The sequence below is a fragment of the Populus nigra genome, chromosome 4, assembly GCF_951802175.1.
Source record: "Populus nigra chromosome 4, ddPopNigr1.1, whole genome shotgun sequence".
NCBI classification, from domain to species: domain Eukaryota; kingdom Viridiplantae; phylum Streptophyta; class Magnoliopsida; order Malpighiales; family Salicaceae; genus Populus; species Populus nigra.
Window position 1 is genome coordinate 22,902,440 of NC_084855.1, and position 123,985 is coordinate 23,026,424.

The 123,985-nt window shown below is 33.1% G+C and overlaps 13 protein-coding genes and 1 pseudogene across 22 annotated transcripts; 6 read left to right on the forward strand and 8 right to left on the reverse strand.

Annotated features, from left to right (window-relative positions):
• Positions 1-4,865: 4,865 nt before the first annotated feature.
• Positions 4,866-6,901, forward strand: LOC133692912 (xyloglucan endotransglucosylase/hydrolase 2). The gene is made up of 3 exons (XM_062114086.1): positions 4,866-5,330; positions 5,988-6,181; positions 6,265-6,901. The coding sequence occupies exons 1-3, from the start codon at positions 5,064-5,066 to the stop codon at positions 6,668-6,670; spliced, it is 867 nt and encodes a 288-aa protein (XP_061970070.1). The 5' UTR covers positions 4,866-5,063; the 3' UTR covers positions 6,671-6,901.
• A 610-nt stretch (positions 6,902-7,511) lies between these two features.
• Positions 7,512-12,769, reverse strand: LOC133691298 (uncharacterized). Its single transcript, XM_062111744.1, has 7 exons — positions 12,041-12,769; positions 11,809-11,911; positions 10,806-11,692; positions 10,523-10,625; positions 9,627-10,405; positions 8,028-8,126; positions 7,512-7,920 (listed from the first exon to the last, which is right to left on the reverse strand). The coding sequence occupies exons 1-7, from the start codon at positions 12,632-12,634 to the stop codon at positions 7,849-7,851; spliced, it is 2,637 nt and encodes an 878-aa protein (XP_061967728.1). The 5' UTR covers positions 12,635-12,769; the 3' UTR covers positions 7,512-7,848.
• A 3,894-nt stretch (positions 12,770-16,663) lies between these two features.
• Positions 16,664-18,400, forward strand: LOC133692905 (phloretin 4'-O-glucosyltransferase-like). The gene has a single exon (XM_062114074.1). It carries the CDS (start codon positions 16,800-16,802, stop codon positions 18,207-18,209), a length of 1,410 nt encoding a protein of 469 aa, XP_061970058.1. The 5' UTR covers positions 16,664-16,799; the 3' UTR covers positions 18,210-18,400.
• Positions 18,401-22,380: 3,980 nt separating this feature from the next.
• LOC133691365 (phloretin 4'-O-glucosyltransferase-like) lies at positions 22,381-24,132 on the forward strand. The gene has a single exon (XM_062111838.1). The coding sequence runs from the start codon at positions 22,470-22,472 to the stop codon at positions 23,922-23,924; it is 1,455 nt and encodes a 484-aa protein (XP_061967822.1). The 5' UTR covers positions 22,381-22,469; the 3' UTR covers positions 23,925-24,132.
• A 951-nt stretch (positions 24,133-25,083) lies between these two features.
• On the reverse strand, positions 25,084-28,794 carry LOC133692616 (uncharacterized). The gene is made up of 2 exons (XM_062113690.1): positions 28,091-28,794; positions 25,084-26,100 (listed from the first exon to the last, which is right to left on the reverse strand). The coding sequence occupies exons 1-2, from the start codon at positions 28,652-28,654 to the stop codon at positions 25,414-25,416; spliced, it is 1,251 nt and encodes a 416-aa protein (XP_061969674.1). The 5' UTR covers positions 28,655-28,794; the 3' UTR covers positions 25,084-25,413.
• A 5,183-nt stretch (positions 28,795-33,977) lies between these two features.
• On the forward strand, positions 33,978-36,900 carry LOC133690871 (zerumbone synthase-like). Its single transcript, XM_062111137.1, has 3 exons — positions 33,978-34,274; positions 34,403-34,477; positions 35,973-36,900. Exons 1-3 carry the CDS (start codon positions 34,252-34,254, stop codon positions 36,775-36,777), a joined length of 903 nt encoding a protein of 300 aa, XP_061967121.1. The 5' UTR covers positions 33,978-34,251; the 3' UTR covers positions 36,778-36,900.
• A 2,325-nt stretch (positions 36,901-39,225) lies between these two features.
• Positions 39,226-45,456, forward strand: LOC133690869 (aspartokinase 2, chloroplastic-like). Of its 3 annotated transcripts, none has more exons than XM_062111134.1 (14): positions 39,226-39,485; positions 39,612-40,062; positions 40,149-40,231; positions 40,319-40,359; positions 40,623-40,777; positions 41,838-41,987; positions 42,106-42,201; positions 43,267-43,383; positions 43,556-43,675; positions 43,753-43,845; positions 43,940-44,062; positions 44,179-44,295; positions 44,860-44,922; positions 45,148-45,456. In XM_062111134.1, the coding sequence occupies exons 2-14, from the start codon at positions 39,682-39,684 to the stop codon at positions 45,280-45,282; spliced, it is 1,674 nt and encodes a 557-aa protein (XP_061967118.1). In that variant the 5' UTR covers positions 39,226-39,485; positions 39,612-39,681; the 3' UTR covers positions 45,283-45,456. The 3 variants fall into 3 exon arrangements, with proteins under 3 accessions (XP_061967118.1, XP_061967119.1, XP_061967120.1); XM_062111135.1 differs by having other exon boundaries at positions 39,616-40,062; XM_062111136.1 differs by having other exon boundaries at positions 39,228-39,485; positions 43,940-44,056.
• A 5,534-nt stretch (positions 45,457-50,990) lies between these two features.
• LOC133690868 (putative pentatricopeptide repeat-containing protein At2g01510) lies at positions 50,991-54,176 on the reverse strand. Its single transcript, XM_062111133.1, has one exon. It carries the CDS (start codon positions 53,999-54,001, stop codon positions 51,557-51,559), a length of 2,445 nt encoding a protein of 814 aa, XP_061967117.1. The 5' UTR covers positions 54,002-54,176; the 3' UTR covers positions 50,991-51,556.
• A 1,006-nt stretch (positions 54,177-55,182) lies between these two features.
• Positions 55,183-57,548, forward strand: LOC133692558 (uncharacterized). Of its 4 annotated transcripts, none has more exons than XM_062113602.1 (2): positions 55,183-56,272; positions 56,960-57,548. In XM_062113602.1, the coding sequence occupies exon 1, from the start codon at positions 55,346-55,348 to the stop codon at positions 56,264-56,266; it is 921 nt and encodes a 306-aa protein (XP_061969586.1). In that variant the 5' UTR covers positions 55,183-55,345; the 3' UTR covers positions 56,267-56,272; positions 56,960-57,548. The 4 variants fall into 4 exon arrangements, with proteins under 4 accessions (XP_061969586.1, XP_061969583.1, XP_061969587.1 ...); XM_062113599.1 differs by having other exon boundaries at positions 56,976-57,548; XM_062113603.1 differs by having other exon boundaries at positions 57,048-57,548.
• A 3,140-nt stretch (positions 57,549-60,688) lies between these two features.
• LOC133691361 (ATP-dependent DNA helicase At3g02060, chloroplastic-like) lies at positions 60,689-69,972 on the reverse strand (annotated as a pseudogene).
• A 1,526-nt stretch (positions 69,973-71,498) lies between these two features.
• LOC133691789 (potassium transporter 4-like) lies at positions 71,499-77,141 on the reverse strand. Its single transcript, XM_062112378.1, has 9 exons — positions 76,818-77,141; positions 75,421-75,661; positions 75,091-75,336; positions 74,504-74,554; positions 74,108-74,368; positions 73,876-73,928; positions 73,665-73,779; positions 73,320-73,574; positions 71,499-72,854 (listed from the first exon to the last, which is right to left on the reverse strand). Exons 1-9 carry the CDS (start codon positions 76,860-76,862, stop codon positions 71,764-71,766), a joined length of 2,358 nt encoding a protein of 785 aa, XP_061968362.1. The 5' UTR covers positions 76,863-77,141; the 3' UTR covers positions 71,499-71,763.
• Positions 77,142-79,261: 2,120 nt separating this feature from the next.
• Positions 79,262-83,571, reverse strand: LOC133692914 (receptor-like protein kinase HERK 1). Of its 3 annotated transcripts, none has more exons than XM_062114089.1 (8): positions 82,736-83,571; positions 82,095-82,309; positions 81,799-82,004; positions 81,126-81,273; positions 80,790-80,861; positions 80,355-80,541; positions 80,139-80,268; positions 79,262-79,773 (listed from the first exon to the last, which is right to left on the reverse strand). In XM_062114089.1, the coding sequence occupies exons 2-8, from the start codon at positions 82,240-82,242 to the stop codon at positions 79,510-79,512; spliced, it is 1,155 nt and encodes a 384-aa protein (XP_061970073.1). In that variant the 5' UTR covers positions 82,243-82,309; positions 82,736-83,571; the 3' UTR covers positions 79,262-79,509. The 3 variants fall into 3 exon arrangements, with proteins under 3 accessions (XP_061970073.1, XP_061970072.1, XP_061970074.1); XM_062114088.1 differs by having other exon boundaries at positions 81,799-82,007; positions 82,736-83,567; XM_062114090.1 differs by having other exon boundaries at positions 81,126-81,252; positions 81,799-82,007; positions 82,736-83,563.
• A 3,402-nt stretch (positions 83,572-86,973) lies between these two features.
• Positions 86,974-95,123, reverse strand: LOC133692679 (uncharacterized). 3 transcript variants are annotated; one of them, XM_062113782.1, is made up of 15 exons: positions 94,734-95,121; positions 94,359-94,453; positions 94,146-94,259; positions 93,768-93,872; positions 93,551-93,622; positions 91,997-92,109; positions 91,498-91,632; positions 90,922-90,990; positions 90,247-90,334; positions 90,064-90,135; positions 89,873-89,973; positions 88,854-88,971; positions 88,233-88,292; positions 88,004-88,114; positions 86,974-87,496 (listed from the first exon to the last, which is right to left on the reverse strand). In XM_062113782.1, exons 1-15 carry the CDS (start codon positions 94,828-94,830, stop codon positions 87,386-87,388), a joined length of 1,461 nt encoding a protein of 486 aa, XP_061969766.1. In that variant the 5' UTR covers positions 94,831-95,121; the 3' UTR covers positions 86,974-87,385. The 3 variants fall into 3 exon arrangements, with proteins under 3 accessions (XP_061969766.1, XP_061969767.1, XP_061969768.1); XM_062113783.1 differs by lacking the exons at positions 86,974-87,496; positions 88,004-88,114; positions 88,233-88,292 and adding an exon at positions 88,516-88,673 and having other exon boundaries at positions 94,734-95,123; XM_062113784.1 differs by lacking the exons at positions 86,974-87,496; positions 88,004-88,114; positions 88,233-88,292 and adding an exon at positions 88,516-88,748 and having other exon boundaries at positions 94,734-95,123.
• Positions 95,124-97,949: 2,826 nt separating this feature from the next.
• LOC133692168 (uncharacterized) lies at positions 97,950-106,291 on the reverse strand. The gene is made up of 11 exons (XM_062112905.1): positions 105,867-106,291; positions 105,136-105,516; positions 104,892-105,028; positions 104,058-104,171; positions 103,854-103,937; positions 102,904-103,083; positions 101,853-101,994; positions 100,313-100,473; positions 100,106-100,232; positions 99,877-99,957; positions 97,950-99,700 (listed from the first exon to the last, which is right to left on the reverse strand). The coding sequence occupies exons 2-11, from the start codon at positions 105,445-105,447 to the stop codon at positions 98,369-98,371; spliced, it is 2,670 nt and encodes an 889-aa protein (XP_061968889.1). The 5' UTR covers positions 105,448-105,516; positions 105,867-106,291; the 3' UTR covers positions 97,950-98,368.
• Positions 106,292-123,985: the final 17,694 nt, after the last annotated feature.

Genomic DNA, 123,985 nt, shown 5'->3' on the forward strand with positions numbered 1-123,985 from the left:
AAAAGTGTGAATAATCGGGTCCTGGGGACACCTCGGCCCTTGCTTCCAATTTTTCTATTAATTAATTCCTTTTTTCTATTTTTTATATGCTTGAATTGCAATCCATATTTTATGGATAGAATATTCACATTCGACAAATGACTATCTCATGAGAATTTTATTATTATTATTTTACCTTACTTTGCATGTTAAAGTTAAAACGACAATTTTTTCCTTCAACTTTTTTAAAGAGCTGGAGTACTGTCCATTATAGTTATTATAATCATTGTTTTAAAACCTATCCGGTTAAGCTGCCTCGATGGCAGAACTGGGTCTAGTGTCAAAAAAAAAAAAACAAAAACTCAGGTTAAGCCTTCAAGATCCAGTTAAAAACTCTGTCATAACTCATTAACTATTTTTATAACAAAAACAATATCATTTTGATTTATTAAAAAAAAACAAGGGTTAACCCCGGATAATCTAGTGACCCGAGCTTTAAGCCGAGCCAACCACCAAGCCAAGTTTATAACTGACATGCAGCTTGATCCAAAAAAGAACATAAACGGGTGATTATTGGGTTAACAATTTTTTTAAATTAAAATAGTAATATCTTATTCATTTTTATAAGACATTGACTTAGTCAAGTTTCATCGAGTTATTAAAAACTTAGATAAACCAATCTGGTTTAATTAAATTAAGTTTTATTCGATTCAATTAAAAATTTAAATTAGACCGAGCTTCAAATGCTGGATTTTTTTAATACACCCATTAGGTCCGTTTAAGTTTTTTTTAAATAACAATGTTATCCATGAAAGTTATTTGATAAAATTATTTGTACATGTTTGAAATCAAATTGTTATTAATCATCAATCATTCAAATAAAATAAAAGGATAAAGATTTATTTATTTATTTATTTGAAACACATAAAGAATGTGTTGAGAATATGTTGGTGGGGGCCAAGCTAACTTCCATGGTGAGTATGATGTCCCGTGATGATGATGTTGCGATTTGTTTTAGCTTTGAGATCATAGGGCCAGTAGGAGTCGTCACGCGTCTGCTGTGACAGACGGTCCAATTATAAACGGATATCTTTCAAATTAAAAGGGGCCCACTAATCATGAATAATGTGGATGTTGGCCCTACCCAATCCTAGCTAATCAGTAGCACCGCTCATGGTTTTTAAAAAATTAGGATGGGTTAAAAAATATTTTTTAAGAAATTATATTAAAATAATATTTTTTTATTTTTTAAAATTAGTTTTAATTAAATAGCATAGCAAAACAACTCAAAAAAAATTAATTTAAAGTTAAAAGAATTAAAAAAAATTAAAGTATAATTGCACCTCAATATTAAACATCATAAATAAAAATTATGATATAAAATCTAACTTTGATTGAATTTGAAATTGAATAAAAAAATAACATTGATCCGATAAAAAAATGATTAATCTTATTGGATTAATATGTGACCTGGTTGATTTTATAATAATCAATTTAAATATAGTCGAGTTACCTATAAATAATTTTTTTAAAAAAATAAAATAATATTGTTAATCCAGATTGACTTATAGATTAAGCTCTCGTTTGAAAATGCAAACCAATCAAAGGTTGGCCAAAACCTAAATTTTTTTATTTAAAATGATATTTTCTATATTTTTAAATTATTTTAATATACTAGTATAAAAAATATAACTATGGAACTGCCCCTGCTTAAATGGTATGGGAACTGTCTTTAGCTGTTAATCATGGGTTGCAATTAATGAGCTAATAGCAGCCAATTGTTGAGTTGCATTACAAACTCCACTTAATTACTTAGTATATTTGGACATGTAATTAGAGTTAACGATCTTGTAATTAGAGTTAACGATCTTGTAATGACAATATAAGATTATAAATAAAAAAATCAAATTAAGTTTTAATCGAATCGTAATTTAACCTATTAAATAAACTCTATATTATTTTATTTATGTTATATTTAGTTTAGGTTATAGAGTCTGAATCGAATCGCCGAACTAATCAACGAATCTCACAGTATCTTTGCTTCAAAACGAGCATATATGCTCCTTTTATTATTTATTTGAATTTTTTATTAAACTGTTTTGTTGCTTGTATGCCTAACTTTTTTTTTTTGATTTACGTGGGGTGTCCGGGCCAGCTTGCGCGCACCACGACTATTCCCCACAGCCCACTGGACATCCTGTAAGCCCAGGGGCAGGTTAGGCACCGCGAGGGTAACAGGCATGCACATAGAGGATCGAACCCGGGACGGGAACGGAACAAGTCACACGGTTGACCACAACAGCTAGACCCTCAAGTGCAACCATTGAGCTACAAATGTTAATGTTAGATGCCTAACTTTTATAATTGAGGTTGGCGCATCAACTTTACTTTAAATTTATATTCCACGATACCGTCTAATTTACTTTACATGGGGAATTAATTGTGACCAAAGAAGAATAAGTGGAATGTTTTCTTAAATTAAATCGCTACCTCGTTAGCATAATTAAAGATCCTTAGCTGCCTCCAGCATTAAGCCAATAACACAATCTCCCTCCCATTGGAGGTGGCACATTCCCATGGAGCTTTAAGAACATTATCATGAATGTCAAATGATTGATTGTAAACAGTTGGAGTTGATTTGATGTGTATATATTCTTTCCTTTTCTTTTTCTTTTTAATTCATGTGGGGGTGTTCATGTCAGTTTGGGTGTATCTCGATTAATCCCCACGAATCCTGTAGTTAATAATCAGGTAAGTTTCTAGTGGCCATTAATATTAGCAAGTACAGGCCTCAAACTTGAGACCATAAAAAAAAAAAAATTTATCTCAAACTCTTCCCATTAGACCAGATGATTATTCTTTTTTTAATTATTAAAGACCCAAAATGTTAGTCATGTTTTTGAGTAAGTCTCAAATAAATAAATTGATTTGAAAAAATAATATTTTTAAAAATATTTGGCCGAAGAATATTTTCTTTTAACAAACTTTCCTAATTTTAAACAACCATTAAAAAGTTTAAAAAGTTACATAAAACAAACAAGTTCTTAGAATTTAATTTTAATTTAAAATTTAAAATTCATTTTAAAATCTTCCCGATGTAATGATATGTGACAAGCATTGAGTGGACGGAAAGCTTCTAAGACCTATGTATGCCAAGATTTAGAGAAGATTTTGGTTGCTCAATTTCTCCATGTTGGACCATCTTCTTGGATAATATCTCCATGATTAGAGTCCCTCTAGGGCAGGCTAGGTTTTGTAATCTACCTTTTACTTTTTCTATATAACGGTAAATTGAATTTGACATTGCATGGCAAGGTCACGAGACCTATAGTAAGCTAGCTAGTGTTAATACAAGATATATAGGGTCATAATTAGTAGAAACTTCTTGGGAAAAACTCATTTTCCACGCCAATATAAATAATATAGCTACTACCCTAGATTATAAGACTGGGTTTGAAAATGTGATACAAACTTAATTTTTTAAAATTTTTAAATTGTTTTTGTTTAAAATAAATTTTTTATATATTTTTAAATTATTTTGATGTATTGATGTCAAAATAATTTTTTAAAAATTAAAAAATTTTATTTAATGTATTTCTAAACGAAAAATACTTTAAATTGACACTACTACCACAATTCCAGACACACTTTAAATTTATAATATAAATAAATGAAACAAGAAAGACACACCTAAACATTTTGTTCTAAATACATAGTTATTTGACTTGATTTGAAATATTTTTTTATTTAATTATCATGTGAATTTATAAATCATTATATCAAATTGATTAATTATTTTTATTAAAACGAGAATGCTTTGTTTTTATTTTATTTTTTATTTCATTTTAACTTTGTTGAGTTTAATCAAATCACTATTTTATCTAATTCAATTAAAAATTCAATCTTAATTAAATTTTAATCTTTTTAAATTAACTCGTTTGCAGACCAGATTTAACCATTAAAATTGTGATGAAAAATACCCGACCTCGTCGTAGACATTGGAAACGAGAGGCGATATTTACTTATGTATTCAAACGGTGCCGTTTTAGATCCAGCTTCAGAGCTGCTTGTCATGGCCGGAGTGAAATAGATCAGAGGGTGGGTGGCTAAGATTTTACCAGGTGCTACGTGGCAAGATCAGGACGGGCAAGTGCAGCACCAGACAATGGTGGTCCCAGATGAGAACAACTGCTCTTTATTCTCCCATACCACACCTGGCTGGCATCCACCGCCGGTCTTTTCTAATCACAACCAAAGGGCCCTGCCCCTTGTTCAATGGAACAAAATCATTGAACATGTTTTCTTTTTCTTTTTCTTTTACTTAATGAGTAGTGAAAATAAATAATTCTTCATTTCACGAATCTTTAAATTAAAAAAGAAATTATAATTTAATAAATCCTGAATATCAGTTATTCTAATATCAGTAATTTTTAAGATTGTGTAAATAGTAAGCTAAACTAACTTAACCAGGAAAAATCAAAACTAAACAAATAACTCTAATATAACTTGGAAATCAATTTTAAAATAAAATTGAGATTGCGAACCATAAACTTTGGAATAAATTATTTTAGAAAATGTTTTTCGTTTATAAATATATTAAAATAATATTTTTTATTTTAAAAATTATTTTTAACATTAATACATCAAAACAATAAAAATCATAAATATAAATTAATCTAAAACAAAAATAAAATTCAAAATTCTTTTAAAACGTTTTTTAAATACAAAAATAAACACAGTGAAAATCGATGTACAGAGTTTCTATGCTAAAAGCCAGAAAAGTTGCCAAAATGCTACACTGTTGGCATGCTCAAAAACAAAAGCTTCCAGCTTGGGATTGTGTGCTAAGCTGTCACCAGCTTTGGGGCTGTAGCTCCCCCAGTAAGTGCTAACGCGTCCCCTCACCTCCCCGTCTCTTCTTCTCTCTCACAAGCAAAACTTCTCTCTCTCTCCCTCTATGTATATATATATATATATATATACATGTAGCTCTCCACATAAACCCTATCACCAACACTCGCATCAAACACTTCTCTCCTCTCCCCTTTGTCTCTCCCTCTCTCGAGTCTTGATATAACTAAGAAATGGGGTTGTTCTGCAATGGATTCTCTCTGTTTCTGATAGTTTGCTCCATGGTGGCGGTTGCTTCTGGTAGTTTCTATCAGGATTTTGACTTGACATGGGGCGACCACCGTGCAAAGATATTCAACGGAGGACAGCTCCTCTCCCTGTCTCTAGACAAGGTTTCTGGGTCTGGATTCCAGTCCAAGAAGGAATACTTGTTTGGGAGGATTGATATGCAGCTCAAACTTGTTGCCGGCAACTCTGCTGGCACTGTAACAGCCTACTACGTACGTATATGATTACAAGCAAAAGAAAAAAGAATAGCTTAACCCTTAATTTCTTAATATATTATATATAAGAAAACTATACCATATACAGTCACTTCCAAACTAGAATGAATTTGAAAGCAACTTGCTACGAAGTAGTGTTCATATATTGCCTTCAGCTAACACATAGAATAGGTCACGAGAATGATACACGCAGGAATGTTTGTTTTTATGTTTTAAATTTTTTTAAAAAATTTATATTTTATATTTATTCTAAATTAATATTATTTTTAATATTTTTAGATATTTTGATATATTAATATCAAAAATATTATTTTAATATATTTTCACGTAAAAGATATTTAAAAATAACTATCGCTTGAAGATTCCCATTAACGTCGAAAGAAAAAGATCACAGTACACATCCATTTTTATTTTTATTTTTTTGAAAGAAAAGGTCATCCACACCAAATACTTGTAAAAATAGGGCATAGTTTTTAAAACTAGAAGAGAATTGTTTTTTAAATTGTTTGGATGTGATAAAAATGGTTGAATTGGATTTTACGAGCAAAAGGGATAAATTGAATAGATTGATATTCATGATTTATAATTTTTATTTATATTAAACGTCTAACTGGTAGTATTTTATTTGTGTTTTTTTGTTTTTGTTTCATGCAGTTGTCTTCTCAAGGACCAACACATGACGAGATCGACTTCGAGTTCTTGGGGAACCTCAGCGGCGACCCTTACATTTTGCACACTAATGTGTTCACTCAGGGGAAGGGAAACAGAGAGCAGCAATTCTATCTCTGGTTTGACCCCACAAGAAACTTCCACACTTACTCCATCATCTGGAGCCAACAACACATCATGTAAGTAATCATCAATCGCCTCTTCGATCTGGCTATATCTACTGTTCTTGAGTTCTTGATCGGCTGTCATCGTCTCTTTTCAGTTTCTTGGTGGATAATTTTCCCATAAGGGTGTTCAAGAATGCCGAATCAATTGGAGTTCCTTTCCCCAAGAGCCAGCCCATGAGGATATACTCCAGCCTCTGGAACGCCGATGACTGGGCTACAAGAGGTGGGTTGGTGAAGACGGACTGGACGAAGGCACCCTTTACAGCTTACTACAGAAACTTCAAAGCCGATGCCTGTACTTGGTCCTATGGCACTTCTTCCTGTGGTTCCAGGTCTTCCAGTTCTTTCTCTGATCGTGCATGGCAAACCAACGCGCTCGATGCTCCAAGCAGAAGAAGACTGAGATGGGTCCAGAAATATTTCATGATTTATAACTACTGCGCTGACCTAAAACGCTTCCCTCAAGGTCTCCCTCCCGAGTGCAGACGCTCAAGATTCTGAGAGGTTCATGGATCATGAAACCTTTCTTGAAATTTATGATATCCGAGCCCATGGTTGAAGATACATTGCATATACCCTGCACTCCACGCTACAGTTGGCCTGATTCAAGGCCAAAATAAAATCCAATTCTTTTGTTTTTTGCCTTTGTTTTTGTTTTTATTACCTACCTTTTTCATGTTGTTGATGGCTGTAAATTCTACCCCAGATAATAAAGCTTCTTGTTTGAGTTTAGTTTTTCTAAATATCAGTTGTTCTATGTGTTATTTTCTTTCCAATAAAAATAGTTCACAATGCTGAAGGAATTAAATGTTTCCTCAAGAAAAAAAATTTGGACTGTCAGATTGGTGCATGAACGTAACCACTGTATGTTACATGTCAATTACAGAACAGGAGGTTGGCAGGTTGCTCTGAACAAGAAGAGAATGGCAGAAGAAAGTTATTTCCCGTTACAGAAAAAAATAAGAAAAAAATTCGTTCGAAACATGTCTGTCCAGCATTATCTTGTTTCGTTGATAATAGCATCTCTAACATAATTCAGTGCACCGCTCACTCGCCTGTATCTCTGTTGAGCAGCCTTTCTGCAGAGCATCTAATAGGAATGGCCAAACTGACATTCACATCCGATTAATCTAGTTATAAAGGTGGAGGTGAATCGAATTTATACATATACATATATACATATATATATAAATAATTTATGATATTTTTAACTCTTAATACATATCTAGAAATAATTTGGACAAAATCAACTTCCAGACTTAGATCAGGCTCTAGGTTAACAACTATGCATAAATCGAACAGTTCTGTTCCACGAAAATTCCTGTGCTGTTTTATCCGGAAAGAAACAAACGCCAAGGTGAACTTCACATTGACTGTAGCTGGAAAATCACAAAATCTACTACTTACACAACAAAAGAATAGAAATCCCCTGAACAAATTATATTTTCTTATTTTCATTCTCTTGGGATCAAACTTGAAAAACTGAAGCTGCTGTGTACAACTCACTGAGTAACATCTTTAAGCAACTGTTAAACGCATCTCTGCAAAAAATTTGTAGCAAGCAACAAATTTGATCTGTCTGTGATGTACTCAGGAGGCGAGGCATAGGGGCAAAAATACACCAAACCAAACAATCATAATCATACAAAGTGCATCATTTGTCTTGATTAGGCTTTGCTTCAAACGTCTGCATGTGGAATGACTCTTTCGTCCACTCCATTTGCGAAACTAACCCGTGGTCGCTCTCCACACTGCGTGGAAATAACAAGAATCACAGTTATTATACAGTAATATCTTTCCTAGGAAGAGCATCAGAGAAGAACAAGTTTAAATGCTTGTAATGCTATCCAGTACTTACTGTGATTCTGCAGTGGATTCTGAGATCATAATTCATTCCTTTAAGCCGTGTTTTTGCTAGTTCTTCTGCTTCAGATGCTTTCCTGCAGGCTTCTTTCACCTGAATCAATAAATGATAAAATTTAGAATACATGTTCCTTGTATTCGAGTAAAATGCAATGGAAGGAAAAATAACAGGGAAATTCAACATCAGAACTTCTGTATTCTTAACTGTAAGCAACATATAGGAAGTGGCAACACGATCTAAACCTAAGGTGAACACCCTTGTAAAACATGCAGCCACACAAGTGAGGCTGCTGCAACTACCTCAGCTTATTTAGATAAAATAGTCGAGAGGAAACTAGATGCAGCACAAGTAAAGACTGGATTACAGCTCAAGTAGTGAAGAGTAAAGCAAGTCCAATGATGCTTGATCAGCCATAAAACAACGTTTAATAATTTTAACACTTCCATAACTTTTTTCCCAGTTTCCTTTTTTCCAGCATGTTCAGTAGCTCGACAGATACCGACTCTACTGATGCTGCACCGGTGGCTACCAATTTTAAAACCAGGATGCATCTAGCAGTATTGGAGCGCCCACTAACATCACTTAAATAAAGAACAAACCACTCGTGGAATAAATATCGTTATTATGGGGACAGGGTAGCTAGGACCATCCCCAGTGCTAAAGAGAGTTGAGATTTTTCCTCAAGGATTAAGAAACTATAATGAGAAGAAAGTGACTGTCCACAGCATTGTTCTGAATGTAAAAGGGCAAACCAGCTGATCTATTCGCTTAAATATAATCACAAATGGACCAATCAAGCAGGCCTACTGGTTTGTCATCCCTTTGATGAGTTCACCTTACCAGTATAATCTTAACCCATAGGGTTTGTATTTTGAACAATTAAGTTGTAGAAGCTCAATCATCTTTCTATTGCTGTATTGCTTAATTCCATAAACAAAAGCAAGAAAGCCACTTAATTAGGAAGACGCTCAATAGATCATCCTAGTTACATGGACAGAATATTAAGAAAGAACTTCAAATTCGACAGACTTGAAACAAATGTGGCTCAGCAAGTGACTACCATATATTAAATCATAGATCCTTCACGTTTACTGTGAAGCAGGCCTCTTATAAAATACATGTGCACCACTGCCATATATAAATGATATTGTTCTAAGACATGATAATTAGATACGAGTGCAACAAATCTTAAAACTCCTGAGAAGGACACTTCTAGCCATCGAGTAAAGTTTCTGCCTTTTTTCTTTCCTTCTTTTTAGAAAAAAGCAACACGGTAAGGTCACAGGCAATGTTAAAGTGGAAAACCCTGTAATTCTCAATGACATAGATTTCCATTCGAGATGATTTCTCAATTTTGTTGTATGTTGATGTGGTCTGGTAAAGATGGAATATGTTTATAGTTTGAGCATAACAAAGTGATATCATAGGATCTAGCAAACGCCTAAATGTACTCATCACAAGGTTTAGGAGATAGACTCTGTTAAAGCACTTAGAGCAAAGAGATCAAAATATTTTACAGTATATTACTTGCTATTGTAGATAGAAAGAGTGGGAAGAATGACTCAAAGCATGTTGAGCTCATTCAGTATTAACCTGATCAGTACAGACAGCAAGGTGATCATCGGAACCAGATGTTGATTTCTCCAGTAAAGTCCTCAGGTGAGAGATTCCATTGATCAAATCATAGGCCACTTCTTCAGCATCTTGCATCTGATTTTTTGAGAACTCAAATGCCCTTTCTGCATGGAGGCGAAAGGAAGCACAGTTTAAGCATTCGCAACTTCCTCTGCATCCTCTTGGATTTCTCTTAAGAATACTCCTCTTGGGTCCAAGAGGAGGAATTCCCGAGGGATCGGAGACTTCAACTTGGGATGAGTCTGCTTCCTCTGGCTTTGCACAATTAGTTAGTTTCAATACTGATGCCATACAGTCCCCTTCATTAACGACAGGTAATTCAGGTGCCCCTGAGTTCAGGCTACATTCAGAGACAAAACATAATGACATAGGTGGTGAGCAGCTTCCATGAACTGAAGGCACAATATCAAGGACAGCCTCTAACTGCTTATCTTTATCTGATATAACATCTGCTGTAATCTCCTTTTCTGGTGAACCAAGTGATACTGGAGTTTCGGAGTTGTGTTCAGCAGATGTTGAATCTGGTTGAGCATCATTATATGCATCATTGGTATCTGTCACAGCGATTTGCCCAGTACGTGAAGGGCCAGAATCACATTTCACAAGATAACATTCTCCATCAGACTTCTCGATGGGATTCTCATCACGGTAAGAAGTTGATAGTTGTGAGAGTAGAGAGACTGGATATTCATCTGAGCGCTTCTCAAGTTTTGGATAATGAACATTTCCCGAAGCACCTGAGCAAATTATTTTCAAGAATGGTTAGCTTAGTGATATTTAAGCCCTAAATGAACTCCCGCGATCTTCTGATGCAATTAAACCATATAACCGTTGGCATAAAGGAGAGAGATTACCAGAACTGTCTTTGGTGATATCCATCAGATAAGGAAGCAATCTTCTATAGCTGAATGAGCTTGGAGTCTTAAATAGCTTCAGCTGTGAGCATGGATTTATACCCTATTCCAATGTGAAATGCAGCTTACATTAGTGAAGAAAAAATGAGGAATGACAGCATCATTAATCTACTTGTATAATTAGAGAATTTATGACAGTCTCGTACAATCAAATATCAAACAACATATCCACTTATTATGCCTGCAAATAAGCTATCCTCAAGGGCTCCTAATGATAAATTACCAATTTTCTTTTAGAAATCTTGGAGTCCATTATGTTATCACCAGCAAATCTATTGCTTCTGGGGGTTGTTTCATCCAATGGCCTCCCAATAACTCGATCAACTCTCTTTGAGACACATTTAACTCTGCTATCCACATTGGTGTAGGCCTCTGGTTTATAAAAAATATCACTATCCCGTGGAGTGACTGGGGTCAGCTGGATAGACTCTTCATTTGAGTCATCACTTTTTTCCAAAACACCACCTTTAAGATCAACTTCCTTCTTCGTGTGACAAGTCCTGCTGATTCTTTCAGTATCGAACAAATCAGGGCCTATATGATTTAGACCAACAGCTTCAGAAGGATGCATCGTGTCAATTTCTTCTACACCTACAGTGTCATATGCTGTAGTATGATCAAAATGTCGACCATCTTCATCACTTTCATTTAATTGGTGCTTCTCCTTGATCAACGAGAAGCTCTGCCTTGCATCCATAACATCTTGATCATCACTAGAAATCCCAACATCAGTTCTTTCCATCTCTTCGCTATTAACAGGCTTTGTATCAGTAGAATAACCATCAAAACAAGAAGCGTGCACAGTTAAAGATGCCCCTATCTCAATTTTTCCGTTCTCTTCATTCACAAGAGGCTTTGGACAACAATCATCGTTCACTGAGTTGTGGCTATTAAAACTCACGCAACAATCCCTCTCTGAACTAAGTTGTTCAAGAGATGTTGCATTTAAGTCACTGGCACCAGATGAGCCATTGACAAGAAATTGTACACAATGTGGCTGAGTATCAGAATCACCAGCATTCCCGTCCAAGGAACTGTCTCTCTGACAGTGATGCATCGATATTCCTGGACCACCCTCTGTGTTTGGGCAGTTAGTTTTCTTGGGAGCACCTATGGAAACCAATCATAATGAAAATTAACGTTATAGTTTGGTTAGCAGTATACTTATCAGTTATCTCCAATGATACTACAAACAAGTGGAAAATAGAGAAGAGTAGAGAAGTTACAAGAGTCATTTTTGACCATATCCATCAGATATGGAAGCAATCTTCTATAGCTTATTGAACCTGGGGTCTTGAATACCTTAAGCCGAGACCACGGCCTATGGACCTATTCCAGAAATCCAACACTAGCTTAAATTAGCAAGACGTCGTGATAGACTAATCACCACAAAATCATAGGAAACAAGAAAAAACAAAATCATGTTCAAGTAAATGAAGATTTCAAAGGGCCACTTACAAATTTGGTTGCAGAATTATTGTAAATGTCCTTCTTCTCAGACCCCCTTTTCAGCACGCTTCCGATAGATAGCTCCTGAGAAGCTTGTCCCGTTTCCTTCGAATTTCTGCCTCCATTTTCAGCGAATCCATAACTCAACATCTCTGCAGCAGGAGGTGTTCCTTTCATACATTCTTCATTCAAAATCTCACCATTGGAAATATTGATGTCATCCTCCATGATCTGCTCTTTGCAGGAATACCCCACGTCTTCTTTCACATCCAAAGAATCAGCAAGTTTTGTACTTGGGAAATTCTGGGAATCACAAAGAATCCCATGATTTTCCTCCTTATCAGATCCCTTTATGCCTTGTTTGTCAACAGCGCTTGGGACTGGAGAGAAAACCCTTCTGGTGCGAAGATCTTTGATTAAAATGGAAGACCAGTCATCTGTATCGGCAGAATCACCATTTCTTGTCCTTCGGGACCTCTTGTTAAGCGATTGCGACAATACCCCGTGGTGTTTACTGTCAGTGCAGATCCCTATCCCCATGTAGGGAGGGGATGGTTCACTTCGTTTGTTGGGGATGAGCTTTGGAGCTTCTTCTTCTGTCATGGCTGAGGGATTCCGGGATAGGGTAGGAGAGGAAGCTATTGAGAGATTCTGTAGAGAGCGGGAGATGGAATTGGGCGGGATTAGATGGGTTATATATATTGACGGCGGGAAAGTAACGAGTTGTGGCGGGAAATGAGATCGGGTCGGATCTTTATTGAGAACATGCTTTAAAGTCTTCTGGACCGGTGGGCTGTCCTAGAAATATGAGATCTACATTCGGGTAGGGTTTTTAATTAAATATATTGATTTGAATGAAATTTTAGTGATTTAATTGATTAATACTAACAAAATTAAATTTAATAAAATAAAAATATTTAATTTTTATTTGTTTAGTTTTAGATTTTTTTATGATTGTAAATTTTACTTTGTGATTTTTTCATTGTTAGCTTTTTACATAGTAATCCTAGTTATTAACTTTATAAGTTTTTTTTTTTAATTTTATCATTTGATTTTTAATTGTTCGGCATTTTGCTTCGTTACTAAGTTGATGGTAATCCAAGTTCTTTCCTCTTTAAATCAAATCTAGCAACTATGCTCAAGTCAAGTTGCTAGGCAAATTTTTTACAGGTTTCATTTTGTTGACGACCATTGGCCTTTATTATTATATTAATCATTTTAATTTTTGGATTAAATTAAATTTTTATTTTATTTGATGCAATATGATATGTATTAATTCCCTAGCATAGTACTAGTTTATTGCATGCACTTTCACAGTGGGTTGGACAAAAAAAAATATTTAAACCATAAGAATTTTTTTAGCATTGTTATTAATATAGTACAATGGTTCCAATGTAAAAATTACTGACGTGACTATTTGTTAAGCTCGGGTTTTAAATTAAATTTTGTGGAAGTTGTCATGATATGACCTTATCAGTTGGAAAAGTTTAAATGAGAAATATCAAAGGAAAGAAAAGAAACAGGTTTGGCTAGCCCTAGTCAGTCCGTCAAATCTATGACTCGCGTTACAAATTTCATTAGGTTGAGTTATTATTATTTATTTTATTATACTATAAAAGAACAAAAATTAATTTACCATCAACCCAATACTTAAGAATAAGATTAAATAAAAATTATATAATAAATAATGGAATTGAAAAAAAAATAAGAAAAGGGGCAAAAAAACCTAATAAAAAAACAATAAAAATCCTATATTAAAGGATTAAGTTGGAAAAAAAACTCAAAAAAATAATAAAAAAAATAAACCCAAACAACCAATAAAAAAAACCCTAATGCGTTAACATAACAAAACAAGTCTCATGGATCTAAAAGAAACCCACAAGTTTGGGATACTTTAAAAAATATAAAAAAACTAAATGACAAGTTATCTATTTATCCTAAAAAAAACAGTATAACTTTTGAAAACAAACATTGTGACCAGCCTTGAACCTGCGACCTCACATTCACTTAGCTATTATCAACCAATTAAGTAAGCATCGAAACGTGGTTATACTCGTGTTTTTAAAAAGTTAAAAATTTTTTTATTTAAAATTAATTTTTTATATGTTTTGGATCGTTTTGATGTGTTGATATCAAAAATAATTTTTTAAAAATAAAAAAACATCATTTTGATACATTTCAGCACGAAAAGCACTTTAAAAAACAACCACATTTCTAAACAACCCTGGCACAATTTGTTATAAACCGACTAAATACCATATTAGGTTAATTAACTATTCACAATACGAACACAATTAAATTGAACCCATGTATTTTTTAGTTGTATTGATGATGCAAATAGGAAAATAATTGTACGATAATAATTTTAGATAATAGTTTTAAATGCATTTCAACAACAACTCATTCTTATTATTACTAATGATTTTGCATACACCCATCAATTTGTTTGTTTTTTTTATATATCCTTAAATTCAAATACGATTTTTTTTTTCAGAATGATTTTCTAAAGGTGTCTTGGTAAATTTTCTTAAGTATTGATTTTAAAATTTAAACTTAAAAAATCAAACTTGCACATTTTAAAAAATCAAACTTGCACACTAAATCATTTACTCGCGTTGTATTACGAGTCAAGTCAAATTTTCTTAAACGTAAGAATAATATCCAAATGTTGCTATTGTTTTTCTATTAGAAAATAATTTAATCATATGAGGCTTGACTCGATATAAACCAGTTGACTTTGTGGGTTCAAAAGCAAACCGGACGACCTATAAAAATATAGTTTAACTAAAAAAAATGATATTTTTTTTTTAATATTAGGATAACAATATACTGGATTGACTTTGATCAACATATCAAATCTGCGACTCAGGTTATGAAACTAAGATAACTCTATGAAAAACAAATCAAGACAAATTATAAAGTTTAATTCTCAATCAACATAGTGTGGAAAGATGAAATTGAAAAAAAAATCAATTAAAGAAATGACCTAAAAAGGGAGCTCGAGCTAACCCATTAAACATTTGACCTGAGTTATAAAATTAAAATAACTCTATAAAAAATAAATCAAAACAAATTACAAAGTTTAATTCCTAATTAGTTTAGTGTTGAGGAATGAAAATTTTTTAAAAAAGAAATCAAATAAGAAAAGAGTATAAAAAACAACCAAAGTTAATCCACCAAACTCATAACTCAAGTTATGAGACTAAGATAACCTCATATAAAAAAAATAAAAGCAACAACCTGATCTAACTAAGGTTAGTGTGCTGAATCCACGAGTATAGTTATGAAACTGAAATAACTTTATAGAAAACAAATCAAAATAAATTTTGAAACTCAATTTCCAATTGACCCTGTCAAACTTAATGTTAAACAATGAAATTTATAAAAAATATTCAATTAAAACAGACAAAAAAAAACATGATGAGTTAACATGGGTTAACCTGTTAAGCATTATTCTTTGGTTACAACAAAAAACAAATTCAATATTGAAGGATCTATGACCTGGGTCATGAGATCAAAATAACATATTAGAAAGAAAATTAAAAAAAAACAACATGATTTAACCGAGGTTAAAATACCAAAACCTGCAATCCTAGTCGCGAGACCAATACATCATCATAAAAAGAAAATCAAAATAAATTATGAAGCTCAATTCTCAGTCAATCGAATGTTAAATGATGAAATTGAAAAAAATTAATTGAAAAAAAAGACACAAAAAATAACTAAAGTCAACCAAAGTAACCCGTTAAACATTATTCTCGGGTCATGATGCTGGAATAACCTAATAAAAAACAAAAAAAAATCATAAAACCTAATTATCAATCAACCTAATATTAAATGATGAGGTTGAGAAAAAAATAATTTAAAAAAATAAGTCAATCGAGTTAACCTTCAAAACCCGTGATCCATATCATGAAAATAAAATAACTAAATAAAGAATAAATTTAATATTAAATGATATAATTAACCAAATAAACACTGATTAAAAAAATCAAAGAAACAAGAAGAAACAAACAAGCATAGCACTAATCTAATTCATGATTCACTATATTCATCTTTTAATTTTTTTTAATGTTAATATTAATATCCGTGTGTGTTGTATGTGCGCTGGTTATTTGGTTTCTAATTCAATACAAGCCAGTAAGCCACAAAGTACACATCAACAAGTCTATTATTATAACAATTAACAAATCTACGAGCCTCTTATCATAACCATTATTTTATGCAAACTCATCCCCAATATTCGAAAGTGTTAATAAAAATACAAAAGAATAAGAATAATAAATAAATAATTATCAATCGAGACAGAACGCATCTGAGCTTGCCGTATCATCCTTTTTAAATTTAGCTCCACATACATAGCGACATAAGCATTAAAGCATGTTTGTTATTTATATTTTTTAAAATATTTTTTATTTAGATATGTATTAAAATAATATTTTTTATTAAATTTTAAATTTTATTTTTGATATTAATAAATCAAAATAATTTTTTAAAAATAATTTGAAAATAAAAAAATCAAAAATCTTTTAAAAAATCTTTTGAAACACGAAAATAAAGAATCTCCTAATCGTCACTACAAACGTCACCTTTCACTTCTACTTTATTATATAAGGATGCGTTCCCATGTACGCAAGTTCTTGTAGTTAGTCTTGCTAGTAGCTTTTTTCCTCGTAATTTCTGGCTAGAGCAAACAAAACCATTTGCTGATCACTCCATCTAGTCAAACTCACCACTCCAGTCCTCCGCCGCCACAGAAGCAATCACCATGGCGGTGCAACCTCACTTCCTTCTGTTAACCTATCCCGCACAAGGCCACATAAATCCTGCCCTCCAATTCGCCAAGGGTCTCACACGTATCGGTGTTCTCGTCACCCTTGTTACCTCTCTCTCTGCCGGCCGCCGCATGTCCAAAACTTTGTTTCCTGACGGTTTGTCATTCGTTACCTTTTCAGATGGATATGACGACGGGTTTAAACCTGAAGATGACAGAGATCATTTCACGTCTGAGCTCAAACGTCGAGGCTCACAGACTCTCAATGAGCTTATCGTAGATAGTGCAAAAGAAGGAAAGCCCGTCACTTGTTTGGTTTACACGATGCTTCTACATTTTGCAGCTGAGGTGGCACGCGCACAGCATCTCCCAGCAGCACTTCTTTGGATCCAGCCTGCAACTGTCTTTGACATCTATTACTATTACTTCAATGGTTATGGTGATATCTTCAATAATTGCAAGGACACTTCGTATGCTATTGAATTACCAGGGCTCCCACCACTTGCTAGCCGTGACCTTCCCTCGTTTGTACTTCCTTCAAATACTTATACTTTTGCACTCCAGATGTTTCAAGAGCAGCTGGAGCAGCTCAGCCAAGAAACCAACCCAAAAGTGCTTGTCAACTCTTTCGATGCATTGGAATTGGGAGCTATGAATGCCACTGAAAAGTTCAACTTGATTGGAATCGGGCCATTGATTCCATCTGCTTTCTTGGATGGAAAAGATCCGTTGGATAAATCCTTTGGAGGGGATATTTTCCAGGGCTCCGAGGATTACACTGAATGGTTGAACTCAAAGACTAAATCATCAGTGGTTTATGTATCTTTTGGGAGCATTTTGGTGCTATCGAAGAAACAAATTGAGGAGATTGCTCGTGGATTGGTAGATAGTGGTCTTCCATTCCTGTGGGTCATAAGGGATGAACAGAATAAGAACGAGGAGAAAGAAGAAGAAGAAGAGGATCATCTGAGCGCCTGCAGAGAGGCGATATTGGAAAGGCAAGGGATGATAGTGCCATGGTGTTGTCAAGTGGAGGTTTTGTCCCATCCTTCGATAGGATGTTTTGTGACACACTGTGGGTGGAACTCAACTCTGGAGAGCTTGGTTTGCGAGGTTCCAGTTGTGGCATTTCCTCACTGGACAGATCAAGGAACAAATGCCAAGTTGATTGCAGACGTGTGGAAGACAGGAGTGAGAGTGGTGGCTAACGAAGAAGGGATAGTCGAAGGCGATGAGATTAAGAGATGCTTGGATCTGGTTATGGCACATGGAAAGACGGGAGAAGACATCAGAAAGAACGCCAAGAAATGGAAAGATCTAGCAAGAGATGCTGTCAGGGAAGGAGGTTCCTCGGATAAGAATCTAAAGGCTTTTGTGCAGGAGGTTGGCGAGGGCTGTTTCTAGCTTGCCAGTGCCCTTCAGGCCAACCATAAGCACCATCTTGGATGGGTCCTTTCTACTTCTGCTACAGTCAATTCGATGATTACGTGACTTTGAGATGATGTGATTGTTTTGAGACAGACAAAAAACAGTTGTAAGAAAGAGATACGTCTCTTATACATGTCTTAAACAATAAAAATTCACTTGTTTTAATATTTTTTTTTTGTTTTTATATTTTTTTTATTCTTCAACTACTTTTTTTTTTCTTTATTTATCCATTCTATTTTAAAATATTAATCAAACACAGCCCATTAATTAAAGAACAAAGTACGAGGCATAGAGCAAACGAAGTGTCTCTTTTGAATAAAACAATCAGAGGTGTTGAAAACTGTCGTCTATCTATGATATTTGTATTACATGATATATTTATGCTATCTAACATAACTTAGGATAATATATATATTGTAAGTCGTTGCGAGTCAAGATTTTTAAAACACGATTAAGACAGCCTTTCTTATACAATTTATATTTTTTTTTATCTTTATATTTAATAATTCATAAATTAAGGATTTATTTTTATTTTATTTAAAAATATCTCAAGTTCAAAGTTTTATTAGAAGGCTTCCTATTAAATTTCTTTTCCATAATAAAAAATTTTGTTTATTTTCTCTCACAGAAAGGAAGATAAGTACTATGATATAAAATATAAAAATCATGAGTCTTCATTCTAGTAGTTGTTAAACATGGTCAGGTATAATGGACCCATCTTGAAAAATCAAGGTTTGAAACCTGAACAAAGTGGTGGTTCTAGTTAAATCAGCTCAAACATTAACTTAATGAAATAAGGTTGACGTGTCCAGTTTTTAATGATTTATTTGACCAATCAAGTCAATATTAGTATTTAAAAAACTTATTTGTTATTTTCTTAATAAAAATAATTAACCTGAGTTAATTTTTTAACTCTTGAGTTAATCTAATGACATGGTAAACCAAGTTTTTTCCAGGCAAGTCTTTGAATCAAATTTGACAACTATGCTCGAGTGAAGTTGCTAGGCAAATTTTTTACAGGTTTCATTCTATTGACGACCACTGGCCTTTATTATTACATTAATCATTTTAATTTTTGGATTAAAATGATTTTATTTTATTTTATGCAATATAATATGTATTAATTCTCTAGCATAATACTATTTTATTACACACTTTCACTGTGGGTTGGATAAAAAATAATATTTAGACTATAAAACTTTTTTAGCGTGGTTATTAAATTCAGTACAATAATTCCAACGTAAAAATCATTAACCCAAATATTTGCTAGACTATTTTTTTTTAAAAAAAAAAGATAAATGACAAGTTATCTATTTTTTTTAAAAAAAAAGATCATATAACTTTTGAGAACAAACATTGTGACCAATCTCAAATCTGTAATCTCATTTTCACTCGGCTAGTGTGAACCAACTAAACTACAACTCAATTCATTATAAAAGGACTAAATATCATATTGGGTTAATTAACTATTCATAACATGAACACAATTAAATTGAACCCATGTATTTTTTAGTTGTATTGATAATGCAAATAGGAAAATAATGTAAAATAATAGTTTTAAATTCATGAATTGCATTTCAACAACAACTCATTCTTACTATTACTAATGATTTTGCATGCACCCATCAATTTGTTTTTTCGATATCCTCAAATTCAAATATGATAAAGTTTTTTTCTCGATGATTTTTTAAAGGTGTCTTAATAAATTTTCTTAAATATTGATTTTAAGATTTAAACTTAAAATATCAAACTTGTACACTAAATCATTCAAGTCAATTTTTTCTTGAACGTAAGAATAATATTTAAATGTTGCTATTTTTTTGTTGGAAAAAAATTTAATAGTACGAGGGTTGACTCGATATAACCAGGTTAACTTGTAGGTCCAAAATTAACTTGGGCGACCTATAAAAATATAATTTGACTACAAAAATTCAAGATGACATCTTTTTTTAATATTAAAATAATAACATATTAGATTGTCTTGTATCAACATGTCAAATTCACGATTCGGGCTATAAGACTATAATAACTTTATGAAAAAACAAATCAAAACAAATTATAAATCATAATTCTCAATCAACCCAATGTGAGAGGATGAAATTGAGAAAAAAAATCAATTAAAAAAATAACCTAAAAAAGTGACTCGAGTTAACCCAGCAAACATTTGACATAAGTCATAAAATTGAGATAACCATATAGAAAGTAAATCGAAATAAATTACGAATTTCAATTCTCAATAAGCTTAGTGTTGAGGAATGGGATTTGAAAAAAGAAATCAAATAAGAAAAGAGCATAAAAACAACCTAAATCAATCCACCAAACTCATGACTTAAGTTATGAGACAAAAATAACTTCGTATAAAGAAAATAAAAACAACAACCTGATTTAACTAGGTTAGCTTGTCGAATCCACGAGTCTAGTCGTGAAACTGAAATAACTCTATAGAAAACAAATCAAAACAAATTATGAAGCTCAATTTTCAATTAACACTGTCAGATTCAATGTTGAACGATGTAATTTATAAAAAAAATTAATTAAAAAAGACAAAAAAAAACATGTTGAGTCAACATGGGTTAACTCGTTAAGCATTATTGTTTGGTTACGAGACTGAGATAACCTAATAAAAAGCAAATTAAAATAGATCATGAAGTCTAGTTCTTAATCAAACATAATATTAAAAGATGAAATTAGGGTGAGAGGAAGTAATTTTTTTTAAAAAAACCGTGTCCATTGGGTTAACCTGCCAAACTTGCAACTTGGGTCAAGAGAACAACCCAATAAAAAACAAATTCAATGTTGAAGGATCTATGACCCGGGTCATGAGATTGAAATAACATTTTAGAAAGAAAATTAAAAAAATAATTTGATTTAACAAGAGTTAAAATGCCAAAACCTGCGACCCTAGTCGCGAGACCAATATATTCTCATAAAAAATAAATCAAAACAAATTACAAAGCTCAATTCCCAACAAATCCAATGTTGAATGATGAAATTGAAAAAAAAGACACAAAAAATAACTCAAGTCAACCCAGGTTAACCCGTTAAGTCTTATTCTCGTGTCATGAAAGCAGAATAATCTAATAAAAAACAAAAAAAAATCATGAAACCTAATTCTCAATCAATCCAATATTAAATGACGAGATTGATAAAGAAAAGTTAATTAAAAAATACTTGAATCAACTGAGTTAACTTTCTAAACCCGTGATCCATGTCATAAAAATAAAATAACTTAATAAAGAATAACTTTAATATTAAATGATGTAATTAATCAAATAAACATTGATTAAAACAATCAAAGAAACAAACAAGCATAGCACTAATCTAATTGATGGTTCACTATATTCATCTTTTAATTTTTTTTAATGTTAATGTTAATATCCGAGTGTGCTGTGTGTACGCTGGTTATTTGGTTTCTACTTCAATACAAGCCATAAAGTAGCAAGTAGCAACCACTTCACATCCACGAGCCTCTTACCATAACCATTATTTTATGCAAAATCATCCCCAATATTCAAAACTGTTAATAAAAATATAAGAATAAGAATAATAAATAAATAAATATCAATTGAGACAGACAACGTCTGAGCTTGCCGTATCATCCTTTTAAAATTCAGCTCCACGTACATTGCCTCGTAAACATGTCACGTCAAAATTAAAGTTTTTTTTATTATTTTAAAAAAAATTAAAAAAATTAATTTTTTTTATTTTTTAAATTAATATTTTTTTTTATGTTTTTAAGTAATTTTAATGTATTAATAACAAAAATAATTTTTTAAAATAAAAAATATTATTTTATTAGTAAAAAACACTTTAAAAAATAACTTCAATAATATTGTCAAATACGTTCTAAAACATGTTTTTTTTTCGTGATTTAATAATAATTATTTTTTAAAGTTTTTTTATTTAAAAATATATTAAAATAATATTTTTTTATTAAATTTAAAATTTATTTTTATATTAATACAACAAAACAATCTAAAATTATTAAAAAATAATAATTTAAAATTAAAAAGTGTTTTTAAACACAAAAATAAAGAATCTCTAAGGATTACAATTCGCAGCAACTGCTCCCAATCGTCACTACAAACGTCACCTTTCGCTTCTACTCATATTATTTAAGGAAGCCTACGCAAGTGCTTGTAGTTAGTCTTGCTAGTAGCTTTTTTCCTCGTAATTTCTGGCTAGAGCAAACAAAACCATTTGCTGATCAATCCATCTAGTCAAACTCACCACCCCATGCAGTCTTCCGCCGCCACAGAAGCAATCACCATGGCGGTGCAACCTCACTTCCTTTTGTTAACCTATCCCGCACAAGGCCACATAAATCCTGCCCTCCAATTCGCCAAGGGTCTCACACGTATCGGTGTTCTCGTCACCCTTGTTACCTCTCTCTCTGCCGGCCGCCGCATGTCCAAAACTTTGTTTCCTGACGGTTTGTCATTCGTTACCTTTTCAGATGGATATGACGACGGGCTTAAACCTGAAGATGACAGAGAACATTTCAAGTCTGAGCTCAAACGTCGAGGCTCACAGACTCTCAATGAGCTTATCGTAGATAGTGCAAAAGAAGGAAAGCCCGTCACTTGTTTGGTTTACACGATGTTTCTACATTTTGCAGCTGAGGTGGCACGCGCACAGCATCTCCCAGCAGCACTTCTTTGGATTCAGCTTGCAACTGTCTTTGACATCTATTACTATTACTTCAATGGTTATGGTGATATCTTCAATAATTGCAAGGACACTTTGTATGCTATTGAATTACCAGGGCTCCCACCACTTGCTAGCCGTGACCTTCCCTCGTTAGTACTTCCTTCAAATACTTATACTTGGGCAATCCAGATGTTTCAAGAGCAGCTGGAGCAGCTCAGCCAAGAAACCAACCCAAAAGTGCTTGTCAACTCTTTCGATGCACTGGAATTGGGAGCTATGAATGCCACTGAAAAGTTCAACTTGACTGGAATCGGGCCATTGATCCCATCTGCTTTCTTGGATGGAAAAGATCCGTTGGATAAATCCTTTGGAGGGGATATTTTCCAGGGCTCCGAGGATTACACTGAATGGTTGAACTCAAAGACTAAATCATCAGTGGTTTATGTATCTTTTGGGAGCATTTTGGTGTTATCGAAGCGACAAATTGAGGAGATTGCTCGTGGATTGGTAGATAGTGGTCTTCCATTCCTGTGGGTCATAAGGGATGAACAGAATAAGAACGAAGTGAAAGAAGAAGAAGAAGAAGAAGAAGAGGATCATATGAGGGCCTGTAGAGAGGCGATATTGGAAAGGCAAGGGATGATAGTGCCATGGTGTTGTCAAGTGGAGGTTTTGTCCCATCCTTCGATAGGATGTTTTGTGACACACTGTGGGTGGAACTCAACTCTGGAGAGCTTGGTTTGTGAGGTTCCAGTTGTGGCATTTCCTCACTGGACAGATCAAGGAACAAATGCCAAGTTGATTGCAGACGTGTGGAAGACAGGAGTGAGGGTGGTGGCTAACGAAGAAGGGATAGTCGAAGGCGATGAGATTAAGAGGTGCTTGGATCTGGTTATGGCACATGGAAAGACGGGAGAAGACATCAGAAAGAACGCCAAGAAATGGAAAGATCTAGCAAGAGATGCTGTCAGGGAAGGAGGTTCCTCGGATAAGAATCTAAAGGCTTTTGTGCAGGAGGTTGGCGCCGAGGGCTGTTTCTAGCTTGCCAGTGCCCTTCAGGCCACCATAAGCACCATCTTGGATGGGTCCTTTCTAATTCTGCTGCAATCAATTCGATGATTACGTGACTTTGAGATGATGTGATTGTTTTGAGACAGACAAAAAACAGTTGTAAGAAAGAGAGATACGTCTCTTATGTCTTAAACAATAAAAATTCACTTGTTTTAATAATATTTTTTTTTTGTTTTTATATCTTTGTTTTTTTATTCTTCAACTAACATTTATTTTTATTATTTCTGTACTTATCCATTCTATTTTAAAATATTAATCATACACAACCCATTGTCTATCTTGAATTAAACAATTAGAGGTGTTGAAAACAATCATCTATCTATAATATTTGTATTACATGATATATTTATGCTATCTAACATAGCTTAGGATAATATATATATTATAAGTTGTTTCGACTCAAGATTTTTGAAACAGGATAAGCACAATTTTACTTGTATACTTGATATTTTTTTTTATCTTTATATTTATAAATTTATAAATTAAGTATTTACTTTTATTTTATTTAGAAATATCTTACCTATATACTTTATATTTTTATATTTAATAATTTATAAATTAAGTATTTACTTTCATTTTATTTATAAATATTTTGGTTTTAATTTTTTTTTTTTATTAACGTGGGTGTCCGGGGTAGCTTGCATGTACCTCGACTAATCTCACATGCCCTGAAGTTAACGACCATATAAACCTCCTGTTGTCATTATATTAACAATCATAGAGCTTGAACCTGAGATCACAAGAAGAGCAAACTTTTTGGTCTCAAACTCTTACCACTGAATCTCAATTTTAAAATTCTTGATAGTAAGTAGGCTTTCCATTAAAAAAATTTACATAATAAAAAAGATTTTTTTAAAAAAAAGAAAAGTAATTATTGAAATTTAATGGTGATATAAGATATAAAAATTAAACTTAACATTAACTGCTTCTAAAAACAAATCCATGAAATTTAGCAATATAAATCAACCAATGAATAAATTTAGCCGGCTAGAGTTCAAAATAAAATTGAATAAATAAAGTTTATAACTTGTAAAAATATCAAAAATTAATTTAAATACAATTATAAACTAAAACTCAACCCAACTATATTCATTAACACAGTTAAAAAAAAAAAAGAAGACTAAGCTCCTTCTCTGCAGTCTAAAACAACTTGTTTTCTTTCTTCCCACTACAGGGAAAAGAAAAGGAAAAAAAACCCTTCCACTCTACAACAACATTTGTAGATGCTGTAGATCAAAAGAATCATCCAATACAAAATCCAACTTCCGAGCCAATCTATTTTTGTTTGATGTAAGTTGGCAAATCTGGAAGCGAATAAACCAGAGTTACAACAGGACGCAGAAGCAACATAACGTGTGAGATCGTGAGCCCTAATACAATCCATGAATGAAAAAATAACAGCTTCTAATAATTAACAGCTCATTATCCCATCAATAACTCGGAGCCAATAATTCTCAACCTAGAGAAGTCTCAGATGTGCAGTATCATTCAGGCGTTTAATCTGCCAACCTGTTTTCCAAGAGTGCTGCAACACAGTCACTGAAGAATCTTCTATGCAGATCTTATGCATCATTACTGGGCTGCACCCCAGGAGGCCTGTGAGGAGACACTTAATAGGAATTGAATGCGTGAAAACGCCCACGCATGAAGAGACTGCGGAGGATGAGTTCCTATTATTCAAATCAGGGAGCAAATGTTGTTGGCTGGCTTCCCTAAGAGAGACCTCACCCTCACCCTCGTGATTGCCAGTAGAAGTCACATGTTGTAGCCTACTCTTACCAGACTTTTTCCTTGTGAGGCCCTGTCGGTGCCTATGAAGCATATCCCAATGAGAAGGCAGTGGTAGAAGAGGCCCATCTCTGTCATGAGAGAACCCTTGGCTCTCAGTTTGATGGTGCATCAATAAATCGGATCTCAACTTTTCAGGCAGTCCCAGGACTGTTCCATTTAGGAACTGAACCATCCTAAATTCAACTTGCCTAAGTGATTCTCCAGATGGTGCACAGAAGTCGGGCTGAAAATTTTCGAGCAGGCTCTGAACTTCAGGTGTATATATTTCTGAACGGGAGCAGCCCTCCCAAAGCCCCATACTCATCTCCATTAGTGCCTCTGCTGGTCGTATTTGCTCCTCGGCAAAATTCATTTCCTGAAAGATTTTTATATGTGGACAATTCACTCAACTGCATAACACAAGCTGTAGAGGAAAATATTCCTAGTGATATCAAAGCTGCTTTGAGATTAGATGTAGAAGGCCCGTCTTAAACAGAGTTCCTCTTGAATGAAACAACTCAATATAATATCATTCTCCATTTGAAATCAACTTGTTTTCTTTCTTCCCACTACAGATAAGAAAAAAAAATCTTCCTAGCCAATCTATTGGTCACAATTCACAAACCGATGATGAGGGGATACTTGACAAGCAAACAAATACATTCTATAACTACAATCTATCCCTTATATATTTCAAAATCAGATATAAAAGGATTGGCAGTTTGAGAAACATGAGTGAAGATGCAAAGGAAAAAAATTCTAGTATTTTCACAGCTGATGTACCTAGAAACAAAAATGAGATAAATTATGAAAATCATAAGTGAACAAACACAATCAAAATTTCTAACCTTTTTTCTTTCTCTATTTTTCTGGGTTTTTTTTTTTTTTTTGGTGAACAAAATCTCATCATTTCTGTCCAAATTTGATGCAGGAGCATTCCTAATAATAGAAAAAAAAATATTATGAAAAACGAATGAGGGATAAATGGTGCTGAATAAGATTCAGGACAGCTGAAAATTCTCATAACAGGCTCTGATTTTAGGATTAACTTCAAAGGCAGAACATTATTAATTCTGCAGAAAACACTAGGCAATCCGCATATGAATTGAAGGCTACACGAATCTGGTTTCCAATGCTTCAAACAGTGTGAATCAGAACTTCCTAGAGGGAGTGATCACATTTAACTCCCTGGTGTGCAGGCAGTTGGGAAATCCGAAATCTCTCCCTAACATTAACTTTAACTTGCATAATTCTATCTTTTATCTCAACAACCAGCACATAAAACTTTGACAATTAAGCAGAATATCACATCAATTCTTGCCTAGTCTGAGTGGTCAGAGTTTGCTTCAATAAAATCAACATCTAGGACTAGAAACACATGATGACAGCCTTGGTAGAAAATCTGCCACCTTGAAGATTATATCACCTTCTAGTCACTAGCTAGTTTAAATTTCATGTCTAGATGAGATGTGTATGTTCTGTTATTTTCATAGCTTAGAGGTTTTGCTCCAAGTATAAATATCATGCTTGTTTACATCATTGTAGAGAGAGTTGAAGTTGAATAAAATCAAATTGAGCTTGTTCAGCTTGGATGTTAGTTTTCCATCTCTTTGCTGGATTCCATTAAGTTGTGAGCTATCTTGAACTCTAAATTCTAAGGTGTGGGATTTCTCTGTCCTCTGACTTTGCGAGTATGACCCTATTTATTCTCTAGAGTGGTGATTTTCTTTATCACTAACAGAGTGGAATATCCATCCTACAAACTAACCAGAATCTTCTTGAAACCCTCCCCCACCCCCACCAAAAACAGCATAGGTGCTTAATTCATTCTAAGTGGTGTTTGAATTCCATCCTCAGCACCTCCATTCCATCCATCTCCATCATCTAAACTAACCAGAATGTCATTAGAACATAGCCTCCGTATTTTTCCGGTACCAAAATCATTACTAGTTTAATCACTGATCAAAGCCGTAAATCTCAACCATTAAGTGCCTCTCTTTCTCTCTTCAGAAAACCTTACTCAATCAGTGACGGATTCCTCTAGGAATCAGCTCCAGTCTGGATCCCTCACTCGAAATAAATGAAAAACTAACCCTTTATTTCTCCTAAAATTACACATTTCACTATAATATTCCTAAGAAATATTCCGCTAAATTTTAAAAGGAATTTGATTGGCAAATGATCACATGCAAGAACAAGCAATCAATCATGCTTTCAACGACTATTAATTACATTTGATGCAATCCCTTTTTACCATTAGAATCTTAATACAATGTTACCAATACCATTTACCCTTTGTTTGTCAGTAAGTATAATGTACAAACGTTGACACCCATTACCATACTTCTAGCTCTGACAATATTTACCTGGCAGACGGAGACAGCCATTGATCTAGCACGATTCAAGGGCGATGAATAAACGGAATGGAAGCTGACCCTTTGAGAGTTGAAGAAGACAGCAAGAGCCCTGGCTTGTCGCTGCCCTTTGGGAGTCAATTCAGCCACGTGGCACCTTCCACCGACTAAATCAGGCCTCAGATCGAGCTCGCACTCTCCATGACTGATCAAAAACACCTCCAAAACACCAACCTCGTCATCGGAGGAGAAAGGAGGCGGGGGCGGGGGAGGGAGCGGCGCGAGGACGTTGTAAGGGTCCCACACCTTGATAGAAGGACCGAGCTTTGGGGTGCCTAGAGATGAGAGTTGAGGGGAGAGAGGCGATGCTGATGCGTAACAGGGCAGCATCTCTGGCTCTTGTTGTAGAACCTTGTTGTATAAATTATTGTTGTTTTCGATGATTCCTCTATCGTTAGGCTGTTTCAGCTCTTCTTCTTCGTCCTCCTCGTCTTTCTCTTCTTCTTCTTCTTCTTCGCTTGCTTCTTCTTCCTCGTCATCATCTTGAGTTGCTTGTGTGGACTGGGTGGAACCCATGATTATATGCGATTCAATTCAATGGATTCAAGGGTGATTTCGATTTGGATTTCGGAAATGCATTATTACAAAAACAGGTGAGTGAGTGAGAGACAGAGATCGATGATATGATGATATGGTGATGTTTAAGTGCTATTTTATGTAAGAAGCAATGAAAGTGATGCAAGAAGATTTTCAAGTAAAATTATTTATTTTTATTCTATTTAGTTTTATTTTTTTATTTAATTTGATAAATTAAATATTATATTTGATAATTTTATTTTTTATTTAATTTAAAACTCCTATAGTAACTCTATAATTATTTATTAGTATTTTTTTTTACCTGCAGGACATAGCTAAGACTAGTATTAATATGATTGTTTAACATATATTTTAGTATATGACTTGGAGAGAAAATATTCAATGAAAAAAATTAAAATTAAAGTTTTGATATGGTGTTCATATTCAACAGTTTTATGTATTACTTATTCTCACTGTCTTTTCAAGTTGTTTTCATTTGCATTAATTGATATTAAAGTTAAATGATTAATGCTTTGTATTTAAATAACCATGATTAAAAAAAAAAAAAGTGGTATAAAAAGATGTGCTTTGTATAAAAGAATGAGGATATTTATTTTTAGAAAAGAAATATTAAAGAACTAGTAATATAAAACATGCAAAAACACTTAGTAAAATTAATTTAGTGAAAATTCTAAAAGATTACATGAAAAGTGATCATGAATTCATAACTAACTTTGAAAATTCATTTCATATATAAGAGTAAAGGGGATAACTTCTTGACAAAGACAGGTATCACAAAGATTTTAACAATCTTATTCATGATGAGATAAATATGGGCTGGTATTATCTGTTAATTTATGATATTTTTATTTCGATGATAATTATGTTAATAATAATAGCATAACATCAATAGTGTTCTTGTTGATAAATTAGAGATATATTGATTTGAGTTATATTGATACTTTTGATTACGAGTTTATTACTATCACAAAGATAAATTTACTTAAGAGTTATAAGGATACAACACGTATTAATGAAACAGGTTTGAAGTTTGCAGCTCATTATCTTGGAAATCAATGGAATAATAATCTATCAATTATTGTTTTTTATACAAATTTTAACATGAATGGATTAAAGTTAGTATCTAAAATTTTTATATATTTAAAATCTAAAATTTTTATATATTTAAAGTAGGGTAAGAAAAGAGGTTGGAGAGTTTTAATTTCCATGAGATCGAAGCAGGAATAATTTGATATTGGAAATGAGTATTTTTAGCCTGAGAAACTGATGCAGGAGGATTTTTATAAAAAAATTATTTGTTTTCTTATTTATTTTTATCCTTACCTGGTCTAGGGAAAATATTCTCATATATGATGTTTTTAATTTTTTTCCTATTTAGTTTGGGAGATTAGATATTTTACTTAGTAATTTTATTTTTTATATCTACTTTAGGAATCTCTAGAATAACACTATAACTATTTATTAGGATTTTTTCTCTTTAAAATAGACTCATGACTAATTTAAACAGGATTGTTTAACTTCAGCAAACTACTTTTGAAGAGAAAATTTTCAATAATAAAATATTGAGTTCAAATTTTCGTGTCCTGGGAATATTCATTAGAATTATATGTTACTTGTACTTGTAGTTTTTTTTATATTGTTTCTATCTACGTCATAAAAAAAAATTATTATACTCGATTCATGAACTAACTCGAAAAATGACACATGTCATTGGATTATTAGATAAATTCATGGGTTACAACTCAATCCAAGTCAGATATTTTTATTAATCTGTGTCGTTTAATTTTTTTAAAAAATCATTGGAATTGATGCAGTCGAGTTTGGATGAGTATAATCGGGTTAACTAAATTTCACCAATCAATGTTTTTTTTTTTTGTTGTATCAACTTAAAATTTGATTCAAATCAAATTATGAATAACAAATTTCTTAGATCAATCTAACAAGCTAGTTCAGGTTTAAAACTACCACAGTAGATCTCTTGAATATATATAATCTGATTTGTTTTTTTCTTCTCTTTTTTTTTTAATTGGATTTCCAGGAAACATAACACAATCCTCATTCCTCTCTATCTCATGGCTGACATGAGCCTCTAAATGATTTCTTCTCACGATCCATTCATCCAAATGAAACTTCACACCTTAGGCCTTCGTTGGTTTGGGCTGTACGGTGTTATGGTTCGGAACCGAACGGCACCGCATTTAAGGACAGTGGTTAGTTATAACTCAGTCCTTGTAGTTTCTTAGAACTAATTAACCAGTCCCCATAGCAGTGTTAGAAATCATTGAAGAGTTCCTTGACTTATGTTGACCATCCTTAAGTTTGTAGTTTTTTTTTCTTCAAAAATACCTCTTTTTTTGGTAGTAGAAATTTTCAGTTTTACCTAATTCTCTGTTTTTTTCAAGAAAGAAAAAAGAAAACAAGTTAAAAATACAAATACAAATAATAAAATGGATAAATTAAATAAATTTAAAATTACACGTATTAAACACACAATTATAAAAACTATAAAGATTAATTAATTGTTTTTGTTAAACTAAAAGGTCGAAATTATAATTCATTATTTAAAATATTATAAATAAATAATGTGAATTTTAATTAAAAAAATTAAATTAAACTTTGAATATTAAATTTTTCGAGTCAACTCAGACGAAACTGAGTTGACACCACTCTAATATTATTCAAATCAATCAAACCACAAACGAAAAGTCATATAAAATTTGGGATCTTTTAATCCTTCAGCACCGTTATTTGTAAAGCTGCCTCTGTGTTCATAAAAAGTAGTATTAAATAAACATGGATTAATGATTAAAGCAATTAATAATCAACAATATACTTATAATTACCATCAGCGTGAAGCTACCTTAATGATCTAAGAATATTAATAATTAATACATCTACATGGGATTTTATATGCTTAGGATCATCGAGTTGTCTCCACAATCTTAATAAGATGACAACCTAGTTATTTCTCTAATGACCCAATTATTTGTAATTATGACTTAGTTTAATAATAATAATATCCTTTTCCCCCTCTTTCCATGGCCTTGTCTTGAATTTTTTAGGTTAGGTGAGCTTCCATTGATAATAACAGTTGATGCACGTCAAGACCCACCACCACCACGAAAATTTGTGATCCTGTTTTCTTCTCAATTTTCCGATTGCTACTGTTTTGTGGTTACGGATTTTGTTTTAATTTGTGATTGGTGGATTAATTGTTTTTTTTTACACCAACCCAGGTTAGAAAACGAGTCAGTTAAATCCAAAACTAACCCGTTAAATTAGATTGGGTTTACTAGAAGTACTCAAGCTTATTAAGAGGTGTTTAAGAGTATAGTTGTAATTACTTTTCAAAATACCCGTTAAATTAGATCCTAAAATTTATAAGACTCAAACTAATAATTTTTAGAAAATAAATCTAAATTTAATTTTTTTTTAAAGCTTGTATGTTTGCTTTGGGCCATCTTTGAATTACATATATTCTCGGTACTCTAACCCAACAAATTCCATTAATATTAGAGACGAAATATTTCTTTATATATATAAATAAAATAAAATAGAGACGGAATTGACAGAAATGTTTATTTAACTACTTGTACTTTTCGTTCAAATTTGAATCATAAAAGAGGTAGTAAGAATATAATTTCCATGGATATATTAATCTAATTCAAATGTAGATGACTTTATTTAGGATCCGATCACTAAAGAATTTAGTTTTGTATTCAAAATATGATTTAATTCAAAATATATTAATTTAATTGAAAATATAATGTTGAAAAGCACCCTTATATAGTTGAATGAATAAAATAAATTTAGAAAAGAGCTCCTAGGGCAGAGGCTATGGGGCAGTCTTTTTAAAAGTCCACTTTCACATAAAATCTGATCCAAGGGATAATAAATAAATATGATCGAAATGCATGGTCGGTCCAGCAATCAAGATTTCGTGAGAATCCGAATCATGTTGATGGCACTACTCCCTTTTATATTTATTATTATTATTATTATTAGTGTTTACTCAGATTCATTCCCAGAGGGCTACAGCTGGCTTAGAATTTCTTTTTATAACTTTTTTTTTGAAATTAATATAATTAAGTTTCAGCTTGGTTTAGCAGATTAATTAAATTTGATTAGGTTAATTTCTAAATCAATTTAAAATAAAATTAACTCAATTTAAGTTAAGTTTCATATGAATGGCTATCAAGTTTATCTCTGGAACAAGTTTAATAAAAACACATTTAAAATTTTTTAGGATAAACCAAACTCAATCTCAATCTATATAGTAAATCACAAACTGATCCTCAACTTTCAACATTACGTAGAATCTGGCTCAAAATTCATTATGAGAACTCATTAATCCATCCCTTAGTTTAGCACTAAGATTCAATTATTTAATTATGGTAACTGAAATTTTAGATTCAGCACATTTCATTCTCTTACAAAATTTAAATTCCCAACAATACAATAAATTAAATAAGATATAAAAGATAACAATCTCAATATTCCTTCACCACTATAATATCTCAATTATAAAACTCGAATTAGTTTGATGGACCGATTTAGAACTTGATTGACTTGAAATCTCAACCAATTCATGCTTAACAAAAGATGAAGGAAGGAATTTATTTGAGTGATTCGGTCAAAAACCTATTAATATTTTTTAAAAGGATGTAGTTTTAATTTTTTTTTTAATTTTTTTAAAAATAACTTGGATCATTACAAATCTGAATAAAAAGGTTTCTACACAATGAGCCTTAGCATCTTAAATAAAAAGGTTTCTTCTAGAATCTGAATCTGAATGGTTCTTTTGAAATTGATGGTTTTGTTTTTAAGTGCAAGTTAATTTACAATATAATGTCCATTAAAAAACATGGTTAATATGGTAATTTTCAAAGAATGATGTCTTGTTATTGAAGTCCTTCTCAATCATTTTTTAGAGATTTTTATTACATGGAATATAAAATGTCGGTTTTAATTAATGAAGTTTTCGATGGTTGTCCGACTTAGATAAAAAAACCTTTTCAATATTGTAAGATGTATTTTATCGTCTAAATTATAATTATTAGATTTGATTCGAGGTCTAATCTTATTTAAGATATAAATAATAAATTTAATGCCTCAATTTGATTAGAGATCTAATCTGATTTAAGATATAAATAATGAATTTAATGTCTTAATCTATGCTATAATTAATAATAATACTGTTTTGAATATTTTTTTTTTAAATTGATCCAGCCACTTTGATCCAAACCCTAAAGCTAGCAGTTTTTTTTTTTTTGGAATAATCCGCGATGAATTTGTATTTATCCCTTGTTTTCTCTTGGGGTAATGATGCAACTAACACGAAATTAACACAAAGAAGCCATAGCTTCCTTCCATTGGAGAATCATTAAATAAGACAGGTCCTAGTGCCATAAGCCATGTTCATACTCTCTCTCCCTCCCTCTCTCTCTCTGCATGGAAATGTGTCTGATATAACCACAACAACGGTTAATTTGCCTCCTCTCCCACTTAAACACCAAGCCTTTCGATAGATCCATCAAAGCCTCCTTCTCTACACGTCCAAGGTCTTTGCTGCAGACATGCCCAGATCCTATTTAGCCAGGTATTTAATTAGCTGTTTTATCCAAAACTTCTGCTTCTTCATGAGCGCTAGCATGCCCATATATAAACATTACTAGCCATGCCATTTTATCCCCTCGTTCTCTAATTATCTTCTGCTGAAAACTATAGAGGGCTCAAGTTTATTGCTGATGATGTGTTGAGGAAGCAAGGAAGAAATTATTATTCAACTGGTGGTTGCAGAAGGTAAGTTCATCATCTTCCCAGCTTATTTATAGGTAACTCATGACTCTAAATTGGAGTTGCAAGTGATGTTTTCTTGATTCATACCATTTGTGTATATATACATGGTTGATGTTAAAACAAATTTATAAAGCTTAATTTTCTGGATGAGTTTCTAAGAATTCTTGGTTGAATCATCCCAGGATTCATGCCTGCAGATCATCACCTTGATTAGTTAACTAGCTAGGCTCACGAGTAATTATGCTATTTTTTTAAAAAATTCCTTTCGAATTTCTCGTGGGAAGATTTCCGTCATTAAATATATTCTGTTGAATGTGATTTGATTAAAAAAAAAAAACGTATTTATTGGATGTGTATGAATCTTATAATAAAAAAGAATTTCTTGAAATGATTTCGAAAAACTCTTGTAGTAAAATTGATTAATTCCTTGCTATGATTCCTCAGATGATATGTGTGGATGAATCGACACCGTTTGGAAATACAGGTGTAAATCACGTTTTTAAAAGATTTTAATTTTTATTTGTTAAAATTTAATATGTTTTATATGTTTTGAATGATTTTAATATACTGATATTAAAAATAATTTTAAAAAAATAAAAAAAATCATTAGCATGTATTTTAATATAAAAAATTATTTGAAAAGCCACTATAACCACAATATAAAAAAATTAATAAACCCTCAACCTCCGTTTACTCAACCTAGTTCATATAAAAAGTTAATTGTTGCAATTTTCAGTCTTATCTTATTAATTGATTTTTCTTTTTTTTGTTAACGCTACCAGATTAGGTATCCCGGTGAGGACGTGAGAAATATTTTAAAAATTATGAATAATTTATGCACGAGTCACCTTCAAGTTATAAAAACAAAACAGAGTTGACTAGCAGCCTCCACCACGCGGGCAAGCTTTTGCAACGTGATCTTTGCACAGAAAATTGCCATAAATGTTGCATCATTCAATGCTCTCATTCCGCTGCTGATCTAGCTAGGCCAAAATGTCTGCCTATTCTTGCTCACAAATCCTTTCAAGAGTACTGGTGGGCAAATTAGATGCAACCTTGTTTGATGGACATTTTTCTGCGCAAATATTTGTGTATATATATAAAACATCTATTCATTAGTCAAACCCGAGAATTTGTTGATCCAAAACTTCACATGGGTTGGACTTGTCATTGAATTAGATTGACAATTAACTTAGGTAAACTCAAATGATCCGATGAGGTTTAGATTAATACAATCAAACTGGATTTAAATCTAGTTCAAACCCAGTTAATTACTTATTTTATTTTTTAATTTTTTCTTGTCTAAAATAATATAGTTTTAGTTAAATTTTTTAAGACCATATCATATCATTTTAAGATGTAATTAGATTGATTCACCTACTTTCTAAATTGAAAAGACGTACGTCAATATCGAAGCAATATTCACTACAAAACACAAATTTGTATTAGCATATTGTTTATTGAGGTTTGCGCGCGCACATATTTTATCTCCGAGCAGGCTAGAAGGCAAGGTGGCCTTAATAACAGGAGGTGCGAGTGGCATTGGCAAGACCGCAGCCCACGAATTCATCAAGCATGGAGCACAAGTCATAATCGCTGACATGGATTCACAAATTGGTCCACAAGCTGCCGAAGAGCTGGGTCCTGCAGCCCACTTTGTCCAGTGCGACGTCACAGTTGAGGCTCAGCTGGAAAAGGCAGTGATGATTGCCATGACAGACTATGGGAAACTTGACATCATGTACAACAACGCAGGGGTAGCAGGGCCATCTTTTCCACCGAGCATCGCAGACCTTGATCTAAATGAATTTGACAAGGTCATGCAAGTCAATGTCAGAGGCACGGTGGCGGGGATAAAGCACGCCGCACGAGCGATGATACCCGCAGGCTCAGGGTGTATTCTCTGTACATCTAGTATCAGTGGACTCATCGGCGGGGCTGGCTCGCATTCCTACTCAGCGTCAAAATCTACAATCCCTGGGGTTGTCAAGTCTGTGGCCAGCGAGCTATGCAGGAATGGGATTAGGATCAACTGCATTTCACCGGGTCCGATTCCGACCCCACTTTCCTTGGCTCAGATAGGCCTGATTTATCCACGCGCCACCCAAGAACAGTTGGTTGAGATCGTGAATGGGCTAGGGCAGCTGAAGGGGGCTAAGTGTGAAGAAGCAGACGTGGCCGAAGCTGCTCTGTATTTGGCATCAGATGAAGCAAAGTACGTAACTGGGCATAACCTTGTTGTGGATGGAGGGTTCACCTGCTTTAAAGATCTTCCATTCCCTTCTCCTCATGAGATTCTGTAACTGATATTTTCCATTTTCACACCTTTTGGCTTGATCATCAATCACTTTGATGTGTTTTTTTTTTTAAAATAAAAATTGTGAGTGTTTGAATTAATTTATACATATTTTAATTAATTTTACATACTTTAAAATTAACAAATATATAAACCATATTACTGTAACTTTTTTCTTGTCAACCTTTAAAAACAACTGCATGAAAATCCGTAAAGGCCATAATATAATATAAATTTATAGGGAGTGCGGTGAGATTTGCTATTTAAAATGTTTTAAATTTAAAAATAAATTAAAATAATATTTATTTTTATTTTTTAAAAATTATTTATAACATTGCTTAATTAAAATAATTAAAAATTTAAAAAAATTATTTTAAACAAAAAAATTAGATTTTTATCCTAAACACTGCTATTGGTAGCATCCCAAAAATCATTCATACTAAAAGTTCAAACCATTAATTATAATGAGATTCCAGGACATCGTTATATATTATCATGAGATTCCAGTACCAGTGGCCGAGTTAGAAATGAGACGATAAATTATTAATAAATATTATATTATATAAATATATGTTAAAAATCAATTCAAAATATATATAGTTATTCATATAAGTAAAATTAATTTAAAAATATTTTTAAATAAAAAAACTTACATTATAATTGTTTTCTTTGAGTTTTCATATTTTAAAAACCGTTTCATAAAATTTACATATTTATATACATATAATAAATATTAATTAAATTATATTTAATCATTTCTAGATATTTAATCAATAAACAATGTCTAGTGTCTATGTAAAAAGAATAATGCTTAAAAAACATGTTTCTACTTGATATTTTCCTTACAAACAAATTATATAAAAATATTAAATTTTAATAAACTACTTTACCAAGTAAGAGATGTCTATATAAAAATATTAAATTTTAATAAACTACTTTACCAAGTAAGAGATGTCAAGAATATTGATTTTGGATGAATATTAATTTATTTTATTATAATAAAAAAATATTTAATTGATTAAATTAGCAGATTTAAATATTTCTTTTGGACATATTCATATTAAAACTCTTAAATTATCATAAATCTTAATATTTTTAATAACTAATTATAAAAGAATAAAATTAAAATTAGACAATAAAATAAATAAAAAAATAAAAAATTTTACTTAAAGTATAAAGCAAAAGATAAAAAAAATTAATTACTTAACTGTACTTTACAAAATTTGTATATTTGTATATTAAAAAATTAATTAACTGGATATATACACGCGAGAGAGAGAGAGAATTTGTATATCTAGGGTAAGAAAAAGAAAAAAAGAAATATCAACTATTCATTAAATTGCTCACTTTTGTATCCATGTGGCCGCGCCACTGTCCAAACTCATATTTTATTAGTTAAAAAAATTCATTTTTATTTGAAGTTTTCCACGATTTCATTATATATATATATATATATAATTTATTAAATAATATAATAAATCACGATATATATTATATACAACCAAACATTATATTATAAATTTAATAAAGTCCAAAGTATAACCCATTGGCTATTCGAAGAGCTTTTCCTTGTTTGCAAGAGAGGAATTGTCGGCCTTGGTAGCCGACATCGAGGTCCACGTGGGAAATATTTTATTCAACCCCTTGTACTTTGAAAAGCAACCACGACTAAACAAGCTCTATTGATACAGTTGATTTTCATGACAGGATCTTTCTCTACCGTTTGATTTATCCTACAGGATCTAACGTGAGGAATTTATTAACACGGTCTACAATCCCCGCCATCGGATTCAGCTGAAACCACGGGAGGGTTCTAAATTAATGGAGTAAATTACCCTTTCAGTCCTTCGGTTTTTGACTCGGTTACAACTCAGTTTTCTTACTTGAAAACATGTAACCCAATCCCCTAGACTGTGGTAATTGATATAATTTAAAGTATTTTTTATTTAAAAATATATTAAAATAATATTTTTTTATTTTTTAAAAATTATTTTTTAATCAGCACATCAAAATAATTTAAAAAAATAAAAAAATAATTTTTAATTTTTAAATTTAGAGAAAGTGGTTTGCATTATAATCTTATATTATTTTTTTTAAATTTTCCGTGTTATTAAAAAAATAATTATTAAAAAATAAATTTATCAAAGTTTTAACTATTTATTGTAATTATTTGTTGTGTTTTTTCAGCTACTTGTTATTCTTTTATCTTTTCTTTTTTTAATATATATTTACTTTTTTAAATGATTAAATGAGATTGACATAAATCATAATAATATAATTCATTTATTTAAATAGTTAAATTATTTAGTATCCGTTTGTTTATGCTGGCAATCATTGTTGGCCGCAAAAACAGACAAGCACTTTAGTCCAAGGTTTAGAGAAAATTGAAAATGAGTAAAAAGGACTAATTTATAACTTTTCAAATATGAAGCATTGAATTTAATACTATATTAATTAAAAATGAAAAAAAGGTAAAGACCAGACCGAGATTGAGGGAAAGAAGAAGGAAAGAAGAAGGAAAGGCGCCGCCGTGCTGGTTTTCGTTTAAATTTTTCGAATCGCATTTTGCTTCTTCTGGCGCCGCCTTCGTGCTGGTTTTCGTTTTCGATTTGTCTTTTTCTTCCTCTGGCGTTCCTGCGCAGCTCGAAAGTTTTCTACCTTTCGCTTTCATTTCTTCTCTAGATCTAGCATTGCTACTACGTTTCTATCTCGAAGGTACTTGTTTCTCTGCTCGTATTGTTATCGATCTCGTCGTCCTTTTGATTATCAATCTGTCCTGCTAGATTTTTCCCCGAAATAATCGAATGACTCGGTAAATAATTCGTTCTTTTTGCTTGCTAGATAGATACCGTTGCTCCACGGGAAAATTCTCTTATTTGTCGACTCGAAACTGCAACGATAACACACTATTATGGCAAACGCATTGCAATTTTCGGCGACTGTACAAGCTGCCTCCCCTGTTTTCTCCAAGAGGATGCATTGCCAATCTTTACGGCACAGGCCGTCGCCGCCACTTCATTATAATTTAGCGGCTACAAGTTTGGTGCTGTCAAAAAGAAGTCGTAGAGCCTTGAAAGTGAGCTGTGAGGCAGCCAGTGTTGATCTACTTGAAACGAACAAAATCGATAATGAAGCCGAGAAGAAAATAACATGCGTAATGAAGTTCGGTGGTTCTTCGGTGGCGTCTGCCGAGAGAATGAGAGAAGTGGCTGAACTTATACTTAGCTTTCCAAATGAGAGGCCTGTCATTGTTCTTTCTGCCATGGGAAAGACCACTAACAAACTTTTGCTGGTATGCCTGCCTGTACTTTGATTTTCTGTTGTTTTTATTTTTTTTTCGCGGGGAAAAAAGTTTTAATATGATCAACTTAATTATAGGCTGGAGAGCAGGCTGTTAGTTGCGGTGTTACTAATGTAGATAGTATAGAAGAGCTGAGTTTCATAAAGGAATTGCATAACCGGTGAGGATTTTGATTTTTGCTTCTTTTTTACTTTTATTATTGTTCCATGAACCATAAAATTCAATTGATATTATTCTATCATATCAGGACCGTGAAGGAACTGGAAATAGACGAGTCGGTTATTGCAAGTGAGTATCTGTTGGCACTCATTTGTTTTTAATGCTTGAAACTTGGTCTGCAGCCGAAAAGTATTATGAAGTTCTTCTACTTTTTAGATAGATAGTATTGTAGCTGTAATTTATAAACTATTATAGAGGCAGGGAGGGGGAATCGTAGAATCAAGCTGTTCTTGTTGTTACAAAGCCAACGATGCTAGGACTCATGCTATTTCCTTTATCAATTCTTTAGCCTCATGGACAAGTGGAAACCTCTCATGCTGCTCCTTTTGCAGAACACTTGGAGGAATTAGAGCAGCTGTTGAAGGGAATTGCTATGATGAAAGAGTTGACTCCACGCACTAGAGATTACCTTGTTTCTTTTGGGGAGTGCATGTCCACAAGGATTTTTGCTGCATATATGAATAAAATTGGTGCAAAAGCTCGCCAAGTACGCAGTTCTCTTTCTTCTCTCCCCTTTTCCTTTTTCAAACCATCTTAATCTGAATGATTGTTGTCATTGCTTGTAAAGATTTCTTGCTGAGCTGCTTATTGAATCCACATGCCTGCAACGACAACTTGATATTTTAAATCAAACATCTGTTGATCTCCATTTTTCTGTAATTGCTTATACAGTAATCATTCAACCACGCTGAAAAACAGCAGCAGAACAATTTGTTTGGAGTCTACTCATACTTGGTTCCACTTTCTTTCAATTATAAATGTAGTGTAAGGTTTCGGATAGAGAACTTGGAGAGAGAAGAGGGAGACAGACAGACAGCTTGTTAGGAATTTTATATGTTTTATGGATCAAATGGATGGTATTATCTATCATAAACTAAGGGGGTGCATGGGCAGCTAATTTTAAATATAAGATTTTCTCAGATTGTGTCATTTGACTATATGATTGGAAAGGCTTTAAGTGTTTAATGTGAATTCTTAATCCAGTATAATAAATTACCAATCATGGTAGCCTCATATTTCAACACAAATAAAAATATGTAAATCAATTGTGTGAGCAATTAAAAGTTTCAAGGGTTTGCCATGTAATATGTTTATACTCCAGTGATTAAATTTTAATAGAATGAAATAAACCTTATATCTTTTGTTTCTTATTGGAACAATTGTACGTAGCAGTAATCAAGATAAAGAATCACCTGGACTATGGTAACTAGTTTTGGAAGAGGAATGCAGCTATTGCTCAAAGCTGCTTAAAAACTTTTCTGATCTACTCAGATTTGTGGTATTATTATGCCATAAAAAATATCAAAATTGTTAATATATGATACTAAAGATGGATCAAAGATGACAGTAGATCTATAGTTTCCTCTCATGGAGATTTGTGTATATTAGATGGAGAAAAGTGAAGATAAAGGTGCATTTCAGTATTGCAGTCATTTTATAAATAACAAGACGCCGATGGTGCTACTATTTTGGGATTTTACTGTGACATGAACACTATCCTGATGACAGCACTATAATATGTTGTATTTTCCCCTTCTGTTTTGCAGTATGATGCTTTCAAAATTGGTTTTATCACCACAGATGACTTCACAAATGCAGACATTCTTGAAGCAACTTATCCGGCTGTTGCAAAGAGTTTGCATGGAGACTGGATCAGTGATCCTGCAATTCCTATTGTTACCGGCTTCCTTGGAAAGGTCTTTCCCCTAGCTAATTGCTCAGCAGGACACCTTGTTTGTGAAATTAATGAACTCAGTTTTAGTGAGAGTTTCGGGATAGCTCATTATAGTGTTTTTTTTATATTTCTAATTGCAGGGATGGAGATCTTGTGCTATTACTACATTAGGTCGTGGTGGTAGTGATTTGACAGCCACAACCATTGGAAAAGCATTAGGTTTGAGTGAGATTCAGGTAATTGCAGACACTGGAAGTTTGCAATACATAGTGCAGCTCCAAGGAATTTTTCCATAACTTCCCCTCCCGAATACAACAAATCGCATCAATATTAAGTCCTCCATTTGTTTATTTAGTCAGAGTTTATTAATTAATATAAAAAGCTAAAGAGAAAGCTGACCATTAAAAACACAAGATCCAGTAACCTGAACAACATTACAACACTGGTCATCTAGGAGACAAGTGATTGCTGAACTCACTAAAGTAGCATACAACTATACATCCAAACCACCAACACTACCATCACCTTTGGCACCAACATCAGCACCACCTCAATACTGCAGCCTAATCTACCAGCCAACACAAACACCAATACACCCACACCACTTTGCAGGTAGTCAATACCAACACCTAAGTCCTCATAGCCTAGCCCTCCAAAACCATAAAACCACCAATCTAAACAACGCCACCACTCCCAAACCACCAGCACCACCACTCACTCAATCCTCAATGACTGCTGCCCATCATATTCAGCAACACAAGAAATCACACCACCTTCTCCACAACCTGAGACCATTGACTCCACCAGCCTTACCGCCACCTCACTACCAGTCAAAATACCAAGGCACTAACACCTCCAGTGAAACCCAAATGTAAAGCATAAAATACCATAGATGGTTTTAATTTCAAGCAAGAGAGGGAAGAAAAGGAGGATAGGAAACTCAGATCTGAAGACTATCAAAATTATGAAAAAAGTGAGAGAGAAGAGAATAGAGACAGAAGGAGAGGAACCAACTAGAACTAATATTCACTGTTTTTCCATAATCCATACAGATATTGGGAAAAGATGGCCGTGTCTCCACTGCATGCACATGCTTGACATTATTCTTGTTTCTTCTATTTTCTGTGACTGTCTTTCTTCATTCATGAGTGCATTTACAAATGAAATGTAAGCATGCAAGAGAAAGCTTTTTCTGGAAAATATAGAACTGTGCTGAATTTGATGGAAGCCTCTTGAATCTATTTCTGTAGAAATTACATTTTTTTTAATTGAAATCAGATTAATACTTTTATCTATTATAGGTGTGGAAGGATGTTGATGGTGTTTTGACATGTGATCCTAATATATATCCACATGCTGAACCTGTGCCATACTTGACATTTGATGAGGCAGCAGAACTAGCATATTTTGGCGCGCAGGTATCATAATTTAAATGTCCTATCCAAACCATACATGAGGAATGAATCTTTACACTTCCCTTTTTTTTGGCTTTCGGGGTGGGGGGTGGATGAGCAAATTCTAGCGGAAGTAGAAACAGACAGCCTAAGCAAGCATGTCTTCTCTAACCTTTTTGTTTGTACGTTTCTGCAGGTCTTGCATCCACAATCCATGAGGCCTGCCAGGGAGGCTGATATTCCTGTTAGGGTTAAAAATTCTTACAATCCGAATGCTCCTGGAACTCTTATCACCAGAGCACGAGATATGAGTAAGGTTTGTATTTGATGATTTTAAATGATTGTAATGTGAAGAACTTAGAATAAAATTAACCTTTTTTGTCCTAATTTCAGGCAGTGCTAACTAGCATTGTTTTGAAACGGAATGTTACTATGTTGGATATTGCTAGCACCCGCATGCTTGGCCAATTTGGTTTTCTTGCTAAGGTTAGCAGCTAAAATTGGATCCTGATCCCTCTTTCCCTCAATATGCCAGCTGTTGGTTTATTTTTCTCATTGCTATAAAATTTTATCCTTTTAGGTGTTTTCAACCTTTGAAGATTTGGGAATATCAGTGGATGTTGTAGCTACCAGCGAAGTCAGTATCTCCTTGACACTCGATCCATCAAAGCTTTGGAGTAGAGAGCTGATTCAGCAGGCAAGCGTACGGTGTCTTTATTTTAGTTATGATTTATATATTGGTATTATTCTCCAGCATGATATATTATTCGTGTCTACTCTTGGCATTCAATCTCATCTGTTGTTGTATTCCTTAAACAGGAACTCGACCATGTTGTTGAGGAGCTTGAGAAAATTGCTGTAGTCAATCTCCTGCAGCGTAGATCAATAATCTCTCTCATTGGGAATGTCCAGAGGTCCTCTCTGATATTAGAGAAGGTGCTCCATTGCACTTTTCTTTTTGGTTTTTGATGAGATGTGTCTTTTGAAAACTTGTTTCTGCTTTGGGTGAAAAAAGGATTCTTTTTTTTTTCCCTCCTGTCATCTAACTACAAATCTATTCAAGTATCATCTAGATTGCTTTTGTTCGGTGATGAGAATCCTGTCTCTTCTTTTGGATCTTTTAGTTTTTGCCCCCCTCATTCTCTTGAAGTCTAACATGTTGGGTAGTGAATCATGGTAAATGCTTTGTTAAAATTGATAAAACCGAACCAGCAGCAACTTCAAAATGATGACCTTGTGGGATAGATAGATTTTTATAAAAATGCTTTTCAGTCATTTTTTTTTATTTAAAAATCATAGCTCAGCATAAATCTTACATGACCTGGAAGGAAGTTTCAAAGGACACTTGGTAGTTATATTGAAGCATAGTCTTATGCTACAACTTTTTTCTTAATATATTTTACAGCAGTGTTAGGAATGCTGTCGTGAAGGGTTTGAACCTCATCTTTCTATTTATTTGCCTCTCCATTTCTGTTAATTATTGGATTGATGCTATGGCAGGCCTTCCATGTTCTTCGTACTCTTGGAGTCAATGTTCAGATGATATCACAGGGTGCTTCGAAGGTATCACATCTCGACTATGATTTCCTTTGCATGTCTTTTTTAGTATGTAATGCACATTTTACAGCTTTAGAACCCAAGACTAGGCTTGTGAGCACCTCTCATGCACATTATATTCCTTCAAAGGATCCAGGAGCCGCCCTAAATGGGGGCATCCGGCTCAGGCTTCTAAGCGATTTGATGATTGTCGTGATCAAGTAACTCGCCATTTTGGTTTTTTCTTACCAGGTTAATATCTCATTAATTGTGAATGACGATGAAGCAGAGCAGTGTGTCAAGAGTCTCCACAAAGCTTTCTTTGAAACTGACATCTCTGAATTAGAGTGGGAGTGTGTATCTGGTAATGGTTCTGCCTCAACATGATGAAGTCGTCATTGATTCTTTTTTCTATTAGATTTCTTAATTACAATGAGAATGTGTTGGCAATGTCTGTCTCAACGTGATCATGATCATTGATTTTCCTGTTTTAATCTTTTTGATCTAGATATTCATTCATTATCTGATTTTACATAGATCAGGGAATTGTTTCCCTCCTAAGATTAAGATGTAGCCAATTTTGTGGGTTTAATCTAGCCATGTTCGGACCAAGCTTGATAGTTTGGATCAAGTTTGATCGAGTTAAGACATTGGATCAATTAGATTTGATTAGATTAATATTTTTTTTTGGAACAAATTAAAACTAGATTAATATTTTTTTTTGGAACAAATTAAAACTTGGACTGAATCGGGCTCTAAATTATGAATTTTTTGAGTCCCTTTGCTGGTCCGGATCGAGATTAATAATTATTTTAAAATATATAAAATATCTGCAAGAACGGCATTCTGGATTTTATTTGCTTTTGTGATAGCCATCTAGTTGTTCTATAATAGAAGGAAATATTTACCACGCAAATGTTAATTATAACTCGTCGTTTATCAAAATTAATTAATTAGTATCTATTAAAAGTAATTAAATAGGTTCTTGAGCAATGTTGGCCATCCATGAATTAGCATTTTATTAGTATCCCAATCAATTCTTCCCATTTTACCTTTTTTTTTTTCAGGAAACAAATGACTTAATGATAGCTATACACACAAATATAGAGATTAAAAATATAGTTTTTAAATTATCAAAGATTAATTAGTTAGTTTTGTTAATTATAAGGACCAAAGTGACAATTAACTTTAGAGTAGGAGGAAGTAATTATGGGACTGAAACATACCCATCACTCATAAGTGTCCAATAAAAGGAAATCATGTGGACAAAATGAATACATCATGTTAGAATAGGTTAATGCCACGTGAACTTTGAAGTTCAAGGAGTTAAGTTATTTTGTCCACGTGGTTGAATTGTAATTGCATTATATTGAGTGGTTGGAATCATGTAGTCCTCGTTCTATATCGATTCATCTATTTGTATATGTTGAAGATTTTTATATTTTATAAGTATTTTAAAAAAAATTAAATTAAATTAAATTTTTTCTTTACTTCAAAATAATTTTTTTATATTTTTTGATGTACTAATGTAAAAAATATTTTTTAAAAAATAAAAAAATATTATTTTAATGTATTTTTAAACAAAAATTATTTTTAAATACAATTAGCAGTTCTTAAAAGAAATTCTTTCATATATATATATATATATATATATATATATATTAATTTGTTTTATTATGGAATCGATGGATTCACAGCCCTGAACCCAAGTCACCAATGAATGATCAATACATGATAAGATATCCCAAGCCCGTCTCACTTTGCTAGGGCTCGAGCCCTAGGGTTTGAGCTTGGATCCAGGAGATCGCACCATCCTGAGCTCACTGGTGAATTTTAAATATCTTTTTAAGATGTTTTAATTATATCAATAGTTTATTTTGTTATTTTTAATTAATTGTAAAATAACTTTACATAGATGATATATCATTGATGAAAAGAGATTATGCCTTAATATGACATATTTTATATTTTTAAAAAGCATTTATTTTATTTTAAAATATTTCTATTTATTGAAAATAATCATATTTTAGAAGGTACTTTTACTAAAAAGCCACAAATTATATAATATAAGAATGGGTTAGAACCCACAAATTTTATTTATATTTAAATTCATTTTGAGTATGTAGCTTAGAAGTGGAGTTATTGAGGAGGTTTCCATGGTACTTTTTTTTTCAGGTGTTTTTTAGGTGAAAAATAGGTTCAAAGTTGGGTTTTCGGATCCAAATTTCCCATGCCCTAATTTTTTTGATCATTGAATATAGTCGAAATTTGTTTTAATAGAGTAAACATTACCTGTCTAAATAGACGACGTGTTATTTATTTGTTCGTTTTTAAAAAGAAGCAAACAAACAATGTCGTCTGCTTGAGTTAAAAAAAGACACGCGGACTTGGACTTTTGAGTTCATGGGCGCACTTAGACTCTTACCTTTTTAGGGTTAGGCCATGGGCCTCACCGTCTAAGAAAGCTCAGCAGCCTAGGCTTGACAATGTTGGCTTTTCCTTTCTCTTTCTTTCTCTTAAATTAAATTTTTTTGGAATATCTTTTATATTTTTTTAACATTCTAAATTAAATCCTTTTTGGAATAAAGCAATTACAATGATAGTTTAAAAATCACATGATGATACCTTGCTTTTCAAATAAGTAAGTTCGAAGGTTTTAATAATAATGTTAATAATTATTTTATAAATAATAATATGTGAAACTAATATGTACATTTTTTAAAAAAACATCTCTCATCAATATTTAATGATACTTAAATAACTTTTTTTTATTATAAATTTTTTTTTTAAAATTAACCATTCCTTTATTTTCATATTCAGTACGATAAATTTATCAAAATATAATTTTTAATTTCTTTTCTATTCAAACTTATTTTTCAAATCAGGTAAGTCTTTATAAAAAACCATAGTATTAATAAAAAAATAATTATACATATTAAAAAAGAAACACTTAAACAAAAACAAATTTAGCTAGAGGAAGTTTTTGAAAAGATTTATAGAAAAAATAGTTTAATCGAATTGGCCTCAACAATTTCTTGAAAAAAATTAATTATAACTCTTTGAAACCTTTTCATGTAAAAAATGCATTGTTTCTTAATTTGTTATGAAAATAATTATGTTTTCATGTATTATATAAATTGACTTATGAACACATACCAAAGTTTTATTTTATAATACAAATTTTAAAATTAAAGAAATAAAAATTAATAACATAAATACTACTGTGGGAGTGACAAGTAACAACTTCTATATTTTCGTATCTCGGACTAGGAGTGAGGGAAAAAACTGAAAAAATTAACTAAAAAAACCGAACCGTAAAAAAAATCAATTAAAATTTTAAAAAAACCGGCCGGTTCGGTCCGGTTTCTGTTTTATAAGCCTAAAATCAAAAAAACCAAACCGAACCCAAACCGAAAAAACCAAGCCAAACCGGCAAAACTAAGCCAAACCAGTTTGAACCGGTTTTGGTCCTAAAAAACCGAACCGAAACAGGTCGGTTTGACACGATTTCGGTTTTTTTTTAATTCGGTTTGGTTATTTTTTTTGATAAAAATCGAACCGAATAAAAAATAATCAATAATCATCCCTATCTTGGACATAATTCTATTTTGCTAAGTGTTTTGTTTTTTTTAACTAGAATGAAATGTTTCAATTTCAAAACATTTCACCGTTTCATTTTCAGATTGTACTCTTTATATATATATAAATTAATTTCAGCTATTACATCAATGCGATTTTTAAAGTAAAATGGAACTTGAACATCACAGATGCCAATCAAGATCATTGGCCCAATCAAGTCAATCATAAAGTATAAACAGTGTATTCTCCATGTGTGTATGTGATTGTTTAATTGACTGGTAAGCTCATGGCTTGCAAATACAAGGACATAGGTCAGAGTCTTGTAAGCACCCGCTTCATCAGGAAGAAAAAATAATGAAAGAAATGATGATGTGAGGAATTCATTGGCACGCTCCTTCAAGACCATCTTAGAAGGTTCAAGATAGTTTCATGAACTAATAATCTCAAACTGAAGACTTCAACCACCGTGCTATGCGATAACATCCAGACATGTAACCACAGTATAGTTATTCCACCACTTTTATCAATACAATTGTTAATTATACTTGAGCATAAAGTTCATGAACAAGCTAATTTAACTTAGATTGCTAATCCTAGAGACTATAGAATCCGAACTGTGGTTTACATCATTTAATGGCTAACAAGAGTCCAGATGGAATGTGACTTCAGTGATGGTGATGGTGCTGGTAATCATTATGATGAACATATAGTGACATAATTTCTATAGATATGCTCAAGTTCCGATCAAAGACAGCACAAGGGAATGAAATCATGAGCAGAGATTTTTCAAATTGAATTAAAAATTTAAAACCACTCGTACCTTGAGGATCTGAGTATTTATGGTCTATGCAGAAAGTTTAATACTGTTGAACTTCCAAGACGCCAGAATAAAGATACTGAAAAGTTCAATACATCTAGAAAGAAGGTTCCAGATAGCTTTGTAACAGAAGCCATTTTAATTCCGTACTTCGAACCATGATCAAAATACACTGCATCTAAGAACTTCTTTCAACTCTAAGATGAACTGAAATACCACTCTAAATCAATTCTTGCACACACCTCCTTAAGAAAGCTTAAATTACTAAATCAAAGATCCAAGATAGTACCTTATAAAGAATAGACAAGAGCCAGGGATGGAAGGCGGAAGGTGATGTTGCGGCAGTGCAGCATGCAAGACAGCAAGAGAGAAGAGGGAAGATTGGAGGGGGAGGTTGTTGGGAACTTGAGATGAGACTGTGCGAGGAAGAGAAATTAGGGATTGGTTTTTAGTACAGACTTCAAACTTAAGAGAAAAAGAGCTTTTATACGTAGGTGGTTTAGTTAATGAAATTGAACTTTAAGCCCGAAACGGTATATATGGAAGGAGACTGGAAAGTTCTGGCTGAAATTTGTCCGGAAAGTTCTGGAATAATAGAACGAGATTTTAAGTGAGGTGAAAATTATTCTGTTTTGTTTCATTTCTTGAACTGAGATGTTCCGGTCATTCCGGCCGAAACGAAAGGAATTTATAAAGAATTCGTTTCAGACAACCCGATCCAATAAATATCTAAACCCGAACCCGCCCCGTTTTATAAAATATCCAAACCCGTAACCTCCCCGGCTAAAGTATAAAAACCAAAACACACCACATTTTCTCATTAGGGTTTCAGAAAAAAAACAAACAGCAGCCATGGCTTGCACAATAGACTTACGCTTCCTTGACGAAGGCTTCGGCGGCAAGACCTACAAGCGTAAACGCGAACATGAAGCGCTTCAACTAATCATCACCGAAACCACAACCGCCGCTGCATCGATGGAGATCGACGCACCACCGGCAAAGCGATCGGCAATACCTTCAACGGATAATCCAGACAAACCGGTAGCCGTGGGAAAGCCAACATACGATGGGGTCATCGCAGGGAAGGTGTCTGGACGGAAGTGGAAGCAGCCGAGGAAACAGAGAGCGTCGGCGAAGCAAGTGAGCAAGAGGGGCACGAATTTCGAGGAGAGGCAGAAGGAGAAAGAGATAAAGAAAGCATACAGAGAGAGGAAGAATGAGTTGAAGGAGGAGATTAGGAAGAATAAGGTGGAGAAGAGGAAGATGAGGGTAGAAAGAGAGAAGAGGAAGCAGGAGAATATATTGAGGTCTGGTACTAAGTTGCAGAAGATCACTAACCCTAAAACTCTCAAGAAGATTGCTAAGTCTAAGGATAGGAAGTTGCTTAAGGTTGTGCCTGATGAGCTTGTTAACAACAACAAGAAGAAGAATGCTAACAAGAAGGATTAGGGTTATTTTTTTCTTCTGGGTTTTATGCTAATCTTTTCGTACTGTTTATGTTTTTATCTTAGATTCACTGCAAGAATCTTTTTTTTGTTTTTTCTGGAGAGTTTTGGTGTTCAAATCTAATGTGGGCATTCAATGGAAATGCTTATTGTATCCTAAAATTTGGAAATGGCAACACAGTCAAATTCTTGCTTGCTTCAATGGTTTTCTTTAGGTTTTTTACTGTGGAGAATAATGCGTAGAGAGTTAAGGATGACAGAATTCTGTATACAATTGAATTAACAATGTTTCCAGTCCATGAAAAGAGAGTGAGTGTAAAAGATGGCGAGGTTCGAACCCGTGCTGGCGTTTTTCTGGTTTAACAACATTACATGATAAGAGAGTGAGTGAGAAGGCAGCATCAAGCACAATTATGCAGGAAGGCCGATTCTTGGTTGGCAAACTCGGTGGGTTTCAATGGGGTCGGTTCCCAATTTCCCGTTGATTGTGCACCTGGGCCTAGTGGCCCTGTGATTGCCAAAAAATAGGCCGGCAACATCAGTTGTCGTCACGACATCAGGTCAGGTTGTCGGTCCTTTCTGAATGCTGACTTTCTTCAATACAACGTAATAGATAGCAAATCCTGTGTTCGTATGTATAATCCATTTCTTCTTTCTCAAGAGAGGCTGCAAGGATTGGTAAAAAGCAACGCGATAGAGAAGGATTTTTTGCCAAGAGTTGCACCTTCCAGAAGAATCTGTTCACTCTTCAGCTATAACATTGCTCGTGCAATCTTGGGGAAAGGAAAGTGGTGCCTCCCAAAGTTTACGCTCTCAGCATTCACCAATAATCCCCGCAAGAGCAAGATCCATCTCTAAAATGATGGAACCTGTTTGAATCCCTGACTGTAATTTCCCTTCCAACGATTTTTGAGATCACCTTGATCGCAGCATGGCAGTCTGTACAAGCTCGCAAGTTCTTCATCACTAGGATTGGTGATCCCTCTGGAGTATTGATTAGTGCGAATGCTATTGCTAAGCGTTCACTGTGATATTTAAGAGAGTCAATTTTGCTTTCTTTATCCACGTTCTGGTGGGCACAACTGATATCAGGATCGTACCCTTCCTTTTCCATTTGCTCTGCCAACATTTCAATCTTTCGTAGGATTTCCAACTGCTGTGGGTGTTTGTCATCATTTGCAGAAAAAACATGGACCTTATGTTTAATTTCAACCCAACTATATGCGGGAAGCTTACGGACTCCTCGATCCCTCATTGCCTTCTTCACTTTAACTACACTGTCCCATTGACCAGCTTCTGCAAAGATATTGGACATGGTGACATAAGGGGCAGCATCTCTAAGCACCTTCATATTAAAAAGTTGACCAGCTGCTTTTCTAGCCAGCGCGTAGTTCTTATGAATCCTACACGAGTTCAAAACAGATGTCCACACAATCTCATCCGGTTGAAATGGCATCTGACCCATGAGCTTCTCTGCTTCATCAAATCGTCCACTCCGACACAACGCATCGACCATGGCTGTGTAGTGTTCTCTCTTAGGAGCTAGATTATAGACACCAGTCATGTCATTGAAGTATTTCAATCCTTCTTCAACTAATCTGCAGTGGCTGCAAGCAGTTAAAATGCACAGGAAGCTAACTGAATCAGGTTGATAACCTGACATAATCATCTCTTCGAAAGATTTAAGTGTGCCCTTGCCATCTCCATTTTGAGCATATGCCGACAATAAAGCGTTCCAAGTAACTACGTTCCTTTCTGACATTTCTTCAAAAGTTTTAATTGCATCTTTAATAGAGGCACAGTTTGCATACATGTCCACCAGCGCACATCCTGAATAAACATTCATGAAACCTGATCTGATTACGCAAGAATGTAACTGTTTCCCCAGTAAAATTGAAGCCAGATTAGCAGAGGCTTTTAAGACACAGGCAAAAGTAGCCTGGTCAGCACTTACATTAGCTCTGCGCATCTCATAAAACAGTTTCAGGCCATTTTCATGGAGTCCTCTCTGAACATTAGCTGAAATCATGGCTGTCCATGGAACCGTGCTTCTACTGCTCAGTCTCAAAAATATCCTGTCAGCTTCCTCAAATTTGCCACACTTAGCATACATGTCAACCAAAGAATTTGAAACACGAAAATCTGGATCAGCCATTGAAACAACGACCTGGGCATGAAGTTGCCGACCCATTTGAAAATCTAATGAACTTGCAGCTATGCTTAACATGGTTGGAAAAGGGAAATTCTTGCGATCAAAAGTTGTAAACTGAAGTTCCTGAAAAAGATCAATTGATTCTTTTACTTTTCCGACCCAAGCATATGCTGTGATGATCACGTTGTAAGAAACACCATCCAAATCCGGCATCTCATTAAAAAGCTTCCTCACTTCATTCACACAATCATGTTTTGAGTAAAAATCAAGGAACGCATTCCCCACAAACACATTCCTAATAAAACTGGTCTTCACAACAAAACCATGGATTTGTTGCCCAAATGCTGTGTCATCTAACCCTACACTGGCACTTATAACTGCTGCAAAAGTAAAATCGGAAGGCTTGAAACCTAAATTTTGCATTTCCACAAAAAGCTCAATCGCTTCTTCATTCAACCCATTGTTTGCATACCCTGTTATCATCACATTAAAAGAAACAGAATCCCATCCACACATTTCCAAAAAGAGCCGACGAGCTGAATCTAGGCCACCTGTTTTATAATAAGAATCAAGCAATGTATTGCAAACTCTATGGTTCAGATGGTGACCAAATTTGACAATCTGGGCATGAGCCTGATATAATTCTTTGGCCACTTCGAGGTCATTGCACCCAGTTAAAAGAGTTATATAGGTGACATAATCAGGCTGAGAACCGGACCTATGCATATCGGCAAAAAGCTTAAACGCATCTCCAAAACGATTACTCTTCGAATACGCACCAATCATAGTTGTCCATGCGACTACAGTGCGTTCGTCCGTATCGTCAAAAATTCTTCTAGCAACTGTAAGATTGCCCGATTTGACGTATCCAGAAATAATAATGTCTATAGAGAATGAGTTTCTGTTAGGCATTTGATCAAGCAATTGGCGTGCTTGGCATAACTGCCCTCTTTCGGAAAGATCCTTGATCATGAAATTGAAGCGGCTCGTGATGGGGTCGAAACCCGTTTTAACGATTCTGGCATCGATGCAGGTCTGGAGAGTTTGACGTGAAGAGGCTCCATGTAGGGTTTTGAGTTGATATGCCCTGAATGGTGGTGCTTTCACTTTCATGGAAGAACAAAAGAAGAAGAAGAAGAAGAAAAGAAAAGTTATTCGCGCCGTGTCCTCTTAATTTAACCGTTGCAAGGGATTATTTCATTCAGAAATTAACATTAAAATTAAATTAAATTAAATTGAAAAAAACAAACTAATGGATACTTGCATGGTGAATTGATAAATTTGCCTTTCATTAACAAAGCTAAATCACTTGATTTAGGGGAATATAGTCTTTTACACATGTACTTTTTCAACCTTTTTTTTATTTTCTTGATTTATTTGAGTTTTTTCAATTTATTCTCAATATTTTATTTTATTTTTATATTTGATTTTATTTTTAATTAATATTTTTTATCCTTTGATTTATTTATTTTTCTTCATTTTTTCCTTTAATATTTTATTTAATCTAATATTTAATTTTAATTTTAATTTTTTAATTTTTTTATCATTTTTTAATTTATTTTTCATTTAAACTCTAATTATTTTCTTTCATTTATTTTTTGTAAAATGTTTAGTCCTTATTATTTTAATTGTTAATTTTTTATAATTAAAAATTTTACTTTGTTATTTTTTCATGTTTATATTCTATAAAGTAATTTTAATATCATGACCCAAGCCACTGATTTTAAAAATTAGTCTAGTTTAAGTTTTTTTTTATTTTAAATATATTAATTTTTTATTTTATTAATAGACATTGATTTGTTGGGCTTTAAGTTTTGTAATTTGCTTTGTTTTTTTTTTATGAAGTTATTATTTTTATTTTATATCAGATTGCGAGTTAATTAAGTTAATCTAAGAAATTTGAGTAATTTTTTTAAAAAAATTTTTTAATGAAATTTTTTTTATTGTTTTAATTTTATTTTCTAATATTAAATTATTATTTTTACTTTTCATCGTAACACATTTATACCTTACTAAATTGCAAGCACTACTAAATAATAGTTTGCTAAAGAATATAGATATTGAAGCCGATCCAATTTGATGGCATGAATTAGAAAATTCACGATTCAAAGCTTCGATTTTAAGTTGAATTAAAAAAAATATTAACTCTATGAAACCTAATTGTTTCAATTAGAATTTTAAAAATTTAATTTACCCAACTAAATTCATTCCTAATTTAATTAGTTCAATTCCAATAATTATTTTTTAAAATACTAATTTAATATAAATTATTACTTTAGACCGATTCGTAATTCAGAAACTCTAAAAAAGATTTCCATGAGACCCCGAACTAGTTGACCAACTAAAGCTCAAAAATGGCTTGGTTTTGCTGCTGATGGTTGCTTGTTTCTCATCAAATGTCTGTCACAGCCCGATCCCAAAATCAGTAGAGGAAGAGGAAGAGGAAGAGAAGAGAGAATGGGAGGAGGTGTATTTTACTACATATTCTCATCAGCAGCACTGATAGCACTAGCACTCTACCATCTCATCTCCACCACCACCGCCTACCTCAAATCTCCACACGCTTACATCGCCAAACCCTACTACCCTTTCTCCTCCTCCCATCGCTTTAAATACCTCCAGCTTTACCTCCTAATCCTCTGCCTCCTCGTTGCCTTTGCTCACCAAACCCTAGTTTCCTCCGACTCCGACCCTCTACTCAAGGGGAGTACACCTGTCCACCGCTTCACCTCTCTCCAATCCGCCGCCGTCCTCTTCCTCTTCCTCATCCTCTCCCTTTCTCTCCTCATCTCCGACTCCACTTCCCTTCTCCCTCTCCCTTCCGATCTCTTCTTCGCCCTCGCCTCCGCCGTCTTCTTCCTCCAGTCCTCATCCTCCGCCTCCTCCGCCTCTGTCCAGACCTCCGATCTCCAAGCCAAATGCGACTCCGTCTCCGCCCAAATCTCCGCCCTCGCCGCCCTCCTCTGCCTGATCCTCGCTTGCCAGCCTAGAATGTTCGTTGCGGATGTGGGATTGGGCGGGGCTGTTTGCTTGCAGGGACTCTGGATGCTCCAGACCGGACTCTCGCTTTACGTGGACGCGTTTATTCCGGATGGTTGCCACAAATTGCTGGATGTGGTGAGTGGTGTGGAGGGATCGACGAAGTGTGAGTTGGAGGATTCTAGATTGAGAGCGGTGGCTATTTTGGATCTGGTTTTTGTGGTTCATGTCATGTTTGTGGTTCTCATTGTTATGGTTACTTATGGTGTTATTGCTAAGAGTTATGGGGTTCGAAGATTAGGAGGATCTTACGAGGCTTTGCCTACTGCTGCTTCTTCAGTTGCTGATTCTTCTTCTAATCATATTCAAATGAAGGCCTTGACAGGCACGCAGGCCTGATCTTTGGTTAGTTCATTCTTTCTTTCCTTCTATTTTGATATGAGACGATGATGATGGTTATGCTACGTGGGAATTGAAGAAGAAAGAAAGTTACTGTATCACTTCTTTTTACATTTTACGTTGAGTGATTGAAAGAGACATTGTAACCTCCTGAAACTTGACCAGTTTTTGTGCATACAAACCCTTTTGCTTTTTTATTCGGTAGCTCTGTTTCTTTATATCCAATTGTGTTGATTTTTGAATATTTGTGTGTGTTTCTTGATTTCTTACTTGGTTAGCATGCCTTTCAATGACTATACTCAAGTCTTCTTCAGTAGATTTTACTTGGTGTTTTGAGGTTCGAGTAAGGTGAAACTTGTTTCTGTTATCCAGATATCCAGCTGTTGCTCCTGCATTTTTCTTTTCCTGCCCAAGATTGCATTTTGTAACAATGAGTAAGCTGATAGGCACACTATTGAGATTTTGAGATTGGTGGTTGCCAGATTATGAACTATGTTGTATCCCTTGAATGTAACTTTATAGAGCAGGCAATGCACAATGAAATACTTGGGATGACGCATTGATAATTGATGCTGCTGCCTTCCTACACTCCTTTTGTGCCTGGCATCTTAAATTTAACGCCATGATATAAAAGAACTATGACTTGTTGGCTTCTCAAGAGTATCTACTAGGTTTGTTATATGATCATTACAGAATTTTATTGTCCCAGGATCAACATAGGTGTGTCAAAAAGTCTTCCAGGAAAGTGATAGAATTCTCATGCTGGTGTGGTGGTTTCTAGGTTGTGATCAGGGCAAAGATTTTCAAGGCTGAATACAAAGGCAATAGATTATATAATATCAGCTTGTAGCGAGTACTAGCGTTTCCTTGGGATATTGACCCTGTTAAAGGACTGTTGAATTGGTTGTCTTTCTATGTTTCCCTCTACGGCCATCATTATTTTTAAAGGCAAGGTCGTTTTCTTGTTGCTATGTTTGCTCACTGAGTTGAATGCGCCAAGCCTCAATCATTCTCTTTTGGAGTACATTCTTGGTGCTTCCTTGGGGCCACCTGATGGATAGCTACCTTCCCCGGGACGTCTTTGAGGTTGTCTATATTTAGACTTGTTATTTTTATTTTTGAAAGCACTTAGACTCTTGAATTTGTTGAAGGTCTTTGGGTGTTCTATCATCACATGATCCAGATTACCAACTGGTGAACAGTTCACTTTTGGCGTAACTAGCTGAATCAATTTATCCTTCTAGAGAGCCAATAGAATGAGGAGAACGGTTGAGTTTTTTGAGTGACTTGTCTAATTTCTCTATGATTTCTTGCTTCCTCATACTTTAATTTGTCCAGTGGACAAATTGGGCAGTTAGCATAGAAAATTAAAACAATGCTCCAATTAACATAGTAGCAAAACGATTTGACGAGGTAGTATACTTTTGAATGTCGTGATCTTAAACCACAACATTTATTGATGTCACACAACCGTGAAATTTACAAAAACTTAATTGATGTCTTGTTCTAAACCACCTACATCAATTAAGTTCTCCAGTAAACAACTATTGAAGAAAGAACTGGAGTGTTTAGTTATGGGAAAGAGATGCTGGTCTGAATTTATGAGGGGTAAGAGAGGGTAGAGGTCGGGGCAGGGACAATTCTCATGAACATGTGGAGTGTGAGTAAATGCTGGTTTGTAAATAATGTCTAAAGGATGTTGATTTCTGTCACCACCACTCAAAGAAAAGTAGAGGCAGAGAAGAGTTCATCATATATCATTCTAATCATCTCCCTGTCTTCATACATCCTCTGTGTGGAAAACATTTTGGGTATGAGAATGGTTAGAAGCGTGGGCTTGTTATTTTTTGAGAGAGAAGAGGGTTGAAAACCATTCCACTTATCCGCCAAAAACTAATTGAAGAATAGGATGTAATAACTTGTACGAGGAAGAAAGTCAAATGAGGATCTGATAATTTAGGTAATCTGTGAGTGAGAAGACAAATCAAGGATGAAAATTTAATTGATTTTGAGTTTAGAATTGTGGTATCAATTTGTTGATGTTTTGAATAGTAATATTTATTATGTATTGGTTTTTTTAATCATGATATTTAGTAAAATTCATGTTTATGTTTATCAAACGTGCAAGGTGAAAATATATTTTTTCATTAATTTTTTTTTAAATAATGTTATTTTTACAAAAAAAATTTAATTATTGTGTTAATTAAAAAAAAAACCTTAGTTTGTTTAATTTCCTCGCAAGGTAACGAGATAAAAATTTAACATGTTTGGTCAGCATAAACGGAGACGACGCAACTTAATTTTGTCTGTCCCCGATACATACAGAAATTGCTTATATAATTTCTAAAATGACAAGTCATGCCCATCAAGGTCATGGATTCTGCACGGATTTTTTTTTACCATTGTATTTGATGAAACAAAAATTGGATAAAACACCTTTGAAAGTATAGAAAATATTCAGATGTTTTCAATGATTTTTTTAATAGAAAAAATTTCAATCATGTAAGGATAGATCCTATATAATTCAGGTCAGTTTAGGTCAACTTGTTAAATTTACGACTTGATTTTTGAGACAATGATAATCTTATATAAAGTATATCAAAACAAATTATATATGAAGATGAATTCTCAATTAACTCAAAATTGAAGAATGAAATTGAAAAAAATAATCAATTAAAAAAACAAAAAAAAAAATAAGTCAACTCGAGTTAATTTGTCAAATTCATTACTTGAGTTATGAGATTGTGATAATTCTATAAAAAGTAAATTGAAACAAATTATAAAGCTCAATTTCCAATTAATCTAATGTTAAATGATGAAATTGAGAAAAAAAAACAATGAAAAAAAAACATAAAAAACAAATTGAGTCAACTCGAATTAACTCATCAAACCTAACCTATGATCTGGGTTAAAGAAATAATTAGAAAATAAAATAGCAAGTACAAAAATAAGTAATAACTCTCAGTAAAGACTGGTACGATTCAATTCAACATTTTGTTCGTTTGGGTTTGATTGTGTCATAGCTCTATAATTAATATTAATCCAGATTAGGTTATTGGTTGGATGAACTGCATTGCTAATATTGACTCCAAAAAAAAAATGATAGGTACAACTAGTCCGTGAACAACAAGCTATCGCACTAAAAAAATTAGATAGGTTTGATCTATAGTCATTTGGCCCTCCTACCGTAAAAAGATCTATTAAATTCATCAAGTTGTTCTAAAGGATCAAAACAGCTAGTTATTAAGAGAATTTCTTATTGGTTCTCTGTAAAATATTCATTTGGACGAGAGCTTCCAAATACATCATAAGCTAAACCTGTGCTGACGAATAACCAACCTGCAATGAATAGAGAAGGTATAGTAATGGTATGAATGACCCAATATTGAATACTGGTAATAATATTAGCAAAAGAACGTTCTCTTGTGTTTCTAAACATGAGACCGAGATAAATTCATAAAAAGCAAATAAAAAAAATATGTTTACGTGTCTATTTGACTTTCCTCACTACAGGTTGACTAATTGTTTTTCTAATGCAGAATGTATAGGTGTTATTAACGTGTTTTTTGATATTGAGTAAAAAATATAACTGTGAATCAAAAAGTCGATGCTAGAATGTGTAGATGTTATTAACATGTTTTTTGATATTGAGTAAAAAATATAATTGTGAATAAAAAAGTTGATACTTACATATAATCAACTATAGTAAAAATCATATGCGTTAATAAATACATGTAAGATCTGAAGCTAATTTTTAATGTAACAAAAGAATAGAACAATGTTGTAATTATTACAATGAAACACCATTTCCTTAGTCTTTGTATAATAAGTTTTTTTAAAAAAATGTAAAGAAAAAAAATTACAAAAAATAAAGACAAGAAAAAAAATAGTGATTAATAGATCAAGTATAAAATGATAAAAATACCAAATACAAAAAGAGAGAGAAAAAACTTGTTTTCTAAAAAAAAAAAAATAATGATAATTTTTCCATTACTACAGTAAAAACAAATTAGCAAAATTTATAATTATACTATTTCTACACAAAAAAATCTTTTTTCTTTTTAATACATGAATAATTTTTGTGTAGATTAATTAGTTTATAAATTATTTTTAAACTTAGATTTATGTTTAGCCTTGCTGCGCGCACCTACACGCCTAGGTTGTCCATGAGGAAATTGGAGCTCACAATATCAAATTAGATAATGACAACATTTATGTTTCCATAGAAGACAACAGATACTCGACAAAGTGATTGATTAAGATGTCGTTTAGTTATTAGAAATGAAGAATTTTAATTTCAATATTATGTTTTGGAATAGTAATAAGATGAAATTTAAAAATTAATAAGAGTGAATAATAATAATATAATTTTCTTTATAGAATTTATGAATTTCAACAACGCTTTTTATTTATGGAAAAAAATAAACAATTTAGTAAAACTTCATTTATGGAAAAAAAATTTCAACAACGCTTTTTAAATAATAATTTAAAAATATATCTTGCACTTCTCAAAAATAAATGCTAAGATGTAGTTAATACCATTAATGGTTCTTTATGCACCCACCAGGTTCTGCAAAACAATAGGGAAGCTTCTTCGAGGTAATGGCATGGAAAATGAGCAGCGTTCTATCCCCTTGCTGAATTCATATTGTACATCTTGGTCATGCTGAACGGATGGTACGATACTTGTCATCATCGCCAATACGTTGTGTCTTCTCTCTGAGAAAACTGCTCTTTGTAGCGGCGAGAACAGCTTAATCCAACCATTATACACCCATGTATCCTGCAAAATCAAAGCTGGTCAAGAACAGTGATGATTTGCACAAGAAAAAACAGCTTCTGTGACTCACCTTGACATAACAATACCTCAGTACAATCCCAACCACCTGCCATGACTTGGATATAATACAGCTTCTGCAACATCGAGCGGTTTAGATCGGAGTGTAACCAAACGTGGAGTTATGCATTCTTGTTTCACTCTTCAAGATGAAACTGTGCAAAAGGGAAAGCTGATGGAAGAGCTAATTCTGCAGAGCAGCAATACTAGTATTTTATAAGGGCAGGCAGGCAAGCATGAAGTTCTGCTATGCATTGAAAGACGCAATTCAGCAGTTGCGCTCTCGGTACCTCCAGAAGAAGTTCAGCCTATGAATAATTAACAAAGAAAAGTACATAAATAAATGTTAAAGGAAGTGTTTAAATTCCAAAGACAGCTTTAAGCAACCATAAATTTAAGTGATAGATTATATCAGTGCTGTGATTAATCAACCAAGAACAATAAATGTTAAAAGAAATATTTTAAACTACTAATAGAGCTTTAAACAATCCTAAATATAACTGGTAGAGTTTATCAGTTCATTATCTTGAATCCATAGAAGACAAAAGGAATGAAAACTCAAACTACATTAATAATGTTGAAAGTGACCAGCATGGAAGAGCATAAAACATATTTTCTTCAATCCCCATTCTCCAGTTAAATAAAACTTCGGTCAAGAGTTTCCGTTCATTTCCTTTCTTCACCTCTGCAGAGGCAAGGACATTCATGTTTATCAAATCATTGAATGAGAGTATGAGTGTCAAAGAAGAGAGAACCAATCAATATCGGCACAATGCCACCTATCATAAAGGTAATCCCATAGGAAATATTGTACAAATTACCTTTATTTGGTTTCCATCAAAAACCAAAGAGTTTCTGTGGATATCAGATGACATTGAATCTGCCATCAGCTTGAAAACCTTTTCACTCATATTTGTTTCCATGCCAACCATCTTTCCAGATGCGTAAATTCTCGTTATCCCAATATCTGCTGCCATTCTCCTAATGTAAAGCTTCTTCAATAGAATTTCCATAGAGCAAGGCTCTTTTCCATATTGGCAACGCAAATTTTCTGTAAATTGCATTAAACTCAAAATATCTGTCTCTGCAGCTTTCTCAGCTTCATTAATAATTTCCATGGGGTTCTCCAGGGAATTTATGTAGTCAGAAGGGAGATGAGGGTTTATATTTAAATCAACCTGGCATTGAAAACCACAAGCAAGGGATTAATTTGAGTAAAAAATCATTGCCAGTTATAAACTCAATAGATCTAACGCTACATTGCATTTTACATATCTGTCAACACTAGAAATTGGAGGTTCAATGAAAGTTGGTAGTTACTTCAGTAATGTAGATTCGATTATGAGCTAACATACAACTCTGAGCTGAATAAAGATATTGCCACCAGAAATTATTCTTATCAACCAAGCTAACTAGTCAGGACAGTTGACATGTCCATGCTGAAATCAGTTTTCACTTTACACTTGTAACCAATTATTACTGTATCATACCAAAAGATTAGTGCTCCTGGTCATGCTTCTACCAATCAGTTTTCACATTCTAAGAATGTGTTTGTAAGCATGAAATTCATGCTTTCTATGAGGTGCGCCGACAAACACATTCTAAAGCTTTCATGCTATAGTCTGTAAGGCCAATCTCTTATTCTCTAACGACAAGCTCCCTGAATCTTTGTGCCTGTGTGAGAACTTATTGTTATATATATATATATATATATATATATATATATTTCTTTTTGATGAGTGTGTTCTGATTTCATTAGAGTTTTGATGAAGGTAAGATTTGAACCTAATACCTCACCCCTCTGCCCTCTTGCTTATGCAAGCTACAAGCTCATTAGAACTTGTTGTTATTAAACCTAATTGTATTCTGACAGAAAATATGCCAGAGATTAAAGAAGTCACCTGTACTGACTGGTAAGGAACTGAAATTACACGGTGCTCGTCAACCTAAAAACAAAATTCAAGAGGGTTAAGGGAAGCAAAATTAGCAGCACAGAAATTTGAAGTTTAAACCAGGGACACTAGAAATATGACCCAATTACTAGTACATATACTGAATTCACTAGCGATCTTGCAGAAACTGTGCTGTTGGTTTACTTGATCTATCCAATTAGACTAAGACAACACGATGAAGACTGGAAACCAAAAAAGAACCAGAATGTAAAGATATCCAAAACATTAAATACATGACAATTAAACAAAGCTTCTTCTTTCTCATCGTATAAGATATAATAAAATCCATCATGAAGCAGACCTTGGACAAACTTTTGAAAAGCATTTCGAAGAAGAAATCAATTCCAACATTCCCAACATCCCCAGTCTGTTGCTCACCAAAGATGGTACCAAAGCCTCGTATACCCATGTCTATCTCTGCAAGTTGGAAACCTCGGCCAAGTTCTTGGCATTTTTCTAGAGCTGCTAGCCTCTCCTGAAAAGTCAAAGATTGCAAAAGTTACTTGAAAATCATAGTAGGGATATGATGATAATCTAGGTGAGCTAACAAAAAGAAATGGATGTATTGCAGAGCATACCAGCGCTTGATCAGTTAACATTGACTTGTCAGGGTAAAATAAATGCGCACGAGCTTCCGTATCAACTCTGCTCACTCTTCCACGCAACTATTGCAATAACATCAAAGATTGAAAATAAGATTAAAAATTTTCCAACAACAGCAAAAAAAAGATAGAGAATTCTAGACACATTCCAGTTTCTTTGTTCCGTAAATCATTGAAGCTACTTGCTGGTTTTCCATAATAGATATAAATAGGTCAGGGGATGAAGAAAATAACTTAATTCCACAAACACTTATGCATTAGTGAGATCTCCAAAGATAAATGCATAGTTTAGGAGGGAATAGGGAAGTGGAAAAGCCAATTTTTCTTCTACTTGTAGGAGACCTGAGACTTAATCTGAGTAAATCTAATGCTAATTTTTAGAAGGTGGGGAAAAATAGCGAGGAGCAAAACATATAAGAATGGGTTGTTAGCTTGGGGGCTGGAGCTGCAAACAAAGTGAAATAACATGCTTGAGATCTCATAGTTTTGAGAAGAGTTTTCAATATAAACAAAAAACTAAAGAACGAAAGCTTTTGAATATTCTGTGAGCATTTTGAAGAAATGTTTAAACATTAAACAAGAGAAAGCGAAGAGGGCAGAACCTGATACAATTAAGCGAGACCAAATAGTTGAACATCCTGAATTATGATGGTATTTGCATTTTGAATATCAAGCCCGCTTTCTACTATATTTGTGCATATAAGAATCTTAATTTCACCTTGTGTGAATTGCTCCATGGTGTCCTCTAGCAGCTTTGAGTATTGCTAAACACACAAAACAAGAAAACAAAATCACAATGTGTGGGAAACCAAAAAATAAGTTTGTATGCTGGAAAGAATTAAAATTAAAAAACCATAGAATCTGAGTTCTGACCAACACATGACTTTCCAGGTTAAGTCGCTCTACTTTATGAATAGACCAAGAGAAAAGGTCCATATCCCCTTTTTTAAGGGGAGGGAGATGGCCACCCATAAGGAGTTAGTGCGGCCTGCACCAATTCATTGAAGAGGTGGGTGCGCACCAACCCCTCATGTAGGAATTAGTGCACTCGTATACACCTGTCATTTACAGCATGAGTTGAGCACCAAGCCAGCAGCACACCAAGTCTCACTATGGAGACTAGGTGGTTGGCGCATTCCATCCTCGTATTAACAAGGACTTCAATCTCTATATATTTCTGAACAGTGGCGCTACCTTTTCTAACAAAAAGCTTTTCCCTTTCTTTGTAACATGCTGCAGAAAAGTCACACCAAGGACCACGACTAGCAAACAGTAGCTAACAAGAAGAGTTAATGGACTAACCATAATGCAATAGGAGATGTGACATGGAAGACTTGGAGTAGGGTTCGTTAAGGTGATAACTAGCTTGGCCTTAACCTTTCCTAACGAAATGAGTGCAAACAGGTGTCTTCTCAAGACACCAAGCAATCATGCTCCTACAATCATAACTCATTCAACTTGCAAAAAAACATGAAGACAACCTAAATACATATATGCTAATACAACATAAATAAAACAAACAAGCAACCTAAACATGATTCCTAGAGACAAGCATTAAACAACAACAACAATAATAAGCGTGCAAATTTAAAACAAGGAAAAATCATATTTCATAAATAAGTTAATTTAAGTCATGAAGTTTCGAATACAATTTTTAAGCTTAAGAGAGGAGAAAGAGGGTTTTCTTTAAAAAAAAACATGGACTTGAAATTAACAGAAGGTTGCCTACTCACAAAGGAGAATCAAATACAACATGGTTCGTTTTTCAAAACAGAAGGGAAGAAAGGGAGTCAATTTTTTAAGCAATGAAGTTCAGTAATTATACCTAGCTATGGTATCACACATTTAAACATGGAACTTTGGGTGGTCTAGGGTACTTTAGTATACCCGCACAAAGATGATTGCCAGTTAAACGTATAACATTTTCTTATATAAAAAATTAACTGCCCATGTGCAACAGCTATTTCAACATTTGAAAATGATTGTTCAAGGAAATCCTTCACTTCTTCCAGCCCTGGATAGGCAAGAATGAAGTAGATATCCACATCATCAAAATGAGAAAATCAATCAACTTTTGAAGTATGCTAGGAAAACAAACCACAGAAAATGGCCAACGAATAAACTTTTTCATATTTAATTTTGGCTCTTACTTTTGTTTTGATAGTTGTAAATGAAAACGTTTGGCAATGTACCAAACAAATCACCTGATACTAAGTTGTGCAAAGCAGAAAATTCATTATCCTTGATACAGCCTAAGCAAGATGATAGATGAATAGAGTTATGTACCAAACAGGCGATTATATATGATTATTAGCTGTACCAATAGTATATTGTGCATGTTTAACCCTGTAATCCTATTTATAGTATACAGAAAAGGATTGAGAAGTCTTTGCCTAAGTATTCACTCATGTCCATCTTCTAGAGAAAGGTATGTATTCACTCTTTAGAGGGAGAGAGATGTGATCCGAGACTGATTAAAATTCATTTTGCTTCAAAAATAAATAAATCAAAAGGTATGCAATACCTTTAATACGAGGCAAGACATAAAATACTTGACCACCACGGTCCAGCTCATATTTGATCGCTGATATTAGCCTCTCTTTACTGTGTGCTGACAGATGAGTCTTTATAGGAACTCTTTCTGGAGGTGGAGTTGAAATTAAACTGAAAATGTAAGTAAATCATTAAGGTTATCAAATTATAGATCAGCAAACCAGTAATTTCAAAAAATGTTCCAGGAAGAAAAGATCGAAGTCTTCAAACAGTACAGTAATTTTTAATATCTTCAGATCATTATTTAGGTTGCATCCTGTCTGGATTTATGTCCACAATAGATATCCGACAAAACATATTTCTATAGTAATAGACTTTTTTAACACAATCAACTTAACAAAGAAGTGATCCTACATCATCTACAGGGCTCCTATTTCAACATTGTATGCTTCCAATCTACAATGGTAACTAGAACACAAGAAAATGATTACAATGATTATGCATGTATGTGTACCATACCATTGCAGACTTTAGATGGTCCAAACTTCTGAGTTTTAATAATACAATACAAGATCCTAAAATCCTACTTCAATAAAGGACCAGAGTCAGTATTGCAAGCTCATCCATGATGATACATTTCATGTTAAGGGGAAATGACTTTCTAGCACTGACTTTAAATTTACATTTTACATGGTTCAGCTACTGGCCATTTAGAAACTCAATACTGCCTGGTTAGACTAAACTAGATGTCTGGATCCAGGATCTACTCTGGTAGCAAACTCAATACACATTTGCCTCAGTTATGTTACCTCGCATCCCGAAATCCAGTCAATGCTAAATAAAGTGTCCAAGGTATAGGTGTTGCAGTGAGAGTAAGAACATCAACTGAAGTTTTGAATGAAGCGATTTTCTCCTTCTGTTTGACACCAAATCTCTGGAAAGCAAAGAACATTACATATCCGGATCACAACAGAAACTATTTCAATACAATTTGCAAATAATGGGAAAAGATTAGGGAACTAGAGCTATCAAAATAAGTTCAAAAGTGTAGTCACACAAATTCTTGAGTGCATGCACAAGCAATGGATACTGCATGCCAAGCACCGACTTCATTGATTAGTTGGGTAAAATCTAACATTCAATTTAAAGTGTTGTGTAGCCTGAACATCCAATGACACCCAATTAACCTAACGACAAGTTCTTCATTTACATTGTAACAACTTCGACAGTGAAAAATATAAAGGAAAATATTAAATTTGAAAGAGCTCTAAAGCTTGAATGTCTACGACACCCAATAAAATGAAAATTGACATGCATGATTTGTTTTTAAATTAAAGATCAAATCTAACAGGGGTATGGTAGTTACGTTATAAACTTGATGCAATTTGAAAGTACTCTTGCATACATCACATTTTGACGCATCCACATGACGAATTTGAAATTTAGATACGTGTGTGTTTACATATAAGGAGCTTAAAGTCATACACCCTAGATTCTTTCTTTTCCTTCTCATTAGCAAAGTCATGGTTGATGGAAAAGTTACCTTTACTTTTTCTCTTATTATTTGTCTAAAAGGATCTAGTAATGTACAGCAACAAGGCAAAGAACATAGCACATAATTGAAATATGCTTTGGAGGCAAACCTGTTCTTCATCCCCCACAAGAAGACCTAGATTGTTATACACAACACGACTTCCAAGAAGTGAGTGAGTTCCCACGATAATGTCCAAATGACCGTGTTTAGTCATTTCCAAATACATCTCTTTCTCTGCTTTACTCTGCAGTAACAGGTCTGACATTCTTAAAACCAAAGTAGTAATTATAAATCAAAAGAGCATACAACTGACGGTGAACTGCATGCCCGATTCCAGAAATGGTTGTCAGACCTTCATAATCAGCCAATGAACGCTATTTCAAGAGATATCTTGTCTGAATTTTGTTCATGTTAAACACGAATAAGAACATGAGCTAACTCCTAAGAAGCACTGAATTGGCTAGAAAGATAAATTACATGCCTGAAACCGACTCAGAAGCGCAACCTTGATATGGGGATACTTGGAAAAGCGTTCTGAAATAACGTCAAAATGCTGTTTGGCTAGAACAATTGTTGGTGCTAAAACCATAGCTTGTTTTCCAGCTGAGACAACACAAAAGATGGCACGTAAAGCAACTTCTGTTTTACCAAACCCAACATCTCTACAAATTAATCGGTCCATTGGAGTTTCTCTCTCGGTTAAATCCCTCATGACGTCAATGAAAGCCTGGAACGAGTATCCAATTTGTGAGCACATGAAAAGAAAAGGTAGCAGTAAAGGACAACACTTGTTTAGATAAACTCGTTAAGTTTATTGTGTCATGTGTGATGAAATAATGGATGTTGAACCTGTGAAAAGGGAAAAGATGGTGTTGAATTCTGTGAAAGCTATGGCTATATCTATGGCTGAGGCTTCCTATCCTCTCCAAACAAATGAAAAATAATTGTAAATGCGAACATCATCTCAGCAGTAACTAAAAACAAAATTGGATTGTCTTGCACCACGCAAAGAGTATAGGCATTTCATTGACATAAACAAGGACGCGTAAGAAACCTCGCATCCAGATTTTAACAAGGCAGTGAAGTAAATATTTGCAAGATAGAGTAGCTACCTGCTTCTGATCTGGTGTGGGTTCGTAAGGAAATTGAGCAGAAAAGTCAACCATGGCAGGAGTCTTTGGGTAGGGAGGTCTCCTTTGTTATAGCCTATGTAAATACAGCTCCATTAAGTCAACCACCATTTTCTGTATTGCAACCTTTCTTTTCGTCTTTCTCCTTTCCCAGGCACCATTGTCGCTCAATTTGCTCAAGGTCCGAGGCTTTTTCGTATCATTCGGGCTGGAAGGACATGGTAAAAAATCATGACAAGATTTTTACATGCCAATTAGAGAATTCATACGGACTGTTTTGACAACAGAATACACCAATGAACTTAACTAACAATTTAAAATAAATATCTTAACAAAACAAGCAACAATTTATCAAACATTACAATAAATAAGCAAGCTGGACATGTAAAATCAGTTCAAGAAAATAGAGAAAACCTACAGATTATATCGATAAAGCATGGGAGAAGCTTGCTTAACAGGAAGCTTAGCCATCCCATCAGCATATTCAATGAACACATATTCAATAGCCTCGGAAGAACCCTTTGACATATCAAACTTAATCCCAACAAACCTCCCAATTCCCACCTTCTTATGCACAACATAATCCCCGGAACTAAGCGTATAAGGGTCCACCTTGTAACTGAAAACATCCCCTTCTTTTGCTACCCTGTCGCCTTTCAACTTCTGCAATCCTCTCTGCTGCTGCTCTTTCACCATCTGTATGTACTGATCAGCCTCCTCGGAGTCCATTATGGGCTTCGAGTTTGAGCCCTCTCTCTTCCCATGGTGTTGGCGCCGAATTCTCTCGTTGAGGATGGAGATGGGGTCCTGCTCCGACTCAATCTTGTATTTTGGGGTGGTGGTACGGCTGGAAAAGGGAAGTGCCGTTTGGGTGTGGGCTGCATTGGTGAGGGAAAACGATGGTCTGTGCTTGTGGCGATAAGGATACTTGAAAGAGAAAAGCATCCGCGGCTTAGCAGACGAGTTAAGCTTGAAGATAAGAGGTGTGTAGATGTCAAGAGAAGCCATTGAACTTCAAGATACGAGGGAGGAGGAGGACGTGTGTGTTTCAGTTCAGTTGAAGAATTGGGACATGTGTTTTTTCGTCAGTGGTTAGAAGAGGAGATAGATAGCCAATCACTGGAGGTTTTGGAGAGGTTTAAGACAGCATCAAATGTTTGGCATAGTTAATATCAAAGATTGAAAAACACACATGCCATGTGTGTCAACTTTTAATCCATTAGAGTTAATTATAACTTAGTCCCTATAGTTTAACATAAATGGTTGACTAGTCCTTGTAGTTTCACATAACGCAGTCCCTATAGTTTAATATAGTTGGTTAATTAATCCTTGTAGTTTCAAACTAGTTGTGGACCCTTGCTACATTGCAGGCTTCTCTTTTTATTTTATTTTTTTTTATTTTTTGCATAAAACAAGATGCGCAAGTGCAGCAAATGCGTTCCAAAGAAGAAAAACAAATTGGCGATAAGGATTAAATGGATTGGTTTTATTTTAATTAAATGATAAAAAAATAAACAATAATATCAAATGGATTAAATTAAAAAAAAAGATAATCAAGATAACTTAAAAAAAAATCTAAAAAAAAACAACTATGTAGTTTAATTTCTCATCCATTAAATATATAATGATGAAATTAAATGAAAAAAAATGAACTAAACAAAATCGTTTCAAGTCAACTAAAACCAACAAAACAAACTTGCAATCCTGATAATTAGGGTTGAGTTAACATGGGTTATCTCACCAAACTCACTGCTCGAGTCATAAAATTAGAGTAACCCGATAGAAAAAAAAACAACTCACAAAGCTTTTTTTTTAAAAAAAAATCTCAACTCGAATTAACTTTTTAAATATGTGACTCGGGTTATTAAATTAAAAGCACTTTATTTGAAAAAACCATGAAACTTAATTTTCAATTAATCAAATGTTGAAAGATTAAATTGAAAAAAGAATTTTAATTATACAAAAATATTAAAAAATAGTAATTAAAAGAATGAAAATCAAAATTGAAACACAAAATAAATTTTATTTTTGATTGAAGAGTGAAGAGTGAAATTGAAAAGAAAAATCAATTTAACAAAAGAAAAAAAAAACAACTAAGACAATGAGGATCAAAATTGAAATAAGGCCATCTATATTATTTGTTTAGACAGATCTTTATCTAGTTGTAAATTGTAATATATTCACACCTGATTGCTCAAAATAACTCATTATCGCAGGCTCAACTACATCAACACCACCCAAAGGCTACAAGAGCCCACTACATGCTAGCGTGTGCCAATAACTTTTTATTTTTTTATTTTTATTTTTTATATTTAGTCAAATATCAAATTGATTCTAAACTGACCTAATAATAATAATAATAATAAATATTATAAAAGGACAAAAAACCCCTTTTGAAGATATTCAAGTTGTTTTACTGTAATTTTTTATTTTTTTTATTCGGTCAAATATTAAATTACTCTCACCTAGTCTAATAATAACAAAAAAAACTATTTGTAAGAATATAAAAAACCATTATTATATCATCTTTTAAATGGATATTTTATTAATAAAATTATTAACAATATCTTATTTTCATCTCCAGATTATTAGATCATATGGTCAACTCCAAAACAATATCTTTTTGATTTTGTTTTTTATGAAATGATATTATTTTGGATAAAAATTAAAAAAAAAACTGAAACAATGCGAATTTAATCTTCTTTTCTATTATCATTTGGTTATTACTCATGGAAAAACCCTGGTAATTTATCAGATGAAGACGTCTGCAGAAGGCTATCTGTACAGAAGGAAAGCTGTTTCATGGAACACCTGCTATAAGATAACGCTAACCCATACATATACTTTAATGTCGTCTGTTCCAGAACCATGGCCAGCATCGATCACCTCTGCATCCACCCATTCAAAATATGACCAGCTGGGGTTAAATGGACGATAACGTCCAGGTGATTACACATAGTATATCATGCCAACTTCAATAAGGCTGATGTGAGGAATGTTCAGTGCCACAGCCGGGCCCCTGCAATTCTTCCGAAGAAATGAATACCCAATATCAATAGCTAGTTTTTTAAGGAAAGAGGAAGTTCTCCTAGCCTTCACATATGAATGCCCCATTATGTAGGCTGCCCCTGCTTCCTTTGCCTGGATCAGATCCATCAGCTCTTCCCTAACTGCAGGGTCCATCCCGGGATTTGATGGCAGCTGAAACGTGACATGGCGCGTTCTGATATGAAGATTGTCATCGTCGTAAGCAGATTGCAAGCTCTGGAGGGTTAAAGATCTGCTGTTTTGGATAGAGTCATCAATGCTAAGAAAGTCTTGCTCGGATACTATTAAACTCAAGCTAGATTGGACAGGTCTGGTGCTCATAACAGCCATCCTGCCATCAAGGGATGAACTCTCGGATGAAGAGAACTGTGGTTGTTCAACTGCTTCCATCTGAATGAACTCTGCTATGCTCTGTATAAGCATGTTCTCAAAGTCACCATCATCCCTCTGGATGTCCTTGTAACCATACCTCACTATGCACCTATACATGCGATATGGTCTTGGGCATACTCGACCAATGAGGAAGCGTTCTTCAGGGGAAACATATGGAACAGGAACTGATTTGACACAAACAAAAACTAGAACCTTGTGAAATGCAGGGAGATTTGTTACAAAGTGTGAGAAGATTGCTGGAACTCCAGTGGCCAATTCAGAGTATATGAGACCTATTCCCGGTACACGGACAATGCCAAGACTGGGGCCCAAGCCCAGTAACCATTTTAATGAAACTTTGTTGTGCAGATCAAAGTTATACTTCTTGCGAGTCCCATAATGCCAGATGTACATAATGAACATAAAAATGGCTGAGAGCACAAGAGGGGCCCATCCTCCGAGGGGCACTTTCATGAGGGCTGCAGACAAGTAGACACCCTCAATGAACCCAAATAATAGAAGGAAAAGCACAGCCAGAATGACACTCTTCTGCCAAACGAAGATTATGACAAGTCCCATCAGAAATGTTGTGACAAACATAACTGTCATGCAAGCAAGTCCTGGGAACCAACAAACAAACATGATCACTACAAATATTCAACCATGATCATATGCCAAAAAAAAGATAGTCATTAGCCTAATAAAAGTAAGTAGACGGGAGAAAAGAATGTCTTCCATGCCTCTGTTGACAAACCGGCAGAGAGACTTATCCAGCAACTATGGCCTCAATATGACAACCCAGGAAAATGGACATACATTGTCCTAAATAGTTTAGAAAGATTCACCAGAGAGAAAAATTAAGAGGCAGCGAGCAGTGACGAGAGCATTTCTACCTAACTTGTGCAGCTGAACTCCTCAATGCTTCAAATATAGCAATAAATTGCACAGCTGAACTGAAAATCTTATTTCTCTTAAATGAGGATATGGCTATACTAAAGGGCATAATTGCATATACTTGCCACCTAACCATCAGATGATTGAGGAAAGGAATGACATAGCATGATACGGATAGAGGAATGGCTTACCATAAGCATTTCCAATCAAAGTTGTGTCTTGAAATCCAACAGTTATAGCAAGAGTAAGGATCATGAGGATCCAGTTTATTTCTGGGATGTAGATCTGCCCATATATGTGTTTCGAAGTGTGAACAACTTTAACTCGTGGAAAACATCCAAGGGCATGGCATTGTTTAACAATAGAAAAAGTGGCAGTGATAACAGCCTGACTCCCAACAATAGCAGCAAGGGTGGCAATAATGCATAAAGGCCAGAATAACTTGTCTGCAATATACAATTACACATCAAATTAAACCAGCTACAATAGGACAGCAAATTTCTGGAATAATTGTTACTCAATGTCACGTTGAATACCAGGTATCGAGTCATAGAAACTGTTTGGAATGGATTTGGGATTTTTAGACAGAAATGCAGCCTGGCCCATGTATTGTACAACCAAACAAGGGTAAATTACCAATGCAAAAGCAAGCTGCACAGGCAAGAGCATCATTAAATTTATCACTTGGAAATAAAATTATAAGTAGCACCTCAGTCATAAATAACAAAGTTCGAGTTTTACACTCACCCTAATAGATAAGGCAGTGAAATGACCAAGATCAGCAAACATTGCTTCAGTGCCTGGTGAGACCCAGATAATTTTTGGTAATTAGTGCACTGACATTAGCTACAAAACTAAATCAGTTATTTCATGTTTGGAGAACTGAATAGTTTTCAACCAAACTCACAATGAAAAGTGACAATCGCATGCAACAAGCCAGTGTAAAATCATGCAAGGTCAATGTCCAGATCCAACATACCAGTTATGGAAAGAAGGACCCCTCCAAGTGAAATCCAACCTTCTTTACCAGTATGGTTGAAGAACTTTATAATGTAATGAGGCGACAAAGCATGAACAATCTTTGGGTTCCAATGTACAATGTTGTACAGTCCAATGGACAGAATTGACACCAACCAGATGATTACAATTGGTGCAAACATAAAGGCTACCTTGTGAGTGCCACAATGCTGCAGAGCAAAGAGGCCGACCAAAATGACACAGGCAAGCAAGACAAGTTCACCTACCAAGAACAAGAAGCATACTTTGTCCAAAATGAGTATTACGAAGCCGTAAGGTGTAAAGAAATATTAAAATATTAGATAGACATCATAATGGAAATGTTGAAAGGACAAATTGGTAAGAATAACTAATTTACCATTAGTCAATTTATTGTTAGCTTCTTGCAGCCCAGATACCGCTGACAAAACTGCAACCACAAAACAAATTTGATATATAAATTTAATCAATGAACAAACTATTGAAGTCGAGAAAAGAAATGTTGATATTGCTACTTCTATGTAACAAGTTTCTGCAAGGTGAAGTAATGAAGAACCTGCTGAAGAATAATTCAAAAGGTCATAAAAAGAAAAGAAAAAAAACATAAAGTTAACTAGAATGCAGAAATTACAAACCCCTACCGCCATCAGCACCAATGCCAGTTGCTAATGAGTGACTAATGCCCACATAATTAAAGAAATTGAAGACATGTATCTGAGTGCTAGACTCCTTATTCTGAATTTGTGGGACTTTCATTAAATTAATTTACAAACCAAGTAAATAGTTATAGCAAGATCTATAAAAGGTCTTCCCTGCTTGTACATGCCTTGCAAGATAGAAGAGACAGCAAAATATGGAAGCAAAAAGATTTTCTTACAGCATTTCCAATGCTCAAAAGTTGGTAAGGACATGACACTCGTGCAGTTTCGGAAACACATAATTATTAGTAACTTAGCAATGCATTACCAGATATTGCTGGAGTAAGCACGCCATCACCAATGACCATGCTAGCACCAAACAAGACGACAATAAGTAGGGCAGTCCGAAGCCTTTTGTGCTTCTCCAGAAATCTCTTCAATGGAGAGGAGGCCATAGTCTGTGTTGAAGGGCCATACTTGTAGGATGAGAGCTCCTCATCAGCTGCTTGTTGATTGGGAAGTAAGCTCAACTTTGCATGCCTGCAAAGCAACGAGTAAAGAGCAAATGTGCCGCCTGACATAAATTAAAGTGTGTCAGAAAAAGAGCATGGAATTAAAATTCATGTGAGAAAAATTTGACAGGGAAGTTTTGTCTCACCTTCACCATTGTCATCTGCGCTCAATACGATACAGACATACTTGATCAAAGGTATCAATGTAAAGGTCCAGAAAACCAAGGAAAATGCTCCAAATATTACTTCCTCAGTCTGGTGATTCTGCATCCTCCCAGCAAATATGTTTGTATAAACGTAAAGAGGTGAAGTACTTAGGTCTCCATACACCACCCCAAAACTTTGATATGCCAATAGTAGATTCCTGGATACAGTTACCCATGAAAGCTGCAAAATCATGCAAGTCAAGCTATGGCTCAAAGTCAAGGAAACTATTGAAATTTTAGCTCCATAAAAAACAGCACTCCTGTTTAATTTACTTCTGATGCCAAGAAATACAGCCAGCCTGAACTACAGGGAGGCAACAAGACTCGTTGGAAAGCATGGGTGGCACACTTTGATTAGGCACATTAAAAAAAAAACCCATCTCTTTTCATTTATGGATTTTTATCTAATGATCCAAGGCATAATCCTGGACAAGAAGAATAAAAATAAAAAAGAAGGCTACTCCCTTGCTTGATTTTTATTTTTACTAAATATTCTTAAGAGTAATCTCTATGTTTTCAATTTAATCCATCATGTTGCTCACCTGACTTTGCCATTGACTAAAACTATTTACGCTGAAACCATTGAATAAAAAAATTTCTGTCTCTTTATACTTAAATGTTTAAAATAAATGATTATCAATGACTATGATGTGACAAAGAACTCGACCTCTATCATGTGGGTTCTTATGATTCAGCATATAACTTAACACAGAAGCATACAACCACAACAATCCAGACATCAACCTATGTAAACCGTTCATATAATACTTTAAAATAAGAACAAAGAGTAAAATATCATATCAGGTGGGGGGAGGTTTCAATTCTTGACTTCGTCAGCGAAAAATGCATTCTTGCTATGCCAAGAGTTAAAAATCACATTGAAAAAAGAAGCTAATCTCACCAACATGAATAAAATAGAAAGAACTAATCAAAGGGCCAACGAAACACACAAGAAGTTGACTAAATAAAAGAAAAATAAATCATTAAAACCAACTACTGTAGTTGAAAAATCATTTGTGTTTATCTTACAAAACAAAACAATATATAAAAACATGATAATACAGAGAGAGGGGCTGTTTGATTTCTGACAGTCAAACTCACTGAAATCCTTCAAATAAGATCTCAATGAAACTGTATGATGCATCCAACCCATCCATTTCACTGCTAAATCTTTACACAATCAATTACAAACTAACATCCATTTGAAAACTGCAACAAAAACATTTCCCACTTCCTCTCTTTACGTTTCTACTGATGATTGCTCAAACCATGAATCATATATAAAAACAATCAAGAAAAACGATAGAAAAAATGAAATAGAGAGGGAGAGGAATAACGTGAGAGGGATTAGCAGAGCGTTGGACTCCAGATTGTGCTTCCATTGGCAGATGCAAACTGCAAAGCAGACGTGAACCTTAAGGAACTCTATCTCTCTCTCTCTCTCTCTCTCTCTCTCTCTCTCTCTCCCCGAGCTTCTGAGAGGGGGTCTGGTTTTAGTGGAGCTCAGCAAGGAACAGGCAAGACACATCTGCCTAGTATTATTATTATTAACCTTAAATTATTATTGTTACTGTTATTTAATTTAATGTTCGCAAACTCAATTATATTTATATAGACTGATGTGATCTCAGGAACGACAAATATTATATTCTGGATTTGTGATATCAGGTATCATCATCATCTCCTCCAATTTTCAAACTTCACTTGATTCGTGTTTTTTATGTTTAAATGTTGTCAAAAGGTTTACCCATCGCACGTGTTTAGCTTGTCATTTATTAAACACGTGTGAGCTGGATGTGTCCATTTGATTAAACTAGTTAAACCTAGATTACTTTAATTGGGTTAACTCTATGAATTTTTATCATTAAAAAATTATTTAATTTAAAAACAATAAGTTATTTTAAAATTAATTAAATTAATCTAGCAAATTTATAATTATAATTTTAAGATCACTTAATAGGTCAACTTAATAAGTCAACGAGACCAGTAAACTAAGATTATAACTAAACCATATTTAAAAACAAAGAAGGCAAAGATTTAAAGTGTTTTGTTAAAGTAAAACTCGATTAAAAATCTTATTGTAACATATTTATTATTTATTTTTAAAAAATTAATTCAAGTTGATTTAACAAATTTACAATTATAGTTTTAAAATCAGGTATGACCCGACAGGTCGATCTGATATTCAATTAACTAGAGATCAGGATCGAAATAAATTTTAAAAAAATAAAAATCAAAAACTCAAAATAATTTAGTTAAAACTCGTAACTCGAATCTTCAACCAGGTTAACTATCGGATCGGATTTAAAAATTCACTCAAATCTTATCCCAGTTAAAATCCATGAGTGGATCTTATAAATACATTCTCGGGTGCTGTAACAGTGAGAACATAAGGTATAAAATCCAATTTGGATTTTTCTAATTGAGACCTAGATTGAGACCTAGATTTGATTAGATTTCCAATAGAGTCGTACAAGCAATTGTTTATAGCAAACTTAGATAGGTCAAAAAAAGAGGACCCATGGATCGATCTTAGTGACCCGGTGGGGCATGATATGGTGCTAGCCTGCTAGGTTTGACAACGAGAACCTAGCAGAGGCTGCATGAGGGGGACTGAATTAGGGCAAAAGGTTCCGATAAGACAAACGGAATTAATGGCTTGGGAATAATGCATAAACAATAATTCTCCCACCAAAATAGACAATTCTGCAAAACAAATCCGAATCTGATATGTGACAAAAAGTAGTATGACTCAAGTAAAAAGCAAGTTTATTGAAATAATACAAGTCAAATTTTAAATAAAAAAAAGACGGTTAAGTTAATATAATTTAATTAATTTGATAAAAAAAATATAGATTAAAATATAATTTGATTAAAAAAATTTAATATGACAACATATTGAATCGGCCAAGTTCAATCTGGATTAATCTTTTAAATCTGTAACTCGGATTATAAGATTATAATAATTTTAAATAAAATAAATCAAAACAAATTATGAAATTCAATTTTCATTCTTTGTTAAATGATAAAATTAAAAAAAATAATAGAAAAAAATAAAATAAATTTTCTAAACAAAGTTATAAGTATAGAAAAAAAAATGTCATTAATGAGCCTATGATTTTTTTATATATATTTTTGTTTGACTATCACCAGTTTCGTAAGAAAGTTTTGAATTCCGATTGCCTTAAAACTTTAACTTGAAATATAATAATATGTTAAAAAGTTCCTTATAAAATTTTAATCTAATCCAACAATCGGATTGAAAAATATGATTAATATTATAAAACTGGATAGTATTTTTATATAAAAAATAAAAAAAACTCTATTTAACTGAAAATAGAACGGTTGAAACATAAATGGAATATTCCAGTTGGAATTTAAATGGAATTTGATAACAGATTAAAATGAAATCTGTTCTAGTTTATTTTGTTTTCTAAATTGGAACGAAATATACCCATCCATTTCAAATGAAACATAATTTAGAACTTCGGTAGAAAGTAAAGTTATTAAACCTAATTTACCCATTTGAAAAAAATCAAGTTATTAAACCTTGGTTAAAAGTATTAAACCTCTATCATAAATTAGATATGTTAATCATAATCAGTTATAATCAAATCATTTAAAATAAATTAAAAAATTAGGTTAGATTTTGATATAATTACAAGTAACCTGTCAAATTACTCAATAAACTTCAAAACATGTCTGGAATGAATTGATTCCAAATCAACTTGTAGATGCAGGTTTAATAACATTAGATACCATATATATACAAAATCACGCAAATCTCAATTTTCACTTTGATAATATTAGCAACAAATAATGGTTTACAAAAGATTATCAATACATTTATGATAAAATAACATAAAAAATGTGAAAATAATATAACATAGCTGTTCTTTTATACACTTACTACAAACAGCTAAACATATTCTCTGAGCTCTCAAAAAAGGGAAGAAACACTTGAAATAAACGATTGAAGTATCACAAAAATCACTCTCCCAGATACTCTTGAAGGAACACAAGGTTGTTTTACTTGGTTGGTCTAAATAACTGGCTTCCAAGGGTCACTGTTGGGGTTCCTTCCCCCATGACCGTCGTCAAGTTCCTCTCCTTCTCAAGTATACGATCAAGTTCCATTACCACATAACTCATTAGTGGTCTCCTATCACTTGAAGGTTCCACACATTGAACCATCAACTGTATAAACTCTTCCATGCCTTCTGCAGTGAAGCTACTCCCCAATCTGTGGTCGACTATGCTGGAAATATTGGTGTGGTCTTGAGTATTTTGCACCTAAATGAAAAGATAAGAAATCCGTTTTAGCTCAAGACTGGTGACAATTGACTGATGCCTCACTAGCTGCAAGCTATATTGATTTCTGAAGTATGGACATGGTTAAAAAAAAATTGTTGGCATACAAAAGAAGCGCATGTATGCTTCTTTTGAGCGCGCGCCCACAGTGAGATGATGAAAATCTGTGGCAATTATATTTTGCGACAGCAAGACAGTGATGAAAACAATCTTTATTCCCAATCCTGCCCAACCGCAGATATTCACTAATTCAATCTAGTTGAACTAGTGAGAAATCAAACGAGCAAGTTACTTCAAAACATAAACATCACAGCATAATCTAAAGTGATGAAGACTGGTAAACTTACCCACTCGACCAGATTTTGGCTTGTCTCTGGAGATGGTTCTGTTGCTTCCTTGCCACTTAGCAACTCTAGAAGGAATACACCAAAACTGAATACATCACTTTTCTCAGAAAATTGTCTGAACTCTCTCACCCTGCATTTGTAAATGCCATACGCGTGAAATGACAAACTATAATGCGTTAACAGCTGTATAGAACAAGGAAAGTTGAGGAGTAATACTCCGGGGCAAGAAATATCTCATCTGCTGTCACTTGTGTAGATGGGCCTGCAATATCAACTCTTCCCAGGAAATTACGAAGTCCTGCATCTGCAACTTTAGCTATGAAATTTTCATCCACGAGAACATTGGCTGTTTTGAAATTCTTGTGCAACAAACGGGGAGTTTGAGAGTGAAGGTGAGCCAAACCTGCAGCGTGGGATGAGATAAATGAGGTGGCATATGCACATTGAGACCATTCATACATGGAAAGAGGAACCTTTCACAAATATTAAATCTTACAAACTCAAAGCATTTTGCGAAACCAATATTGATATTCCTTTTCTTCCCCCCCTCCCCTTTCTAGATTTTTGTACTGATCATTGGCATTGTATATAAAGAAAAGAAAAACTGATACCAGGAAAGCCAAAATGCTCACTGATTTTGCAGAGGATCACCTTTAGCAGCCTCATGAGCGATTGAAAGTCTAAGCTTGAATTCTAGCTTCCCATCCAAAGTTTGACCAACTCCTGCAAAGAAAACATCATGACTTTATTGTAACTGAGAATCAACTATTATGGATACAGGGTCTGTATACATGGAACCAAGGACAAGATAACAAGAGGAAACTGTTGGAAATGGCAATGTTGCATATCACATGATAACGCATGGAAAATTTACAGCTATATGTCTCATGGATGCTTAAATGGACAAGAGCAGTATAGAAACATAATAAACAAGAAAATTCTATACAACATACAGATCAAGTAAAAGGTGACTGGATAGAGAGTTACCATACAAATGATTGGAAACACTCCCACTAGAGATATACTCGTATACAAGAAACTGCAAGTTATTTTCCTGGCAGTAGCCCAAAAGTGTCACAAGATTCCGATGCTGAATAGGTGACAGGTAGCGCACCTGATATTCAAGAAGCCAGTCCTGTTAGATCAAAACTTGGACAATGTGACAATAGAGATAATATAACAGGCATGCATGAATGACTATCAAGGACCATGAATGACTATCAAGGACAGCATAAACGAAATTCATAAGCTAGTTTTAGGTTCTTATAACAAAAGAACTCAGATACTACACAATTGAAGATGAGTTGTCCAGCAAAAGGATCGACCCATATAAATTTTGGGGGGGTGGGGGGGGGGGGGGGGGGGAGGCTTCAATAGCTTGGAGTTATATTAAGGCAATAACCAGGCTATGGAATAAAACAACATGCAATAGATTAACTTAAGAATTAAGAGGAACAAAAAGCTCAAATGATGAATGATGTATGTAATAAGTATTTAAATTTATTATCCATTCCTCATAAAATTTGGCGTGCGAAGCTAGTATCACAATCTCTGCCACTGTTCATGGCAGCATTAATGATGAAAGGAAAATTGGAGTCGTTCATTAGGAATGTTTCACCTGTATGACTGAAACTCGATTCTTTCAGCAAGTGATGCTTACCTCATCAACAAATTCCGGACTAGGAGCTCCAGGTCTCTTTTTGATGGCCACAATCATCCCATTATTAAGCAAACCCTTGTATACCTCCCCAAATTTTCCTAACCCGATCAAATTTTTCTCACTAAAACCTTTCGTGGCCAGACCCAATTCTTCCATCTCAAAACGCCTTGCTTCTTGTGATGACAACTCGATCCCTGCATGGCTTCCTACTGCAGGTAAACAGAAAAACAGCCACATTTACCATTTAATCACTTGCTAGCGAACCTCGCTTGAAAGATATATGATACAACTGTTACCTTGAATAGATGTTTCAGAAGATCCTGTCTCAGAAGTTCTTGACACAGTCTTTTTGTGATATAAGCACCAAAGAACAAAAATAACTACCCCCGCCAATGCCATGACTCCTGCAGCACCTCCCAGTATGGCTGCAAGAGTCCTTGACATTTAGTATAGGAACCACTTCAGCTATGCTGTAAGGTTTTAGTCCAATATGAGACAATATACATGGAACCTGGAGGGAAAAAAGCAGATGAGCAATAATGAAGAAAAGAAAATCCCAGCACAAAAGGACGCAGCATTCGCGGTAACTATGGATGATGGAAACAAATAACACTGCAACATTAGTGCAGGAATTGATAATTCTTATAGTCAAATAGTTGTCTAGTCCCTGAAAAAGATCTTCTTAGGAGTCCACCATAAAGAAAATAACTGTTTAAAAAGTGAGCTAAGCGAAATGTTGAATCCCAATAGCAAATAACCTTTGACAGGAAAACTCCAGGATTCTAATCATGTGGTTAAACCCTTACCAATCAAATCAAACACACTATCAAGTTTATTCAAACCAGCAAGTGCTTCCTACCAGACTAGCAAAAGAGATGAGAAAAGTGTCAAAACTGAAACTCCTTGAGATTAAAAAGAAAATCTGAAATCTTCTAACCTGTATTCACAGATAAATTGAGCAGCCAGATCCCCAGAAACCTCAGCTTCATTTGCCAATGACAAATTGATCAGTTTTCCAATGACACGATCACCAAAATTAAAATCCACCCCACATTCCCAGCAAAAAATTCTCCAAAAAAATAAGTAAAGAAAAGAAACCCCAGATGGTAAAAATGAACAAAGCTTAAAGGTCTGGTCTAAAAAGAAACAAACTGCTACTGATGCAGGAAAGAAAGAAAGAATGAAATCAATCAGCAACTTGCTGTACGTTTTTTCTTTAAATTAATATTAAGAAATAATAAAGAAGAGAATCATCGTTGGATACAGTACAAACATTGCCGACAGAAAGTGCCCTCGCGCCGACAACGCGACCAGGGGAGAGATGACTTATTACTACTCCCTCCTATGACTACTCCCTCGCCCTCACTACCAAACTCAAACAACAAAAACCCATTACTCTAAATATTCTAAATCACAAATATTCCTTTACTATACACACAAAAAAAAAATCTTTACTTTAATTAAAAAACAAAACCCCATGTTCTTATTCTGTTTTTTGTTAAGCTCAGCTAAAGTGAAAAACTCCTATTATCAAGCCCAAAAAAAACACTTGGATTTTTGAAATAAATAAGATTGAACAAGAAACAGACAGAGCTGTTGCTGTCGTCGTCATCATTGTTGTTGTTGTAGAAGAAGTAGTTTATTTTTTGTGTGGGCTGTAAAGCAGTACAATTGTTGTCTGCTACTGCAAGTTGTAAGAGTTTATGTTGAATGTCCTCCCTGTAACAGGGCCATCTCATCTAGGCTGTCTCTTGTCTGTACATATTTACGACATTTACTATACGACAAGGATAACGAACATGAGATAAAAGATAGAGAAAGGACAGAGAAAACCTTAACGTGTTACAAGAGCATCTCCAAGGGAATAAAAAGAGCTAAATTGGTAATAAGATTTTTTAAATAGAATAAATATAATATTTTTATATATGTATTTTAATGGAAAAAAACTATTTAATAAAACTAATTGTATTTTAATATATTTAATATTGATATAATTATTTATTATTAATAATAACTAATTAAAACAACTCTAATAAAAAAAATTATATAAAAATCTATTAAATAAATTTTTAGCTCTTTTAACCAACATATAATATTTTTCAACTTAAAATGCTATTTTGGATATTCAATATATCTCTCTTTGAATCTATAAAAATAAGGGATAAAAGCTAAAAACATTTGTCCTTCTTTTAGCTTTTATTTCTGCTTTTTCATTGGAGATGTCTTAACTAGGGGTGAGTAAAAAAATCAAAAAACCAAAAAAATTGAAAAAACTGAAAAAAAATAACCAAAAAAACCTAACCGTGAATAAAACCAAATAAAATTTTGAAAAAATTAACCGGTTCGATTCGGTTTCGGTTTTATAAATCTAAAACCGAAAAAACCGAATTAAACCCAAACCGAAAAAAACCGAGCCAAACCGAAAAAAGTCCAGCCAAAACTGAGCCAAGCCAGTTTGAATCGGTTTTTGTCCTTAAAAAACCGAACTAAACTGAAACCAGATGGTTTGAACCGGTTTCGGTTCGGTTTTGTTTTTTTAAATCGATTTGATTATTTTTTTTTATAAAAACCAAACTGAACAAAAAATAATCATCCATAATCTTAACATATGTTCAAAAAATTTTATTTTATCAATTTTACTTCAAATAGGATAGATAACAATAGACAACATCACTCGTTCATTATTAGTAATAAACTTGAAAAAAAAAACTAGGTAAGGTTGTTTAAAACCAATTATCTATTATTATTGAATTTACTTATAGTGATTGATTTTAATTCAATTAATAATAAGTTGAATTTATATATTTGAGAATGTTAGAATTCAAATTATTTTGTTTCCTATGTAACCCTTGTTATATTCATTAATTTTATTTCTTCAAATGTTTTTTTTTTAAAGAATGTTAGATGGGTATTTTGGAATAATTATTTTTAATATTAATTTTTTTTTATTTGGAATTGTAAATTATAGAGGTTGAACTCTTATTTACTTTTGTAGCTTTTTTAGAGATTGAATTCAATTATCTACTATTATTGAATTCAATTATAGTGTTTGGTTTTAAATCAATTAATAAATAAGTTAAATTTACATGTTTGGAGAAGGTAAAATTTAAATCATTTTGTTTTCTATATTACTCTTGTTACATTCATTTTATTTCTTCAAATTTTTTTTTTTTAAGAATGCTAGATGGGTATTTTGAAAAAATTAATTTTATTATTAAATTTTCTTATTTGAAATTGTAAATCAGAAGAGTTGATCTCTAATTTATTTTTGTAGCTTTTTAGAGATTAAATTTAATTATTTACTATTATTAAATTTAATTATAGTGTTTGATTTTATTTCAGTTAATAAATAAATTGAATTCACATGGTTGAAAAAGATAAAATTTAAATTATTTTGTTTTCTATATTTCCCACATTACATTCATCTTATTTCTTCAAAGGTTTTTTTTAAAAAAAGGCTGAATGATTATTTTGAAAAAGTTAGTTTCAATATTAAATCGTTGTTATTTGAAATTCTAAATAGAGGGATTAACCTTTAATAGCTCTTTTAGAAATTAAATTTCATTTAGAATTTTAATTCTTGATACTCAATAAGCTTCCAAACATAAGATTTCATTAAAATCTATTAATTAAATTTAATTCAAAGGGTTCCAAATATATTGTGAGTTAATTTGTGGATTATTAAATCAATTATTTTTATTAAAACAATATCTTTTTTTTCTAGGATTAGATTGAATTTGATTGAATTAATAAAATTATTAAAAATCTGACTAGATTAACTAGATTTTACTAATTTAATATTTTTTAATTTAATTTAAAATCTAAATCTGATTAAATTTTCTAAACTAACTTATCAAAGGATTTAATAACTATTATAAAGAGAGAGAAATATAAAGGAGAGAACTGAGAACAGATTCAAAGCCACCAGCCAGCTAGGTTAACATTACTACTACTTCTTACTAAAAAAAATGCTACATTAAATATTAATTAATATTTTTAATTTTATTTATTATTGCTGTCTTCTCGTTACAGGTATAACCAGCAAACGGACTCTGGGTCGTCGCCAATTCATAAGTTAACAATCTGCGTTGGCGACGGTTAATTCCAGAAAACATCTCCATAAACATGCAATGATGGTATTTATTTTCAGCATGATGAACTATCCAGACGATCACTGTGTTAGGATCGCAGGTGGTCTGATCTTTGCTCATTGGAGGCAAAACACAATATATAACGTTGTGGTTCAGTACTTGTTACGTCCACAGTGCAGCCAATATTATTATAGGAGAGAAAACAATAAAACTACAACAATGGAGGAGGGAGGAATCATCATCTCTACTCGACTCCCAACTCTCTCTCACTGCAGTGCTGCTTGTGGCAGCCGCTGCTGCTCTCTGGCAGCTCACTCCTCTTTTTTCCTCTCTTTGCTTGGGTCTATTTATAGGCTAAGTATGGAAGGTTATCATGATGGTATTTATTTTCAGCATTTACCTTATCAGCAAAGTATGGAAGGTTATCATGGGGATGCTTCGCAAAGTACCCTGCAAAATAGCCTCTAGTCAAGCTGCATTCAAGAATGCCAGTATATAGGTTTCTAATCAAATCGTGGATGGATGAGTATAGATACGCAGACTTAACCTGTTTGAATACAATTTAAAATAGCAGCAGTAAGATTACTAATCATAAGGAGTACAGATAGACCTTACGTTCATCAGCTACAATTGGTAGATTGAGACGATATTGTGCAGACATTGCAACTTCAATCTTCTCACCATTGCCATTTTCTGTTTTTCTTTTTCCGAACATCTGTAGCATAAATCTTTGAAAAGGTTACAAGAATATATATATATATATATATATATATATATATATATATATATATATATATTAAGACTATATTGCGCAGGCAGGGAACTTGTTTTGTATGTGCTTGCGAGGCCCTTGGTTCAGCAGCAACCGTCATCTTGTATTGATTTTTGCCTTGTACACCATTTTCATTAAGGATAAATGTTTGGCGTTTCAGGCCAATTGAAGGTAAATTTTATGGCAAATTCAGAGTTTTTCATGTACCCGAAAGTAGGTAAAAGCATAAACCATAGTGGAAAAAAATTTTCTTCATCTTTTACTTGAAATATATGCGTGTGGCTAGCGCATAAGACAATAACCAAGCAAAAATAAGAGAATTTAAACCACATTGGATTTACGAGCAACATAGAATTAGAAAGCCTTCAACATATGACAAAATCAAGTGCACTAAAACTACCTTCCTGGGGAATTGAGAGTTCGAATGCATTCAAGAATTCAATTCATGAACGGAACTGAAGAGCCCATGAGCTCGTGGCATGTCCTCCCTCCCCAGAAGAGTTCTTTAGTTCAAGTTTCTAACTATTATTAATGAAAGAGGAGGAAAAATGGAGCTCAAAATTGCACAGAAATCAATTAAGTAAAATACGATATCAAGATCTGTCCAGAGACGCTTGGAAGCACAACTGTCAACTCCATACAAGTATTTGATCAATTAGAGCTGGAAAGAGGCTGGATTGGAACAGATATGGCAGAGAAGAAAACACATCTTCCACAGACAGTGTCAAGAATTAGCAAAACCCTGCTTTGCCTTGAGGACGAGCTCTTCAGTTGTGGTGCCAATAATCTCATTAGCACGTTTTAGCCCAACACAGAAATATCGTCCGAGAGAATCCTGTATTCAAATTTACTTCCTGGTCAGAGGAAAAGATAACAACTTGCGTGCACGGAAGATAGCATGGAAAATTCATGCTTACGCCAAAGACTAGTTTTATCCAACAGCAATAATGTTCTCAAAATTCAAAATTTCTATGCGTGACATTGTTAGTGTGCATGATTTTCAAAAAGGTGTCTCCCAAATGTACCAAGTCCAGTTTAATGCTTAGCCAAATGCCGATTTAACTTTTATCCAATAATCTTTCAGATATACAGGTAGATTTCCCAGGGGTCCTATATTTTTAGTCTCCGTGGAAGCCATTTGTGGTGGCCTCAACAAATTGAAATACTTGGGTAGCAGAAGCTTTTGACAAACTTATTTAGATGATGCAAAAGATGCCTGCCTATCCAACTGGTCCTTGTTGGATGTCTATATGTGGAATGATATCAACATCAATTAGCTAAGATAAAAACTGTAAATTCCGATTTTGTTCTATCAAATTCAGTCAAGAGAACTGTTTCTTACCCGAGCAACAATGCCCAGCTTCTCTAACTTTTCAACTGCATCATCCACATCAAAATTACAGCTCTCACCAAACTCTTCTTTAATCAGTTCCTCGCAACGCAAATCCAAATCCTGTTTCACATTATAACAAAGTTATACCTAAGAGACAGTGCAAGGGAGATTTTGTCCTCCAATGATCATGATTCAAGAACAATAAACAAAAATAGAAAGAGGAAGAAGTGGTCCATACCTGCCTAGTAGCTTTGCCTTGCTCCATCAATATAAAGAAGGAAATAATAACCTCTTTGACCTGAAAAATGAATTAATTTAAGCATCTGTTACTTTATAGTTAACAACAAGTAGTCCCCAATCCTGGATCATTCACCAATAAGACAATGATTACTTCATACATATCTTAGGGAGCACTTGCTCAGTACTTCTGGAGTATATTCTCTCTCCCTCACAAAAGTGGGGTTCACAGGCTGCCTGTATACTCTTGAGCATCAATTTGGTACATGCTTTAGAGAGAGAGAGAGAGCAATTTGGCATCTTCTTTTATTGAATATGTAATCATACTAAAACAGCCCGTGCACATGAAAAACGAGAGGATTTGTAAAAGAAAAGGTGATAGTTTGAATCTTGATCACCAACTGAATCTCCAGTCCTCCTTTCCCTCACTCCCATGTCCAAACTCCTCACCCGAACAAGAATATTAATTAGTCAACTACATGTTTTGAATAGTTACAGCTATCTTCTTCAGAAGGTACTGTTAAAAGAACCATTGTACACATTATATAGCTCATTGAAAGGAACAAAAAAGTGAACATATTGTAAAGTAACTAGAAAAGAAATCATGAAGCTTGAAGCTCACTTCCTGTTGAATCACGTCATCACACAGGTGAAGAAGAGTACCCCTTCCACTATCTAGTTGTTTATCATACATGGACTGTGTAATCAAGTTTTGATATGCAGCAAAATTTTGCTGGAACCTGCAGGTAGTTGAAAAAAAATTAGCCGCATCAGTAATTAAAAAAAAAGTTGAAGGAATGAAAGAACATGTCATGTGACAGACAGAGGAGACTAGCTAAGTATTCAGTCTTGAAATGGGAAGCAGCAATAATGTTTGCAGTGTGCAGTCAGGATAACAAGATTTTGGTGAATGTGGCTATGAAATCTTAAAAAGAAATTGGAATAAACTCGAGCTTGGCATTACAATGAGGGAATTTACGACAAGTCAACCCCCTCCATTGATGGAGTGGATACCCCAAATTATGTGCGCTCCTAAAAGCATTGCATAAATGAAGTGCCAAAGGTAAAATAGCAGTTTGAAGAAAATTGGTCGACAGACCCATAGTTTTAAAATGTTACAAATCCCCAAGAAATTCTGCATAGATTATCATACCAATTATAATGGGAGAATAAAATAAGACTATAAGACCAATGGGTGTTTAGCTCAATGGTACTCATTCTTATGAATATGGGAGAGTTGGTGATGAAGAACCAGCAACAAGATCACAAACTAGAGAAAAACTGAATATCAAGGTATGGTGTGGCACACAAGAAGGAAACTAAAATAACAAAATTGAAGTCGCATTTCTTTCTAAAACATATGCTCTTAAAAAAATCTATCTTGTGGAACTGCATCAGTGGGCAGGTCTCACGTTTGAGTCCTGCTCTTGCCACCTAGGAACCAAAGAAAGAAAGGAAGGATGGTAACATGTAACAAAATGTTCAGAATCAATCCAAATCATCCAGTGAACCTTCATTAGATCCACAACCAATTTGCCACATGCATAGTGATAAAAAAGAACAGCACATAATGATATTCTAGGAATCAAAAATGGTAAAAAAAAAAAAAGGTCATGGGAGGGAGAGAAAGAGAGACTCAACGTGAAGTATGTTTTAGCACAGTAACCAACAACTGTGGAAAGGACAGCAAAAATGACCCAAAGATCAGCCTTGGGCATTTCGACTGAACCAATCACAGCAACCTGCAAAGAAAGACGTGTTAAGTACATTTGAACAAAATAATTGAAAGCCAAAGTGCAGTCAACTGAAGCAACTTTATTCATGAAACTCACTAGCCCAACTACAGCAGAAACCAGGAACTTGACCCAGTCCATTGGAGTTAACCCAGGGTTCTTCTTTTCAGGCTGTTGAAAAAGAGAGGATGTACATGAAGTCAGGTGGATCTCTTAGATATAGGGCAGCAAATACATACTAGAATCAAAAAAGAGATAAGCGGAGAGCAGTTAAAATCTCACAAGAACTATTTCCATATCAGCCATTGGAATGTTTTTGAAATGTTTCACATATATCCCCCGTTCAGTTTTTGATTTTGTGGGTGCCGGCCTGGAAAAATGTCATCAATGCCAATAAATTAGATATGATCATTTAAGGATTGGTTTCCATGCAGAATGCTTCGAAGAACAAGTTTGGCATTCCATCTCACTCTCCCAACAGATAAAATAAACAATACATTAAATTTAAGGAATATTGTGTGTGCACTTACATAGCAGTGTGTGTGCACTTACATAGTAGTGTGTGTGGTTGGGTGGGTTCAAGGAATTTAGGGGGTGGCCTCCCCCAGAAAATTTTAAAAAATTTAAGAAAATTTAAAAAATAACCCAATGTTGCATAAAATTTTAGATAAATTCTATGAAATAGGCCCCCCAAATGCCACATCCTGGATCCATCCCTAAGTGGGTGGGTGGCTAGGTGTGCGCATGCATGTGTGTGCATGCAAATGTTGTGGCAAATGAGTCATTTCGACATGAAATTAATGGATCCTTATTGGTTTCTTAACATAGATCTAAAGGATGGTGAAATGAAACATCAATGTGAAAAGTAGGTTTCTTTATTTCCTTTAGCAATATAGGTCGTAAAGTTTCAGAGAGACAATTTAGATAATTTTTCAGATAAATGAAAATAAGAAATACCTGTAAACGACTATGATCCTATCAAACGTAGGTTCCTGTATTGTAGTCTTGCTCAGCAAATTGCTGACACTGGAGGAACAAGGAAGAAGTAGGAATGTCATAACATAGGATAACCACAAGTGATTCAATACATGCAACTTAAGCAAGCACACACTTCTCAGGTGTTTGTGTCATTGTGTATGTATAATACTATAATACTTGCCTTTTGGCATTCATTATAACATTTTTTCCCACTTTGTCCGAACAAAAGACATAGTAACTGAATGGATATCATAAATACAACCATGATTGATTTACTTGGTCATATAACAACAGACACAGATCTGGAGCAAGAATTTCAAGGTTCAAACTTTTGCTTAAATTCAAGCATCTTGACCAGAATGTAATTTTTGGCTTAACTATAGTATACTTGCAGAACTAAATTATAATTTATATGAAGTGATATTTAAGTCAATAAAGAGATTTAAAAAGCATGACCAGGAAAGATGCGCTCCTCATAAGTTTCACTTTTCTCAAACTTCCGTTCATGAGAATGGAAGAGAGGGGGGGTTTATTTGACAAAACACAGCATACAACCTTAAATCCATTTTTTCCAGTCGGAGTCTTTCAACAAACAAATCATCCTGATCAGCTTCAGAGTTAAGGTCATCATCCTTCTTTTGATCATTCTTGCGCTGTCCACTTGACTTTCTTGCAAAAACAATTTCTAGCCTGCAAGCACCAAAAACCCAGAAAGAATTGAAAAAAGATGAGGAATACATAAAACAATTTAAATTGCCAGGCATGAAGGGAACAATGTTCATATTGAAAATAATTTACATGCCAAATGTCCCTTTTCAAACAGTCAGTTCAAGTTTAGGAACATTAATGGGAAATAATTGCATGTCTCCTGATTCCCTTTATAAGCTTGTAAGGAAAATGATCATTTTTTTAATTTCATTTGATATGGTTAAATACTATTCGTGCATTTGCCTATAGAAAGATGCAAACTATTTTAGATCTACTCCCTAAAATTATGTCCAGTCATATATTAGTTACAACAAAGTTTTTACATCATCGGCAGGAAATTTCTTACCGGGTTACTCTTAAAAGAAATCCCCAAAAACGTCCAATCAGCATGTCCACTTTCTCCATGAAAAAATAATCTGTTGTTCTATCAATTCCAATCCCACGCCGAAAGATAATGTACTAAAAATAAGTAATGATAAAGATTAGTTTCCTTGGATGAAATATAATAAGAAAAGAAAACTCAATATCTATTATAAGTGTTGTAATCATCAATTTAAGACCTATCTGCACTTCATTTAATACATTTCCATTCACTAAAGAACATTCAACCACAATAACACTGGACAGTCATTAAGATCATGAAAGTTATTGCATCACATGGGTCAACATTGGTCAAGTGAGTGAGCATGCATCATTCGTCAAGGTTCTAGTTATCAAGAAAACTGAAGTCAAATTCCCTAACCTATGTCGCCGATTAAAGCCATTACCTTCTTAAAGACCCAAACAAGTTGAAATGAACTATTTGACGATAAGCATAACATAAAATTAAGAAACAGAGGACCCTGCATCTAAAATTTTAACAAATACAAAAATAGATAAACAAAAGGCATCCTTGAAACTGAAATTGCTTTGGATATTTTTTCTTTACAGTGTGGCTCATTTCTGCCTGGTGTATTTGCTTTTCAGGAGTATGATTCATTTTACGATGGTAGAAAGTTCACTAGAGTTACACTGAGCATGTCACTTCATCAGCTAAAGATCCTAAATTCTAACAGTTCCATCTGATCCAGCATCATGCAAGGCCAGGAAACAGCTTTGGTTCCAAAAGCAGTGACTTTCTCTTTCGCATGGAAAAGAAAATAGCACAATATGGCAGAAGCAAAAAACATGAGATTTGGATACCTACAACTGACAATGTTTTAAATTATCTTTCATTTCACAACTCCAGGCAACAACAAAGTCAATTGCAAAATTATGCTCCATCAGGATAAGGGAATTAGAATTTAGAAAGTTGCTGCAATATGTCATGGCTTGAGCAAATGGTTTAGGCAAAGTTCCAAGACGATAGTGAGCAACGCGGAGCATTAAGCGTGAAAAATAATAATACACTCATGGCAGCTGTTTGAGACACAAGTCACACAAAAATGAAGAGGCATTGTTAAGGCCAAAATTCACATGAAAGTATGGGCTCTGGTAGTGCAATCCCCCTTCATGGTATAGTGATCCACAACTGATTCGGATATTTTGAAACTTTTATAAGACTTATAAATATTGTTTAACCTCAAACTTTCACGGTTTGCATCAATTATTTCTTAAATTGCAGTGAAGTGCAAAGTGCAAGGCCTTGTGCAGAAAATCAAAGAAATTTAGAAGTTGCAATGGCATATATATTGAACAAGATTGCATGCAAGCATAATAAGGGAGTGTTTGGTATTGCAGTTGCTAGTGCTTTTCACTGGTTTTGACATGTGACTAGGAGTCAACCATTCCACATGTTGCACAGGCATGAAGAGGCCACAACAACAAGGAAAATTTGTGTTGATTGATGCTCACAAAGGCAGTCATGTACAGAAGGTTTTCAAATGATCAGCGTTGTTTAAAGTTCAATTTAGTGCAATACCTTATCAGCAAAGTCAGGGAGGTTTTCACGGGGATGATCATTAAAGTAAGCCTTCAAAAGTTTCTTGTCAAGCTGCACAGAAGGAAAAAAGAAAAAGGATAGTGGAACTGAAAATTTGAAGATGCATGAAAATATCCATGGAACACACCAAAAAAAAAGTCTAAGCATGCTTGCATCTCTTCAAAATGAAATTACTCAAAGGCATGTGATCACAAACCTTGGACTCGTCAACTTTGATGGGAAGATTTAGAAGATATTGTCCTGAGAGTGCAACATCAATCTCTTCATCGGTTGTTATCTTGAAGTTGCTCTTATCCATCACCTTTTTATAAATCAAGCAGAAAAATAAATTGACAGCAGAATTATTTACCATCTTGATTTGATTCTCTGCTACATCTTGTCTAACAACCGAATCGCCTCTCTTCAATTTATTACAGTTTAAAGTTGCAAAAAAGCTCTAGCTTTTGTTTTTCTTTCAGAAAAGAAAAGGTCATCCTACTCCCTTCTTAACCATGACAACAACTAGTGTTACTTGTTTCATTCCATGCATGTCCAAACTCACCCACCCGACATGAAGTAACAAAAGGTGCCAAACCTGAAATAAGTAAGTCAAGAAATTCTGTTCAAGTACATCAATTTCCTCAGGAGATAGGTTCTGCTGCTCCAATTTCTTAGCCCCAGACACAGGGTCAAACAGCGAATACAATTGCTGGAGACAAAACATAAATGTGAAAAACATCTTGATTTGACAAAGCTATTGTAGTGTATAGTCTAAAATGAATAAAAACAACCAAAAAATAACCAGTACCATCAAATCCTCAAACTGCAGAAGATACCAAGCTCGTATGGTGTACTCAACTCTCTTACATAGTTTCAGAAACTCAGTCCTGTCAGAACCATGTTCTGCAACAAAAAATGTTGAAGTTTTTTTCAGAATTCTCATGTCAGTTGCAAAGATTGAGTCCGTTACTAATTAAATTAAACATAAAACAGATTCACATTCTCTTTCTTTCACATTCACATTCACATTCACAATAGAAGAGAAACAATCTGAAATCTGGTCTAATGGACCCAATTGTCAGAAATTTGAGAAAACAAAGGAAACCCACAATTCTATTCTATCTATCTATGTGTAAAAAGAAAAAAGAAAGAAACTTGAGGAAAAAGATGATACATTACATACCAATGAGGTTGGCCAAGGTCATGATGAGCTTTGGTTTCAGAATTGGAATCACTGATTCCCTTTCCAATCTTATCATCTCCTTCTTCTTTCTCTCCATTGCTCCCTCAAAAACAAAACAAATCCAAACCCAATTCTTCTTCAAAAACCAGCCTTGTTTCTGGGAATTTTAGAAAGAAAGTTGCGTGAAGCTGAGGAGATTCTAATTTCTAGCTATATATGAAAACAAAGAAAAGGTTTTTTTTTCCAAAACCAAAGACAAAAAAAAAGTAAATGAAGGGTTTGTTTCGGTTATGATTTGATGACTGAATCACTTCAGTTTACTTTGTGTGATCCATTAACTTTTCCTTCATCTCTTTCACCACCTAGACCAGCCCGTCCTCTTCGGAGGGAAATTTCATGTATTTTTATTTTTACTTTTACTGTTTAGACTGTAGACTAGAGTGAGGGACTCGATTGAAACAATTCAAAGAGTATAGGGACGGATGCGGGATAAGTTAAGTCTGTCCGTACCCTGTCGGATGTCGGTGGCCCTTCCCCTTATGTTTGTACTAGTTTACTAGTTTTACTTCGCCACCTGTGTTGTCTTTGCAGCAGCATGAGGAACTTTTTATTGATTTATTGTTACAAGGGTGTAAAAAAAAACCGGATAATATTAAATATTTGTATTTTCTAACTTAATTTAGGTTTTATTTGAAATTGAGGTTAAACTGCAATTTAAAAAAAATTATTTTTTAGTTTTAATTTAATTTTTTAAAATTTTTATATCATTTTGATGAGATATATTAAAAATATAAAAAAACATTATTTTAATAGATTTTCAATCTAAAAATATTTTGAAAATTAATTTTTAATACATTTTCAAACAAACTTTTAACTTATCAAAGTGAAATAATATAGCTATTACATATGATAATAAATTAAAAAATCTAATAAATAAATATCAGGGCTCAGATGATATGTTAGAATTTTTAAAACTCAGTTAACCTAACCTAGCCTATATGTCCTATATTTTATTTTTAAATTTGATAGTTTGTGGATTAAATAGTTATTTTTATTTTATTTATAAATTTTTTAACTTCAAAATTTTTATTAGAAAGCTTATTTTTAAATTTATTTAATGTAACAAAAATAAAGGTTTTCTCTCTTTATTGGAGGGGAGAAGAGGGTAACTAAAATTTAATGATGGTATAATATGTGAAAATTAGACCTGACATTAGAGGTGTCATGACTTCTACGATCTAAGTTTTAGGTCAGTCTTTAAATGCAAACCCGTGAAAATTAACAATTTAAACCCAACACATGGATATCTGTATTATTTATAAAAAAAAATCTAACCCTAGTCAGATGCAATATATCTAACTTGCTCGGGTAAAAAAAAAATTGAATGGTTTGATTTATAATTTATAAAATATCATAAGTGGTTGAATATAATTATAAGTTCAAACCCTTACCAATTATATCATTAACACTTGTATTTAGTATTGATAGACACAGTTATAATAGTTGATGTCTTACCTGGTAGAAAGTTCAAGTTAGGGATTATCAAATCAACTTGGATCATTTTTTTTTATCAAAAACAATGTTATCTCTTTTTTTTCAAAAAAAAAAATGGTTTTGACCCCATTGATTTTGAACGGGTCAATCATGTAGTGAATTAAAGCATCAAGTCACCCAGGTTTAATTAAATCAATGTTAAAATCGGTTCAAATTAAAACCTGGACATATCAAGCTTCGAATCATATATTTGTCAAGTCAACCCATCAAATCAAAATTGGTTTGGTAACTAAATTTTTTTTATAGATATAGTTTACTTCTCGTGCTATAATGTGGATTGGATTAAAAAATATTTAAACATAATAAAAGAATATTCAAGTTTTTAGGAATTCTTTGATATTATCATTAAACTCAATCTACTAAGTAAAACACTATCTCCAAACTCAAGTCATTGTAATTAAACTCAGTCCAGTATATAAAGGCTTTAAAATATCGACCACTATCAAACTCTCATCATTGAAACCAAGTTTGACTATTTTTTGTGTTAATATCATGACAATTAATTATTTTTTCTTTTTCATAGTTTTCCAGCAATTTTTTTCTCTAATTTAGAGACCGAAAAATAAATAAAATAAATTATTGGATCAAAATAAAAATTATTATAAATTTAAAGTAAGTTATGTATTTTATCCGAGTTAAAGCTTGATTTAATATTTAGAGCGTAAAATAATGTAATTCAAAGAAAAAAAAAATGGCAGGAGATTCACTGAGCAGTGGCTGACCTTATACCTTTTTAGTTTTTGTTAATGATTATAGACATGGTGTACTCTTCTTCTTCTTCTTCTTTTAATTTCAAAAGGTTTTATTTTTTGTGCTTCCGTTTTTCATCAAAATTTTTTTTTATGATAAGGTGTTTTAAACTCTCAACTTATCCCATTAAAATCACTTGGTAGATACATGTTTCCTAAAAAATAATAATTGTGGAATATGAATTTATGTAAAATCTAGAAAATTGAGTTACATTTTAAATTAATTTTAATCTAAAACTCCAAAATGGTCGTACCTCATTTTTAAACCATCGAATAACATTTGAGATTTAAGTTTTAACAATTTATTATCCACAAACTAAAAAGATTTAAGAAATGAAATATTTTTCATTAAAACAATCCGTATTTTTATGGTCCAAAACAAAATAATAAAAATAAAAATATCACATAAATAGACCTTGAACCTTCAATACACTGAATAGACGCTTCAAATAATAACGGTATCTGCAAAGTTATTATACTAATTATTGTATTTTAAAGTAGTTTTTTTACTTGAAAATATATTAAAATAATATATTTTTTAATTTTTTTAAATTTATTTTTGATATTATCAGTGTTAAAACAACCTCAAAACACCATAAAAAAATAATTTTGGAAAAAAACACGGCGTGGCAACATAAGCAAACAGGGTATTGATATCTACTTCTCTGGCTTTATTCCATACACCATTCTAACGGGACAAAAGGTCCCATTCACCACCTAGATATTCTGCCAGTGTGTGATAATTGTGTGTTTTACAACAACGAGATGATCATATAGCTTCCCACAAAACGAACACGCAAAATCCTGTATGTGCAGACTCTTGGAAGTATTTTGTTCAACAGAGATTGCAAGTAAATTGAGTATGCTAGGTTGCATGAAATGAAAGAATTGAAAACCAGTAAATCAAAAACAATGATGCGAGAGCCTTTGGCAATTTATAGCCTTAAAAATTATTGAAAGATGTTTCTCGGTCAACAAAGGGAGAAAAAAAATGTGACTGAAAACAAAAATGCAAGGTGTAACGTACCTACCAGATAGAAGATATCAGAACCTTTTTGATCCTTCCTCATCTTTGCTCTCACCTGCCTATCTAACATCTGGATATTTACATGCTGTTTGAATTGGCTCTCGTATAAAGTATGTACAAAAACCTTTCTCGGAATTTGTCGCGAGATTTTGCACTTCTGCAAATCTTGCATAAGCTCAAAAGTCTCTTCCCACAACCTCTATAGGTAACAAGTCAAGATTTCCTTTAAAGACATCTTGAATTTGGCATTTCTTCTCATGATTGTAACCTTGAGCTTCACCTGCCAAAAATGTGAGGAAAAACATTCATTGATTCCATGAGCTTAAGTGCGGTTTTCCCACTGGATCATGTAAAGCAGAATTGTGTGGCAAAGTCATCCATCCCATGTCATCAGGCATCAGGGAACTTGCAGTGTCACGCCCACCAAAGTAGTCAAGTGGGTGAACTGCTTGTGGTAAAGTATTACTGATCCTGGGAGTGACCCCACTCACCATACCATAGTTCCTCGGCAACACAAACTGCTCAGCAGACCCCACTAAATCAAAGGGACCACTTGAACGCTGATTGACAAGGCTACCTGAACGCAATTGGTTAATGGGGTTTCTCGTATGCAGTTGGTTACACTGTGATAGAACACTAAATAGGCTTTGATCTGCATTACTTCCAATGCTCTGGTTTGAGACACTAGGACCACCTGCACCAGTCCAGTCCCTGCAAACTTGATGCTCCCCAGAGAACCAGTTCTGAGTTAACAATCCACCATCATTTAGATGGGATTGGAGCCGTGCTGGCAAACGAACAGGATTAACATTCCAGTCTTGCAGAATGACTGGTGGTGCATTTCCTTGTCTTGGAATCAAGAACCCTCCCCCCTCGGAATAAATGTCCTCTGTTATATTTTGTTGGAAGTAATCCTCAGTGTGCCTCTTCTGTCCCGGTTCAAGTGACAGCAAAGGCTGAAGCTGCCCCTGGAGATTTCCTGTAAACTGGCCATCTTGCATTATAACACCATTTGGTGATTGAAAATCTAGCCCGTTTTGTTTTTGTTCACCATGGTAGGGTAACATTGCCTGACTTTTGAACAAAGATTGAAGCAATCCACTGCGATCATGGTTTGGGTAAGAACTGAAAGAACCATCATCAGATTGTCCGTGCAACAAATCTTTCCCAGCATCTTCTTCGTGCACTTTAGATCCCAAATCAATTAATTGAGAACGTTGCTCTTCATTAACTTGATGTGGCAGTGACAATCCACCAGTAGATATGTATTCATGGTTTGCACTATCATAATATGAATTAGGTATGCTAGCTGCTGACCAGACATCTCCACCAGAAGAAGATATAGGGATTCCCTGATTGATGGAAGTATCTGTAGCATGCATGCTGCCTGAGTACTCAGATACATGTGGAGAAGCTTCATCTGAATTGGAGTTTGAACGGACATGATTATTTTCCATATTCATATCTACAGGGTTAAGATCCTGGCCAACAGAAAGGGAGGAAATATGCTGTGGAGACTGATCCTGTGGGGAGATAGAACCAGAATTGCCATCATCAGAAATGTCAGATTCTTGGTATCTTGTTCCATGATCATTCTGACCCTGAAGCATGATCTCATGGTTCTGTTCTTGCATATCCTGAAAAACCAATGATAAGAAAGTCAAAACTTCAAATCAAGAATATTTATACCATCGTACAACAATGAGACTTAAGTCGAACAGGTTTTGTTGGTCAACAGATGATACTATCTGGATAATTAAGCATGGAGCAAAAGAAAAAGGGGGGGAAATATAATGATGACAGAGAAATAAACCTCCATGCTGGTTTCATGTTTGTTTGCACCTTGATCACTCTGATCCTGAAGCACAGTCTCATGGCCATCCTCCTCCAGATACTGGTTTGGAAACCAAACAAGTTTAGTATAGAAAAAGAAGATTTCTAGTTTTTCACACAATTTCTGCTGGACTGGACATACAACAAAATGATATGAGCCCACAGGAGCAGGGTGAAAAGGAAAAATATATATGGCCAGAATGGCAGACCTCCACTGGATATTTTAATTTGCCTTTCATCTCTTGCTCCATAGATTTGGTTATCTCCTGTCTCTGAAACTGTCTTTGTCTCCAGATCACATATGCTGCAGGAAGATCTTTGTGTGCCAATTGCATCCTACATGAAGCAAAATCCTATTCTGAGGGGGAAGACATCATATATTTTTGTGTCCGTAAAAAAGGTGCAGTCCAACTAACCAATGCTCCAGCAACTTCTTATGTTCCTCTTTCACAAATTCTTCATATGGTTGTACATGCAAAGTATCAAGGTCACCTAACACACAGTTAAGAGACTTAGATTGAATGCTTTTACCGGATTGCTTCATGCTCTTGACAAGTTGGTGCTGCTTCTTGCTTATCTGAAATATCAAATGCAGATTATCAACAAAATCCTCAAAAAAGAAAGAAACAAAAAACAAAAAGAATTGCATATATTTTCCTCATCTCCAACATTTTGCAAATGTTTAAACCTTATTGTTATATGCAAAAGTGAAGTTCATTATCACTTGATTCAGTTACTAATTGCTAAAGGGAAACATCAATTGTGGTAGCCACCTAAGCATGCAGGATGGAATGTGTAGACACATGAGACTTGACAAACAGGAGAACCAAGTTAAATAACTCCAATGAATGTTTTAGGAGTGAAGCTAACTGCTTCAGAAACTGAACCTCAAATTATTTGAAGAAAAATCCACGCAAGTGATTGGTGCATTACAAGGAATTGTTTACTCACAATTTCATTGATTCAAGACTTCAAAGCTATGTGGGAAAGTTAGTGTTTAGAATATCTCATGCTCTTTCAGATTCTACCATTAGAACTATCAGGGATTTTCTTCAGCTAAACCCACTATTTCCACCCTATGCTTTCATCCATTCGTACACCAAAAAAATTCATATGTTATCAATTCAGTCAATTAAACACATGAATTTTCAATTTCAGTCTATTGAGTACAATTTCTTAAAATTGAGAATTTACCCTAACCAACTGATTACTCTTCTTGGGTCGTTATTATCAACTTTACTTTCATCCCTATTAATATCATCATCCACTCCATCCATCACATTGAGTAGTCCATTTTATCAATTTAGGCAAATTGTACTAAATTGACAGAAATAAGAAATATATGTGCTCAATGAACCAGATTTATAAAAGAGGCTTTTTTGATGAATTCATAAAAATACAGGGTCCAAATAGGAGGTTTATCTGATTTTCTTCTATTAAAATCCTATTTTCTATTTCAGAAACCTAGCACACACTTTCTAAGTATTCAGAGGCTAGTTTGACAAATTACAAAAGTTTCAAAATTTATGTGTTCTTGTGCCATCTTTTGAACCAAGATTTTCCTTTAAAAATCCAAGAAGCATCCCTGGTGGATTTCAAAGTTTAGCCTAGTGGATTCCAGGTATCTTAGTGGATTCTAGATTTTTTCATCTAATTTCTTCAAATTCAACCATCCATTTTACATAGATGGTGGATCCATGATTATAGAAGCAGGTCAATTGATGAACAATTTAGCTGTCAAAAAATTATTATTTTCATTGATTTTCTTATAATAAGAGCATTAAGATTGAGTAATACATAAACATGCTTTTTCTATAATAAAAGTAAAATATAAAACCACCCCACTAAAAAGATTCTTGCCTATAGATTTCTTAATTTGTAGAGAAAATATCAGGTAAATCCTGCTATGAAGGTAAAGCACTGGATACCAACTAAGAAGTACCAAAGAAACCTAACCTTTAAGTACGACATGTATTTGGCACCATCGCTATGGTAGATATTGCGCTTGTGTATCTTGTCTCCTTTTCCAGGAGTTGCATGATCTGAAGCAATCAATGGCTTTCTACGTTTCTCCTTCATGGAGCCTTTCTCAAAAATCCTGAGACCAAAGGCGACTAATGAGATTCTTATGCCATTGTGCAGGGAATGCAAGACAAATTGGGCAACATAAGATCTAAGATCTTCTGCCCATTGTGTAATTATTATTAGGAAAAGATATGAGGCTACTGCAAATTCGAGCCAACAATGGGAGAAATAAATTACAATGCTTAGAATAGCATTAAAAAATTAAAGATATTAAGCCCCGAATGTCTGCATCAAACCAACCAGCACTGTCCAAAAGCAAATACAAGAGCCAAAGGCAGCACAACTCATTTATTTACCCACTTTGACAGAAGATGTTGTTGAAGGGGGGATAGCATAAATTTTATCAGGAGAACAGAAAGCACAAGAATAAGAAGACAGAAGGCTTTCAGTTCTCCACCCTCCCAGAAAGAATATAATGATACTAATATTTGCAACAATCATGGTGATTGAAAGAGGTTTCCTACATCAGCCTGTAAAGGCATAACCTCAGGAGTATAAGTGGTGGTGAGAAGATAGTAAAGCAGAAAAGATGCGTCTCAAACCAAATCAGCCAACTGATTTTGTTTGGGGGAAGAGTGATACAGGAATCCAGTAGTGACCCTCAAACAGAGTTCAGATTTTGTTTTTAAAATTTTGGAAGCTCTGTAAAGCAAGATATCTGAAAATAACAGAGAGGCTTATTTATCCTTCTTTTAACTCATATCTTTCAAAGATTGAAGAACACTAAAGCAGAGCTATTTATCCTTTACAAAGATCTCTAATCAGAGACATAAGAATAAGTTTTCGAATTAAATTTCACAAATCAAAGACGTGCATACAATTGTTTTGGGAAATGAAAAAAACTCACTTGAGTCTTGAAAAACTGAAAGCAACAACAATCAAATGCATGGCCAGGAAGACTTCATGAGGAAAGATTAATTACCTCTTTTGAAACTCTCCACCCTTTGTTGCAGGAGAGCTCTGACTATCACTGCTAGATGCTTTCTCCTCTGCAACTAAGGAGCTGGATTCAGATGTCACCACCAAATTCTCCCCAAGGTCATGAAATTTAGACTCATTTTCGCAAGGAGAAATTCTTTTATCTGCATCACTTCTTGACCTCCTTAAGAAAAAATAATGTGCAAATGAGATCAAAACTATCATATGAAGAAATCAAAGAACCTCAATAGCTTGATAAAAGAACTTCATGGTAAGAAGAAGAGGCTGCATAAACTCTTCAAAAACCAAATGAGTAATTGAATGAATTAAAACCTAAAAAGTTAACCATTTCATTCCGAACAAAGCAATGAAAAAAATAGAAGTATAAAATACACATTTCAACAGAAACATAATAAAGTACTCAAAAAGTATGGTGCATGCAAGTGTAATTGGCGAATCATGAAAGAGAATTATACATTATTTGATTCCTACCCAAAATTCTCTAAATGCAAGAATGGACTTTGTCCACAAATGGTTTTGCCAGAACACAAATAAGGAGTCTGATGTCATTAGATACAGCTAAGTCAAGTAACTAATTATAATCAGGCGAGTTATAACATTTGGCATTTTAAATGTAACAGAAACCACTGACTAATTACTGGTCACATTTACAAATCCAGTTAAAATCATAGTTCAGGTTTCCACCAACTTACATGACACTCCACATCTGTACCACTCCCATTTTTTCTTCGAATGCACGTGATGGGATCAAAATATTTCTTTCCCTTTATTAAGACCATTGAGCATCACATTTAGATTTTAGGAATGAATAGTTAAGCATGGTAAAGGCAAAAAAACATTTGCGGAAGATGGCTCAGCAAGTACAATGCCTGCTTCACTTGCACATGATACATGAAATTTACACACAAGGTACAGCATGCAGCAGGTACGAACCTCCACATCTTCTGCAAAACTTCCTTTTCTGGATCCTTGCTACTTTCCCATGCATCCTTCAGCTTCTGCAAATATGTTATCATGCTGCCATAAGCAGAAAAACCAAGAAATTTAGCAAACATTGTTAATGACAACATAAGGCACATAAATCACCCCAAACAGCTTTGTTAAATAACAGGACATGAACAAAGAAGTCTGTCATACTCATTATGATAATCCTGCAAGTTGGAGTAGTATGCTTTTTTATCAGCCTTTAGATGCTGTTCCTGACAAAGAATCGCATCAGGGTGGTGATTACCAGAGCAAAGTGAAGCACCCCTGCAACAATATTTTCCACATAAACAGTCTAATCAAACTTTGAACCAGGATCTTAAGTTCATAAAATGATACAGCTTCATGGAAAACCACAATAGAGTTCCTTGTTTTTATTTTTTAATTTTCTGATACTGGGAAAGCCACACGTATCAATGTCATCCCGGAGAATAAGAACAGGTCAAGCAGTTATGAGATATGGAAACCCATATAATATTGAAGAAAGATAAAGCACTGAGAACCAACAAACTTGATGCTGCAACACAAAATTCAATTTGCTCCCACTAAAGGAGTAGCAATTGAAAAGGAAGATACCAATAAAATCCAGCCACTTCAAGCTGCTATTTTCATACTTCTTTTCTTTACTTAGATGCTAAAAATCCAGAATATGACAATATTCCTCTAGAACAATCAGCGAAGAAAATAAGTATGAAATCTGTTCCTCGTATATATATCCATGCAAACACATCTTTCCCAAACCAGGTTGGATCATAAGGCATTCTTTGAAAGAGGAGGGGAAGAAAACCTTTAGTTCCACATGGAATTTGCTTATTAGGTCGTGAAAGATAAAAACAGAGTATCCCTGCATAGAGTCTTGACCAGTGAACAAAAGAAAAAAATCAAAATTCATGCATGTCTGTACTGCCATATCTCCAAAGGAATTGCAAAAAAGAAAACGGTTCATTCCGAGGAAAAAAAAACTAACATCCTAAAATCGATACTTACCATCTAAGTAATGGGTTTCCAAAACGAAAGTTGTCCCCAGAAAGCAATGCTTCCACAACTTCTACTGTACCTAGTCCTGTAGGTAGGAACTGCATAAGAAAGTTTCTCTCATTTTCTGATAAATGAGTCTGCCAAACCTGCATCAGGTTCCACATAGAGGCATAAAACAATTAAACAATCAAGAAAACATATGTATATAAAGTAATAACAAATAATAATAATAATAATAATAAGTTATAGTCACCTCATTCGAGAGGACCTCCGTCAAATTCTTCAACTCAAAAATTTCTCGCGGAACAGGGAAAGCATCTGCTAAAAGATTATGATACTGGGGAACAGAATCAATAAATGGTCTTAAATCTCTCTGACTGATGCCAATTTGCTCCCTTTTGGCAACAACCTTTTTTCGGTTGCCATCCCACTCAAGAGAAATAAGAGATTTTGCATTCAAATCATGCTTCGATTTCTTCTTCTTTTTAGTTCTGTACGGCTCCCAGGAACTACAACCCTCAAGGCTGGCCCCATTAAGCCGATTTCTCCGTTGATCAGCCGCCATCAGCACAGCACAAGATGTCAACAATCAATCCTCAGTAAAAGATTAAAGCGACATTTTTTAAGCATAAACCTGTGTTATTATCCACAAGCAAAAGCAAAATTACTTTAGATATTAATCAATCATTCAATCAATTAATTAATCAACAAGTTCAAACTTCTATAATGCATTAAGGATATTATATAATTATAATTATTTAAACCAGCAATAGCTGAAAAGGCCCGAAATTAAAACAAAAAAATATATATCTTATCAGACGATACAATTATGCAACCCTAGGAACAAAAAACAAAAGGTCGGAATAAATATAATCGAAACAGGTAAAAACTGAGATGAAAAAAAAACAGATACACCAAATAAAAAGATAAGGTCTTTCGAATTGAAAATACGCAAAACCCTAAATAATCGAACGGAAAACATGCCTCGAAGAGAAAAGAAACCGGCAGCCCTTGGATTAACAGTGGAGGGTGCTTGCTCTGTATTGAACGCACAAGCAAAGCAAGGGAGCGACGACGACGACGAGAGGAAAAGAAAGAGAAATAGATTTTTATTTTTATTTTTATTTTTATTATTTTGGTTTAGGTCGTCAAGGTTATCTTCTCCTCCTGATTGACTAGGTTTTTGAGAGACAGAGAGAGGAGACGAGTCTGTGGTTTTGTGAAGCCGAGGGCTTGGAGGAGCGAACGGGTGGTTAACAAGATGAAAGAAGGATGAGCATTCAATCCTCCATTCGCGCGCTTCGGGCTCGGCTTCGATCAGTCAATGGCTCCTACTAGGCTCGGCCTATCGCACCCTGCCCTTGCTTGGTTCCGTATAGTTGATAGTTTGACACGAATGAAAACATGGCTAATTGGTCCTTCTGGAGGAGTAATTTTATGGTGCTCGTTGCATCCTCTCCTGTTATTCATTAGATATTTCCAGAGAGATTTTATTTTTTTATAAAAAAATTATTTAGAAATATATTAAAAAAAAATTTTATTTTTAAAAAATTATTTTTGATATCAACACATCAAAATAATCTAAAAATACTAAAAAAAATTGATTTCAAATAAAAATATTTTAAAAAATTATTTGTTTCAAAAATATTTTTAAAACATAAAAATAAACAGAGTATAAATCTCTCTAGATAGATGTCCCACTTTATGCCTGGCTGGACCAAACTTTTTCCAACACTAAAAAATGATATCCAAGCAATGATAATATGAGGCAACTTATGTTAAATTAACTAAAACACAACCTGAGATATGGGACCAAAAGAACCTGTAAAAAAACAAAACAAAATTATAAAGTTCGAGGACTAATAACCTAATATTAAAGATGAAAACAAAAAAAAACTTTGAAAAATACAACGCAAAAGAAAAAACCCGAGTCAACTTGGGATAACTTGACGAACCAACAACTCATGATATGAGATCGGGATAAAAAAAAATCAAAATGATGACCTAGTAAAAAAACCAAAATTCAATTAAAAAACGTCAACAAAACCTTAAGCCAATCTGGATTAACTTTACCAATCCGCTCTCGGAATAACCAAACAGTAAGGAAAAATAAATAAAAATGGCGAAGCTCAAGGACAAATAATTCAATGCAAAATGATAAAATTAAAAAAAAATCATAAAAAATCAAGGGGAAAAATCTTAATCAACTTGAGTTAATTCGGCTAACTCGACACACGTAACATGAGATCGAGATAAAAAAAATGACCTCCAAAAGAAGGGTTCGGCAAAAAAGGTCAAAGTTAAATAAAAAACACTGTGAACGAAAATGCAAGCTTACTTGGGTTAGCTTGACCAACCTGCTCTCGAAATAACAAAATATAAAAAGAAGTGAAAAAATGACAAATAATTTAATGCAAAATAACAAAATTAAAAAAAAATCATGAAAAATTAAGGGAAAAAAACGAGTCAACTTGATTGACCTACAACTCGTGACGTGAGATTGAGATAAAAAAAAATAGACTATCAAGAGAATGACCTATCAACAAACACCGAAGTTAAATACAAAAACATCGAGTAAGAAAATGCAAGTTAACCCTGGTTAACTTGATTAACTCACACTCAAGATAACCAAACAGAAAGAAAAGTAAAAAAATCATATAACTCAAGGGCCAATAATTTAACTTCAAAGTATGAAATTGTTAAAAAAAAACCACTTTCATAACAAAACTAAGGGAAATAAATTAGGGGTAACCATGGTTAACTTGACTAATCTAGTACCCAGGATATAAAATCACGATAACTCAACAAAAAAAAAAGCGCAAAAAAAGAAGAAGTCAAGTGTTCAATAACCAAATGTCAAATGATGAATTTGAAAAAAAAAATTCAATAAAGAATTGCTTTGTTGAAAGGCAACCACGAAAAAATAACAAAATAAAATATCTAATCATGAAACAATTTAAAACCCAAACAATGCAAATCAAACATGGTATAAAAAATGAGAGAAAATAATTAAGGGCTAATTTAGAAAACAAAAAAAAAAGATAAAAAAAGGTTATTAAAAGAATGAGGACCAAAACTAGATAAAAAAACCAAATGAAATTAAATATTAAAGGATAACTTTTTAAAAAAATATATAAATCAAGAAAGGGATATGAAATATAGGAATTAAAAGGATGAGAACAAAAAATAAATTAAAAAACAAATGTAATAAAATTAAAATGGATGAAATTGTAAAACAAATAATCAAGAAAAATATAAAGCATAGAAATAGAGCAATTGAAAGTAGAGGGATCAAATCGGAAAAACAAAATCAAATTGAATAAAATGCTCAGGGATGAGATTGAAAAAACTCCAAACTTAAAAAAGCATTTAAAGCCATACAAATAGTAACTAAAAGAAGGATAATCAAATCAATGAGATTATAAATGGAGGACACAATTGTTTTTTTGAAAGTTCAAACGCATTTTTATAGAAAGTGAGAGAGAAAGGATAGAAGAAAGAAAAAGCCTTCATCGCGGCCCAATTAGATTTCCTCCGTGAGCACGCACCACATAGCTAGAAAAAGGACGATGCACCACTCCTGACGCCACGACAGAAGCAAGACTCTGGCCATCGCACAGTCTCTTACGCACCACTCGAATGGCGTAGAGGCTATGACCCACTAACGCGTGCAAACAGCTTTTTTTAATAATACTTAAAAACTTAAAATTACTAAACCACTCCTATCAAGACCTAAAAATAACAACAAAACAATTGAAATAGCCTTTGTTTTGTTGTATTGCAAGGTTAATTTCACTATTTTACTATTTAAAAAAAAAAGATGAAGAAACTCCTCTATGCATGTATATTTTTTTCTCTTTAAAAGGCATGATCGCAACTCTACTATTCTTTTTATATATATAAAAAATTCAAAAGAGCCCTTTATACAAAGATTTTTTCTTGCTTTTAAAAGCAAAATAATCATTACACTATAACACAAAAAAAACATGTCCAGATTATTTTGTCCCTAATCAATTTTGCAATGATTAAAAAAATATTTTTACCCCTAATTGCAGGCTTGATTAGGTTTTTTGGCAAGGGCAAAATCATATTTACATTGTTTTAATTCATAGTTTTTTTTTTATCTAAAACCACGGTAAAAAGACTGAGCTCGTTTAGTTTTTTTATATATATAATGTACATGTATAGAGAGAAATTAGCATAGGTAGATATATATTTATTATTTTTTATGAGTCGTGAATTTGATTTTTTCTTTTTTACATGTGTTTTTTTTTAAGGTGAGCTTAATAGAGTAATTAAAAGGAAATCACTAAGTAATCCATGTATATCATAAAAATTTACGTCAGTGAGACCCCTGAATCTTACAACAAATCTTTACAAAATTTATTTTAATGCCTCAAAACTATAGTTGTTAAACTCGTTTTGATAAGTGAACTGATTCATGATACAAAGTCCGGAATGAATTGGATTTTAAATTAAATCATAAAAGATATTGACTCTATAAAACTTGGTTGATGCAGCTGAGATTTTAATGATTTTGTTGATAATGTCAAACTTGACCGCATCAACAACAAAATTTTATTTTTAAAACAAATAAAACATTATTTTTTCAATAAAAATAACTGACTCAAATAGACCTCATGACTTACTAATTGACCTGGTAATCTAATAACTCAAACTTTTTTCCGAGTCAAACCCTAAATTGGATTTGACAAGTATGCTGCAGTCTAATTTTTTTTCATGGCATTATAACCATCTTGGCATTCCATTGTAGTTTATAAAGTTTCATCCCGTTTATCAAAATAAATTTATTAATCCTTATAGTATAAAAAATAATCTTTCGATCAAAGCTCGCCATGATTAATTTAATTTGACATGGTGTTCAAAAAACGTTTTTTTTTCTCGTCAAACTTTCCATTCTATCTACTTATACCTTTAGCCTTTGTGTTTATCAAAATAAAAAATAAAATGAAAATGAAAAAAGACATAAAAGTTGAAACTAATAAAAATAATTGAGTTATGAATGAATATACACGTATACATGTAGATTAAATAATAACTTCTTAAACAATGATGACTAATTGATTATTTTTGCTAAATTATAAATAAAAAAATAAGTTGTAGTTAACTTCATATGTAACTGTGACACATGAAGATAAATATAAGTAATAAATAAGTTATAAGAAAATCAAATTAAAAAGAACTACTTAGTCTTGAGAAAATATTATAGCTACAACCTCATTCACATTGCTCACTAAAAACAATAGCTTTTAAGGACATTAAAGTCTTTTCACAATAACCATTAGTGATTACTAAATTGATCGATGACAAATAAGTTTTTACTCATCTCAATTACATAATAAAATAACTAAAATACCATTAAAAACAAAAAATTAAAACTGGTTTCAAGGGAATTTTTGTATTTTCATTATTATAATGTTAGTTCAAAAGTAATTTGTTATTTGACCAAATATAAAAAATAAAAAATAAAAAATAATTAAAAAATACAATAAAACGACCAAAATGCCTTTAAAAACAAAAAATTAAAACCAAAGTCCAATGACTTTTTCATCTTTTCATAGTGATTTTTCCATGTTAGCTCATTAGCAATTTGTTATTTGGCTAACTAAAACAAATGAACAAAAAAGGACAGGTGTGTGCACAACAACAAAAGGTATATTGGAGACCTCCGCACACTTTAAGAGGCACGTGTAGTGCCTCTATTTGTCCAAAACTACCCTCTCGCCGTGTAGTTGAAACATTGTCATGTGACACGTCCTCTTCCATGTGGAGTAGAGCGTGTTGGGGTTAGTGATCTGGTTTGTCACCGGTGAATCTTTTTTCTCTCACTCTTTCCTCCCCTAAAAATTATGATTTGGCCATCTTTATTGTTGATATTTCAACTTTAGTCCTTATTTTTTTTATTTCTATATTTTGTTCTTGGCCTTTTTGTATAAGTTTTACTTGCTTTCAATTTCATCATTCAATCTCAATCTACCAAATATTATATTTTTAATTTGGCCCTTGTTCCTTTTCTTTTTATTTTTTTTCTCAGCCTCTTTGTAAAAGTTTTACTTGTTTTCAATTTCATCCTTCAATCTCAATATACTTTTATTATATTTTTCAATTTGGTCCTTATTCTTTTGATTTCTATTTTTTTTCTTGGTTCATTTATAAAAGTTTTATTGGTTTTTAATTTAATCTTTCAATCCAAAATAATTGTAGTCTGTTTTTCAATTTGGCCTTCATTATTTTGTTTTCAAAAAATTTCTTTGCCATTATGGAAAAGTTATTATTATTTTTAATTTCACCCTTCAATCAAAAAATTATTTTTATTTTCACATCAATTATGATCCTTATTCTTTTAATGTTTTTTAGTCCTTTTGCTAAATTGATTTTTCTTTTCAATTTCACCTTATAATCAAATATAAGATTTATTTTTTTTATTTTAATTTTGATCCTTGTTCTTTTAGTTGATATTTTTTCAATCTTTTTGTATAATTGATTTTTTAAAAAAATTATCATTCAATATTTGATTGATTGAGAATTAAACTTTATGGTTTTTTCATTTAGGGTGTTTAGATCCAATAACTCGAGTCATGGGTTTGAAAAACTAACATTATTTTTTAAAAGGATTTTATAATTTTTTTTATTGAGTTACTTTAATCTCATTACCTAGGCCACGAGTTTGGTAGGATATCTCAGGCAGGCTCAGCCTAGATTACCAAATTAAATGTTTGTCATGCTAACTCGGATTAACTAAAACTAATTTTTATGTCTTTTTTTACCCTTTTTTGTACTTCTATATTTAATGGGATATGGATTAAGATACATCTCTTGCCCTTTAAAAAAAATTCTCATGTTATCTCAATCACTTTTATTTTTAAAGTTGATTCATCTACCATCGTTTACTATTCTTTCTATCTAATTGAAATAAAGATAGTTTATTCAATCCAATTTGATCTATGACCTCAATCACATTTTTTTTTCTTTTTTAAAGCACTATTGCAATGGCTAAACATCATTTTATGCTTCAAAAAAATATTTTAGCCCTGCAACGAAGCACGTGCAACAAGGCTAGTCTTTAAACTCAAATGTAAAGGTAATAAAAATTTCAAAAAAATATATTTTATATTCTTGGTGCATATTGAATTTAAATACTTAATTACATATCATTTTTGAAATAAATGTCATGGCATCACTTTATTTAGTATTTTTTTTATCATGATAATAGACTTAATTGAAAAATAATAAACATAACTTATGGTATATAATTAAATTTATAATTTATTCTGAACTTTTGAACAATTCAAAAGAATTTTAATCTAGTATTGGATACTTTTTAATTTTTTTTTCTTTTGCACCTCGTCAAAAGATATCAAACACGCATTCTAAACCATAGCTTATAATGTGAGATTTCAAATTGTGATTCAAGACTTAGTCTAAATTTTTTCTCATTGATAAAAGCTAATTTGAAAGGGGGAAATACCATTCATTGTTTGAGGGATCATTGTTTACTAGAATAATGTAGTGATGATTTTACACTTTCATACAAAAACAATTATTGAATTGCTTATTGGGATCAATGTAATCTTTTCACAATGTTAATTAATTATTATGATTGATAAAAAACAACTCGGTCTTTTTATATTTCTAAAACATAGTAAAACAACTAAAAATCCTTTAAAAGTACAATTTTTAAAACTAACAATCTGAAGGTTTCTCTTACTCTTTATTTTTGCATATTAAGAGGATCAAGACTTCATTTATGAGTGATTCAACCCTCTTTTTTTTGTTTTTCTTTTTGTTTAGAAAAGTTATTTGATCTCTAGCTGACATATTTCTCGTGTATTTAAAATGGAATCTTTTCCTGCCTCAATATTCTAGCTTTTGAAAGTCTCGTTTCTAACATACTAATTAATTAACATAAACTAAAATATATGGAGAAAGTATTGTAGTTTTCCCACAAAACACTATATATTGTTACAGTATCTCCACCAATTGGTTTTTTTTCTTTGCTTAAACACTTTTTTTCCTTTTTGTTTTTTTTTCAAATTTATTTTTGTCAAGACATTTTTTTTTTGTTTTTCTATGAGGTTTAAGGGTTTGTCAAGGTAACACAAGTTTTTCCAGTTGCCCCAGTTTATGGGTTTAGTGGGGTTTTTTTTTTAATTGAACTTGACTTTTTATAATTGTTTTTTTTTTCTCATATAGTTAAAAAATAGTTTTAGAGAAAAATCATGTTGTTAAACTTTAGAAAGTAACAAAAATTAAAGGATACGGGGAAACCATTGTTCACCCAACAACTATTGCACCGTGGATTACAATAGTAATCTACAATATTTTGCTTTCTTTTTTCTTTTTTATTGAATTTTTGTTATGATTTTTTTAAAATATGTTTTTGTCGATTTCATCTTTTAAAATTAAGATTGTTGAGAATTTAGCTTTGTAATTTGCTTTTTATTTTTATTTTGTCTTTATATGAGGTTAATGTAGTTTTTAGGTTTGCCAAGGTAATCAAGGTTGCTTAGTTTACAAGTTTGGTGAGTTGTTTTTTATTATTATTATTGAATTTGATTTTTTATATAGTCTATTTTTTCTCATATAGTTAAAAAAATTTAGAGAAAAAACATATTATTAAACTTTATAAAGTAACAAAATTTAAAGGGTGTGAGGCAACTATTATTCACCCACACACGTTGCATTGTGAATGACAATAGTAATCCATAGTGTTTTGTTCTATTTCTTTTTTCTGTTTGTTTTTGTTTTTGAATTTTTTTTATGATTTTTTTTCAAATTTGTTTTTGTCAATTTTATATTTTACTATTGGAATGGTTGAAAATTTAGCTTCCTAATTTGTTTCCTTTTATTTTACATTTTTATAAGGTTAACATGGTTTGCAGATTTGATGAGGTAACTTGAGTTTCCCTAGTTTAAGAGTTTGGAGAGGTGTCTTTTTTTTAATTGAACTTGACTTTTTTATCTTCTATTTTCTCTCATATAGTTAAAAAAAATAGTTTCAAAAAAAGATATGTTATTAAACCTTATGAAGTCTATGGATCTATTCACATATTTGGCTGATTGACTTGGTTCGCGGGCTGGCAAGTTTAACTCTTTTTTTTAACTAGTTTTTTTTTTTATTTCAACCTTAGATACTGGGTTAATTTGGAATTCAGTTTTATAATTGGTCACATCTTGCCTTTTATAAGGTTATCGCAATCTAAAAAAAACATTTCGGTACTGGGTTGATGTTTAATTTCACAATTGTCTATTTTATTACCATATAAGTAAATAAAAATAGTTTTGAAAAACAAAATTATAATTCAAGTGGAGTCTATAACTCAGTTCACAGGTTTGATGTACTAGCCCGGTTTACCCGATTCACAGGTTTGATTAATTTACCTGCTGATAGGATATGTTTTTTTTTTGCTCTTGGTATTTTAATTATTTTTTATTTTTTATTTTTTGTTTTCATCCTTTAGTATTGGATTGAATGGGAAATATACTGCATTATGGATTTTTATTTGCTTTCTATAGGGATAATTGTCTCAAATAAATGTTTATTTTTAAGTTGGTGCTTAATTTTGTGAGCATCTATTTTTATCATATAATTAAATTAAAAAATTTATAAAAATTTTATTAAACCCAATAAAGTTCATAACTCGGGTCGTTAGGGGACTGAGGTTGATCCAATCTTTCATTGGCTTAATATTTTTTTAAAATTGTCATCTTGAAATTTATTTAAAAGCTAAGTCATATTTTTATCGATCATCAAATTATATTTTTATCGATCATCAAGATTGTATTTGGACCTATCAAATAGATTGATTGAAATCGAGTTAGCTCCTACACGGTTTAATTGAATGCTTGAGTTAGGTAAAGAGCTAAATTGAGATGTTTCAAAATTAATCTACTTGGTCAGGTTTAATAACACAGATAAAAAATTCTTCATGCTCTTGATATTTTTTTACACTAAAAAAAAATTGATCCAACTTGCGGCGGAGCGCGGGCCAATATATCAGTATACAGTATCAATCATAAGGGGGAAGGACAATCAACCTGTTGATTTAGATCTTAAACTAACCATGTCCAACCATTTTTAAGGTGATGGTTTTAATGCTTTCCATGTAGATTTCAGATCGGGTTGGAATATTGTGGATTCCATTAGTTTGGTGGAAGAGCGCTTAAATTCGTTGAGGAGAAGTTTTAAGGGGAACATGGCTACAATTCTTCATCACATTAGTAATACTTAAAAAGATATATTTACATGCTAATATATAGAATAACTGTTTTTTTTTTGTACTTTCAAATTTTTTTTAGTTATAACAAAATTGGTTAAGGAGTAATTTAGTATTTTAATAAATATAAAAGGGAAGATTACTCTAACCCTTTCGCATTTTAGTCTTTTTTTCACCCTGCCTCCATTCTTTTATAAATTACGTTTTACATCCTATAAACTATAATTCGATAAAACTTTATACGAGTGCTAAAAAATCAATAAAAAATATCAAATTATATACAAAATTGCCATTATATTTCAATTAATGATTAAAAAACTTTTTCTATGCTATCACAAAATTGCCATACAATTAAAAATTACCTTTTTTTTATTATTTTTAGTGTTCGAATTACAGAACTACCATAATTATAAGATTGCTCATTTTGTTTTGGATTTTTATCAAACATGTGGTAACATTACCAAAGCATCAACAAGTACTAGATTCTCTCTTCAATCTTGAAAACTTTACATCTTAAAAATTGCAAAAAAAAAACTATTGTACTCATATACAACATGTATTTTCCATTCTGATAATGTCTTAAAAAATCATAATAGCTTAGAAGCAAGTCTCTTATGTGTTGGAAAATCATTTAATCTCTTAATTATAGCAATTGAATTCAATCTCCCTAACTAAGGTGGCTGTTAGTTGGTGTGTGGTACCTGATAAGCCAAGATGACTAGTAGCTAGTACCTACATAAGGTTCCAATTGGTAAATGTAGGGACTCTTGAATGTTTAAGTAAATATATTTGTAGAGAGAAAAGACAATAGTATTTTAGAGAAAGATGCTCTAAAAATATATTTGCAATAAAGAAAAAGATTTTGAACCCTTGACTAGGGTGATTAAGAGGGAATTTATAGCCCTTGAAACTTGTTATTTTACTGGAGTGGAGGAGCTGGAGAGTCATTTCCTTATAGTAGCCTTAAACGATGGATAAATATCCCTTATATAATATTAATAAGGGATAAATATCTCTTACATGACATTAATGGCAATGAAAATATGGTAGGTCATTAAAAGACTGTTATACACTTAAAGATGCAAGGAGATGAATATCATCAACATCAATATTTTATATTAAAAGTTATAAGAATAAATAATAAATAAAAAAATCTTTATGGCCCATCAAAGGCCTATAATGATCCCCGAGCTTTTCGCTCTTTGCACTTGGCATTAGGGGTATTCATTTTCGGTTTGGTTTGGTTTTTATAAAAAAAAGTAACCAAACCAATTTTTTTTTTAAAAAAATCAAAACCAGTTCAAACCGACCGGTTTTGGTTCGGTTCGGTTCGGTTTTTTAGAAAAAAAACCAGTTCAAACCGGTTTGACTCAGTTTTTTTCCGGTTTGGCTCGATTTTTCTGGTTTGGCTCGGTTTTTTCGGTTTGGCTCGGTTTTTTTCAATTCAGTTTGGTTTGGTTTTTTCGGTTTCAGGCTTAAAAAACTGAAACCGAACCGATCAGTTTTTTTAAAATTTTAATTGGTTTAATTGGTTTTTTTCACGGTTTGGTTTTTTTGGTTATTTTTTTTTCGGTTTTCTCGGTTTAATCGGTTTGTCGGTTTTTTTGAACACCCCTACTTGGTATATTGCCAAGCCCAAAGGTGACCGGTCTAGTAGCTCGCTAAACCTATGCTCAATTACGCTCAATGCGTAACTGGATCCAATAATGCAAGGTTTGGCAGCTCACCATACCCATGTCTATTTGGGCTTATTGTTTAGCTGCATACCTATGTCTATTTAGGTTCAGTGCGTAGCTGGACCCAAAGATGTTGTGTATGACAACTTACTAGATTTATGCCTATTTGGATTTGGCTTACAGCCACACCTAAGGGTGTTGAGCTTAGAAGCAAATCAAACTCATGTTATAGATTTGTTAAGTATGCACTATTAGAATCTCTTCATTTTTTCTCTTCTTAAATTTGCCTAAAATTACCATGTTTTTCTAATTTCACGAACCCTAAAATCACCAAACTAGAAGCAAGATTTCTCTATCTTTTTGCCAATAACACAATCATGTGCAGATTTGGGTGAAGTGATTAAACAAATCTATTAAAACACCAGATTAGGTCTTGATTTGGGTTTGTGATTGTGTTATTGGCAAAAAGATAGAGAAATCTTGTCTAAAGTTCAATTTATTATTTTTTTCTATGTTTATTTTATGATGAGTTACTGTATATGAGGGTTGATTAGTCTTTTATCCATGTCTAAAAATTACTTTGATCTAAGGTGTAAACTATAATTTTTAAAAGAATCAAGGTAAAGTAAAAAAAATACCTAAACTGTAGAAGGGTCATGGTAATTTTTCCAATAAAAATACAACCTAAAAAACCCAAAGTGGTTGGTATGTGCAACATTTCTCGACTCCTAAAAAAATCCCTTTCATTGTGTCATTAATATCATCGTGGAGTCTTATTTTTGTGTAGGGCGACACATGACATCGATGATGGGGCGGTTTGTTGCTTTATTTCTTTTCCTTATATTTTCTCTTTCCTCTACTCGAAATTTTCACTAGGCATTCAAAATTTCAGAGGTATCCTCTTATTTATAGAGATCTCAACTTCGATCTTTATTATTTTTATTTCTATTTTTTTCTTTAATCCTTTTGCAAAATTTTGATTTGTTTGCATGATATGTTAGTTTCTCTAATCTGGTCCTTATTCTTTTTAGTGGTTTTTTTTTGTCATTTTGTTAAATTTATTTTTTCCCTTACCATTCAATAAAAAAATTTGTATTTGTCCTCTAATTTATTTTTTTATTTTGATTTTGATCCTTATCATTTCAATTTATATTTTTGGTTTTAGATCCTTTTGTATAATTGATTTTTTTTTCAATTTCATCCTTCAATATATAATTGTTTGGGGATTGAGCTTCATTGTTTTTTCAGATAGGATGCTTCCGATTTAATGACCTAGGTCACAAGTTTGAAAAGTTAAAGCGGGTTAAAATTATTTTTTGTTTTACTTATTTTCTTTTTCAATTTCATCATTAGACATTGGTTCTTTTTTTAAATAAGCTTTGTGATTTTCTTCATTTTCTTTCTATTAAGTTATCCTGATCTCATGACTTTGACAGGTTAACCTAGATTGACCCTTATTACATGGTTTATAGGTTTCTCATTCCAACACGAGTTGACACATACTGTTTTTTGTCATTTTTTACTCAATTAAACCCCTTTTCATATATAATTAACTGATAATTGAGCTTTATTTTTTTTTGAAATTTTGTATTCCATGTTATAGTGATCACCTTTTTTATTTGGTATATTCACTATTGTTTCCTATTTTTTATCATTTAATTAGAATAAAACCAACTTATTTTACCCAATCCAGTTTATAACCCAGGTTGCAGATTTTCATCCTTATTCTAAACGTGCTTATAACACCTGAACATTTATTACGCAAAACAAATCAGCCACTTGGCATTACACGGGTCCGCGTCTAGTATTTTCTACTAACTATGATGCATGCGGGATGTTGCATGCAATTTCTTAATTTCTTTTTAGATATAGTTTGGATCAAAGCACATTCTTGGATAAAAATAAACATAAAACCAATGAATTAAGAATTGATAATAATGCAAAGAATAAAATAACCAAGGGTATTAATTTGTGAATGCACATGCAAAACTTATGTTATAATCACTTCAAGACCGAAAGAAAGCAGGAGCTTCTAAAAAGTTACATAGCCATTTATCGAATATATTTAAAGATCAAGCGAAAACAAAGTTACATAACTATATATCTAATATATCCTGATATCTAGCAAATGAATTCAAAATATGATGTAGGCTATAACAAATTGCAAGAATCATCAAGAACTAAAATCAATTCACTTTGTGGCGCGACAAAAATATGTTTTGACAAATAAATAGCAAGTCTTGGTGTTAAATTAAAGAAGGATGATGCAGTTGTTAGATGGTAAAAACATGTCTGTGAATGATAAACCAGGATTAAAAAAAAAGACAACAAAATGATGGAATAACTTTGTTGTGTGAAATTTAGAAAGGAAATGAATAAATACACAAAGTAAAGTTCTTATTACATGTCATATGTTTCCCTTATTTGACGCAAATTGGAGAATGGCAAACAATAACCAAAATATTAATTAATCATTAGGTGGTAAGCCCGAGTTGTGGTTTTGTTGGGAAAAATAGCCAATAATAGTGAGAGAAATATGGAAAATATAAAAAAATTTCAAGCGGTAGTAAGAAAAAGTAATATAAATCAGTCATCATCGTCTCATGAACATGTGTAATGATTTGGTGAAAACAACTCATTTCTTGAATAATTGTTAGTTCATAGCAGTGGAAAGAGATTCCAAAACGACTGAAAATCAATCACATTCGAGATAGATAATATATTGCACACAATAAAGAAATCTCAAGACGGACGTTTGAGCATCTTAACACCAATAGAAAAAATGAAACTGTAACAAAACCAAATGTTAAAGGGGGAACACCATTAAAGGATTTTTTTTTTTTGATGGTTTGGTAGGGCATTATGTATACTCTTATCATGAACAAGTCATCATTTAATATACAGAAGTCAAAAGAAAAAAACAACAGTTGAATGCGAATCAAATACAAATTGATTGGAAAATACAACAACCAAAGATTTTCTCGAAGCATACAAAAGACGACAAAATTAAGCTATAAAAAAACCACATACATAAGCATTAAACCTAAAGGGAATGCTTCAAAATATTGCCATTTTCTTACTTTCTTGTTTCAAAACTAAAAAATAATATTATGTAAAAAAAAAAAAAACTAAAAAAGAACCTGCAAGCATTAAAGTCAAATGCCTAGATTAGAAATCAATAGTTATTGAAAATTGATGAGGTAGTTGCAATTCTTATTTACAAAAGTTAAAAAGACCAGTAAGGAAAAAATATTGACAGAACAAGCCTAAATGATCAACTGCAACCTGAAAGATTGTGTTAGAAATTGTTCCATTGCTAACACATCTAAAATCTTTTAAAGAACTATACATTTGAGACCATCAAATTTTTAATTTGTATGTTCCTATAACCAAATGGAAATAATCAAATAAAAATCCAAGTACCTTTCTGAAATCTATAACTCGTGGTCAAATCTTTTATCCAATGGCAAGAAATCCAATTACATAAAATTTTAAGAAATCCAATTACTTATTTAAAGAATTCCAAGAACTGAACACTTTCAATATAAACAAAAAGTCATGGGAGTGGAGAAGAATTTTCAGATCTAAAAGATGAGGATTCCTAAACATCAAAAGGTAAAACAATAAAGTTAAGAAAATGTTGAGATTAAAAGGGCATAACCAAACAACAAATAGGGATAAATTAAAAATATTAATAATTTCAAAGTATAGTTATTAAACCCACCCTAGGGGTTGACCCGGTCAAGAGGCCGAGTCCTAGGGTTGCTTGGATTGAACCGGGTCAACTTGGGGAAATTTTTTAAAAATTGTTTAAGGTTTTAATATAAGTGTTTTTATCCCACATTGGAAAAATAATATCTTATCCTTTTACACATTGAAAAACATAACTTTCTTCTTATAACATGGAATATATATAGTAATGAGCTTCCAATACCATATTAAAAAAAATAAAACCTTATTCTAGTGTTTATATAATGAACTTTGATATGAGTTAGGAACCAACAAGGAAATGATTGTAGGTTCACACGCATATGGTTGAGTTGAGTAAGTGAAAAATCTCTTATTGCTCCCTTCATACGCGTGAGGCAACACCCATGCTTTTTGGTCTTGATTGATAGTTTTTTATTATTTTCCATCCTTAACGAGAACCACATAGTTTACCTGGCAATGTTCCATGTAAAAATGTTTGTTAGCATGCTAAAAACAACAATTAGAGATATAATTTTTCAGTTTGTTAAAATAAATGGTTACATTGAGAAAAACAATTATTACATGTTGCAATGTGGACATGTCAATGAAAGGGAGGTGGGTCTCAACTTACAAAAAAATGGACATGAAAGGAAAAAAAACAAGTCTCTTCCAGATTTTACCAGATCACCCAGGTTTCAGGTTGACCCGACAGGTCAGACATTTTTCTCAAGGCCTAGTGCAAGCCTGAGTTTTGCCAGATTCAGACCCAGCCAAGCCCCCGGGTCAACCCATCAGGACGGACCGGGTCTAGAAAATTGTGTAAGGGGTCTTCTCATCATACCTCCTCCTTTGATGCGGTATCCGTAGCTTTTCTCTTTAATTTCTCGCCTCCTTTGTTTGTCATTCTTGTAGTCTTTTTGGCTAAGGAAAGGAAAGAGAGAAAAAAAATTTTGTCAAAAAAGAAGATTATAAAAAAGACTTGGATGTTATTTAGCCACGTCTCTATAAAATAAAGAAGAGAAAAAAAAACAAGGTAGAAAATTGAAAACACCCTTCCAACATGTTGAAGATTATAGAAAAGACTTGGATGTTATTGAGCCACGTCTCCATGAAATAAATAAGAGAAAAAAAACAAGGTAGAAAATTGAAAACACCCTTCTAACATGATTGAATTTGCTAACATATTAGGAGTAAAAGTGTCCCTACACTACCACGATCCATAATAAAATGAGTCTACATCTATAGTGCACTCTACAAAAAAAAAACACATTGCATCACAATATCAAACACGCATTTAATTAAACTTTGAGCAATGTCATCATCCTGCTTCATAAGAATGTTGTTTATGTATATGTTGTTCAGTGTATTTAAAAATTATTAGTTTATGGACTAACATTATGTAACGAGGAGACTAAAAATTTTTCAAACCTAAAAAAATGTTCATGTTTTAGAAAATGGTTTGACATTGTTATTAAACTAAAAATTATAATTATTTTGAACTTTGTTTTCCATTTAGATCAATTTTTCTATGAAAAAATCTCTTATTTATGTTAACAAACAGAATATTTTTTAACAAGAATCATTGATCTTCTTAAAAAAAAGTTTATGATTATTAAAACAAGTTAATAAAAAATATTAAAATAGTATATCCATATTTTATGCATGGTTAAAAGCTAGAAAAAAACATAAATGTGATAAAATCTTTTTCAAAATCTATTTAAAATTTTTAAGACTAAAAAAAAACAATTTGAATCAAAATTTCATGAATAATTTATTAGTAGTATTATTATTTTTCATATTAGATACTCAATTATTTAGAAAATATTAAAATTCAAATTATAATAGTATTTAAGAACTATATTAAAATTAAAAAATAAGTGAATCTGATATTTTTTTCGAGGGGCACAAAACACAAATAAAAAAGAAAAATACAACAAAGGACCATACCCGCGCGCTCCTGACATGAACTAACTTGGTCAAAACCCAATCCTTGGCCCATCAACTTGTTTTTTGTGGTTGACCCGTGACTTGGACTTTACCTTGAGTCGATCCCAAATTAGGTTTTACTAGCATTCTTGAAAAAATATCAAAAATTCAAAAACAAAAACATAGTTTCATATTTTTTTTGCACACATCATGGATTTAATAACAAATTTATTAAGTTCATTGGGAACTTGGCCTAAAATTTTAAAATACCAAAAAAATTATTTTGTTTCTATTGTGATATCAGAGTTTACAAACTTATACATAAGACGTGTTCACAATATTAAAATAAAATGCATAATTTTCTTTAGAATGATTAGGCTATACCCGTAAAGTCATGATTCACTCTACCGGGATGAGCCGATTTTAACCAATACACAGACCAACGGTTAGAAAAGCACAACACTGTCTTGGTAATTAGACAAATGAACAATGCAACTTACTCTAAATAAAATGTACTAGGAGTAATACATCCTTTTTATATACAACTAGTCCCCCTGTCCAGACTCTGAAAACTAGTTAAGGTTTTTAGCGACCAAAATACCATGTGACAACTCCAAACTCTTTTAATGATAAGGACAAGAATTCCTTAATTTTTTACCCATCATCAGAAATCATGATCTAAGAGAATGATTGATGCGATGCTGCACACGTGCAATAGATTCAATGATCTAAAATTTATCTAACAATCCATATTTTTTCCCAAATTTATTCTCAAATTGGGAATGATATCATGAATGTTTGAGATTATGGTGTAAAGTACTTTTCAAAATAGATTTTGACTTAAAAATGATTCAAAATTAGTTTTTAACTTTTATTTTTAACATTAACATATTAAAATAATTAAAAAACATTAAAAAAAAAATACCAATTTAATATTTTTTAAACAAAAAATACTTTAAAATTATATAATATAGTAAAAGTGCTTAGTGCCTCTCTCATTGTTTACCTAAACACAAATTATTATGGATTGAATCAGTATAACAGAGTTATCCTTATCAAAAAAACCTGCTAAGCATGTTGTGTGGGGGGTGAGATTGTCTTTTCCATGAGATGCATATGGTATTGAAAGAATGATTGAGGACAAAATGATCAGTTCGGATTTTGTAGGAGCATGACAAGGCTGTCAGGCCCCAAGTGCCATGGCATAACAAGACTATCAACTCTAAGTACTGAGGCATGACAAGATTGTCAAACACCTGACACTAGGGTCTGGCATGACTGCCATACCTTGGACGTCCAAGTCAGGTAGAGCAGCTAGACCTTAGGCGTTTGGGTCAAGCATGACAGCCAGACCTAAAGCTCTAGGGTGTGGCGCCTGGACCCGGAGCTCTTGGGTTCAACGTCCGGACCCATGGCTCTTAGGTCTGACGTTTAAGAGAGGTTCAAAGCTTTTGGACCTGTCATTGCAGCAAGACCTACTTAAATTAGATGAGACAAGTTTAATATTTTTATTAATATTAAAAATATTATTTTTTGTATCATAATAATAATAATTATTATAACTATTATTATT

Coding starts and splice junctions, on each gene's coding strand:
- LOC133692558 (XM_062113602.1), top strand. CDS start 55,346: ATGGGAGGAGGTGTATTTTACTACATATTCTCATCAGCAGCACTGATA.
- LOC133692912 (XM_062114086.1), top strand. CDS start 5,064: ATGGGGTTGTTCTGCAATGGATTCTCTCTGTTTCTGATAGTTTGCTCC. Junction 5,331..5,987: donor GCACTGTAACAGCCTACTAC/GTACGTATATGA, acceptor TGTTTCATGCAG/TTGTCTTCTCAAGGACCAAC. Junction 6,182..6,264: donor TGGAGCCAACAACACATCAT/GTAAGTAATCAT, acceptor GTCTCTTTTCAG/TTTCTTGGTGGATAATTTTC.
- LOC133690869 (XM_062111134.1), top strand. CDS start 39,682: ATGGCAAACGCATTGCAATTTTCGGCGACTGTACAAGCTGCCTCCCCT. Junction 40,063..40,148: donor CCACTAACAAACTTTTGCTG/GTATGCCTGCCT, acceptor ACTTAATTATAG/GCTGGAGAGCAGGCTGTTAG. Junction 43,384..43,555: donor TAGCATATTTTGGCGCGCAG/GTATCATAATTT, acceptor ACGTTTCTGCAG/GTCTTGCATCCACAATCCAT.
- LOC133691365 (XM_062111838.1), top strand. CDS start 22,470: ATGCAGTCTTCCGCCGCCACAGAAGCAATCACCATGGCGGTGCAACCT.
- LOC133691298 (XM_062111744.1), bottom strand. CDS start 12,634: ATGACAGAAGAAGAAGCTCCAAAGCTCATCCCCAACAAACGAAGTGAA. Junction 10,626..10,805: donor AGATTTCTAAAAGAAAATTG/GTAATTTATCAT, acceptor ACATTGGAATAG/GGTATAAATCCATGCTCACA. Junction 7,921..8,027: donor GAATCCACTGCAGAATCACA/GTAAGTACTGGA, acceptor ATTTCCACGCAG/TGTGGAGAGCGACCACGGGT.
- LOC133690868 (XM_062111133.1), bottom strand. CDS start 54,001: ATGAAAGTGAAAGCACCACCATTCAGGGCATATCAACTCAAAACCCTA.
- LOC133692168 (XM_062112905.1), bottom strand. CDS start 105,447: ATGGCGGCTGATCAACGGAGAAATCGGCTTAATGGGGCCAGCCTTGAG. Junction 105,029..105,135: donor CGGAGGTCCTCTCGAATGAG/GTGACTATAACT, acceptor AACCTGATGCAG/GTTTGGCAGACTCATTTATC. Junction 99,958..100,105: donor AATTAAAATATCCAGTGGAG/GTCTGCCATTCT, acceptor TTTCCAAACCAG/TATCTGGAGGAGGATGGCCA.
- LOC133692616 (XM_062113690.1), bottom strand. CDS start 28,654: ATGGGTTCCACCCAGTCCACACAAGCAACTCAAGATGATGACGAGGAA. Junction 26,101..28,090: donor TGGCTGTCTCCGTCTGCCAG/GTAAATATTGTC, acceptor AAAATCTTTCAG/GAAATGAATTTTGCCGAGGA.
- LOC133692914 (XM_062114088.1), bottom strand. CDS start 82,242: ATGTCAAGGACTCTTGCAGCCATACTGGGAGGTGCTGCAGGAGTCATG. Junction 82,008..82,094: donor TTCTGAAACATCTATTCAAG/GTAACAGTTGTA, acceptor GTTTACCTGCAG/TAGGAAGCCATGCAGGGATC. Junction 80,862..81,125: donor TGTTTCCAATCATTTGTATG/GTAACTCTCTAT, acceptor TTTTCTTTGCAG/GAGTTGGTCAAACTTTGGAT.
- LOC133692905 (XM_062114074.1), top strand. CDS start 16,800: ATGGCGGTGCAACCTCACTTCCTTCTGTTAACCTATCCCGCACAAGGC.
- LOC133691789 (XM_062112378.1), bottom strand. CDS start 76,862: ATGGAAGCACAATCTGGAGTCCAACGCTCTGCTAATCCCTCTCAC. Junction 75,337..75,420: donor CGCAGATGACAATGGTGAAG/GTGAGACAAAAC, acceptor AATTTATGTCAG/GCGGCACATTTGCTCTTTAC. Junction 73,929..74,107: donor GGTCCTTCTTTCCATAACTG/GTATGTTGGATC, acceptor GGGTCTCACCAG/GCACTGAAGCAATGTTTGCT.
- LOC133692679 (XM_062113782.1), bottom strand. CDS start 94,830: ATGGAGAGAAAGAAGAAGGAGATGATAAGATTGGAAAGGGAATCAGTG. Junction 94,260..94,358: donor TGCAGTTTGAGGATTTGATG/GTACTGGTTATT, acceptor TTTTGTCTCCAG/CAATTGTATTCGCTGTTTGA. Junction 88,293..88,853: donor ATGACGTGATTCAACAGGAA/GTGAGCTTCAAG, acceptor TTCATTTTTCAG/GTCAAAGAGGTTATTATTTC.
- LOC133690871 (XM_062111137.1), top strand. CDS start 34,252: ATGCCCAGATCCTATTTAGCCAG. Junction 34,275..34,402: donor CCCAGATCCTATTTAGCCAG/GTATTTAATTAG, acceptor TGAAAACTATAG/AGGGCTCAAGTTTATTGCTG. Junction 34,478..35,972: donor TCAACTGGTGGTTGCAGAAG/GTAAGTTCATCA, acceptor ATCTCCGAGCAG/GCTAGAAGGCAAGGTGGCCT.